Consider the following 121,112-nt stretch of genomic DNA (forward strand, 5'->3'; position numbering starts at 1 on the left):
AAATTGGCTTTTTCTGGGTTAATTATTGTGGTCTCCTTATTGCAACAGAGAAATACCGGGAAATCTGTAGACTGAAGGCATTTCATGCTGGTTAGCTTTATAATCTTAAAATGTGAGTGTTATCACTCTAGACATTACGCTAGAGAATCCTGCAAACACTAGCTTTAAAGAGAAATTGGTGAAGTAGCAGTGGTTTCTGCTGTTCTGTTGTCAGCTGCAGATGTGAACAAATGGTGGAAGAAAGTAGTTCCTCTTACAAAAGGATTTTTTGAGACTCTTCGTGTTTGAGTTTCTGTTTTAGACACATAATTTAGCCGTCAAACTGTTGTATAAATGCAATATCACACTCATAGCAGTCACCTGTGCCCTCGAGCCAAAGCACGCCTCCCACCAGTGTTGATATACAGCCATATCACACTGCTACTTGTGTGATATTGCTCATTTATATATATATATATATATATATATATATATATATATATATATATATATATATATATATATATATATATATATATATATATATATATATATATATATATACATACATACACATGCTAAGCATTTTTAAAATATTATTCCTGTTAAAGTAATCTTTTATTTGCAGCTTAGGTCAAGGCCATGATGATCGGGATAAAAGCTTCAGCAATTATTCACAACAAGAAAATCGGATCTCGACAGAAGTCTAAACATGCATAATAACACATCTATTATATAAACACAAAACAGCAGCTAAAAAACCTTGACAACATGAGGAATAAGAGCGCTATTGTGGCGCAAGACAAAACAGTAGGTCAAATAAAACCCAACACATAATTACGACCACGAGAAAGCAATAAGCCGTCTGCTGGGAGTTCTGTTTTCCTGCAAAGGCGAAATGCAGCCACCCTCCTTAAAGTCAATTACAAGTCAGTTATGTGGTTTCCAGTATTTCGGTATCTGGTTACAACATTGCAATCCCAACTATACCCAGGTTTATGATGAACAGCCTGGGCTTGTTAACCCGCAAGCAGCCGAGAGGGATAACAAAAGCCATTTCATAGGGCAAAAGGCAATGCTATAGTCATTTATATACAATAATAATGAAATACAACACAGACCTGTAGGTATTTGAATATTTCCACTTAAATGTGAGTACATTGGCCTTAAAGGGACAGTTGACCGTAAAATGAAAATTCTGTAATAAATTACGCAAGTTCACTTCTTCAAAACCTTTTGAAGTTTCTTTTGTCTGTCAAATACAAAAGATGTTCTGAAAATGAATGAATGTGACGTGAATAATGAAACGGACTTAAAAGATGTTGTAGCATATTTTTCCTACTATGGAAGTCAGTAATTACAGGTTTATTAATTAACTTCAGCATATAATAATAATAATAATAATAATAATAATAATAATAATAATAATAGCACCTTTATTTTGTATAGCATTTTCAAAAGTTGCTATCAAAGCACATTACAAACAAACAACACAACAGAGAAAAAAAGGACATGAATAAAACAATGAAACTTATGTCAAATAATACAATAGAATTATTTATATTTATTTATTTATTTAATTATTACTCAAAACACAATACTTATTATTATTATTTATTTATTAATGATTATATTTATTTCTTATTTATTTATTTATTTTATTTAATTAGCATTTTAAATATTTTCTATTTTATTATTATTTTACATTTTTACTATTATAATTTAATTAATTTAAAATATTGAATTTCTTTATATATTTATTTATTTCAATTATCGTTTTTGTTATTTTCTATTTAGTTATTATTATTATTATTATTATTATTATTATTATACAGTTTTATGTATAGTATTATTAATTTTCTTTTTAAAATATTATTTATATACATTTATTTATTTTAATGACCATTTTTATTGTATTTTTACGATTTAACATTTTATTTTTACAATTTATTTTTTATTAGAATTTTTTATTTTTAAATTTGTTATTATTTAACATTTTATTATTATTATTTATTTTGTTAATTGTTTAATTATTAAAATTTTTGATTTGATTATTATTATTATTATTTTACATTTTTTATTATTATATTACGATTATATATTTTTTGATTATTACCATTTGTATTATTTTTAATTTTGTTTTTATTATTTTATATTTAATTATTATTACTTTTAACTACTGCCATTTTTATTATTTTTAATTTGTAATTATTATTATTTTACATTTTATTATTAATTTTTATTATTATTATTATTATATATTTTTTAATTATTACAATTTTTATGAATTTATTTATTTGATTTACTTTTACTTATTTATTTTTAATTATTAAATTTTTTTTTAATTTTGATAATTATTATTATTATTTTACATTTCATTAATATTATTTATTTTTTTATTATTAAAAGTTTTATTATTTTTAATTCCGTTTTTATTATTTTTCATTTTATTATTGTTTTTATTTTAATTATTCTTATTATTATTATCATCACAATTGATAAAAGCTATGTAGAACCATTTAAAATGAATCATCAAAAAAAGCAATCCTAAAATAAAATTAAGAAGCTTAAAATAAGATTAAAATATCCACTTTTGTGTACAACCGAATTAATAAATGTTCATGTTTGGGTGAACTTTACCTATATAACCACATGAGGGAGAATAAATGATATATTTTGTATTTTCGTGTGAACTATCCCTTTAAAGACAGCAGAAGATAAAGTAAAATAAAGAAACCTTCCCTTCCTTAAATGCTGAGTGCATAATGAAGACAAAGAGCTTATTGTGTTCACTTTGTAGACTACCTCCCCCCATCTCTCACACACTCACCCGCACATGTGTGCACACACACACACACACACACACCAACTCAAACTTCACCCCTTTCCCCAATACACCCCTCCTGCTAATGCACAACAAGTCTAACTGGCGTCTTAAAAAAAAAAAAAAATCAGCAGATTGCAACAGAACTGGAAACCTTTACACACCAACCGCTGCAGTTTTGTTAGCTTAAAGTGGATTTGTTGACAAGCCTTCCTCCATATGGAGACCTAACTCCAGGCACAACAAATAAACGGGGTTATTTTATTTTATAACCTCTTGGCTGTGAGGGATAAACCTTGAATCTACCACAGAGAGGCCTAAAGGGGGCTAATTTCTCATGACTATTGTATTTATTGCAACTTGCATTAATCAAACTGACTTAAAATATTACGTTAAGCTTTGCATGACTCAGTTAGTTAAAATCTGATTTACTTATTAAAATAAGTTAAATAAAAACATGACTTTTTGCACTGACTTTTGATAAATGCAAAAGTCATACACTGCAAAAAGTCAAGACAACAAATGTTTTAAGTTACTTCAACTTAGTTTAGGAAGTAAATCGGGTTTCGTCAAAACAATCAGGGTTATACAAAGCTTAACTTAATATTTTTAGTCAGTTTAATTGATGCGAGTTGAGATAAAAAAAAACATTGCAAAAAGTAAAGTAAATCAAGTTTCAACCAAATTTGACATCTGAAATTAAAATTAACGTAATATTTTAAATCATTTTTACTGATGCAAGTTGACATAAATACAAAAGTCATGCACTGCAAAAAGTCATGACAGAAAAGTGAAGTTACTGTAACATATTTTAATAAGCAAATCCAGTTTCAACTCAATTTCTTTGAGTCAGTTTGACTGATGCAAGTTGAGATAAATGCAGGTCATACAGTGCAAAAAGTAATGACAACAAAGGTTTTTAAGTTATATCAACTTATTTTAAGAAGTAAATCAAGCTTCAACTCAATTTTCTGAGTTATTCAAAGTTTAACTTGATATTCTTAAGTAAGTTTGACTAATGCAAGTTGATAAATACAAGTCATACACCACAAAAAGTCATGACAACAAATGTTTTTGAGTTACTTTAACTCATTTTAAGCAATATATCAAGTTTCAACTACATTTTTGAGTTATATAAACCTAAACGTAATATTTCAAGTCATTCTGATTATTAATAGTTTAGATAAATGCAAAAGTCATGCACTGCAAAGTCATGACAACAAAGGTTTTTAAGTTCCTCTAACTTGATTTAATAAGTAAATCAGGTTTCAACTACATCTTCTGAGTTACACAAAGCTTAGTGTAATATTTTAGTTAGTTTTATTGGTGTGAGTTGAGATAAATACAGGTCATACACCACAAAAAGTCATGACAACAAATGTTTTTAAGTTACTGCAACTTATTTAAATAAGCAAATCAAGTTTCAACTTAATTTTCCTGAGTTAAACATAGCTTAATTTAATGTTTTTAGTCAGTTTGACTGATGCAAGTTGAGAAAAATGCAAAAGCCATACACTGATTTCAGCAACAATGAACACGTTTAACAACACACTGGGGAAATGTGAAATGCAATGCTTAAAATGTGTATTGAGCATTGTTATTCTTTAATCATCTATTTTTTAATTTTGTATTGTTAATATTTGAATTTATGTAACATATATATATTTATTTTCATCTTTTTAACCATTAGTTTGATTCCTGATGTTTCAAAATTTCATATTACATTTTTATTTATTTTTTTTTTTTTATGTATTTTGTATGAATAAATATATTTTTGGGAAAAAAAGTCATACACTCTAGAAAGTCATAACAACAAGTGTTTTTAAGTTACTTTTACTTATTTTAAGAAGTAAATCAAGTTAACTAAAGTTAAACAAAGCTTAACTTAATGTTTTAAGTAAGTTTGACTGATGCAAGTTGATAAATACAAGTCATACACTGCAAAAAGTCATGACAAATAATTTTTTTTTTGAGTTACATCAGCTTATTTTAAGAAATAAATAATTTTCAAGTCAATTTTCCAGAGTTATACACAGCTTAACTTAACATTTTTAGTCTGTTTGATTAAAGAAAGTTGATAAATAAAGGTCATAAACCACAAAAAGTCATGAAAACAAATGTTTTAAGTTATTTTTACTTATTTTAAGAAGTAAATCAAGTATCAACTAAATTTTATGAGTTTGCCAACTTAACTGAATATTTTTAGCCAGTTTGACTGATGCAAGTTAAGATAAATACAAGTCAAACACTGCAAAAAGTCATGATAACAAATGTTTTAATTTACTTTAACTTATTTAAATAAGCAAATCAAGATCTAACAATTTTTTTTGAGTTATACAAAGCTTAGCTCAATATTTTAAGTAGGTTTGACTGATTAAAGTTGATGAATACAAGTCAAACACTGCAAAAATTCATGTCAACAAATGTTTAAAATTACTTTAACTTATTTTAAGAAATAAATCAAGTTTCAACTAAATTATCCGAGTTATACAACACTTAACTTAATAATTTTAGTCTGTTTAAGTAAAGCAAGTTGCGATAACTACAAAAGTTTATTTGATTCAAGTCAAAAAACGACGACAGCAAGAATGCATTACAGTGTACTGAGAAAAAAAAAAATCCCAAAGCAATTAAATGCATTAGGAGTCATGCAGATTTTTGAAAATTGCACTAAATGACTGATGCGTTATCTTTAGAGCGTTTACAAGCGCTATTGTGCAATAATAATAGTCCAGGGGGGGCGATATGGAGGCATGACACACCATACCTGACTCACAATGCCCTGCCTAATTTCACAAACTTTCTGCCTTGTCAAACCAGTTCCCTCCTGCAAACAATTAGTGCCGGACCACGTACCAGTGGAGCGCGTCTGAAAGCACAGGAGTGAAAGACGGAGAGGGAAAAGAAAGGGGGGGAGAGAGAGAAAGAGTGAGGAGAGTGGAAGGGGGATTGGAGTGCAATTATAGTGGGAATTTATGGCCTGAGAAACAATTTATAAATCACAGTGCATGGGCTAACACAATCCAGATTTCACTGCTCGCAGCTGTAACCGGCTCTAAAGTACACACTGTGTGTTTGTGTGGGGTTTTTCACAATCCACATCGGCCATGACAAACGGTGGGAGGGTTTCAGAGAGAGCGAGATGCGATGCTTGGAATTGTTTACAATCGCAGGAGAACAGTATAAAAGCTAAACAACGTGCTAACTGGCGCCTGGGTCGCAAATTAAAACCTTGAATATTGATTATGAGCGTCAAACTGCAGCTGAGTGTCAACAAACACAGCAACGATTGACAATGTCAACAGAGTTACGTTCCCTTACTTCCTTCTGCACTAGTTTCTTACACGCTTTAAAAAATGCTGGGTTCCACACAATCGATGTGTTGAGACAACACGAAGGAATTAAGTCAACCTATTAGTTTTTACAAATTTAAGTAGTTTGAACACAAAACTATTAAGTTGTCCCAAACAAAACCTCAAGAATTGTGTTGTTTCAGCTCATTTTGGCCACAGCCATGTAGCCAAGAGCGGTTACTCACTGAAGCTAAGCAGGGCGCAACTTTTTAGCTCTGCTGCTAGTTTGTGATTAATCCTACAAAACCAACCAGAATTGTATTTAAAGTCAAGCAATGTGAAAATGAAAGTAAAGGGAAGTAAAATGTCACACAAAGGTGCCAAGAAAGACAAGAAATAAAGATGAATACTCCCAAGGATGAAGAAACTAGCATGGCAGCTGGAGATGGCCCTGACGAAGATAGTAGTAACTCGGGGAGCAAATCTTGAAGATATTATGAAAGCTATAAGTAGACTTTATTAAACGTTTTTAAAACCATTAAACAAAACTATTGACAAAAATACACTGAAATGTATAGCACATTTAAAAATAGTAATGAGATAAAAACAAACTTAAAAATGCAGAACCGTAATATCTTTGGTGTAATCTCAACATGGATAGAAGACATACTTACTGGATTTCAATAAGAAAGAAACCCAAAATGTTTTGGTCTCAGATTAGACTCGTATAACTCTCAAACAGAATCCTGTAAACTTGTCAAGAGATGACTTTTCTCCTAATAAATTCTGGATGTCAACCAAGCTTGATGATGAAGCGGTTGTAAAATTTAATTGCCTTTTAATGAACTTTTCCAACATTTAACCAAACTAAATTGGAAGCACCTGGTAAATTTTGTGCATCACCAAGTTTATAAGAAACACAAAGTGAGTTTTGTTTGACTACAAAATCAAAACATAAGGACATATGCCTTTACTAGAGGACATAACCACTGGAAAGGTAATCTACAAATCTGTACAGTGGCTTGTTGCAATTCAAAGCTGGGTCAACTAAGCACAGACACAACCATTGGGTTGACAAAAGTGTAAAAAAATAACCAAATGTTTTGACCCAATGTTGGGGAAAAAAACAAAACACATTTTTTATAGGGTGAGAAACTCGGATTGGCAACAGGATTTTGGCTGACTACAGCAATACAAATGCAATACAGTGCAATAATCCAGCAATAATAGCTTATAAAGTTTTATATTTGCATATTTTCCTTGCAATAACCAAGTGTCACTTGTTTAGGATGTATTCATTAACCCAGAGTTAGAATAAATATGATGAAACATGTTTTTTAAAGCTTTCACAGGCATCACATATATTGCATATAATTCTTGTTGCCTCCATGTGAAAGCAGAAATGCATATATATCTAGAATGGCTTGAGGGTGAACAAATAACCGCTTGATTTCCCCCCTACAGTTTCATCCTATAAATGTCTGAAAAGTCTTTGGGATGCTTATAAAGCTGTCAAAAGTGGCTACCTTTCCCAAAGTTACATGTAAAGATGTTCTGGTTGAGCATAGTCAACAGACTTCATTCTAACAGTAAGATTTCCTACATTATAGCCATCATAAAAAAGGGACCGTCAAAAACTAGTTTAGAAACCCAAAGTGTTTTGAGTATTAGCTTGAGGTCATAATCATTGAACATGTTCTTACTTCCAACAAGCGTATGGCAAAGCTTGAATGGTGTACAAGGTTTGGTTGACTGCTGTACGAGTTGTGTTATGTTTCTCTTCAGCCTCCAGTTCCTAGACTGCAGCTCTGCACAAGACGTTTGGCCAGAGGAGATATGGTCGTGTGTAACTGAGCTTGGTTTCTCTTAAGGTTTTTTTTCCTTTACCTTTGTCAATTGGTGAAGTTTTGTTCCTCGCCATTGTCGCCACTGGCTTGCTTGGTTTGGGACTTTTTTCCCTGCAGTTTCATCCTACAAATGTCTGAAAAGTCTTTGGGATGCTTATAAACCTTTAGAAAGTGGCTACCTTTCCCAAAGTTACATGTAAAGATGTTTTGGTTGAGCATAGTTAACAATTTTAGTGTTAACAGTAAGATTCCCTACATTATAGCCATCTTAAAAAAGGGAACCGTCAGATACCCAAAGTGTTACAAGTTTCATTTGAGGACAGAACCATGACAAATAGTCTGACTTCCTACAAGTGTGTGCCAAAGCTGAAATGGTGTAGAACAGGTGTGACCAACCCTGTTCCTGGAGATCGACCTCCCTGCAGATTTCAGTTGCAACCCATATCAAATACACCAGCCTGTAATTATCAAGTGCTGTTCAAGTCCTAATTAATTGGTTCAGGTGTGTTTGATCAGGGTTGGAGCTGAACTTTGCAGGAAGATAGATCTCCAGGAACAAGGTTGAGCACCACTGGTGTACAAGGTTTGGTTGACTGCAGTATGAGTTGTGTCGAGTTATGTTGTTCTCCAGCCTCCAGCACCTAGACTGCAGCTCTGCACAAGGCGTTTGGCCAGAGGAGATATGGCCGTGCCTAACTGAGCTTGGTTTCTCTTAAGGTTTTTTTTTTCCTTCACTTTTGTCAATTGGTGAAGTTTTGTTCTTCGCCACTGTCGCCACTGGCTTGCTTGGTTTGGGACGTTTCCCCCTGCAGTTTCATCCTACAAATGTCTGAAAGGTCTTTGGGACGCTTATAAACCTGTCAAAAGTGGCTACCTTTCCCAAAGTTACATGTAAAGATGTTTTGGTTGAGCATAGTCAACAATTTTAGTATTAACAGTAAGATTCCCTACATTATAGCCATCATAAAAAAGGGATCGTCAACATCTGGTTTAGAAGAAACCCAAAGTATTACAAGTTTCATTTGAGGTCATAACCATTGGAAATGTTCTGACTTCCTACAAGTGTATGCCAAAGCTGAAATGGAATACAAGGTTTGGCTGACTGCTGTACGAGTTGTGTTGAGTTATGTTGTTCTCCAGCACCTAGACTGCAGCTCTGCACAAGATGTTTGGCCAGAGGATGTAGCCGTGTCTAACTGAGCTTGGTTTCTCTTAAGGTTTTTTGTCCCTTCACTTTTGTCAATTGGTGAAGTTTTTGAAGTTTCCCCCTAAAGTTTCATCCTATAAATGTCTGAAAGGTCTTTGGGACGCATATAAACCTACCAAAAGTGGCTACCTTTCCCAAAGTTACATGTAAAGATGTTTTGGTTGAGCACAGTCAACAGACTTCATTCTAACAGCAAGATTTCCTACATTATAGCCATCATAATAAGGGATCGTCAATATCTAGTTTATAAGAAACCCAAAGTGTTACAAGTTTCACTTGAGGTCATAACCATTGGAAATGTTCCTACAAGTGTATGACAAAGCTGAAATGGTGTACAAGTTTTGGTTGACTGCAGAATGAATTATGTTGTTTTCCAGCCTCCAGTGCCTAAAATGCAGCTCTACACAAGAAGTTATGGTTGTGCCCAACTTAGCCTGGTTTCTCTCCATGTTTTTTTCTTTCTCTTTAGTCAATTGGTGAAGTTTGCTCCTCGCCACTGGCTTACTTGGTTTGGGTCTTGTGGAGTTGCTCATCGATGTATTTGCTCTTCAGTGTTTGGACTTTCAGTGAAAATGAAACCACACTGATCTGAACCGAACTGAACTTCCACTCTGAAAACTGAATTGACAGTGTTTCAGTTTACTAGAACGTCTATGTTAAGCTGCTTTGACACAATCTACATTGTAAAAGCACTAATAAAGGTACAATAAATAAAGAAATAAAGCAATTACATTTTGTCAAAGTTTGTTGATGATACCGTCAATCAAATCTCAGTGGACATGTACTTACAGAAATTCTAAAAACAGAACCAGTTTTGGGTCAACAAATCTTGTCAACATAGTAAATGAGTGTGTCAACCCCCAAATCATAAACAAATCATAAGTGTCGATTTTCTGAAATTGAGATTACATGTGCATTAAATAATTAAGTTTGAATAAATAAACGTTCAATTGATGTGTATTTGTTAGGAAAACAATAGCAGAGATACAGGTACTGTGAAAATCTGGAATCTGAGAGAGAAAAGCACAACTAATTCATGAGGAAAATCACCTTTAAAGTTCTCCATATGAGGTGCTTAGTATACTTCACTAATCAAAAATTGAGTTGAGTCATTTACAGTTGCAAATATATTAAATATAAAGAATTTAGATGTAAAAATCACTGAAATGTATATGTAAAAATGAGCATTTTTCTCAGCCTTCTATGTTTATGTTGAGTTATTTCTCTTTAAAGACTATAAAAAGACCTTATTTTTGCCATAAAAGTCAAAATGTCTGCAACTACACACAGAAGCCTGGTAAAAATGCTTATTTTAGAGGGATTTTCAGACGGCATTTAGAGGATTTTGCATCTGAACTCTTTATATATTCATACAACATGCTATTCACATAATATATTTACTTTTAGCATTAATTAAAAACAAATTCCTTTTGGACTATAGCCAGAAATATACTTCTGCAACAAGACTGTTCTTGTGGTCCAGGATCACATATAGTGTGTGAGTTTTGCCTGACTACAATGTAAAGTATACGAGTGTCAGACAAGTAACCCAAGAGCAAAAAAAGTCCAGAAAAAAGTGCACTCCTGTTTAGTCGATTACAACGAGGCACTCATCTGGAGAAATGAGGAAAGCTCAGGGGGTTTTCACAAGCCCTCGACTGCGCCTCTGGGTCCAAGCTGCAGCTGTGCGCAGGGAGGGGCGGCCCATGCCCAAATCGACAAGGCCCAGCTGGATAAGACATACACTAGGTATGTTTCCATCCAAATATGCTAATTAATTTAATGCGTAGAAACTAGAATATTAAACAAAACATTTGCAAATAAAACCTAAGAGTGAAAGAGAACAAAATCGTCACTTCCTGATAAGCTGGCTCAAATATCAGACAGAGAAATGGAGTTTAGTGCATTCAGAGAAGCCACTGTGGTGTATAGTCTTTATTCTTTATTCTAATAAACCAGTTGCGCCTCAGTAGACGAAGACGAAATGCAATGAATGCAATGCGGTGGCTTTTAGAGGTGCAAGAGCTCTTTGGGAGCGCATACAGATGCTCAAGACAGTTCTAGAGGTAATAATAATAACTAGATTCTTAAAGTTTGAGAACAAACTTTGAGGCTGGCTAGTGAAAGCCTGATGGTTATTTAGTTTAAACAGATGATAGTTTATTTAGTTTAAACAGTTTTAAAAAGTATGAAAAGATAGATAGATAGATAGATAGATAGATAGATAGATAGATAGATAGATAGATAGATAGATAGATAAATGATGGAGGGATGGATGGATGGATGGATGGATAGATGGATGGATGGATGGATGGATGGTGTGCTAGCATGAGTCAAACAAGCCAACCCCCGCTTCTCTACGATGTTCTGATACTGAGATATAGCTGCTGTTATATCGTTGCTAGGTTAGTCTGTTTTGTTGCTATGGAGTGGATTGACAGCTTAGACTGATGATGTATCAAAGCTTCTTGCCAGTATGAACAGTTAAAAGCAACACCCATGTCTCTTTCACACTGCAGCATGACGAAATCAATCTAAACCTCGATAATGGCAGTCTATAGGACCGTTGCTAGGGTGCCGTATCTGGTTGTTAGGGGTGTGGCTAGAAAGTTAAAAGCTCATCAGTTATTGGTAGTTTGGTAGTCTGAGTTAAATGAGCCCAGTTAGAAGTCTGTGCAACAGTCTGATGTAGAGTTATGAGCTCACAAAGTTTGACCCCATGTAAAGTCAATTAGAGTCTTTTGCAGTGCAAGTCTATGGGACAGTTTCTAGGGTCCCAAAAGTGGTTGCTAGTGTGTGGCTAGAAAGTTAAAATCAGTTATTGGCAGTTAGATAGTCTGAGTTAAATGAGCCCAGTTGGAAGCCTGTAGGACAGTCTGATGCAGAGTTATGAGGTCACAAAGTTTGGTCCAATGTTAAGTCAATGGGATTTTTCAGACGGTCCCGGGAGTTTTTCGGAAAACCAAAAGTCGGATCAGTCGGAAAAGATATAGCAACCCGAGTCAGACCAGTTTGGAGGTCTGATGTGAGTTTGGTGGTCATAGCTTGAAAGCTCTAGGAGGAGATAAAGTTTAATTTTTAGTCTCAGAAGAAAAATAGGATAACAATAGTCTGGCTTGCTACACAAGCCAGCCTAATAATAATAATAATTAGGGATGTCCTGATCAGGTTTTTCTGCCCTCGAATCCAAGTCAATTGACATTGAGTATCTACTAATACCAAAACTTGATCCAATACTTCTATAATACATAAAAAAATAAAGAAACAGATCCAGGATGTTCCTTATTGTTGATTATATCACCATAATTTAACATTCAACAACTATTAACAATCAGAGCATTTCCGTAACTTGAACAATCAAGTAATAAATAACATTAATTCTACACTTTTGGGATTTAATGCAACAGTAAATATAAAAAAATTAATATATATAAAAAAAAGAATGTAAAAACAAACAGCACCTCAGCTTAAAATACCCAGCAGGCAATCCCAAGTTTACATATCTCACAGTTTGCTATGGCAATGTTGTCTTCGTCAACTTTATAACTCCACACAGCAGGCATACTCGATTCAAGCTGCTTCCCTGTTCTACTTTGCTGCCGTTTAACCCATAGCGTCTCTGCAACAAAGTGATGTCATGCCACACGCATTGCTGTTTCTGTGTGAAGTCAAGAAAGAGGTCTTAGGCCCCATGTATACTAATGTGCTTTAGTTTAAAATGCATAAGTTTTGCTACGGTTACGCCATCCGTCAACACCACGCCGGAGTTTTCCAGTGCCGAAAACTGAGCGTTTTGGAAACGCTGGAAGGCCGTTTTCATTGTTAAACACTGCTGCTCCGTCTCACGTGTGGATGATGGAAAACGGAGACATCTGAAAACGGAGACGGGGCTGCAGACATTCGCCTCTCTGGTTGGGGCTTTTCCTCAATATTAAGTAGCCTACACACAGTTTAGTCCTGCATCCTCTCTTTGCAAGTTCAGACTTCACAAGTTTGATATGGAAAACAAACTCCCGAGGACATGTCGGGTAAATCTTCAAAGGGAAAAGTGTACTTTATAACCTTGATCACATCTTAACAATAAAATAAAAACATGAAGGAACTGCTATTTTCATTTTGATATTAACAACTGAACAGACAGCAGAAATGTTGAGGCGTTGTGTATATCTTCACGGTGTGCGTATCCATAAAAAAATGGAGACTATAACATCACTGCCTCCTTTCATTTTCAGTAAAAATATGAAAAATACCCTCTCTTTTGCTGAATATCAGTTTTAATAATCAATAATGGCCATTATAAAAGTAAAACGTACAATAAGTTTATACATTATACGAATAAAGGCAAGAAATCAGTCAATATACAGAATCAGCGTACATGGTTACATTAGTTATTAACTTCTCTTTGCGCTCAGCCAAAACACGCTACCTGAGAACAAGTCATAGATTCAAAAGACCAAAGTCAGGGAATATAACGTTAGATAGACAACAAGATGAATTAAACATCACGTTTAACAAATATAGTGAGATTGAATCCAGCGGTAGATCCTTGATGAACACTCCAACGAGCACAGCTCTTATCTGGGTAGATAGGCTGCAGCGCATGCCAGAGTGAGTGTGTGTGTGTGGTCACGTGATGTGCATTTTCAGTAGTGTGGTGTAGACGAAGAGCTGTATTAGTTTGAGAACCACTGTATTAGACAATCGAAAAAATATTGCTTAAAAGGCTAATAAAATTTAGCTTAAAATGCATACAAAAATTTAAAACTGCTTTTTTTCTAGGCAAAATAACACAAATAAGACTTTCTTTAGAAGAAATATTATCAGAAATACAGTGAAAATTTCTTTGCTCTATCAAATAATTCTGACTTCAGCTGTATATCGCGGAAATAAACTAATATCTCAATATCAGGTTTTTTCCCAATATCATGGAGCACTAAAACACATCCACTCTCATGTAAAGACACAAAAAAATGCATGCACACACACACACACACACACATACACACACACACACACACACACACACACACACACACACACACACACACACACACACACACACACACACACACACACACACAACAGCCAGTGTGAACCATGTGACAATAGAGTGGCTCTCAACCTTGTGGTCCCGGCGAGAGCTGTAGAAGCTCCGCGTCTGTGCCGGACCCCCCAACGTCACACAATGCACATTCTCCACCAATCACATGGCTGCGCTTTTGTGCCAGCGCTTATGTCATTTCCACTCCGCCAATCTAAATGAGCCAGACTGCGGCGGGCCAATGAATGTCTGAAGCCCAAAAGAGAACTAGAGCAAGGTTTTTTGTTTTGTTCTTCTTTTCTAATTAATCATCACGCCACGGAGCATGGTTTTTGTTGAGCGGCAGGGTGTGTGCTTGTCTGACAGCTCAGAGTGAAGCCTAATGGAGAGTTTAGTAGCGGGGAAAGCTTGCAAAAAAAAAAAAAAAACGACCCCCCTGTTGGAATTTGGTGCCCACTCAACTGTGAGTCACGTCAACAGGCTGTGAACCTTGACCTTTCACCCCAAACTGAAACAATGTGAAGATGCATCTCACTGTCAAATGCATGGAACATCCACCCAGATTAATGTAGCAGACGGGGGAAAGTTATGGAGCCAGATCGGTCTCAAAAATAATACATTTAAAAAAATAAAATTCGAACATCTACAACACAATTCACATTTACTAAATCCAATTTGTAAGTTCAGAACACGATTCATAAATACGCAAATCCAATTAGTAAAATCAGAACATGATTCAAAAATACAAATCCAATTAGTAAAATCAGAACATGATTCAAAAATACAAATCCAATTAGTAAAATCAGAACATGATTCAAAAATACAAATCCAATTCGTAACTTAAATATGCGATTAAAAAAATACACAAATTCAATACGTAAATTAGAAACAATACAAAAATACGCAAATCCAATTTGTAAATTCAAAACACGATACAAAAATAGGCAAACACTTCGTGAATTAAAAAAATAAAACAATAAAAAAAATAAACAAATCCTATTCATAAAATCAAAACATGATTCAAAACTACAAAAACAATTTGTAAATTCAATACGCGATTCAAAAATACCCAATCCCAATTCGTACAATTAAATCACAATCCGAAAATAGGCAAATCCATTTCGTGAATACAAAAAATAAATAAATAAATACACACAAAAAAATTTGTAAATTCAAAACACAATACAAAAGTATGCAAATCCAATTCGGAATATTAAAACACGATTCAAAAATACAAATTTAGTTTGTACATTTTTATACGATTCATTAATTTACAAATATGCAAATCCAATTCGTAAATTTAAAACAATACAAAAATACACAAGTCTATTTCGTAAATTCAAAAAAATTATTCACAAATACGCAAATCCAATTTGTAAATTCAAAACACGATTCACAAATACGCAAATCTAATTCGTAAATTCAAAAACAATTCAAAAATATTCTAATCCATTTCATAAATTCAAAAAATGATTCACAAATACATAAATCCAATTCGTAAATTCAAAACACAATACTAAATACGCATATCCAATTAGTTAATCCAAAACGCAATTTAAAAATACACAAAATACAATTCGAAGTTTAAAATACAATAAAAAAAAACACACAAATCTATTTCGTAAATTCAAAACACGATTCACAAATATGAAAACTTAATTCATTTGGTGAAAATATTTATAATATTTAAAGTATCTATTTTGTTTATGAATGGTGTCTACAGATGTACAAATTGTATTTTGTAAATGTATTTTTTATGGAGACTGATCTAGCTCAATAAAAGTAATTCCAAACTAAACATCAGCAGTAGACCTGTCGCAATAATCAATATATTGACCTATCGCACAGCACATGGACATGACCTCAATTATTTTTGCTGATGCAATATATATATATCGCCCAAAACCAAGCAATACTAGCAGCTTTTTTTTTTTACACTGAAAGAATAAATCATGAGGCTAATAATTCTGACTTCAACTGTACGATCTCCCAGTAGTGAAATGCATGGAAAATCCAGCCAGATGCATGCAGCATGCACACACAGGGAAACGCAATTCCCACAAAACATTGCAGCAGTGTTTGAATAAGCCTCCCAGAACGACTACAAATCCAGCATTTTGACAACCATAAGCCTGGTCAATTGAACGGCAATTATGGCGTTAAAACTTCTCGAAGATTTGTCAAGCCGTCCACTTTGTTTTGTGTGACGTTCCTTCAATGCGTGCATTCGGGACGGCTGATGTCTCAGGGATTACGACTGCGCCGCTGCGAAAGTGAAGTGTTTTGTGGATCTAGCGTGTAGCTCTCAGTCGCCACCCTCTAGGCTTTTGTTCGGCCTTTCAGAGCCATACTGAAGCACTGAAAGGACGCTATTCATAAAAGCTCCCATACACTCCCTGCCGCCTCGGCCAAGAGTCACTATAGAACATCCCTCATTTCACACGAGAATCAGGACCGGCTGAAAAAAAAAAAAAAAAAAAGGCCCAAACCCCCGGCCCACAAAGAGTGATGACTCCTTAAGATGGGGAAAGGTCTTCAATATGGGCGAGGTTTTCACGGCTGACACCATCACAATACTTGCATGCACTCGCTGCTAACGCTAGAAACGCCCTTCAGTGTTCTGACAATTATTTGCAGGCTTAATTGTTGTTTTTGAAGACGCTGGACTTAAAGGGATAGCTGAAAATTCCGTCATCATTTATTTAGCCTTCTACTTGGAGTTTCTTCTGTTGAACACAGTAAAAAGAAGATATTTTGAAGAATGCTGGTGTTTTTTTCCTACTATGGAAGTTAATGGTTCTTCAGAATATCCTCTTTTGTGTTCAGATGAAGAAAGAAACTTATAAAGGTTTGGATGTATTAATATTATAATACATCAAACTACCAACTGCTCATTATAAATGGATTTATTAGTGATATTAAAAGACTGATGAGATGATAGTTACTTCAATAATAAAGCCTTAAACAATACATGACTCTAAATAGGCTGATTTTTGTTGTTAAATTGAAGTGGTAGTTTACAATTTCTTTCTTCTGTTGAACAAAGAAGATATTTTGAAGAATGCTGGAAACCTGTAACTATGTTTTTCCAATGACTATGGAAGTTGATTGTTTTCAGCATTCTTCAAAATATCTTCTCTTGTGTTCAGCAGGAGAAAGAAACTCAAAATATGGAGTCACGTGAGGCTGAATAAATAACGAGAATTTTAGACTTTGCGTGAACTAGCCCCTAAACAATTTTTATATAATAATTATATTAATAATAATACATGGAACTACCAACTCCTCATTATGAATGGATTTATTAGTGATATTAAAAGACTGATGAGATGATAGTTACTTCAATATTAAAGCCTTAAACAATACACAACTCTAAATAGGCTGATTTTGTTTTTCAATTTAAAGTGGTAGTTTACAGTTTCCTTCTTCTGTTGAACAAAAAAGAAGATATTTTGAAGAATGCTGGAAACCTGTAACCATGTTTTTTCTATGACTATGGAAGTCGATGGTTTTCAGCATTTTTCAAAATATCTTCTCTTGTGTTCAGCAGGAGAAAGAAACTCAACGTTTGGAGTCACTTGAGGCTGAATAAATAATGAGAATGTTTGATTTTGCATGAACTACCCCCTAAACTATTTTTATATAATAATAATAATAAGTATAATACATGGAACTACCAACTGCTCATTATAATTGGATTTATTAGTGATATTAAAAGACTGATAAGTTGATAGTCACTTCAATATTAAAGCCTTACACAATACACAACTCTAAATAGTCAAACTAAAGCGGTAGTTTACAATTTCTTTCTTGTTGAACAAAAAAGAAGATATTTTGAAGAATGCTGGAAACCTGTAACCATGTTTTTCCTTTGACTATGGAAGTCGATTGTTTTCAGCATTCTTCAAAATATCTTCTCTTGTGTGCAGCAGCAGAAAGAAACTTTGGAGTTTGGAAAGTTTAGAGTCATTTGAGGCTGAATAAATAATAAGAATTTTTGATTTTGCATGAACTACCCCCTAAACAATTTTTTGAAGGGAGGCAAAAATATGAATTATACACTGAACTACCAACAATGCATTGTGAATGAATTTAATAGTGATGGACCGATATTAAAATACTGATAAGATGATAATTACTTCCACATTATGGCCTGAAAACAGTACACGATTCTAAACAGGCTGATTGTCGTTGGGGTTTCTTTGGTGTTAAATGGCAACAAGGTCAATAAAACGATCTATAACAAACAAAACTGCATGGCGTTTTAATTTAAAAGTGGTAGTTCAAAGTTTCTTTTGTCTGTTGAACAAAAAAGAAGATATTTTGAAGAATGCTGAAAACCTGTAAGCATATTTTTCCTACCATGGAGGAATTTTTGATTTTGCATGAACTACCCCCTACACATTTCGCAATAATATTAATAGATCGAATTACCAACAGTGTATAGTGAATTAATATAATTGTGATGGACTGATATTAAAAGACTGTAAACAATAGGTTTAAGTTGGGTCTAAATAGGTTGCTTTTTGCAGTTTAATAGCTACAAGGTAAATAATGTGATCTATAATAAATAAAACTACATGACATTTCAACTTCAAGTGATAGTTTAAAGTTACTTTCGTCTGTTCAAAACAAAAGTTATTTTGAAAAATGTTTTTTCAACTATGGAAGTCAATGGTTACCGGTTTCTAACATTCTTCAAAATATCCTTTTTTAATTTTCCGAAGAAAATACCATTCATAAAGATTTAAAGCACTTAAGGATGACTACATCATTTTTGTTGAACTATCCCTTTCAATACTGAAATAATTATGAGTTCTTTAATACAAACTAGCTAAATAAAAAACAACTGTTTTGTGATTTTTGGCATCACAACATTTTAAATTTGTGTTTAAAATACAGAAATGTTGAGATCTGTTAAATAAATACATTGCTTTTCATTAATTACGGAAGCTGTAACATTAGCAAGCGTTCCTAAATTTACAAGATCAGTCCCCAAACTATAAAAGATGTCAATAATAGCTCAAATTGAAGCACTTTTTAAGCTCTAAGTGAATTTTTTCAATAGTTTCCAGCACTTTACTGCACTTAAACTGTAGTAAACTATGTATTTACATACAGATATGTACATCATCAATGCATTATATGAAATGCTGCTTGTTTATAGTATTCTAGGGGGAATTTTTAAGATTTGCCTCGAGCAATTTACAATCAGTATCATTAAAAACCTATAATTTACTCTTAAAGTCCGCATGAACCAGAAGCTGCAACCTTTTTTTCCCCGTATTGTGATGCAGTTCTTAGACAAACAGAATATTAAATGAGAAAACAGTGGGCGTGGCTTGTTTTTTCTACTGCAGGCTGATTGGATGTAGTAAAGTCATTCATAAAGATTTGGAAAGGGGTTTGGGAAGAGTTAGTACAACCATAACAGACTCCTCCTCCTCACCATTTCTGTTTGTTGTGCAGCTGGAGGGGCGTGGTTAAGTGTGTTAGCCCTACCCAATACATCAGACACATGCAATCTGACAATTGAACTGAAAACAAACAGGGGAACAGTGGATTTCCAGATTTCAAGAACAAATTATTTTGTTTTTCTTAATGACATGCACAGATCAATTATTCACCACTAAACTAGTAAAGCAGGGTTCTTGCACCATTTTAAAAGTAAAATCTAATGCTTTTTAAGACCTTTTTAAGACCTCAACAAATATAATTTAAGACCCAAAAATTGTATAATTTCTTTGGAAAAGGCAACTCATTTTAATGTCCTCGTTAGATTTAAATAAAGTGTGCTTTGTTACAGTATGGATAACCCACAGTACCTGACTTTTGGGTGTCTGGTGGTGAAATGAAACTGTTATAGCTGACTGTGAGGGGGCGTCTGAACTAGAGCTGTAATCAGGCTATAAAAGTTAGGCACGATAGCGCCCAAACCCGACAACTATCAACTATTAGATGATTTACGGTGACCACTGTACTTCCCTATCGTCATTAAAGGGTCACGAAACACCAAAACACATTTTTTGAGCTGTTGACAGTCGTATATGTGTCCCACACTGCTAAAAACACTATTAGGACACCTATATTTCACTAAAAAGTGTAAATTGGTTGTTTTCGCGTTATTTCAAGCAAATTCGTACTTCCTGTTTGAAACGAATTTTTGAAGCCGCGTCACGGTCATGACATAATAGCGTGTATTCCAGCGTGCAGACTGGACGTCTGTGCCAGAGTGTGTCTTGTTACGTCTTACAGTGTGCTGCATTAATGCATGAGTAAGGCTTGGTTTAAACCAATCAGCGCGCTCTATTGTGCAACTTCATTAATATTCATTACTGTCACCGTGTTTTCAGGACAGAGACGCCACGTTGTGTTGGCAAAACAAGCGTGAAGTGTTGCTTTTATAGTTTGCTGCAGTTAAGTTTTGTTTTCATTTTCTCTCTGTGAGAGCTCAGCTGGAGTCACGTGTGGATTAACAGTGTACGCGACGCTCGACAACAATAACTTACGTGTCTAAGGAGGATTATTGTTTACCTGAGAGCTGTTCTCATCTGCAAACGCTGAGATCCGGATTCGCTTGTAGTCTTCTCTTCATAAAGACCGGCTCTAGTTGCTGGTGATTGTCCTGTCTCTACAGATTTGGTAAGTGAGCGATCAGTGCTCTTTGTTTATTCAGTTTGTTCGTATTGAACTAAGTTAACTATTGCACCGAGTGTAAACATGTTAGCACCACAACCAAACTTTAACCTCGTGTAGGGTTTTCACCGCATTTAGTGACCGGAATAACACACGCGGCTTTCTGATGCTACCTGCCGTGTGCATCTAAGTTTCCGGGAAATGCGGAGTTTTTTTTTCTCTCATTCGCCGTGCGGTATCAAAAATTGCATGAAAAATACACGCTTAGAGCTGATCCTCGAATCAAACATCTTGTTTGTCGCGAGGGGCATGAATGAATTGCCTGAATGAAAGAGCCAAACTGCAGTTAAAGTCCACCATTTAATAATTTGTCAAAAATTCGACTACAGATGTCCATGTAGGTTAAACACCATCACTTTCTCCTGTGTGTGTGTATTTTGACTCTGAAACTCGCGCGTGCACAAATAGACAATCCCACACCATCCCACTTTAGTTCCTCCGACACTCCCCCCTAAACAGAGCTGGACACGCCCACTTTTCTGACTTTTTCCAAAGTAGAGGTGTGAAAACACCCTGCTGAAACGAGGGGGTATCATGGCCCTTTAAGCACACCGGCTGAAAATTCAATACCTACAGCCATTTTACGGTAAAATTTAGGACAATTTAAGACCTTAATTTCCAGGATTTTAATTTAAGACTTTTTAAGGACCCGTGGGACCCTGTAATGCGAGCTAACAATCAATATGTTTAGCTTTGATTTCCTGGAGACTTTCAATGACCTCCCATATTAAAATGGACGTTTGTTTATATTAATGAGCTCCAAATGTTGAATATAAAATAATATTCATTTTAAGATGTTATGTATTAGTCGGCAGAATTTCATGCAAAAGCAAATATTATGTTTACACAGGAAACTATTCGGTAGGATAAACTAACATTAAAGCAACACAACTAAACCTTCAAGCCATTTCAAGCACAAAAATTGAAGCACATTTCAAAAAAAGTCTAAAACTCGAGAATTTTCAAGGGTTTCCAGGACCCTAACGAATAACTTATCAGGTCTCCACTCGAGCTGTATGTGACAAAGCATAACAAAGTCATGCTCTATATCAGCTTCGCACACATTTATCAGGTTTCAGAAGTCAGCAGACATGCATTCCTTGTGCTAAAGGTAACATTACGAGGGGGAAGACAGCAGTAATTAAAAGCGCAGCATGATAACCGTATCACAAGCAACTGATCGTACAAGGAATGGGCTGAAAGTACAGCTCACCCAACAAGAAAATCCTGATGCCGCTGATATCAGATCTCCCATGGCCTTTTCAGCCTGGCATGAAGCAGCAGGCACAACAAGGCCATGTGAGACAGTAGAGGGCTGCGATGAGATAACACGTTATCACACCGTTCACGTGCTCCAACAGGACACACACACACATGCATGCTTGCTTTGGCCTGAAGCTGTGCAATTCGATGATATATACAGCTGAAGTCAAAATTATTCGCCCTCTTTTGCCAATATTTCCCAAATGATGTTTAACAGAGCAAGGAAATTTTCACAGTATTTCCTAAAATATTTTTTCTTCTGGAGAAAGTCTTATTTGCTTTATTTCAGCTAGAATGAAATATATATGTTTTTTTTATTTAAAACCATTTTAGGGTCAATATTATTAGCCCCTTTAAAGGGCACCTATGATGAGAATTATCTTTTGTAAGCTGTTTGGACAGAGCTGTGTGTAGGTATAGTGTGTCCACAGTTATATTGGGGTGATTTAAACACAATAAGTCTCTTTTTTAAAAATTGCTCACATTAAAATAGGATCCAAACCCCTCCCATTTTGAGGCCGACAAGTGATGTAAGACTCCTATGTGAGGTAGGAGTGCGGCTTTCCTGCCCACTGAATATATTTACAGCTGCGTATTAACATAACTCCATAGTAACACGTATAATGATATCAACAAGACAGGGTATGCGCAAAGCAACTGGGAGTAAAAGATCTGTTCAGCTCTCTGTGATCATCAATCATCATCAAATACGATCAAGAATGAGTTTTACAAGTTTAACACGTTTAAAACGTTAAAGACGGTAAAATTGCTGTAATTCGTCACCAGAGGCGAGTGTTGCGAGTGCAATTATAAAAGTAGACGCTTCAATCCTGGTTTGTGGACGTTAAATCAGGTTTATTTTTACATTAACATAACGAATATCCATAAAGCAGTGGATTTTAATATCCTGTCACATTTGGCGTGCAAAAAAAGTGCAAAGTTAAATGCGCGCTGTATGTGTGTCCACTGTGTGTGACTCATTGTTGCAGAAAGGCTTGAATTAACTCCACAACACATACATCAAATAATAATTGGGAAAGTTCTTACTGTAGTATTTCTCACAAATGTTACGTGCAGGAATTAATTTGTGCCAGAAAAAGCCGGATCTGGATCCGGTACCTCGTTTACCGAGATGTCATTTCATCCCAGCCCCGCCCCAATATTACTTTTTTTCCACGACTGCCCGACCCTCTTAACTTTCGTCCACGACACCTACCCCCCGTCCCACGCTTCACTTTCGTCCACAACATCTTCCCCCCCAGCCCCACTACTCACTTTCTTCCACGACACCTTCCCCCCCTGCTCCACTCTTCACTTAAATCCACGACCCCTTCCCCCCTGCTCCACTCTTCACTTTTGTCCACGACACCTTCCCCCCGTCCAATCTTCACTTTAGTCCACGACACCCCTCCTGTATAATCTTCACTTTCATCCACGACACCCCTCCTATCCAATCTTCACTTTCGTCCACGACAAACTGCCCTGCTTTTTACTTTGGTCCACAAAACCTTGCCCCGCACCCCACTCTTCACTTTCGTCCTCGACACCTTCCCCCCTGCCCCGCTCTTAACTTTCATCCATAACACTTTCCCCCTGCCCCACTCTTCACTTTCTTCCACGACACCTTCTTCCCTGCTCCGCTCTTCACTTTCGTCCATGACACCTTCCCCCCCGTCCAATCTTCACTTTTGTCCACGACACCCCTCTTGTCCAATCTTCACTTTCATCCACGACACCTTCCCCCCGTCCAATCTTCACTTTCATCCACGACACCTTCCCCCCGTCCAATCTTCACTTTCATCCACAACACCTTCCACCCCGTCCAATCTTCTCTTTCATCCACGAGACTTTCCCCCTGTCCAATCTTCACTTTCGTTCATGACACACCGCCCCCACTGCCCCGCTCTCCCTCCTCTGGTAACATTCTGGATCAGTTACCCCAAACTGTTCCAATACCTCGCAATTTACGAATTAAACACTGGTCACTGAAATCTGCTTCCTTCATGTCTGTCACTATGCTGCTTATCTGACGCAACCGAGGCAAAGAACCGAGGCACAATCTTACAGGCACGTGGAAACGGTGGGCGGGGAGAACTAGCTCATTTGCATTAAAGGCACAGGCAACAAAAACAGCTACAATGTGTTCAGAACAGAAAATCCCAATACTCTGAGAGGTCTAAATAAAAATAATAAATAAATAAATAATCTGATGGGTGCTTTGAGCTGAAACTTTACATTCTGGAGACACAAAAGATTCATCTTAAATCTTGAAAAAGGGGTAAAATAGGTGCCCTTTAAGCAATATTTTTTCAGATTGTCTACAGAACAAACTATTGTTATACAATGACTTGCCTAATTAACCTAGTTAAGCCTTAACATGTCACTTTAAGCTGAATACTAGCATCTTGAAAAATATTTAGTCAAATATTCAAATATTATGTGCTGTCATCATAGCAAAGATAAAATAAATCAGTTATTAGAAATGAGTTACTAAAACTATTATGTTTAGAAGTGTTTCCCAGTGATGGGTTGCAGCTGAAAGGGCATCCGCTGTGTAAAACATATGCTGGATAAGTTGGGGGTTCATTCCGCTGTGGCGACCCCAGATTAATAAAGGGACTAAGCCGAAAAGAAAATTAATGTTTAGAAATCTGTTGGGGAAAAATTCTTCTCTCCATTAAACAGAAATATTCAGTTGGCCTAATAATTCTGTATATCGTTATCAGGATATGAGATGACTTTGGCCGAATGCCCGCTTTCTCACCCACCTGGCACCCTCATCCCCACAGCTTGCTTGTGTTTTTTTGTTTTTTTCACCCTATAATGCATCACCCCTAACATCCCCCAGCACCCCTCTCTCTCTCTCTCTCCCCATCCCGAGGCCCCAGGAAGCTCTGACTGCGAGGTAATAACTGAAAACAGCTGTTAAAAATACCAGACTGATGAAGCCTGAAGCCCCCCCACCCCCTTAAACTTTATCCCCAGCACAATCAAGTTTTATTAGCATGGAGTGATGCATGAAGTCAGTACGCAGCTCTGAGCGAGCGAGCAAGCGAGAGAGAGAGAGAGAGAGAGAGAGAGAGAGAGAGAGAGAGAGAGAGAGAGAGACGTTTAGTTTTTTTTGTAAAGGAAAGGGAGTCGGCGGGGGTGAAACTCACTGCAGGACATGCGAGCGAACATGAAGTGGTTTTTGATGAGCGCTGAACACTGCCAGTGCGGAAACTTATCAATGGAGAATGACATCAGCGACTTTCACTAAGAGATGTGATGGTATGCAAATTACATATCGCGATTATGGTGAGCAAAGTTATACTCAAAAGTAAACTTCACACACACTTAAAGGGTCAGTTCAGCCAAAACTTGCTCTGAAGCAGCTTGAGCTTATTTTATTCATCTGTTGAACACACAAGAAGAGATTTTGAAGAATTTTGTAAACCTGTCACCATTGACTTGCATAGAAAGATAAAATAAATACTATGGAAGTCAATGGTGACCGTTTGCAACATTCTTCAAAATATCTTCTATAGTGTTCAACAGAAAAAAAGTGTGAGGAAATGATGACAGATATATGAATCCCTTTTAAGTTATTCCATCGAGTTTTGCATCTGAAAATGAACAAACAATAAATAAAATTTGCACCAATCTGCAATGTTGTAATAAACGCATTAACATGTATTCCAGCTTTTTTGATTTGTTTACTTCTTTTATTCTGCAAGTACATAGTTTTTTTGTGTGTTTTTAAGGTATTTGTTTATTAAAGCCGCACTTGGAAAACTGCCTCACAAACTAGGTCTCCATTGTTTTTCAAGCAGCTTCATGAAAGCCAAACAGAGCCGTGCGATTTGACGAAAATATCGTATTATTTTGACTTATCTAATTGCTAAATAAATATTTACTGATGACACAATGTAATTTTGTGGAGTCAAGCTTCAGCTCTGTATTCTCAATATTGTGCAGGACACATTTTAAATGAAGCAAATACAATATACTTTAATATATATTTATATATATATATATATATATATATATATATATATATATATATATATATATATATATATATATATGTATGAGCAATTCCAACCTTGCCATGAAAAAAAATTAAGTTTTCGCCAAAATAGCAAAACCGTTTCTGCCTTTTATGTGTAGGCTTGTATTTTACAGTGCTTTGAAAATACTGAAAAATGTCTCTGTCAGAGTTTTCAAACAATTATATTTGATTTGCCAAAGTCACATACGCCACATCCATAACAGAGAGATATCACATCCATAACAGAGAGATATCACATCAATAACAACACTTTTTCCTCATAAATGCAAAGATGTAAAATCAAATAAAAGCAATTATGTTTGTTTTATAAAGAGCTACTCTTATCCTCTTTATCAGCATCGTTTCTTTTGGGTTGTGCAGTTTAATTCACAGAATTTCTACAAAGTATGCTGCATACTGTAAACTTGCAGACTTTTTTGTCACATCCATGGCGCATGTTTATTTTCCTCATTTAAAATATAAATAATGTTTATAGATTGATATTATTCTGCTCCCACAATACTGTGGCATGTTGTTTTGAAAAATATAAAGAGATGTGTCAATATAATGTTAACATACACTTCCTCTGTCAATTTATGTTTTGAGATTTTACTGCAAATGTCACATCCATAACGCTGAAATTGCTATATATATATATATATATATATATATATATATATATATATATATATATATATATATATATATATATATATATATATATATATATATATATATATTCAGTTGAAGTCAGAATTATTACCCACTTTTTTCCCCTGATTTCTGTTTAGACGCACATTTCTAAACATAATAGTTTTAATAACTCATCTGTAATAACTGATTTATTTATCTTTGGCATGATGACTGTAACTAATATAACTAGATATTCTTCAAGACACTTCTATACAGCTTAAAGTGACATTTAAAGGCTTAACTAGGTTAATTAGGTTAACTAAGCAGGTTTGGGTAATTAGGCAAGTCATTGTATAACGATGGTTTGTTCTGTAGACTTCTGAAAAAATATGTAGTAATATATATAATATAATATATATATAATAATATTTATCTTAAAATTATGTTAAAAAAATTAAAAACTGCTTTTCTTTGCCAGCTACAACCCAGTACTGAGAAACACCCATATACACTCATTCACACTCATACACTATGGCCAGTTTAGTTTATTTAATTAACCTATTCCACATGTGTTTGGACTGTTGGGTAAACTGGAGCACCCAGAGGAAACCCACACCAACACGGGGAGAACATGCAAACTCCACACAGAAATGCCAACTGACCCATCCGGGACTCGTGACCTTATTGCTGTGAGGAGACAATGCTAACCACTGAGCCACTGTGTCACCCTTGTAAGTGTTTAATTTATACATATAATATTATTTTACACACACACACACACATACACTGTGCAAGCAATCAATTAATAAGTATAAATAAGAATAAAATTAATGGGCCGATGCACTAAGGAGATTTCTGCATCATTACAGTAAGAACACAAACAGATTGAGAGTGCAGGGTAATGACGACGGCGCTCCTGCTATCTACACATTACCGTAAACACAACAAAACCATACGAAGATAATTGGCCAAAGAGATAAAGCCATGGCAAAAAAAAAAACCAGAGCAAACTCTGAATGCTTCCATGCAGCAGTGCAGGACGCGATATGATCAACAGGAAAGAGATCTGCGTTACGGCTCTGGCCTTGGGAACGGCTCCTGCATTCCTTTATCTACTTCCTGTAGCATTTCTTCAGCCCCTGTGGTTCGCCCTCACGTACAGATTCATAAACCATGCTGCGTTCGGGAGGAGCGTCTGTAAAGTAGGCTTTATTTTGTGCCTGGTCTGTAAAAAAAAAAAAAAAACGAATCCGACGTACAGAGCGACGCCAAGCTTGTGTGGAAAACCAGAGGGAAATAATGTTTAGCTTGACATTTTCTTGCTTTAAAGACTTTCTGGTTTTAATCTCGGTCAATAATCAAGTTACCAGAGAGGGTCTCTTCAGTGGAACCAATCCAACAGGAACTTTATAAACGGAGGCAGCAGGAAAACTGAGCTTCGTTCACTCATTCACTAATAGTGATTGCACTACAGCAGGAAAGAATGAATGAAAATGACTGAGCGAATTTATCCATTAGCGACAGTGATGTTAATAATGTGAACCGGAGGATAATTTAGTTATGAACATGACATCTAGCATCATTTAAGCCTTCACTGAGTGAATAAAAAACCCTATATGATCGACATATATAACGCTATATTGTTATATATAACAATTATTTTGCTCGATTTTGGGAAAAATCATAATCACGATTATTTTGGTCATAAGTGTAATCACGATTATTCAAAACGATTATCAGTTGAAGTCAAAATTATTAGCGCTCCTGAGAATTTTTTTTTTTATAAATATTTCCCAAATGATGTTTAACAGAGCAAGGAATTTTAACAGTATTTCCTATAATATTTTTCTTCTAGGCTTATTTGTTTTATTTTAGCTAGAATAAAAGCATGTTTAAATATTTTGAAACCAATTTTAAGGTCAACATTATTAGCCCCCTTAAGCAATCTATTTTTGATTGTCTGTAGAAGAAACTACTGTTAAAAATGACTTGCCTAATTACTCTAGTGAAGCCTTTTAATGTCACTTTAATCTAAATGCTTGTATTTTGAAAAATATCTAGAAAATTTTGTGCTGTCATCATAGCAAAGATAAAAGAAATCAGTAATTAGAAATGAGATATCAAAACTATTATGTTCAGAAATAAAAAAAGGAAAAGGGTTGCTAATATTCAGGAGGGCTAATAATTCTGACTTCAACTTCATATATACAGTTATTTTCCACCCTGCAAAGGAAAGAGAAATAAATACAATAGAATAAAAACATGAAACAAACTGTGCTTTAAGCATCTTCACTTTAAGAAAAACACTTTAGCTACAAAAATCCTTCAGTCAAGAGCAGAGAGGGATTTTCTCTTTTTATTTAATAATGATAAAAAGGCGGCAGCAAGAATAGTGCGCTGTCTCTTTAATGGTTACTCTTTCACGTGTCTTTTGATCTTCAACTTGTTTATTACACAAATGAGGGTTAATATGAATATTCTCTAAACACCGTGTTTTGACATCTATTTGACCATTAAAGAGCTCGCGTTAAGATGACTTTAGATGTCTGCGCTCCTCTGCTCGTCTCAGTGTGCGAATGAGACCGAATGCTGACTGGCCGCATGCTTCTGGCTGCACACACACACATAAGCACACGCTCTTTCGCGCTTTTAAGAGCAACACGTGTTCAGCTGGAAATAGGGCGGTATATGATGCAATAATCGTTTATCTCGATTAATGCCTCTTCATAATCGTTTGAAGCCAAAATCGAAATCGGATTTTCGATTAATTGCACAGCCCTACTATATTGATTGACATTGATTACATTTATATATTGAGATATTGTTCACTCATTCACTAATCCCTAAATAGTGAGTGCACTACATTGGAAAATAGTGAATGAAAACTACTTATGGCCTGTTTCCACTGAGTGGTACGGTACGGTTTGGTACGCTTTTATGGCAGTTTCCACTGTCAAAGGGCGTACCGAATCGAACCACTTTTTCGGCAACCTTTTTGAAACACGAGAAAGGGTACACAAAGGCGGAGCTGAACGCTATTGGTTTAGAGAGATATGTCATTCGCTTACGCAAGAAGCCAAAATGAAAACAAAAAACCCGCCATGTTTAAAATACACAGCCGAGAGATTACAGCGTAATTATATATATATACATATATTAACGAGCCACGGTCAATCCGGCCTTAAACAAACCTTGTCGTCGTCTTGATGAACAGCCACAAAGCCATGGAGTAGAGAAGAATCTACCTTGTGCCTCGTAGTTTTTTACGAGCCAGTCTGAAGCGCAAGTGTTTTCGCTTTCTTGCTTGCGCTCGCCGCACATCTATATCTGAAATAACAAACTTCTTGAGCTGATGACAATAACGTGCGCTGGATTATTGACGTGCTTTTGAAACCCGATCCTGTCAGACACTGAGAAATGCGAGAGTGAAGTGCGAAAAAACAAAGGAGAAGCCGGAAAAAAGGAGCACGTTATTTCTTCAGCAAACGTGAAAAAACTGCCATGTTTAAATTTTTATCATCTCCTTTTGGACTGATATGAACTGGGAATGATGGAATTACTCTCTAAATAAGCTTACATGTGCTGCAGACACAGATGAGAGGTTTGCGCTGACTGTAGGCTATATTTTGTGTTGTTTTGAACCTAAATAAAGACGAAATGTCTGCTTTGTGTAGGTCTTCTGTAGTTGGTAACATATCGGAGACTGTAAGGGGCCGTATGTGTTCATATATGTTCATTTATTTATTTATTTTATATAATTACAGACGTTACAGTAGGCTATTTTGCGCTGTCATTGATCTGCAGTTATAATCAAATCCTGTTCATAGATGGTAATAAACATTTATACAGAATTATTTATGTGTGTAAAGCATCTGTTTTGTGAGAAGTGCTTCTCATATGATATGCGAGCGACCTGTACAGCTTTATTGTACACATTTCCTTGAGCGAAAATGACACCAACTGAAACTTATATACATCATACACCACGCAGACCAAAAGGGTACCCTTGGTAGTGGAAACGCAAGCCTGGTAAAGGTGACCCGTACCGACCAGAACCATACCATACCAGTCAGTGAAAACGAGCCCTTAGTGCAGGGGTCACCAATCTCGGTCCTGGAGGGTCGGTGTCCCTGCAGGGTTTAGCTCCAACTTGCCTAAACACACCTGCCTGGATGATTCAAGCATACCTAGTAAGACCTTGATTAGCTTGTTCAGGTGTTTTTGATTAGGGTTGGAGGTAAAATCTGCAGGACACCGGCCCTCCAGGAACAAGTTTGGTGATCCCTGCATTAGTGAATTGATCTATTAGCGACAGTGATGTAAATAATGTAAGCAAAGGATAAGTTCATCGTGAACATTACATCCACCATCGTTTAACCCTTTATTGGGTAAAAAAAAAAACATATATAATCTTTTTATTGACACTGATTACAAATATATACTGAGAACTTGTTCAGTCATTCGCTAAACCCTATATAGTAAGTGCACTGCATCAGGAAAAAGTGAATGAAAATAACTATAATATATAAAAATTTATTTACATATATATACATATATATATATATATATATATATATATATATATATATATATATATATATATATATATATATATATATATATATATACATATATACACACACACACACACATATATATATATATATATATATATATATATATATATATATATTCTGGTTCAAATGTAAAGTTAGAACAAAAACAAAGACAAATAATTATTTTTGGATCAATTCGAGATGACTCCCAGAATCAAAATCAAATTGAATCGCTAATATCCTAAAGATTCACACCATTTAATGCATAGGGAGCAGTTCTGAACACATCTTCTGGTTCACTTCTGGCCTTCTAACAAGACTCGGCATTCACAGAGCACACGCAGCTAAAGAGAGACTGAAATATTTCTAAATTAATTTGGATTTGTTTAGTTTATCCTTACAGAACGAAAAAACATCCCAGCCCATAGCACATTAAGTCGGGATAAAATTGTTAAACAAGAATTTTGAACTACAAACAAATACAATATAATCCCCAAAAAATAATATTTATATAAACATTTCTGCTTTAAAGACATTTCTTTGTTAAAAAGTTTTAAACAAACAACATAAACAATGCTCTCTCTCTCTTGTGAAATAAGAACTTTATTCTTTGTAATCTTCCCTTTCAATCTTACCTTAAGAGCTTGTTAATAAACTTTTTAATTAAATATACAACTTTTAAGACGGCAGTACTGTCATACATACATTTCAACTATAATCAAAAGCACAGAAACTTAAAATCTGGTTCAAGTGAAACGTTATGCTGCGTTTACACCAGACGCTGAACATGCATCAAGCTCGAGTGATTTACATGTTAAGTCAATGCAAACGCATGAATTGGCATCCTGCGGCGTGATACGCAAGACTGGCGCGTATTGCGTGGCGCGAATTGAGTGTTTTGCGCGTTTCACGCGAATTGCTTAAGTTCAAAATTCGTAACTTGAGCGGACATTCGCGCGGCGTTAACCAATCAGTAGCTTGCTCTTGTGGAGGCGTGATTGTGACGTACACCCGTTGTTGGAGTCCAGGGGGAAACCCTTCAGCCGAGACCGACAAAAAGTTCATCAAACTGGGCTGGGCTTAGTCAGAAGCCCAGCTGAAAGCCTCCATCATCCAGGTTCAGTTTCTGGAGGAGTTGATGAGCACACAGAGCTAGATGCACCTCTGAAAGAATCTAGTGGACTCAGACACGGCCCTAAACGCATCAACGCTGTCTTTCAGTCTTCATAAAGCACAAAAACGCTGTTATTTTCTCAATAAAATCTATGTTAGCCATTTATTAACAAAGCTACGGTCACCGGGCTGACAGAAGCCCTGCCCATCACGCGAGTCCACGTCTGTTCTGAAGTGAATTTGACATGCGAATGAAGCGGATTTGACACTAGAGTGAAGCGAGTAAACTCAAATGTTCACGCAGCTATTTACGAGTGAATAGCGCGATTTATCCGCACGTTCCGCGTCTAGTGTAAACGCAGCTTTAGAACAAAAATAAAAATAAAAAAACGTAGATAAAAAAAAATCATTTTGGGATAGAATCGAGATGACTCTCAGAATCTGAATCAAATAAATTGTTAAGTTCCTAATAATTCACACTATTTAGTGCATAGGGAGCAGTTCTGAACACATCTTCTGGTTCACTTCTGGCCTTCTAACAAGACTCGGCATTCACAGAACACACGCAGCTAAAGAGAGACTGAAATATTTCTAATTTAATTTTGATTTGTTTAGTTTTTCCTTACAGAATGAAAAAACATCCCAGCCCATAGCACATTAAGGCGAGATAAAAATTGTAAAACAAGAACTTTAAATATATGGCACGACGCTGCGCTCACTAAAGCGAGTTCTCTGCGCCCTTAAACTACATGAAATTCCAATATAATGCCTGAATATCACCTTCATATAGACCTTCATGCCTTATTTCTTTGTTAAAAAGTTGTAAACAAAGAAAAAATTTGGCCTTTCAATGTTACATTAAGAGCTTGTTAATTATCTTTTTTAATTAAATATACCATTTTAAGGAAGGCAGTACTGTCATACATATATTCCAATCATAAACAAAAGCACAGAAACTCCAATTCTGGTTCAAATGTAAAGTTAGAACGAAAATAAATATGAAAAATGTAGATAAAGAATCGTTTTAAGATCGAATTAAGATGACTCAGAGTCAAATTGAATCGCTAGGTTCCTAAAGGTTCACACCATTTAATGCATAGGGAGCAGTTCTGAACATATCTTCTGGTTCACTTCTGGCCTTCTAACAAGACTCGGCATTCACAGAGCACACGCAGCTAAAGAGAGACTGAAATATTTCTAAATTAATTTGGATTTGTTTAGTTTATCCTTACAGAATGAAAAAAACATCCCAGCCCATAGCACATTAAGTCGGGATAAAATTGTAAAGCTGTGTTTGTTCGGTCATTTATGCAAACATTCGTACACCGGTTTTCAGGTTTCCTGAAGCGTCCTGCACTACAGGAATGCTGTCTTAACTTAAAGGCCTGGACAATGTCCCCTCTGTAGGCGAAGACGGCGGTGGGACGGGCCCGAGACGGGAGGGGGGTGCCTGGTTTCTCTCTCTCCATCTTCCCCCACCCGTCTCTGAGTGCTGAGTGTGTGGAAAAGGCTTGGGCTGTTGACAGGGCTGTTCTCCTGAGCACTGTTTGTTTATGTAAAATGAGGCCCTTCTCGTACGCAGGACAATTCCTCTGTTTACTTTATATTGTCTCGTAGGTCTTAAAATACCGTCGTAAGAGGAGAGAGCTTGAAAGATGGAGTAGAGGAGAATGTCAGTCAAAAACCTGCAGATATATGCCTTCGTGAGGTACTAAGTGCACTTAAGTTTAATTAATATCACTGGTTAGCATGTGTCGAGACTTATACAAGTGGATACGCAAGTGTGAAGTGCTTCCAAAACAATTAAAGTTGCTCAAGTTCTCGCTTTATTCTGAATTGTTGTCGTTTGCTGCATCTAAATCGCAAAGTTTGAACTATACAAAACATCAAGAGCCAATCAGAATCGAGCAGTTAACAGATCTTGTGCATTTAAAGGGGCAGTTCACGCAAAAAACGAAAGTCTGTCATTTACAAATGAGGCCTTCAGGTAAGCAGTACAATTCCTCTGTTTACTTTATATTGTCCTGTTAGCATGGCAATTTCACTGGTTAGCATGTGCTGTGCCTTAAACAAGTGGATACGCAAGTGTAAAGTGCTTCGAAAACAATTAAAGTTGCTCACATTCTTGCTTTATTACGAATTGTTGTTGTTTTTTTTTTTACACCTAAATTGCGGCCATTATTGCAAATACAATGATCACGGTTTTTATAATCGCATAAGATACTTATTATTAGAATCGCTCATTTTAAACTATACAAACATCGAGAGCCAATCAGAATCGAGCAGAGTTAACAGAACTTTTGTGTTTAAAAGGGCAGTTCACGCAAAAAAAATTTATTTTGTCATTTACAAATGAGGCCTTCTTGTACGCAGGACAATTACGCTGTTTACTTTATATTGTCTCCTAGGTCTTAACATACTGTCAAAACAGTTTGAGTTCAGTCAAAAGCGTGCTTGGACAACACAGATATATGCCATCGTGAGCTACTAAGTGCACTTACGTTTAATTAAAACCATGAGTTAGCATGTCTCGAGATTTAAACAAGTGGATACGCAAGAGTGAAGTGCTTCCAAAACAATTAAAGTTGCTCACATTCTTGCTTTATTACGAATTGTTGTTGTTGTTTTTCATACCTAAATTGCGGCCATTATTGCAAATACAATGATCACGGTTTTTATAATCGCATAAGATACTTATTATTAGAATCGCTCATTTTAAACTATACAAACATTGAGAACCAATCAGAACTGAGAAGGGTTAACAGAACTTGTGCGTTTAAAGGGGCAGTTCACGGTAAAAAAAAAATAATTATGTCATTTACAAATCATACGCTGGACAACTCCTCTGTTTACTTTATATGGTCTCGTAGATCTTAAAATACCATCGTAAGAGAGAGTTTGAGTTTAGTCAAAAACGTGCTCGGACAATACAGGTATATGCCATCGTGAGCTACCAAGTGCACTTAAGTTTAATTAATATCACTGGTTAGTATGTGTCGAGCCTTAAACAAGTGGATGCGCAAGTGTGAAGTGCTTCCAAAACAATTAAAGTTGCTCAAGTTCGCGTTTTATTCTAAACTGTTGTTATTTTGCCTAAATTATTATTACAAATATAATGATCACGTTTAAAAAATATGTTTAATAACCGTATAAGAAGTGAGAAGAAGAGACTTATTATTAGAATCACTCATTTTGAGCTATACAAATATCAAGAGCCAATCAAAATCGAGCAGAATTAAGTGAGCTTGAAGGGATAGTTTAAAGCAAATTTAAACTATTTAAAGGGATAGTTCACTCAAACATGAAATTGTGGATTACTTGCAACAAACATGTTTAAGTTTAAGTTATATTGTTGATTTCAGAGAATATTTTGAAGTTGGCTTGCTTTAAAATATTGCCTTTTGTGTTAAACAGAACTCAACCCTGCTGAAAAAAACAGCTTAGACCAGCCTAGGCTTGTTGGCTATTTTTAGCTGGTTGACCAGCCTGGTTTTAGAGGGGTTTTGGCCATTTCCAGCCTGGTCTTAGCTGGTCAGGCTGGAAAATGACCAGCTAAATCCAGCTAAAATCAGCTTGACCAGCCTGGTTTAAGCTGGACATAGCTGGTTTTGGCTGGGTTCTCAGCCTGGCTAGGCTGGTCAAGCTGGTTTTAGCTGGTCATCTCCCAGCTAGACCAGCAAAGAGCAGGCTGGAAATAGCTGGAAACCAGCCTGGAAATGCCCAAAACCCCTCTAAAACCAGCCTGGTCGACCAGCTAAAATCAGCCAACCAGCCCAGGCTGATTTAAGCTGTTTTCTTCAGCAGGGAAACTTAAAGGTTTTGACACAGATGATGAAGAGTAAATGCTGAGTACATTTTAATTCTAGGGTGCGCTGTCACTTAAAATGGGCACAAAACATAGCTGAAGTGAGCACATTATCATTGGTGTGAAGGTTAATAAAGTTATATTGTCATTCTTAGTCTGAGTGGATCTTTTTTGGAGAGTTTTTGTTAGCATCTAACAAACTTCACCAGACTTAATTAATAAACAAATCATTACGGTCACACCAAGAGAGCCGAGATAAACAAGTCAAACAAGATTAGCCTAACAACATGATATTGGCTAATCGGCACACAAAAGCACTGGACTTTTGCCCTGCTTGTTTACTCGGACTCGAATATAATTAAATCAATTAGGAAACATTATTTAATAAGGAAGTGATAATTAGCAAACAATGAGCGAGTCTGTTAAACTGATGTGGATGTTGAAAAACTACAAAAGTGCTGAATTAGCATTAGCAAAATGAGGACATTGTGGAAGATAAAACCTTAAGTAACTTCAACCTGGGGTCAAAGCAAATCTCGTTAAAGCCTACTAACATAGTTAAGAAAGCTAAACCTTCTAACAAGAAGCCCTTGAGTGTTTTCCATCATCCAAACCAAACAAAAAAACAGAAAATAAAGCTCCTTCCCATAGCAGGTTGTGTTTACGTTGGAAATACAGTGCCAACAGTTACTGTAAACAATTTTCAGCTCCGCTTCAGTAACATTACATGCTGTTTTTCCCTCTCTCGCATAGACTGAGAGGCGCTTCACAAACTTTTGTACTCCAAAACTATACACAACCTTGCTATTGTACACCGAGGAAGACACGGCTTGCCTTCGGGCTCACACACACACACACATGAGCAGGCCAGAAGTCAGATGTTATTATCCATCTTATCTGCTAGAATCACAGTCGCTCTTTGTTACAGCTGTTAAAGGTAACCTGTTTCCCCTAGTCAAACCACTCATGCGACAGCAGCCATTCTCTGGCTATAATGCTATTTGACGAGTTGAAAAAAGCATTGTGCTGCAAACAAGCAGGCCTAATGCCACATCTAATATCCAAGTGTATGCCCAACAGATTTATGCATTCTCACGAGTTCGCAGCAACACAATGAGCACAATGAATGAATGTTTATCACCACGGGCTTGCTGAAATTTTTCCACAATGACATGTTAGCCTACGTTGGCATGCCTCATCACTTATACACTGACATGGCAGCTTTAGAAAGCAACAGGCAAATACTGCACACACAAAAAAAAAAAGAAAGAAAAGCAATGGGCGCCTTCTCCAGACATCCTTCAGTGGAGTTAAATGGAGGAAGGCAAACATATGCGGCAATTTGCCTGCGATTCAAACACCTCGGTGGGGGCTTTGCTGCTCAGGTAGCCAAACCGCCCCCCCTAGGTGAAGATGTCATTAAGATAATGGGCATCCAGCGGAGACCTCCGATAGGGCCGTCAAGCGGTAACTAATGATAACAATAGTCGCTTAACAGCCCTCTAATTGAAAGACAGTTTCACTGATGGGGAAGAACTTATCTGGAGGATCTCAATGTGGCTCAAATGAACTCAAAGGTCTGCATGACATAAGCCATAAAAACAAATCGCACGCAATCAGAACCACCTTCCTGCTTTCGATATCTAGTCGTAAATTCAGCTCTTTAACATCCTATCATACAACAACAAAGGGAGTAAAGACACATTCCTGACACGGAAAGCTGGATGAATCCTATCTGCCTGGGCTTGCCTCCAGTTTGTCGCCTGTTATGATAATAGAAAATTAATTGTGCAGACATCTCGCTAAGAAAAGTCCATTTTCGTGCCATTGGGGGCGGCGAATAAAGACCTCTTTTGTGCTGGGGTGAGCCCAAGTAAATGACTTATTGTGCAATGCATCAGAATGGCCTCTTAATGCATGCATGCATGCTCAAGACTCAACAAGTGGTTGAAACTACGGTAAACTTTTAAAACGCAAAGCTTTCTAGGGTGTTTACTACAGACTTAAAATGGACACTAAAGAAACGCTGGGGGGTTCTGGTAGCGAATATGGCGCACATTTTAACGCGCGTTTTCCAGCCGAACAAAAATTCGCGGAGTTCAGGATGACGTCACGAAGGTGATAGTCGCGTTTAAAGTGAAATTGCACGTACCGTTCGTGTGCTGGGAGATAGCGATCCGTTGGAGAGGTATGGATTGGTGATATCTGGGATCATAAGAAACGGATAACCAGCATAAGGGGGTCCCTTAAAAAATCCTCCATCTTGTTGTCGTCTCAAAGCTTTGAGGGGGAATACAGAAAACGTATAATTTGAGCATTAATCATTCATAGATAATGAAATACATCTCAAAGTGTGTTGTTATTATATTTGTTTACCTTCCGCAAAGTATTCCCTCTGTTTCTCGTAACTTTCTAGATCTGGTCTCGGTCGAGGACGTCTATCTGTTTGCTTGTATTTGGGAAATATAAGACAACAGTTTAGTTTAAACGCCACTAATGATCACTTATATGAAGATAAGAGTGATACACAAGTGTTTTTTGCTTACTTCGGAGTCTGATGAGCTGCTGTTGTTCTCGGACTCGTTGACTAGTGAGGATTTGACCTCGTCCAGATCTCTCTCCGACGACACATTTTCGGATATTTTCTCCTCTTGTTCGCCCTCGTCTTTGAAGGAAATAAGTTCATCATTTGCTCCCAGGTCATCACCTCCTCCTCCGTTTAACTGAGGCATGTTGGCACTTTAAATGAAAAGCCAAACGTCTGCTTAAAGCGAAACTTTCCTGTCTCACGAAGAGAGCTGCAGTAATCCGAACTAACCCCAAATCTTACAAGCGCGACTGTGGAGGTTAGAAAAAACCCAACATTCCCAATTTTCCCATGATCAGATCAGAAGGGTTGTGGGTTGAAGAATCGGGGTTTTATTTCCAAACAAAAAACACTCTGAAATAAACCCCCAAAACAGTCCACGGGCATCATTTAATATCCATCCGCGCTGCTGGAATCTTCGGATACTCCTGCAAAAAGTAAGTTACGAGAGAAAGGAAAAGTTTCGCGAAACAAAAGGTGTGGATACAAAACTTTCAGCCGCTTCAGAGTTTCTCTTCCAAACACTCAAAGCTCAGTGTGTCAATCCCATGGTTTTGATTGAACGCGCACGAACGTCTCCGACTGTATGTTTAATATTTACAATCGGGCTCCGGTGACAGACTCGAATGTGGATAAAGAAACATTTGTATCCCTGGATGTTAGAAGCGGAGTGGGGCAGAAGGAAGAAACACCCTCATCAGAATGGAGGAGGAGGAGCCTGAGATGTAAACCGACACTCTGTTCACACGACGGAGCCCTTAAAGAGACAGTACACACTTCTGAAAGACACAGTTGAAATCAGAAATATTAGCCCTCCTGAAATATTAGCCACCCAGTTTATTTCCGCCCCAATTTCTGTTAAACGTAGATATTTTTTTCCAACACATTTATAAACATAATAGTTTTAATAACTAATTTCTAATAACTGATTTATTCATCAAGATTTTCAAGATACTAGTTTTCAGCTTAAAGTGACATTTAAAGGCTAAACTAGGCAGGTTAGGTTAATTAGGCAAGTCACTGTATTACAGTGGTAGACAATTAAAAAACAACATTGCTAAAAGGGGCTAATAAAATAAAACTGCTTTTATTGTAGCCAAAAAACAACTTTCTCCAGAAGAAAATTATTATAGGAAATACTGTGAAAACATTCTTTGCTCTGTTAAACATAATTTGGGAAATATTTGGAAATAAACTTTACAGGAGGGTGAATAATACTGACCAACTGAAAATACATCACGACAACACAACAGCAGCCACGCACTACAATTAAAATAATTAATTTTAGTATCAACAAACAATGTTTATGCATATATAGTATGCCTAGATAGCTTTCATGATAATTACTGTGATGCAGCTTAGAAACAATCTGAGTTTAAAGTGCTATATACATTTAAATATTTTTGAACTAGAAAAATGGGTTAGAAATGTATTTAAAAAGTCATAATAATTACTTCTACACCTCTTTTCTGCATATGAAAAAACAGATTTTACTTTGAAACAATTTCAACTCCGAATATGCAAAATTTTGTAAACAATTAAACATGAAAGTGACATTATGAAGTATACTGACATAACAATTTTATTATATATATATATATATATATATATATATATATATATATATATATATATATATATATATATATATATATATACACTACCTGACAAAAGTCTTGTCGCCTATCCAAGTTTTATGAACAACAAATAATACCTTGACTTTTAGTTGATCATTTGGTATCAGAAGTGGCTTATAAGAAAGGCAAAGGCCTCTAGATGATGCTTATTTGACCACAATAAAATATGATCATGCCTTGATTATTAATGATTTCATTAGGACAGTAAGGTCTGACTCTGCTTAGACAGAAGTCTCATCACTGAACAGAAATAATGTCCAGTATAGAATATAAAGTCCTGCTGCAGTGGAGACAGAATGAATATTGTGTCTGACTCCATCATGAGCTTGGAGGACTGCATCCATACATCTCTGACATGACTCAAATCACTGATTAATAAAGTCATCTGGAATGGCAAAGAAAGCGTTCCTGCAGGACTCCCAGAGTTCATCAAGACTCTTTGGGTTCATCTTCAACGGCTTCTTCTTCATCTTACTCCAAACATGCTCATTAATGTTCATGTCTGGTGATTGGGCTGGCCAATCCTGGAGCAGCTTGACCTTCTGTGCTTTCAGGAGCTTTGATGTGGAGTCTGAAGTATGAGGAGCGCTATCCTGCTGGAGAATTGTCCCTCTCCTGTGGTTTGTAATGTAATGAGCAGCACAAATGTCTTGATACCTCAGGCTGTTGCAGATCTCTCGCACGCCCCCATACTAAATGTAACCCCAAACCATGATTTCTCCATCACCAAACTTGACTGATTTCTATGAGAATCTTGGCTCCATGCGGGTTCCAGTAGGTCTTCTGCAGTATTGGTGATGATCAGGATGCAGCTCAACAGATGATTCATCAGAAAAATCCACCTTCTGCCATTTCTCCAAATGATCAACTAGAAGTCAGGTTATTATGTGTTGCTCTGACTTTTGTCAGGTAGTGTATAGTCAGCTTCAGCCCACATTTCGTTTAATGCAGGTAATACAACATACTTTCCATGTTGTCAGATAAATAATGGAGAAGGTGTTTGCTGGAAATACAAAACAAATATTCAACATGCAGCTCTTCAAAGCTTGATCTGATTTGCAACTGGTGGAGCTACTTCATTCCCCGTAAAGTAGTGCCTGTAGTTCTCTTTCAACAGGATCGTGTTTTGATTTCTCTTCTCCGACAGGTGACTAAACCTCTTTTTAATCCGAAAATAAAAGCATGCACTTTACAATCTTTGCATAGACTGAACTCTATTAAGCCTCTATGAACTCTTCCCTCTCTTGTGTGGTTTTCTATATCCACTTGAGTGTTCACTGGCCGCTCAAATACTCCCGACTGTGTCCATGTTTGTTTTTTCCATCAACACGGATGGCCTTTTACATGTAGTGCATGGCCAAGTCAGCCGTCCATAAATCATTCAGCGGCGGTCCGATTGAAATGAATATGAAAGTACTGGGAGAGTCAGATGTAGACTGTCAGGTGGAGAGAAAGAGAGAGAGAGAGATGAATAATTCAAACGCTGATATATTAAATCATATGAGCGATGAATTATTGACATGTTGACTTTGTGGTTATCGGAGACATGGGAATTTCACTCTCAGATTTCCTCTCTGTTGGCCAAGGATAAATAACACATCTTCTGCGGCATCTCTGCATCCAGCTGAAAAAATCTGAATAGATTTGAGAGCAAATAAATAAAATGACACGGGTTCATCCAAACAAAGTGTGTGTTAAGACAGTTTTGCGGTCATCCAGTGACTGGCAGGACTCTAAAATATAACACATCAGCTCTTAAACTACCCTCAGGCAATCTTAAATAGGACACATATTATTACGTTCACACTGTGCAACAAGATTTGATTTGTTAATGCAAGATTTGAGATGAGAATATTGTCAAAAATGCTGTTTTGTGCATTTTAAGGGAGTCATTTCAGGCGGTTTGACTTCGTCAAGAAACAATATGGTTCTGCTTTTGATGTTTTGAATGTTAGTTCCTTTTTCTTTGTTGCTATGGTTACATGTTGCTTTTTGATTACACTCACCTGTGTCTTGTTTAGGTATTCTTCATCCTTTATTAGTTAATTTTTTCATGGTTTTGTCTTTGGCATGGTATTTCCTTTGTTGCTATGGGTACTTGTTGCTTATTGATTACGTTCACCTGTGTCTTGTTTAGTTATTCATTCATTCATTCATTTTCTTTTTGGCTTAGTCCCTTTATTAATCCGGGTTCGACACAGCTCATAATGAAGCTCATAGTTTTCAGGATAGATAAATAGATTAAAAGCAAAAATGGCACGTGACATCAAATAAAACTAAATTCTGTTTTGCATTTACCCAGTGTTGGGTCAAATATGGACACACCCAATGTTGGGTTATTTTTTGCACATTAAGAAACAATTTTTTTTATTAAAGAGAAAGCCACAGCGGAATGAACCACCAACTATTCCAGCATATGTTTTACGCAGGGAATACCCTTCCAGCAGCAACACAGGACTGGGAAACGCTCATACACACTCATTCACTCACACACACACACACACACAATACGGGCCAATTTAGTTTATTCAATTCCCCTATAGCACAGGTGTTTGGACTGTCGGGGAAAACCAGAGCACCCAGAAGAAACCCACACTAACACAGGGAGAACATGCAAACTCCACACAGAAATGCCAACTATACAGCTGGGACTCAAACCATCAACCTGCTTGCTGTGAGGCCACAATGCTTGCCCATATTTAGCCCAAATGCCAACTTCTAGATTGTAAAAATTATTTTTTTTTAGAAAAATAGAATGACTGAATTGTATTTTCTTGTGATCCATAACAATTGTTTCTACACCATTTTTTGAGCGCTTGAAAAAACGGATGTAGCATTTACTCTAAAGCAATTTCAACCCAGAATAAGCTATATCTTGCAAATAGCCACATTCTAAAAATACTGGCATGTATTAATCCAACATTAGGTCAAATATGGACAAACCTAGCTGTTGGGTTAATTTGTCTCAATTAAATGTCAGTTATATTTGTACACCCAGCTGTTGGTTTTCTTTATTCATATCTGACCCATCGTTGGGTTAGTACGACCCAGCATTTTTCATTCATTTTTCTTAGGCTTAGTCTCTAATTCAGAGATCACTACAGTGGAATAAACCACCAACTCATTCATTCATTCATATTCTTGTCGGCTTAGTCCTTTTATTAACCCGGGGTTGCCACAGCATAATGAACCGCCAACTTATTTAGCACGTTTTCACGCAGTGGATATTTCCCATCTCTGGGAAATATCCACACATACTCATTCACACACACACTTATACACTACTGACAATTTAGCCTACCCAATTCACCTGTACCACATGTTTGGACTGTGGGGGAAATGCAGGGAGAACATGCAAACTCCACACAGAAACGCCAACTGCGAACCAGCGACCTTCTTGCTGTGAGGCGACAGCACTACCTACTGCGCCACTGCGTCGCTGAACCACCTACTATTCCAGCATATGTTTTACGCAGCAGATACCCTTCCAGCCGCAACTCAGTTCTGGGAAACACCCATACACACTCATTCACACACATACTTATTTACACACTACAGGCAATATATCTAGCAGGCACAGCATATCAACATGACGTCTGATTGACGTTGTACCCTAACGTAGTGGGGCGTTGCATTTTGTTTGGAAATGAAAATCGGGTTGACATCAGAACCCAACATCAGGCCGACATCAATGTCCAACATTAAACAGACATTGCATTTCGATTACTTTCCAGCACAAACTAAAAAACGATAAAATATCAACGTCTAATGATGACTTGACATTGTTTGGACACTGCCACTATGACATCTATAAGACGTATTTTGGTTGCCATACCTGACGAATAAATGTCAGTATTTGACGTCAATATGACGTTGGTTTAAAATGTTAGCTTAACGTTGAATTTCGGTCACTTTTCAACACAACCTAAAATCAACACAATATCAAGTCATTTCACATCGTTATTGGACGTCAAAATAACATTATCCTTAGACGCTACCACTGTCGTCTATCAAACGTTTGATTTTAGTTGCCATACCTGACGAATAAATTTCAGTATTTGACGTCAATACAGTATGACGTTGGTTTAAGATTTTGGTTTGACAATGGATTTTGGCCACTTTCCAACACAATCTAAAATCAACCAATTATTATTTCGTTATTGGACATCAAAATAACGTTATCCTTAGATGCTACCACTATGATGTCTATCAGATGTTGTATTTTGGTTGCCATACCTGACGAATAAATGTCAGTATTTGACATCAATATGACGTTGGATTTTGGTCACTTTCCAACACAACTTAAAAATCAACACAATATCAAGTCATTTCACATCGTTTTTGGACGTCATAATAACATTATCCTTAGACGCTACCACTGTCGTCTATCAAACGTTTGATTTTAGTTGCCATACCTGACGAATAAATTTCAGTATTTGACGTCAATATGACGTTGGTTTAAGATGTTGGCTCAAGGTTGATTTCGGTCACTTTCCAAAGCAACCTAAAATCAACACAATATCAGCGTAATGTCAGGCCGTTATTGGAGGTCATAATAACATTATCCTTAGATGCTACCACTGTCGTCTATCAAACGTTTGATTTTAGTTGCCATACCTGATGGATAAATGTCAGTATTTGACGTCAATATGACGTTGGTTTAAAATGTTGGCTTAACGTTGGATTTCGGTCACTTTCCAACACAACCTAAAATCAACACAATATCAGCGTAATTTCAGGTCGTTATTGGAGGTCATAATAACATTATCCTTAGATGCTACCATTGTCGTCTATCAAACGTTTGATTTTAGTTGCCATACCTGACGAATAAATTTCAGCATTTGATGTCAATATGACGTTGGTTTAAGATGTTGGCTCAAAGTTGGATTTCGGTCACTTTCCAAAGCAACCTAAAATCAACCAAATATCAACGTCATTTAACAACGTTATTGGACGTAAAAATAACGTTTTCCATAGATGCTACCACTATGATGTCTATCAGATGTTGTATTTTGGTTGCCATACCTGATGAAAAAATGACAGTATTTGACATCAATATGACGTTGGTTTAAAATGTTGGCTTAACGTTGGATTTCGATCACTTTCCAACGCAACCTAAAATCAACACAATATCAGCGTAATTTCAGGTCGTTATTGGAGGTCATAATAACATTATCCTTAGATGCTACCACTGTCGTCTATCAAACGTTTGATTTTAGTTGCCATACCTGACGAATAAATGTCAGTATTTGACGTCAATATGACGTTGGTTTAAAATGTTGGCTTAACGTTGGATTTCGGTCACTTTCCAACACAACCTAAAATCAACACAATATCAACGTCATTTTAGGTCGTTATTGGAATGTCACAATAGCATTATCCTTAGACGTTATCACTCTGACGTCTATCAGACACTGGATTTTAGTTGCCATACCTGATAAAAAAATGTCAGTATTTGACATCAATATGACGCTGGTTTAAGATGTTGGCTCGACATTAAATTTCAGTCACTGTCCAAAGCAACCTAATATCAACCAAATTCCGTCATTTTTATTACATCATTATTGGATGTCAAAATAACACTGTTCTTAGATGCTGGAGACCTAAATCTAACCTAATATTAATGTCTTATGATGATGTGTCAGCTGGGTAGTTCATTCAATTCACCTATAGTGCATGTGCTTGGACTGTGTGGGGAAAACCGGAGCACCCGGAAAAAAACCAGCAACCTTCTTGCTGTGAGGCGACAGTGCTAACCACTGAGTCACCATCAAATAATGATTCAATGGATGTACTCAAAATCTTTAAGGTAACTAATTGCAAACAATTTATATGTGCTGAATTTAAACAAACAAGTTAAGTTGAACATTACTCAATTTTTTGTTTATATTCAGCCCATATAAAATAGTTTGCAACCACTTACCCTAAAAACAAATGTAGTAAATCCAATGGATCATTTTTTTTCAGTGTTACAGAAATAACATTTAACACCAACATTCATTTAAGCTACACTTTTTGCTCTGCGTTTGCCATCACAGCTTGTTCTATTTTATAAATTGCTTTCCGAGTACGTCAGGCAAAAATGCCCACCGCTGACAATAAGCTCAGCCTGTCGCTCAATAAGCTTTAAAGGCAATGTGGTCATATCAATTACTTTTGATGATCAAAGATGAGTGCATTAGCGCAAAGCAAGGAAGCACTTCATTTCCAGATCAAATATGTTCCTCATTTCAGGCAGGGTCACATCTCCTTTTCAAGAGAAGCTGGACGCCACTTTCATCATCTCAAGCTTGAAAGAGAGATCCTCCTCGGCGGCTGCTCACTCCGGGTTAAACGTGGACGTCTTTTCACAAGATCAAAGAGCAGGAGAAGGAGAAGTGCATCTCCTTGATTAAGCCACATCTTCTCTCTTCTCTCTCAAAGTACAACAAAAAAAAAACAACAACTTGCCATTAATGCATCCATGAGAACGAAGACGAAGATTCCCCTCCTCTCATCATGAAAAATCTGCCTCGTGCGCATGAATATTGCATTACCTGCCATTTCTCGTCTCTTCTCATCCTACCCCACTTTTCTGTGCCACAAAATTGGGCCACGCTTTCATGTTTTGACACCTTCTGCACATTTCAGCCCTTTTGTTGTGTAATCAAAGCCAAAATGAGAAGTGATGAGCCCAAATCAAGCGCTGTATAATAAATCAACCCAAGAGCATTCTCGGTTCCAGCAAGGGCCCGAAAATTCCTTTCCCACCAGCAAACCATCGAGCGGTGTATTCTGAATAATCCAGGAGCGAAATGAGGAAGCGGGTCCTATTTTAAGACAATCTGAAACAAAGCGTTCCCTGATTGTGCGCGTGTGAGAGGTCAGTCTTGGGTTCAGCGGCGCTGCTTCTGCTTTCATCCTCTGTGACCCGTCCTGAGAAAGTCACGCTCACACACAACTCATCCACAGCTTTTGCAGATTCATCGCAACCGTCACATGATGGAATTATTAGAGCTGTTTGATAGGACAAGTAAGTGTTACATATAATAAATGTGACGTTATATACAGCACTTCTGAAAGCTACAAACTTAAAAAAACATTATCCAACCCCATTGGATAGCAGGAAAGAGCCAAGATATATTTTAAAACTATGCAAACTGTGTTCGTCTGACAGAAGTCATATTTTCACAGAGGATACATCACTATTTGTACTATTACTATTTGCGCAGACTCAATACGTGCCTCAGGCAAAAATTCTGCGAAACGTAAAACACATTGCTCCGGGTATGTTTGGTCACAAGCTTCAGAAAACAAATACACTAGAGGGCGCTGTCTACATTTTTGTGAAACTGAAATACGTAGTGTAAGTTTTGGGCGAGGCAGTGGCGCAGTAGGTAGTGCTGTCGCCTTAGAGCAAGAAGGTCGCTGGTTCGAACCTCGGCTCAGTTGATGTTTCTGTGTGGAGTTTGCATGTTCTCCCTGCCTCTGCGTGGGTTTCCTCCGGGTGCTCCGGTTTCCCCCACAGTCCAAAGACATGTGGTACAGGTGAATTGGGTAGGATAAATTGTCCGTAGTGTATGAGTATATGTGTGTGTGGATGTTTCCCAGAGATGGGTTGAGGCTGGAAGGGCATCTGCTGCGTAAAAAACTTGCTGGATAAGTCGGCGGTTCATTCCACTGTGGCGACCCCGGATAAATAAAGGGACTAAGCTGACAAGAAAATGAATGAATAGTGTACGTTTCTTATACGTTTCAGATGAGGAATCCACTAAATTGTGCAGTCTACATTTTTGCGAAACTGAAATGCGTTTAGTGTTTGTTTCTTATATGTTCCACTTGATGAATCCACTAGATGGCACAGTCCACATTTTTCCGAAACTGAAGCAAGTTACTTATTGTACTTTCGTTATGTGTTTTAGATGACAAATCCACCAGAGGGCGCTGTCTATTTTTTTGCAAAACTGAAATTCGTTACTTAGTGTGTGTTTCTTATACGTTTTAGATGACGAATCCACTAGATGGCGATGTCTACATTTTTGTTAAACTGAAATACGTTACTTAGTGTATGTTTCTTATGTATTTTAGATGCCAAATCCAATGGAGGGTACAGTTTACATTTTTGCAAACTGAAATTCGTTACTTAGTGTGTGTTTCTTATACGTTTCAGATGACGAATCCACTAGACAGCGATGTCCACATTTTTGCTAAACTGAATTTCGTTATTTAGTGTAAGTTTCTTATGTTTCAAATGATGAATTCACTAGATGCACACTGTCTACTTTTTTGCGAAACTGAAATATGTTACTTAGTGTACGTTTCTTATACGTTTCAGATGACGATTCCACTAAATTGTGCAGTCTACATTTTTGCGAAACTGAAATGCAATTATTGTTTGTTTGTTATATGTTCCACATCATGAATGCACTAGATGGCACAGTCCACATTTTTCCAAAAACTGAGACAAGTTACTTATTGTACCTTCGTTATGTGTTTTAGATGACAAATCCACCAGAGGGCGCTGTCTATTTTTTTGCAAAACTAAAATACGTTACTTAGTGTGTGTTTCTTATGTATTTTAGATGCCAAATCCAATGGAGGGTGCAGTTTATATTTTTGCAAACTGAAATACATTATTTAGTGTACGTTTCTTATACATTTCAGATGGCGAATCCACTAGACGGCGATGTCTACATTTTTGCTGAACTGAATTTTGTTATTTAGTGTACGTTTCTTATATGTTTCAAATGATGAATTCACTAGATGCCACTGTCTACTTTTTTGCGAAACTGTAATATGTTACTTAGTGTACGTTTCTTATACGTTTCAAATGACGATTCCACTAAATTGTGCAGTCTACATTTTTGCGAAACTGAAATGCGTTTAGTGTTTGTTTCTCATGTTCCACGTGATGAATCCACTAGATGGCACAGTATACATTTTTCCAAAAACTGAAGCAAGTTACTTATTGTACCTTCGTTATGTGTTTTAGATGACAAATTCACAAGAGGGCGCTGTCTACTTTGTTGCGAAACTGAAATACATTATGTATGTTTCTTATACGCTTCAGATGACGAATCTACTAGACGGCAATGTCTACATTTTTCCTAAACTGAAATACGTAACTTAGTGTACGTTTCTTATTCGTTTCAGATGATGAATCCACTAGATGGCACTGTCTACATTTTTGCAAAACTAAAATACATAACTTAGTGTACGCTTCTTATGTTTCAGATGACAAATCCACTAAATTGTGCACTGCAACTACATAGTTTTACCTTTATTTTACATTACTTTCACCTCTTTTGTGAAACCATGAAAGCGTTATGTTGTTTTCCCGTTGATAATGTGTATCATTATTGTGAAAAGGAACAAAAGTGGTTGCCGTCATACTGCCCCCTAGTGTTCATTCCACCCAGAAACTGCAGTCCACCTGTGCTTAAGTATGTTTTTAGCTTCACAAAATTGTAAGCTGAAGCAGGTACTTCCAATGAGTCAAGTGATGGATTTCTGATGTGGAAATGAGAGATTCAGCAGTTCAGCCCGTAACGCCGTGTACCCATTAAACAGCCATCAGTGGCTGCAGTGTGATGAGTTTGTCCCGCCTCAGACGTGTCTCGTCCCGCGCTGCTGTAAGAGAAGAAATACGAAAGCGTTTGCACACGTGTTGAACCTCCCTTTTGCCATAATTAGCTGCGCTCTCTCTAAGCAGGCCTCCAGACCCGCGCCAATGTATAATTAACACAATAAAACTTTCAGCAGCACGTGGGAACAGGCACATTTTTATACCAGCCATAAATAATGGAGCGCAGTTTCACCTGGACAGGATGTAAAAGTCGAAGCTGTTAAAACACACAAAAACCATGAGGATGCAAAAGGGAATTATATTCATACCATCTGTTTGCAATATTTTATGCTTTGTAGAGAAGATGTGGGCGATCATCGAGTATTTAGGCATTTAACCCTTTTTTTAGACGGTCTTAGATAGCTACAAAAAGGCTAAATGGAATGAGATATAATATTACGAATAGTGAACGTGTGTATTTTAGCTATCTGCCAAAGACATACTTATTGTTAATAAGTGAAATTGAAATAATAATCCAAATGTTAGAACTATAAAAAATAAATAAAAGTGACAAAAACGCAACAAAAAGACTTGAATTAATTTAAAATGAAATGTTTAAATACTTTTTAAATTAAAAAAATTATAATAAGACTAGCAAATTGATCATTAAGCAGGAATAATGATAAAACAATAAGCAAATGAACTGCAAAAACCCAAAACAACCACTCTGGACACATAACAACACTCTAGAAGAAGAGGAAGACGAGGAGGAAAAGACAAGGGTGAAGAAGAATAGGAGAAACAGATGGAATAGATGAAAAATAGAGGGAGAGCAGAGTAATGAAAAGGAAGAGGAAGAATAGAAATAGGAAGTAAAGGAGGACAGTGAAGAGAAAATGAAGAGGAACATGAATAGGAAAAAGACGGAGAAGTGGAAGACAAAGAAGAAGAGGAAGAACCAAATGAATAAGAAGAGGAAGAAAAAGATGATGATGATGAAGAGAAAGAAGAAAAGGATGAAGTGGGAAAAGCATAGGAAGAGGAAGAAAAAGAAGACAAAAAGAGAAGGAATTTGAGGAAGACGAAAAGGAAGATGAAGAGGAGGAAGAAGAAGAAGACGAGATGAGGAGATGAGAAAGGGAGATGATTAACAAGTGGAAGAAAAAAGGAAGAAGAGGAAGAACAAGAGGGAGAAGATTAGGAAGAAGAAGAAAATGAAGACCAAGAAAAAGGAAAGAAGAGGAAAAGGAAGAAGAGGAGGAAGAACTAGAGGAAGAAGAAACAGTAGAAGAGCAAAAGAAAGATGAAGAGGAGGAGGAAGAGGATTATGGATGAAGAGAAATGAAGAAATGGAAGAAGAATAGGACGAACCAGAGGAAGAAAAAGAAGAGGAAGAAGAAGAGGCGGAAGTAGAGGAAGAACCAGAAGAAGAAGAAAAGGAAGAAGAGGAGAAAGAGCTAGACGTAGAAGAAACAGTAGAAGAGAAAAAAGAAGATGAAGAGGAGGAGGAAGAAGAAGATGGATGAAGAGAAAGAAGAAAAGGAAGAAATGGAATAAGAATAGGATGAACCAGAGGAAAAAGAAAAGGAAGAAGAGGAAAATGAACACAGAAAAAAGAAGAGGCGGAAGCAGAGGAAGAAGAAAAAGAAGAAAGGGAAAAGATCAAGAGGAGGAAGAAGAAGAACAAGGGGAAGAGGATTAGGAAGACGAGGAAGAAGAAGAAAATGAAGAAGAGGAAGAAGAGGAGGAAGAACTATAGGAAGAAGAAACAAGAGGAAAAGTCAAGGATGTTTGACTGTAGAGTTTCTCAGACTCCACTGGAGAAAGCTGAGAGTGAAGCTGTGTTTGACTGATGGATTAAAGCTGATTCTGCTCTGCTTCAGTTCTCATGTGTTCTGCTCACGACTCGACTGGATTAAACTGTTGAAGGAATGCTGAGCCCGATTAAAACAATTAGCCATCATATTAGACTGCTCAACACTTCAGTGCTGTAGATAATCTCCTGTACCACGCAGTGCCTCTTTCACTGTCTGTGGGTGATTTTGAACCACCAATTACTCCAGCATATGTTTTACACAGCGGATGCCTGTCCAGCCGCAACCCAGTACAGGGAAACACCCACACACACTCATTCACACACACACTCTCATACACTACAGCCAATTTAGTTCATCAATTCCCCTATAGCGCATGTGTTTGGACTGTGGGGGAAACTGGAGCACTCGGAAGAAACCCACGTCAACACGGGGAGAACATGCAAACTCCACACAGAAATGCCAACTGACTCAGCCGGGACTCGAACCAGTAAGCTGTGAGGCCACAGGGGGAACCACTGAGCCACCGTGCCCCCCTTTAATTTTGAAGTCAAGTTAAATTGATTTTACTTTTAAAAAACGAGGTGATCTTCACGGTGAAGGGACTGCTTGAGTTTACTCACATTACTTGAGGCATCATGTGAACTTCAGTTTCAGCAGATGAGGTGTTTTACAGTGCGCTCGGCCAAAGTCTTGCAGGTTAAATTCCTCAAACTGTTCGTCATCTGGTAAACTGCACTGTAATGGCTTTGGTTCACCTTAATCTGCTTGTCTGAAGTGGGTAAAGTCCAAAGCGATTGCTCCAAGTAGATTATAACCTGTCCTTTTAGAGGAACTAGCTTAGGATAGGCTGGTTCCTTTATTTTTCCACATGATTTAATGTAAACTAAAAGTTCTACAATAAACTGTAATGATACTTGCTTGTAAAATAATCACATGTAGTCATAAATATAGCATGTCTAACCTAATATGTGTGCATTTACAGTCATTTTTACAATTACAATTTATATATTCATTCATTAATTTTACTTCAGCTTTCCTTCAGCTTCCTTTTCTCTTAGTCTCTTATTCATCAGGATTCGCCACAGTGGAATGAACCACCAACTTATCCAGCATATGTTTTACACAACGGATGCCCTTCCAGCCACAACCTAGTATTGGGAAACACCCATAAACATTTACACACACACACACACACACACACACACACACACACACACACACACACACACACACACACACACACACACACACACACACACACACTCACACTACAGCCAATTTAGTTAATCAAGTCCAATATAGCGCATGTGTTTGGACTGTGGGGCAAACTGGAACACCCGGCGGAAACTCACACCAACACGGGGAGAACATGCAAACTCCATACAGAAATGCCAACTGACCCAGCCGGGACTCGAACCGGCAACCTTCTTGCTGTGAGGTGACAGTGCTAACCACTGAGTCACGGTGTCGCCTAATTTATTTATTAATTGTATTCAAAATTTGTTAACATACAAATCCAATAAATAATGATTTCAGCCAATTATATTACATCATATAAACTACTTGCGTAAATAGAAAATAAACATCATTTATATGATTTTCAGTTAATTACAATTAAATGTTCACATTTTAAAAATATTTTAAATTAATATAAAATATATTCGTTTTTTAACAAATGATTCAACTTAAAAAAATAATTATAATACCAAATATTAATAAAATATATAATAATTAATACTTATTACTATTATTATTATGAATAATTGTGCTATTTGTTAATATTTAACATTTAAAATATATAGATATAGCAGTATTTAACATTTTATATATATTATAATATAATAAAGGCAGCTTACAGACGCCTCTCATATGTTGGATTAAGTCACATGCATTGCTCAGGTGTGATTTTCTCACAGACTTCAACAGAGTGTCATAATCTTGATGTTTCTGTGTGTCTCGTCTATCAAATCTGAGCTTTATTATGTATTCTCTATTGGATTCGAGTCAGGTGATTGGCTGGGCCATTCTACAGCTTGATTTTTTTCTCTGAGAGCCTCTAAGAGTCTCCTTGGTTGTGTTTTGGATCATTGTCTTGCTGAAATGTCCATCCTGGTTTCATCTTCATCCTCCTGCTAATGTAGATGTTGGACTGAAGCAGCTGATGTTCATTTACACTGAGGAAGGGCTGAGAGTTGCTGAAGAACTACTGAAAGATTTCAGCTGCTGTCTGGGCTTTCACTGCCGAACTACACCTTCCTTTCTGCATGTGTTTAATGCTTTCTTCCTGTGTCATTTCATTTTATTACACAGAACTTCATTTGTGAAATATTTTTTAGTTTTCTTTGCATATATGGATTTCTTTGGTTGCTATCAACATCCGAGGAAAAAATTTGAGTCAACGTCACCTTTAGAAACATGTTTAGTGTGAAAAAGGGTGACGTGTACTTATTTTTCCCAGTGTTTGTGTGTGTGTATATATATATATATAAACAGAGCAAGGACATTTTCACAGTATGTCTGATAATGTTTTTTCTTCTGGAGAAAGTCTTATTTGTTTTATTTTGTTATAAATAAATAAATAAATAAATAAATAAATAAATAAATAAATAAATAAATAAATAAATAAATATATGAATGGTGAGGCAGTGGCGCAGTAGGTAGTGCTGTTGCCTCACAGCAAGAAGGTCGTTGGGTCGCTGGTTCGAACCTCGGCTCAGTTGGTGTTTCTGTGTGGAGTTTGCATGTTCTCCCTGCCTTCATGTGGGTTTCCTCCGGGTGCTCCGGTTTCCCCCACAGTCCAAAGACATACAGTACAGGTGAATTGGGTAGGCTAAATTGTCCGTAGTGTATGAGTGGGTGTGTGTGGATGTTTCCCAGAGATGGGTTGCGGCTGGAAGGGCATCCGCTGCGTAAAAACTTGCTAGATAAGTTGGCGGTTCATTCCGCTGTGGCGACCCTGGATTAATAAAGGCACTAAGCCGACAAGAAAATTAATGAACATATATGAATTATTTTGTTATATACATCACTTGATAATTTGTTGAATTTGAGCATTTTTACAATTTTTCTAAAAATGAAATTAATATTTTAAACTGCATACAGTTGTATGTGTGTTTAATTAAATTTGAATGTTAATTGTATATGTATGTATTTTAAAAAAAACATTGTATTAAAAACAATTTAACATATAATAAAACATTACATTGAGTTTACACATACAGTACATCCCCTCTTCCTTCAGTCTGCTTGTTGTTTTGTGATTGGCTGCTGTTTTTCCTCCCACACATTGTGCAGTAATGATACGGCAGTGATTCAGGAACACCTCAGCTTTAGTTCACACACTGGGCTCTCACTGACACACGGTTGTGTTTTGCAGCAGAAGAGCAGCTGCTGGAAACTCGAAGCCACACTCACTTTATCAGCTCTGGCATCTGCAGGGCTTCCTCTCGTATGCAGGCGAAGAATTCAGCCTTTGTCCTCGGTGATGTATGTGGGCCTCAATCAGGTCCTGTGCATCCTCATCACAGGCCTGAGACGGGCTGGAGTTTGCTCATCTGAGGTGTCCGATACGCAGATGTGTTTGCCTGAATAATCCAGAGTAAATCACAGCTTCACACATTATTGTTCACTACTGCATGACTTACAGTGGGTCGAAATGAAACGCCCTCCTGTCAATTGTTTTTTTCTTTTTTAATTATTTCCCAAATGATGTTTAACAGATTCAGGGATTTTTCACAGTATTTCCTTTAATATTTCTTCTTCTTGAGAAAGTTTTGTTTGTTTTATATTGGCTTGAAATGTATTAAAACCATGTGAAGGTCAATACATCTACATTTACATTTAGTCATTTAGCAGACGCTTTTATCCAAAGCGACTAACAAATGAGGACAAGGAAGCAATTTACACAACTATAAGAGCAACAATGAATAAGTGCTGTAGGCAAGTTTCAGGTCTGTAAAGTCTAAGAAGGAAAGTATTAGTAATTTTTTTTTTTTGGGTACAGTTAGTGTGATATCCAGAGAGGGAATTGCAGATTAGGAAGTGAAGTGGAGACTAAATAGTTGAGTTTTTAGTCGTTTCTTGAAGACAGCGAGTGACTCTGCCGTTCTGATGCAGTTAGGGAGTTCATTCCACCAACTGGGCAGATTGAACGCGAGAGTTCAGGAAAGTGATTTCTTCCCTCTTTGGGATGGAACCACGAGGCGACGTTCATTCACAGAACGCAAGTTTCTGAAGGACACATAGATCTGCAGAAGTGAGAGCAGATAAGAAGGAGCAAAGCCAGAAGTCGCTTTGTAGGCAAACATCAGAGCTTTGAATTTGATGCGAGCAGCAACTGGCAGCCAGTGCAAACGGATGAGCAGCGGAGTGACATGTGCTCTTTTAGGTTCATTGAAGACCACTCGTGCTGCTGCGTTCTGAAGCAGCTGAAGAGGCTTGACAGAGTTAGCTGGAAGCCCGGCTAGTAGAGAGTTGCAGTAATCCAGTTTGGAGAGAACAAGAGCTTGAACAAGTAGTTGAGCTGCATGTTCAGATAAGAAGGGTCTAATATTATTAGCACTATTGAGCAATAATTTTTCCGCTTGTCTACAGAACAAACAACGACATGTTATTTTATGTATTTCATATTTACATTTATATTTGTGTGTTAACTCACACTTTCTCGTTTGGTAAATTGAACTAGTGTGTGGTTTTATGGTGTTTGTGTATGGGCATACACTCACCGGCCATTTTATTAGGTACACCTGTCCAACTGCTCGTTAACACAAATTATACCACTGCCAACATTCGGATCATAAAATCTGGGAGATCTTCACCGTGGATGAAAGGGGAACTGAAGAGCGGGGAGCGGGTATAAAGATGGTTGCGCATAGAGACTGAACCAAAAAGCTAGCCGGGCTGTATCAAAAGTCTGAGGGCCGGGGGGGGGGGGGGATTCCAGGAAACAGAACAATACGGGAGATGGGTGGGAGATGGGTCTGAAATACGGGAGTATTGGCAGGTATAAAATCTGCCAATCAAATGGCAGCAGCTTAATGCATTTAGGCATGTAGACATGGTCAAGATGATCTGCTGCAGTTCAATCCGAGCATCAAAATGGGGAAGAAAGGGGATTTAAGTGACTTTGAAAGTGGCATGGTTGATGGCGCCAGTCAGGCTAGTCTGACTATTTCAGAAACTGCTGATCTACTGGGATTTTCACGCACAACCATCTCTAGGGTTTACAGAGAATGGTCTGAAAAATAGAAAATATCCAATCAGCGGCAGTTCTTTGGGCGCAAATGCCTTGTCGATGCCAGAGGTCAGAGGAGAATGGCCAGACTGGTTCCAGCTGATAGAAAGGCAACAGTAACTCATATAAGCACTCGTTACAACCGAGCTCTGCAGAAGAGCATCTCTGAACACACAACATGTCCAACCTTGAGGCGGATGGGCTACAGCAGCAGAAGAGCACACTGGATGCCGCTCCTGTCAGCTAAGAACAGGTAATTGAGGCTACAATTCACACAGGCTCACCAAAACTGGACAATAGAAGATTGGAGAAACGTTGCCTGCTCAGATGAGTCTCCATTTCTGCTGCTCGATTTCGATTTCTGGTCAGAATTGGGCTTCAACAACATGAAAGCATGAATACATCCTGCTTGTATCAATGGTTCAGGGATTCAAGGAATAAGGCAGTTCTGAAGGCAAAAGGGGGACCAACCTGGTACTAGTAAGGTGTACCTAATAAAGTGGCCAGAGAGTGTATCTATATTATTTATATTTTATTTACAGAGTTATTATTTTCTGTCAACAAACAAAACAAACAATTAAATAAAAACTGACTGCTATACATGAAAAAATTGCCTGTATTTTTCTCTTTTCTTCAAACATTTGTAATTTCAGCTTGGATTGATTAAAGGTTAAAGGCTTTATAAATGTGTATTTTGTTTTTAAAAGTTATTAAAGAGCTAAGAATAAAATACCATAACAATCCACTTTAACCATCAGGTCTGTGGGTGTGGAGGAGACATGGACATTATTTCAGTGTTCTGCACTGACTCTAGTAAAACTCTAATGAGGCGAGGAGAAACACTCAACATGACTTCAGACTTGGGTTTTATTTTTAGCTGTTAAACATCAGGGGCATTGAGCAGATTAAAACACTACATACATCTGACAAATGAATAATAAAGTTTGTCAAGATTGGGTTGAGAAAGCATTACCTTCCTAGTGCAACAGAGATATATGCAGATATGGAGATATGAATGGATGGATGGAGATATGAATGGATGGAAATATGGATAGATGGATGGAGATATGAATGGATGGATAGAAATATGGATAGATGGATGGAGATATGAATGGGTTTATAGATAAAGATATGGATGGATGGGTATATGGATGGATGGATGGATGGAGAGATGGATGGATAAGATATGGATGGATGGAGATATGGAAGTATGGATGGATGGATTTATAGGTGAATATATGGATGGATGGATGGAGATATGAATGGATTTATAGATGAAGATATGGATGAAAGGAGATATGGATGGATGGATAGGTATATGGATGGATGGATGGATGGATGGATGAAGATATGGATGAATGGATGAAAATATGGGTGGGTGGATGGATGGAGATATGAATGGATGGATGGATGGGATTTAAATGAATGGATGGAGATATGGATGGATGGATGGAGATATTAATGGATTTATAGATGAAGATATGGATGAAAGGAGATATGGATGGATGGATAGGTATATGGATGGATGGATGGATGAAGATATGGATGAATGGATGAAAATATGGGTGGGTGGATGGATGGATGGAAATATGGATAGATGGATGAATGAGATATGAATGAATGGATGGAGATATGGATGGGTGGATGGAGATATGGATGGATTTATAGATGGATATATGGATGGGTAGATATATGGATGGAGATGTGGAAGGATCGATAAATTGTTGTAAAAATGGATGGATGGCGATATGGATGGATTTATAGAAGAAGATTGAATGGATGGAGATATGTTATGATGGATAAATGGATGAATATATGGATGGATGGATGGATGGATAGAGATATGGATGGATTTATAGATGGAGATATGGATGGATGGAGATATAAATGGATGGATAGATGGATGGATGGGTATGTAGATGGATGGATGGAGATATGGAAGGATTTATAGATGGAGATATAGATGGATGTAGATATGGATGGAGATGTGGAAGGATGGATAAATGGTTGGAGATATTCATGGATGGATGGAGATTCGAATGGATTTATAGATTGAGATATGGATGGATGGAAATGTGGAAGGATGGATAAATGGGTGGATAAATGGATGGATGGATATATGGATGTATTTATAGATGTAGATATGGACGGATGGAGATTTGGATGGAGATGTGGAAGGATGGATGAATGGTTGGAGATATGGATGGATGGATGGATGGATGGATGGAGATTTGGATGGATTTATGGATGGAGATATGGATGAATGGAGATGGATGGAAGATGGATGGAAGAAGTTATAGATGGATAGATGAATCGTTATTTGGATGGGTGGATGGAGATAGGGATGAATGAAGATATGGATGGATGAATGGAGATATAGATGGATGGATGGAGATATAGATGGATGGATGGATCGTTATTTGGATGAGTGGATGGAGATATGGATGGATGGATGGATGGATGGAGATATAGATGGATGGATGGAGAAATAGATGGATGGATGGATTGTTATTTACATGGGTGGATGGAGATATGGATGAATGGAGATATGGATGGATGGATAGAGATATAGATGGATGGATGGATCGTTATTTGGATAGGTGGATGGAGATATGGATGGATGGATGGAGATATAGATGGATGGATGGATCGTTATTTGGATGGGTGGATGGAGATATGGATGAATGGAGATATGGATGGATGGATGGATGGATGGATGGATGTAGAGAGATAATAGGAGGTTGCATAGGTAATGTGGGTGGTTAGGCAGTTGCTACATGGTTGCTGATTGTTGCTATGTGTTAAGTCTGATTTCTATGAGGTTGGAATCAAACTGGTGGAGTAATTCCACTGTAAACATTTTATATTGTGAAAAGAACTGATTCATAGGAGTCATTTGTTCAGGAATCAGACTACACTAATTGTGCTCTATGTAGTTTTGATTCTGAATCTTCAACGTTTTGATTCAGTAAAAAGAACTGATTCATAAGAGTCATTTGTTCAGGAATCAGACTACACTAATTGTGCTTTGTGCAGTTTTGATTCTGAATCTTCAGAGTTTTGATTCAGTAAAAAAAACTGATTCATAGGAGTCGTTTGTTCAGGAATCAGACTACACTAATTGTGCTTTGTGCAGTTTTGATTCTGAATCTTCAGAATTTTGATTCAGTAAAAAGAACTGATTCATAGGAGTCGTTTGTTCAGGAATCAGACTACACTAATTGTGCTTTGTGCAGTTTTGATTCTGAATCTTCAGAGTTTTGATTCAGTAAAAAGAACTGAGTCATAGGAGTCATTATTCATGAATCTATCTACACTGGTTGTGCTGTATGTGTTTAGATCAGGAAAAAGAAACAGTTTGTTCAGGAATCAAACTAATTGTGCTGCATATATTTCAGAAGAAGACTCATGAGTTTCATAAGAGCAACCTCTGAGCAATAAAACACCACAGTGGAATGTTTATGCCTATACAGCCATGCATAATGTATGAAGACAACAATGTGTGATTTATTATCTTAAGTACTCAAGAATTTGCAACATATTCCTTGATATAAATTGTCCTGCAGCTCCTAACTGTTCATCAGATTACAACATATGACATTTTGCAATGCCTAGAGCTCATTAATGCATGCGCTACAGTCCTCCAGATCTGATTGGTTAACAAAGCATGTGCCCTACTGGGAAAAAGATGTTCTCCAGAAAGAGACGCTTCTCTAGACAGATTGGCACCACGCAACCGACACTTGACATTCAAGTAATGCTCTTCAGGCATATTCACGCTGCCACAACATTACATAAATATTGCAAAAGCGCCGCATGTGGAGTCCTTATGTGTGACAATTACACAGCATTGATCTTAATAAAGCTGCTAACAGATCATTCAGCGAAGTGCATCAATCAGGCCCTTGAGTAAAAGTACAGATGCTCTAATAAAATATATTACTCCAGTAGAGGAATAAAGTCATCTGCTTCTATATTATTTTTCGTTTACTTGAGTAATTAAAGTACTTACAATTGGGTGTTTATTTAAAAAAAAGTGAATAACCAAAACATTTTATAGTCTGATAACCACATTGATAATTCAAGTAAAAATCTACAGATTTATTGAAGATTCACTCTGAACGGACCATTTAAATCAATGAGTTGATTACAAAAGACTCACTCTGAATGAATAATTTGAATCAGAGAGTTGTTAAATGGAGACTCACTATGAACTAATAATTTAATGAGTTGCTTACTGGAGACTCACTTTGAACGAATCATTTGAATCAGTAAGTTGTTTACTGGACACACACACAAAATTGATTATTTGAATAAGTGAATAATTTACTGAAGACTCACTCTGAATGGATCATTGTAATTAGTGAGTTGTTAAATGTAGACTCACTCTGAACGACGGATCATTTGAATCAGTAATTTGTTTACTGGAAACACAAAATGATTTATTTGAATCAGTGAATCATTTACTGGAGACTCACTCTGAATGGATAATTTGAATCAGTAAGTTGTTTACTGGACACACAAAATGAATTATTTGAATTAGTGAATCATTTACTGAAGACTCACTCTAAACAAATCATTTGAATCAGTAAGTTGTTTACTGGACACACAAAATGAATTATTTGAAACAGTGAATCATTTACCGAAGACTCACTCTGAACAAATCATTTGAATCAGTAAGTTGTTTACTGGACACACAAAATGAATTATTTGAATTAGTGAATCATTTACTGGAGACTCACTCTGAATGGATCATTTGAATCAGTGAATCATTTACAAGAGACTCACTCTGAACGGATCATTTGAATCAGTAAGTTGTTTACTGGATACACAAAATTAGTTATTTGAATCAGTGAATCGTTTACTGGAGACTCACTCTGAATAGATCATTTGAATCAGTGAGTTGTTAAATGGAGACTCACTTTGAACGAATCATTTTAATCAGTGAGTCATTTACTGGAGACTCACTCTGAACGGATCATTTGAATCAGTAAGTTATTTACTGGACACACATTCCAGTAGAGGAATAAAGTCATCTGCTTCAATACTGTTATTCATTTACTTAAGTAATTAAAGTACTTACTGTTGGGTGGTTATTTTATAAAAAGGTAAATAACCAAAACATTTCATACTCTGATTACCACATTGATAATTCAAGTAAAAACTACATTCACACACCGAGCCCCATTCAGATCAGTTTGTGAAACAAGTGAATCATTTAGTGGACACTTACTCTGCATGGATTGTTTGAGTCAGTGCAAGGTTTATTGGAGAATTACTCTGAACAGACCATTTAAATCAATGAGTTGTTTACAAGAGACTCTGTCCGAATGAATCTTTTGAATCAGTGAGTTGTTTACAGGATACTCACTCTGAATTGATCTTTTGAATCAGTGAGGTGGTAAACGGAGACTCACTCTAAATGAATAATTTGAATCAGTGAGTTGTTAATGGTGACTCACTATGAATTAATCATTTGAATCAGTGAGTTATTTACTGGACACTTACTCTGAACGCACCATTTGAATCAGTAAGTTGTTAAATGGAGAGTCACTATGAACTAATAATTTGAATCAGTATCGGTGAGTTGTTAAATAGAGACTCACTCTAAATGGATCATTTGAATCAGTGAGTTGTAAAATGGAGACTCCCTCTGAATGGATCATTTGAATTAGTTGTTTACTGGACACTCACTCTAAATGGATCATTTGAATCAGTGAGTCATTTGCTGGACACTTACTCTGAATGAATCATTTGAATCTGTGAAGCATTTACTGGAGACTCACTCTAAATGGATCATTTGAATCAGTAAGTTGTTTACTGGACACAAAATTGATTATTTCAATCAGTGAATCATTTACTAGAGACTCACTCTGAACAGATTATTTGAATTAGTGATTTGTTAAATTGAGACTCACTCTGAATGGATAATTTGAATCATTGAATCATTTGCTGGAGTCTCACTCTGGACGGATCATTTGAATCGGTAAGTTGTTTACTAGACACACAAAATTGATTATTTGAATCAGTGAATCATTTACTGGAGACTCACTCTGAATGGATCATTTGAATCAGTGAGTTGTTAAATGGAGACTCACTCTGAATGGATTATTTGAATCACTGAATCATTTGCTGGAGCCTCACTCTGAACGGATCATTTGAATCAGTAAGTTGTTTACTGGGCACACAAAATTGATTATTTGAATCAGCGAATCATTTACTGGAGACTCACTCTGAATGGATCATTTAAATCAGTGAGTTGTTAAATGGAGACTCACTCTGAATGGATCACTTGAATCACTGAATCATTTGCTGGAGACTCACTATGAATGGATCATCTGAATCAGTGAGTTGTTAAATGGAGACTCACTCTAAACAAATCATTTGAATCAGTGAATCATTTACTAGAGATTCAATCTGAACAGATCATTTGAATCAGTGAGTTGTTAAAAAGAGACTCAGTCTGAATGGATCATTTGAATCAGTGAATCATTTACTAGAGATTAACTCTGAACAGATCATTTTAATAAGTGAGTTGTAAAAAAAGACTCAGTCTGAATGGATTATTTGAATCAGTGAGTTATTTACTGGAGAGTAACTTTAAACAGGGTTTTGAATCAATTGGTTGTTTACCTAAGACTCACTCTGAATGAATTATTTGAATGAGTGATTTGTTTGCTGGACACTCATTCTGAACAGATCATTTGAATCAGTAAGTTGTTAAATGGAGACTCACTCTGAGTGGATCATTTGAATCTGTGAATCATTTATTGGAGACTCATTCTGAATGGATCATTTGAATCAGTGAGTTGTTTGCTGGACACTCACTATGAATGACTCGTTTGAATCAGTGAATTATTTACTGGACACTCACTCTGAACTAATAATTTGAATCAGTGAGTTGTTAAATGGAGACTCACACTGAACAGATTTAAATTGATGAGGAGTCTCACTCTAAACAGATCATTTGAACTGGTGAATCATTAACTGAGACTTGCTCTGAATGGATCATTTGAATCAGTGAATCATTTACTGGAGACTCACTCTGAATGGATCATTTGAATCAGTGAATCATTTACTGGATACTCGCTCTCAATGGATAATTTGAATCATTGAATCATTTACTGGAGACTCGCTCTGAATGGATCAGTGCAGTTTGTGAACTGATTTAACAGGTTAACTAAAAAAATTCAGCTTGTTCTCAAATTTAAGCCACTATCTCGTCAATTTCTCCAGTTAACATATGCAATAAATAAAAGTGCAATGTTTTGTTTTGGAATGTAGTGAAGTATAAGTGAAAGGTTGTGCTAATAAACAAATAAAGTACAAATACTTAAAATATTTACTTAAGTACATTAGTGAAGCAAAAAATACTTAGTTACTGTCCACCAGTGGATCAGAGAATCATTTACTACACCAGATCAAGTGTGTTTGCGGACACAGACACGCTTTTCCTGTTCAGCAGACAACAGTGCTGATAGCAGTTCATATCTGATAGCTTATCACACACTGAGACGAGTAACACTGAATCAAAAGTATGGATCTGGGTTTTGAGGAGCCATTAAAGAATGTGAACGGTCTGCTTCGTGTTATTGTGGATATTTTAGTTGGTGCACGGCGAATGCAGCTGCAGCTCGGCTCTTTAACACAAACCCACAGCTGCTCAGAAACACTGTGAGAAGGGAATGTTAATCCTGCTGGGGATTTCTTTTTTTCTGCACACGATCTATCTGCACCCAACCAGAAGATGGAACATGTGGCCGTTAATTCGTACAGCATCATATAATGTTGGTTTTCTAGCTTAGGTCAGGAGATTTTCATATTTCAGCTTGTTTTGCATCGTCTCTGAGACAGGAATAACATGTGTGATAGTAGTGATACGCTTTGTGTAAATAGCCTGGTTTTCAGCCTAACTTGAAGTGAATCATTTCCAAAGTTGGGGAGTAACTAGTTACATGTAACGGCGTTACGTTATTTATTTACAAAATTCATTACAGGTTCTGAGAAAAATGTGTAATTAAATTACAGTTACTTATAAAATGTTAAAGACTACAAGTGGGGTTACATTTAAATATGTTGAATGATATTAATCTGTTTTTGATATGCACGATGCCTTCTGCTAAGGTTTTCCGGTTTGAATTTGGGGTGCATTTCCTCTTCGCCGATGAAAGCATTAGGCTATTAAGACCAGTCTGAGAGCTGCCACGATGGCGAGTGATAAAAATGCATTTCATTGCTGGAAATAAAAATCACTTTACCCTGAAATCTGAGAAGAGCACAAACACAAATATGTCACATGTTTACTCCTTCATTGTGTTTCCAGATCAGGAAGATCAAGACTAAAGGCCATATATACTTACAGCAAACCTTTTTTTGAGAAAATCTTGAGAGAAATTTTCTTTTTGAGAATTTTTTATTAATATCTAGACCAAAGGTGTCAAACTCAGTTCCAAAAGGGCCGCAGCTCTGCACAGTTTAGTTCCAACCCTAATTAAACACACCTGATCAAACTAATTGAGTCCTTCAGGCTTGTTTGAAACCTACAGGTAAGTGTGTTGGAGCAGGGTTGGAACTAAACTGTGCAGGGCTTCGGCCCTCCAGGAATTGAGTTTGACACCCCTGATGTCAAACACACATTTTCTGATCTGGAGAAGTTTACACACATTTCCTTGGTATTTTTTAGCTTTGCTTTTAAACTGTATAACTTTGGTCAAATGTTTTGGGTCTCCTTCCACAAGCTTCTCACAATAGTTTGAAGGTCTGAAGGTTTGAAGTTTTGTCCCATTCCTCCTGACAGAATTGGTGTAACTGAGTCAGATTTGTAGGCTGTCTTGCTCACACAAGTTTTTTCAATTCTGTCCACATATTTTCTATAGGATTGAGATCAGGGCTTTGTGATGGCCACTCCAAAACATTCACTCTGTTGTCCTTAAAGCACATTTGAACTCATTTGGCAGTATGCTCAGGGTCATGGTGTGTTTGGAAGACCCTGTTGTGGCCAAGTTTTAATTTCCTGGCTGATGTCTTGAGATGTTGCTTCAGTATTTCTCCATAATGTTCTTTCCTCATGATGGCATCTATGCTGTGAAGTGGACCAGTCCCTCCTGCAGCAAAACTGCCCCACAACATGATGCTGCCGCCCACATACTTCACAGTTGGGATGGTGTTCCCAGGCTTGTAAGCTTTCCCCTTTGTCCTCCACTGGTCATTATGGCCAAACAGTTCAATCTTAGCTCCATCAGAGCACAGGACATGTCTCCTAAAATGAGTCTTTTTCCCAGTGTAATTCAGCAAATTGTAATCAGGCTTTTGTGTTGATTCTGGCTTGTTGATTCTCCATGTTGTCACACAAGGAAGCAGTGTGTTTGAGGTTTTTCTAAATACTATTCTACAGTTGTGCCTCCAATTAACTCAGATGTTGTCAATTAGCCAATCAGAAACTTCTAAAACCTCGACATCATCATCTGAGCTTTTAAATCTGAGGCAGAATAATCGTATTGTATGTAAACTTGGCTTTCAAGAAAAGTTATAACAATTTCTCAAAAAATATCATATTAAGCAGAACAGAAACTAATATGATAATCCTAACTTACCTAAAAGAGAAAAAAATTTAGTCACATTAACATCTGACTTTTTTTTTAATGGTTATGTGCGTTTTAATAAAGTGTATGTAAACTTCTGGTTACAACTGTATATGCATAGTAGACTTGTGAAGGGTCGCAATAGGCACATTTGATTTCTGTCTGCATGATAGAAACCCTTACCACTGCTTTTCTTTACAGCAGTTTTAATGACCGGTCTGCGTAGGCTGATCTTAAAATAAGAGCATTCCGGTTTTATTAGTCAATGAACACACTCATTAGTCAAGATCAGCTGCGTACAGCCTGCATAAAATGGCTAATTTTAGTTTAATAGTCATGTATATTAAATCTATTGAAAACTGGACTAACTGTTCAAGTTAATTGTAGCCATGTCATGTCAACAAACAATCCTGTCTTTGCTCTACACCCTTGCTTAATCAGATTTAGAGATTGCCCCTTCCATAATACCCCCTTTTCGATGATCACATAAACACAAGAAGTCTTACTTTAGTTTTAAGGAAGCTCACTCTTTTGTTTTTTTGTCCAAGTAGGCTCTTCCTTCTGCTTTTAGTCATCTACGAGTGAAACCACAACGATTTTAATAGCTTCAAAATGCTCCATCAATCTCTGTCTTGAGCAGTTGGCTTGGAGTCTAGGTTAATGTCACTGCGTGTTTCGGTATGTGGTTATCCTCCCTGTTTGGATGCGCTTTTCTTGACAGCGAGCGAATTACTCAATGTAACATTCCAGATGTGAGCTTTGTCAAAATTTCCATACGCCTGTACGCTCTCAGTGTCTAAAACTCACTCGAATTTGACATTTCGTCTCTCAAGATGTACGACCGCCGAGAAATTAGCACAACAGACGCCGCTGAAAACAATTAATCACCACTGCCAAACTCCACGATGCCTGTAAGACAAGTGAACGGCGTAAATGTGCAAAGATTTAGCATTGATTTTAGGTTTTTGAGTCGTCACTGTGGAGAGGGGTTTGGTGTTGTACATTTTATCTGACGTGTAAATGTTTACTGCTGCTCTTTAAGTGCAGAACGTTATGGTGAAATATGCAAATGAGTTAAAAGGGAAATAAAGCACTCAGTCAGGTTTCCCTTATTTTGTGCATTGGATTCCACTTTAATGAAAATTTATGAAACTAATTCGATTAATGTAAGCATTTAGCAGAAAACGGCATGTTTTACTATAGATTTTAGACCTAGGGCGCAGCCATCTTGGAATGTCGCTGTGTCTGACGTCACAGGGTTGGTTGAGGTCCCTTCGCTGAACAGAAACAATGGAAGTAAAGGAGACTGTAAAGCCTATTTAAACCCAATGCGTGAAGTTGTGGACGTGGAGCCGCTGCAAATACAAGCATCAGATGTGTGTCTAATATAAAGGTATAGATATTTATTCTATTTTTATTTTTTCCCCTTTTAAAGGGCCATGACACCCCCCACTTTCGGTTAAAGTCTACTTCAGAATTTTTTCAAAAGATGCATGATTAATGGGCGTGGAGCCCCGCGAGCATAGGGCAGGAGTGGGCGTGGCCAGCAGGGGAGAAGGGGAGCGAATATCTGTTGTTGTCAGTTAGCTCACAAATTGAGACAAACCGTGAGGAGACGCATGAGTTTATAGTTTACAAAGTCAGAATGCAAAGAAATAAACAGTAATTTAATGCCCTGCTACATTTATTATTCGTAATTTCATATACAGACAACCACAATTTATATCATTATAAAGATAATCGTGTTCATATAAACACTATAAATGAGGATTCTCCCTCAATACCCGGGTCTGAATGATAGATCTAATGCAGACTCAGTGCAGCAGGTCTCCTGACCTGTCTATTTTAACCATTAGTCCTGCTGGTAATCTGGAGGATTTAGGCAAACACAGCAGCACGGCGATGTGTCTGAATGCGAATGAACTCCTGATACAAGACAACATCCGCCATTCTCCAATTCTCGTGCTGCTCTCCCGACAAAAATGCTTACATGGCACACACAGCTTTGCTGTATGATCGGCCCTGACAGGATCGCGGGGAAAAACATGCAACAAACCCCGTGGATCATGGAAACATACACATACGAGCCTTCATGAACGGCTACTGCGTGCCCGTGGGTCCGTGTCTCACAGCTTGAGCTTGGCACTGGTCTGGCAGGTCCACGTGCAAAAAGCACGTGCTGTCATGCTCTCATGAATAATTAAGCAGCCGGCTCTTCTCATAGGATAAGGAAACTCCGCTTTGAATAATAATGAGAAACCGACGCGTCATCATTGCACTTGCAGTACTGCGCTACGTCGCCGATTTTAATCCCGCCCCAAAAATCATTTTAAACCCGGAAGCTGAAATTAGGCAAGGCAAGGCAAGGCAAGTTTATTTATATAGCACATTTCATACACAGTGGCAATTCAAAGTGCTTTACATAAACAGGAATAAAAAAGACAAGTTTAGGAAAATAAAATGCAGACAATAAAAATTAATAAAAACAGATAAAAACAAATTAAAATGAGTTAAAATAGGTTAAATTAGCTGACAAAAGCTCAAAATTATCCAGTTTTCCCCACAATTAAAGCTGAGAGGTGCTAACATTGTCTTAACTGATGCTAAACACACACAAATTTGTTAATATATAAAAAAAAAAAGTTCTCCAGGGTGTCCTGAACCTTATATTACAGATCATTTGATGCGCTTTGATTCAGTCTCTGTATTACGCTGCCTGACTGCCTGTCTGGGTTTCACCCATGATTGTAACGGACTGAACACAGAGACTGGACAGCCTAATTTATGATGATCCTCATAAATAAACCTTCAACAGATTACTTTTATCTTTGCCATGATGACAGCACATAATATTTGACTATATATTTTCAAAGATACTAGTATTCAGCTTAAAGTGACATTTAAAAGCTTAACTAGGTTAATTAGGTTAAAGTTAGGGTAATTAGGCAAGTCATTGTATAACAGTGGTTTGTTCTGTAGACAATCCAAAACAAATATTGCTTAAGGAGGCTGATAATAATCACCTTAAAATGGGTATTTAAAAAATTTTTTTATTCAAGCCGGAATAAACAAATAAGACTTTCTCAAGAAGAAAAATATTATAGGTCATACACTACCTGACAAAAGTCTTGTCGTTGATCCCAGTTGTAAGAGCAACACATAATAACCTGACTTCTAGTTGATCATTTGGAGAAATGGCAGAAGGTGGATTTTTCTGATGAATCATCTGTTGATCTGCATCCCGATCATTACAAATACTGCAGAAGAACTACAGGTACCCGCATGGAGCCAAGATTCTCACTGTAATCAGTCAAGTTTGGTAAGGGAGAAATCGTGGTTTGGGGTTATATTCAGTATGGGGGCGTGCAAGAGATCTGCAACAGCCTGAGGTATCAAGACATTTGTGCTGCCCATTACATTACAAACCACAGGAGAGGGCAGATTCTCCAGCAGGATAGCGCTCCTTCTCATACTGCAGCCTCCACATCAAAGCTCCTGAAAGCAAAGAAGGTCAAGCTGCTCCAGGATTGGCCAGCCCAGACACCAGACATGAATATTATTGAGCATGTTTGGAGTAAGATGAAGGAAGAGGCCTTGAAGATGAACTCAAAGAGTCTTGATGAACTCTGGGAGTCCTGCAGGAACACTTTCTTTGCCGTTCCAGATGACTTTATTAATCAGTGATTTGAGTCATGTCAGAGATGTATGGATGCAGTCCTCCAAGCTCATGATGGAGTCAGACACAATATTCATTCTGTCTCCACTGCAGCAGGACTTTATATTCTAGACTGGACATTATTTCTGTTCAGTGATGAGACTTCTGTCTAAGCAGAGTCAGACCGCACTGTCCTAATGAAATCATTCAAAGTCAAGGCATGATCATATATTATTGTGGTCAAATAAGTGTAATCTAGAGGCATTTGCCTTTCATATTAGCCACTTCTGATACCAAATGATCAACTAGAAGTCACGTTATTATTTGTTGTTCATAAAACTTGGATAGGCGACAAGACTTTTGTTAGGTAGTGCACTGTGAAAAATGTCTTGCTCTGTTAAACATCATTTGGGAAATATTACCAATATATACTGTCATAAAGCACAGCCCTACTGTGTGATGATGATGATGATGATGATGATACAAACAAGAACACACACACACAGATAAACACATCTTCAAGCAGGAATTAGACCCATTTCTAACTTTCTAATCTGATATTAGTGAAACTTTGGCCCTGCTTGTCTTCATTTCCCCCAATGTGACCTCTCACCCCTGCTCTATGCGTGTAACTCCAAGAGGCTATTAACCTTTAACCCCACACCGTGGTGAAAGCTCTCCGTCCCAGCGTGCAACGGCTGTTGAGTGCCCATTGTATATAAATACAAACCCTCTGTTTCCCCGTTCATCCCAGCGGAGGTCATATTCATATCCCTTCCTCTCCATTTGCTGACCTTTACGTTCCAGCGGGCTAAACTCATGCCACTCGCGGAGCGATGACTCAAACTAACCACACTGCTGTGTTTCGCTTACAATCATATATTTTGATTAAAAAGTGTAAACAAGTGAAACATGCAAATGCAAGTTTAGTATCTGCCACAAACACATGCAAACTGATCATCTGCTGCAGCTGATGTGAAGGAAGTTCATCGCCAGGCATTTCTGAACACTGTTAGAAATATCTGTTCATGAAGTTTTGTTATTTTGTGATTCATTTGATGTTTATTTACGGTTGTGAATTGCATTATGGGATGTTAAAAAACAAATTTTCAATTTAACAAAGTGGCTTCTTTGTTTTCTTTTTGCAGTTATTTTTTCAGGGTTTTCATTTTTATAGGAAAGTAGAGAGATTTGACAGAAAAGCATGGGGAGCAGAAGGATCGGCATAGGACCGCAAGGCGGAATCGAACTCGGGTCGTCGTGAGTATTGAGTTACATGTGTTGACGCACTTACCACTACACCACTGGTGCCAACACAAAGTGACTTTTATTGACATTTTAGTCGTTTGAAATAATAAAGCAATGTATACAGGGCTCAACAATAAGGACTGCCCGATGGTCCAGGCTCAGAGTGCGAGATGCTCGGTACAGTATTCCCAAATCTGTTGTTCCAACGAACATGCATCGCAAACTTGTGCTTGCAACTATACCTCTGGAGCTGTAGTTAGAAACATAGTTCCCGGCTGTGTTCTATTCCCAGTTATCCCCCACCTGTTACAAACCCCTGATGTTAATCTAGGGGATAGTGGGGTTTGACATTTATTTAATTAAAATATATTTACATAAACAGTGAATGAGTGGAAAGACAACCAAAGTAATGCCAAAAAAATGTGTGCTTTTATTTACAATCCCAAAGTGAACAACAGCAAATTAATCAAAAATAAAGAAAAAGTAAGTAAGGGAAAAATATACTATTTACAATATGTACAACACTGAGACAAATAAAGACGGGAAAAAACAAGAGAGCTGGCAGAAGGGACGCGGGCGGCGCTAAAGAAATGAAAAGAACAAAACCCAACCTAAATCTAACGCCCCAGAAGCATCTAGCTAACTAACTATGTGAAAAACAGTATAATTAACACGCGAAGATCTTCCGAGTCCTAACTATCTACTCTATCTATCCAAAAAGTACAAGGAGTGGCGCTCGGCCCTAACCTAGTGTACTAGACAGCAGAGTAGTCCTATGTGTTGCAATATGTATGTCACGTGACCTTCTTACCTGTCCGCTTCGTAAACAACGATAAACCAAGAACGATGTACGAATAACAGATGGATAACGTGAACACAGAAACGGGCAACAACAAAACACAGTTAGACGGGTTATTTCTAAACGCACGCGATAAATACAAACAAACGACAAAGCAGCGAAAAGAAAAAAATGCAAGGAAGGGAAGGCGAGTGGTCTGGCGGGCGCTTTTAACACGGGGGGTCTTTGCTTATTGGATGTGATACAAGAGTGACGTAACCGGGGAGGATTGACTGACAGCTGAATGGACCAATGAACGGAACCTGAGAATACATGAAAGCAGATACGGGAGAACAGAGCGAGATCGAGAGCGAGAGAGAGAGAGAGAGAGAGAGAGAGAGAAAAAAACACAGAGAAACAGAACAGAAAACACACAAATACATAACACCCCCCTTGCCCTATTAATTTAGAACATTCTAACATTTAATCTTGGAAAAGGGTATATGCGGAAGAATGCGGAAGGACTATTATTTTGCCAGTAACCTGGGTTAAGCGTTTCCGGTGAACTGTACACCATTACAAAATCAGCACGTTTAAGGTCTGTTTTCTTTTAAAATAAGCGATCTCCACTGGCTGAGTGATATCTGATATATAGTGGGTCTAAGATTTTACAAGAAGCACTGCATTAAATTACATTTTACCTGACATTTAAAACATGACCATTTATTTTACCCCAGTATATTCAGTGAAGATTCTGCTCTAGCCTGACGATTCTGACGAGCGCATGCAAGTAAACGGATTATTGTCTCGGTTTACGCTTGGGCAACTAAATGAATGGCAAAGTCTATTTAACTGATTGTATTTTAATTACATTACAACATCAATGCTGTAAAATGAACCATATAAAATGGAAAAAAGTCACATTAACCGTTCACCAGAAGTTTATCAGTATGGGAAGAAACACTAAGGGCTCTATTTTAATGATCCAAGTGCAAAGTCCAAAGCACAGGGCGCAAAAGCATTAAGGACGTGTCAGAATCCTCTTTTGCTATTTTAAGGACAGAAAAATCCGCTCTGCGCTGTGGCGCATGGTCTAACAGGGTTGAGCTTATTCTTTTCATGAGTTATGGGTGTGTTTTGAGAATAAACCAATCAGAGTGTCATCTCCTCTTCCTTTTAAGAGTCAGTTGTGTAGCGCCAAGGTGCATTTGCTATTTACATGGTGGACTTTGTAATTGGAAAAACTGAACACTTCACAAGCGAGAAAACAGTTAAACAGAGCATCTGCAGCGCTACAATGAGAGAATGAGCCTCCACATTCTTTACTTTCACTCTCTTCCTTGGATGAGGAAACGTGTTGTACGCACAGACATCAATTAGCCTCTACATAATTAATTTTGTTTGTTTACCGCAAATATTTGTTCTAAATTCAGTTCAAATCTCCAGCAAACGAACAGATGAACAATAATAATGAAGTGTGGTCAAACAACAGAGTTATATCCAAATACACATGCTGTGCCCTAAAATCTGGTCTAAAACCTGAAAGGTGGACAAATCTAAGCTTGTTTTTAATAAATCCTTAGCGTTGAGGTCTGGTATAAGAAATAGTATATAGAGGAATAAGTCTCTAAAATAACAGAAAATGTACAAGTAGTTTATTACGTTTCTGTAGCATAATATACAACACCAACCCAGACAATATAACACTGCAGACTATTATAATTACAAATTATAATATAATTAATATGAATTTGAATTTATAAAACTGACTTTTTTTAACTTTTCAAGGTTAAAAGTCAATGAAAAAAAGATCAAGATCCCATAACGCAACTCAAAAGCAAAAATAAATGAGGGAAAATAAAAATGTGAATCACAAAATATTCGTTCATTAGTCCCTTTATTAATCAAGGGTCACCACAGCGGAATGAATTGCTATCTTATCCAGCAAATGTTTTATACATAAGATTCCCTTCCAGCTGTAAACCAGAATTGTGAAACACCCATACACACTCATTAACACTCACAAACATACTATACTACTACTATTACATACTACTTTAGCGCATGTGTTTACTACCAACACGGTTAGAAGAGGTGTTCCTGAGCGCGGTTCAATTGGGCTTTGGCCCAAAGCCAGAAACTGAAAGCAAGACGTGACTTTTAAGAGACTGTTTCATATGGATTAATTAATCATTCTTACTAATCAGTGAACACAAAATTCATTCATTCATTTTCTTGTTGGCTTAGTCCCTTTATTAATTAGGGGTCTCCACAGCGGAATGAACCACCAACTTATCCAGCAAGCTTTTACGCAGCGGATGCCCTTCCAGCATGCACACATTCACACACACTCATACACTATGGACAATTTAGCCAACCCAATTCACCTGTACTGCATGTGTTTGGACTGTGGGGGAAACCGGAGCACCCGGAGGAAACCCACGCGAAGGCAGGGAGAACATGCAAACTTCACACAGAAACGCCAACTGAGCCGAGGTTCGAACCAGCAACCCAGCAACCTGCTTGCTGTGAGGCGACAGCACTACCTACTGCGCCACTGCCTCGCCATGAACACAAAATATCGTAGATTATTAAAGACACAAACTCCACACTGCACGACAGCTGCGCACATTCAGCAAATCTCCTGCGTGTAACCACATCTCAAAGAACTTAACCAATAAAACTAAAGAAATCTCCTCTGTGCTGAGCGAGAGCGCTCACTGAACAGCCAACACAATCTCACGGCAATTCGTAACTTTTTCATTCAGTGGCTAATTCGTACGATCTAATTCATACAATTTAGTACGATTTGCTTATCCCCCAATGACGGTTGGGGTTAGGGGTGGGGTTAGGTGCCACGCCTCCTTTTTAAAATCGTACCATTTCGTATGACTGAATTCGTACGAATTAGCCACTAAACTGGCAAAACGTAAAATACTAACGTTTTCTCGTGAGATCAGGCTGGAACAGCGCAGCGTCGATGATGTAAGCGTGCCCAGGCCCGAATGTAATGTGAGTGCAGGCCGTCGGGGGAGACAGGAGGGGGGACAAGTGTGCTTTGGCCCGGTTAAGGGCAACTGTACATAGTATGAGTACGGCCTTAGTAAATGCATAGGAAAGCACTGAGACCACTCAACCTTAGCAACACAAGAGAAATACTTGCAATTAATCACTAGAGCAGCCTTCCTAGACACACAAGCAGACAAACTTTGTCAGTTTAAATGGGTTTTAATAAGTGATAGTAAATATATACGGTATCCGTCTAGAAAAATATTAACAGCCTGTTCCCTGGTCAATATTTATGAGCATGTTAGCGTAAAAGTCAGTGTCTCTGCAATGATCAGCCACCCCTAGCAGACAGGAAGTAGACTGGATTTATATGGGCTGGAGCAGTTGTTTTGTTTATGTCGCTGTGTGCACATTTGAACTCTTTCATTGTGTTTCCGGATCAGGAAGAGCAACACTAAAGGCCAAATATACTTACAGCTTTTTTTTGTTCTTCATATTGTAAAATAATATCAGTGAATGAACAGTTTTCCATATTTTTTTTTAAAATTTTCAATATTTTGATTTGAATTTTTTTTAGATAATATACAAACTTATTAATGTACAGTTGAAACCAGAAGTTTAAATACATGTCTGATGGTAAATCATGCTAAACGTTTGCTTTTTTAGGTCTGTTAGGATTACCTAAATGATTTACATTTGCTAAATGCCAATATAATGAGAACTTTTTTTTTTTGAGAGAATTTTTTATTCATTTCTAAACAGTCAAAAGTTTACACACATTTCCTTGGTATTTTTTAGCTTTGCTTTTAAACTGTAACTTTGGTCAAATGTTTTGGGTCTCCCTCCACAAGCTTCTCACATTAGTTTGCAGAAATTTTGTCCCATTCCTCTTGACAGAATTGGTGTAACTGCATCAGATTTGTTGGCTGTCTTGCTCGCACAAGCTTTTTCAACTCTGCCCACAAATTTTCTATAGGATTGAGATCAGGGCTTTGTGATTGCCACTCCAAGCATTCACTGTGTTGTCCTTAAAACACATTTGAACTAACTTGGTAGTATGCTGCCGTCCACATACTTCACAGTTGGGATGGTGTTCCTAGGCTTGTAAGCTTTCCCCCTTGTCCTCCATTGGTCATTATGGCTAAACAGTTCAATCTTAGCTCCATCAGACCACAGGACATGTCTCCAAAAATGAGTCTTTTCCCCAGTGTAATTTAGCAGATTGTAATCAGGCTATTGTGTTGATTCTGGCTTGTTGATTCTCCATGTTGTCACACAAGGAAGCAGTGTGTTTGAGGTTTTCCTTAAATACTATTCTACAGTTGTGCCTCCAGTAAACTCAGATGTTGTCAATTAGCCAATCAGAAACTTCCAAAACCTCAACATCATCATCTGAGCTTTTTCAGAGGCAAAATAATCTGATTGTGTGTAAACTGGGCTTTCAAGAAAAGTTATAACAATTTCTTTTTAAAAAAATCTCATTATTCTGCTATTAGGCAGAACAGAAACATGTGATAATCCTAACTTACCTAAAAGAGAAAAAGTTTAGTCACATTAACATCTGACTTCTGGTTTCAACTGTATATGAAAAATAGAAGTCCTATCAGCAAAGAGATGACATGAAATATATAAGAACAAAAACAAGGAAACTGCAGAACTCTTCAATCAAACTTACACTTTTCTGCCGCCTTCTAAGCACCATCCCTCCCATCTCCTACCCCTCCCTATTTCCTGAGGCCTTTAATAAGTACACAAAGATGAATCAAGACATAGATAAACAAATAATTAACCAAAATAAATAAATAAATAAAAAGATATTTAACATATGGGTAAATATCAAAGAAGAAAATGTAAAGTAAACACTAGAAGTCTCTCTTTCTCCCTTTTACAATTCTAGTGAGCAGGTCCTGAAATGTTAAGGTTCTCAAGACAGACAGTATGGAACTCCGAGTTTTGTTAAAAGAGTTCAGTGATCCTTTAAAACAGGGATCACCAAAGTCCTGCAGATTTTAGCTCCAACCCTAATCAAATACACCTGAACAAGCTAATCAAGGTCTTACTAGGTATACTTAAAACACCCAGGCAGGTGTGTTGAGGTAAGTTGGGGCTAAACCCTGAAGGGACACCGGCCCTCCAGGACCAAGATTGGTGACCCCTGCTTTAAAACAATGTCTCAGTTTCTCAAGACAGATGCAATGTAGAACTTCTTTAATCCAGTGTTCTGTTGATGGAGCGGACACATGTTTCCATTTGAGGAGAACTGCGTGCCTAGCGAGCAAGGTGGTAAAGACAGTGATGCGGCGTGCTGATGTTTGTGAAGTTGGGCTTGGAACATATCCAAAAAGGGCAGTCAGATGGTCAGGAGTGATGATTATATTAAGAGCTTGAGAAAGAATTTAAAAAATAAATGACCAATAGTTTGTTAATTTTGAACATGACCAAAATATGTGAAAGTAATCAGCCGGTGACTGCTTACAGTCATCTATTTTTCATTTATTTATGGTTTTAATTTGCATTATGGAACCTTAATCTTTCTTTTTGATGTTGAAAAGTTTCAATAAGTGGCTTTTATTAACATTTTTAATAGTTTGAAGTGATATATTGTCTGGGTTGGTGTTGTAAATTACAGTACAAAAGCCTGATAGTAAACTGCCAGTACTTTTTCTGTTGTTTTACACACTTATTTCTCTATATATTATTTATTGCACAATATATTGTTTTAAACTACTAAAATGTTAATATGAAGTGCTTAAGATTAGCCATAATTATTGCAAACTCACACTGCAAAAATAGGTTTTCCTAAACTTAGAGCTTTCCCTTTTCTAGTCCAAATATTGACAAATTCAATATAAAAACATCAAGAAGCATTTTCTATAAAATAAATCTAATTCACATCTTTGAATGGAACCACAGCTACTATGAGTATTTCAGTGTCTACAAACTCAAGAAATATGAAATGATTTCTCCTGAAGTGCATCATCCAGTCACAATGCTGCTCATTCATCCTAAATTATGCCAATTAGACTACAAATCCAATCATGACGAAGACGGAGCAAAGAGAAAAGAAAACCCACAGTAAATCCCCATCACCTCATCTCCATTCCATCTGTCAGCGGAATATGATTTCGGTTTTATAACCTTGGATAAAAATATCACAGTTTTGTGATTTCTGCTCTAAAATAAGTTCTTTTCACATGTCTGGGTAAGAAAACAACGACTTTTTCCCATTGAACACAATATGTTGTGTTTTAAAAAATATTTTGGAAGAGTAAACATGTCAGGCTAAGTTGCGATATAGGTTCATTCTGAAAACGTAGCTCTATATACATTTCTGGAGATTGTGATTTATGTAGTCAGAAGTACGTCCGGCTACATTTAGTCTTTAAAACTAATGCTACAGGGCGGTATGTCGATGTCCCTTTTCGCGCTGTAACCAGTTTGCCCAGTGGCTCACCATGTATGTCGGTGGACTTACGACGTGGAGCTTGACCACGATGACAGAGTCCGAGTCCCACGAAGAACCGTTCCAGAAAGCAGGTACGACTAAAACAAAAGTAAAAAAATTAAATAAACACAACCCAAGCTCATTCTGAAAACGTAGCTCCGTCGATGTTTACGGAGACCGCGATTTACATGGCCGGTGGTACGTATGGCTGCATTACATTTTTTTTAGTTGAACGCTACAGGGCAGTGTGACGCCGCTCCTCTTCGCGCTCGCCGGCTGACAGCTCACCTCCGTGTGGAGGGCTTTCCAGCCGCAACCAGTTTGTCCGGTTAGCTCGTCGTGCACGTCAACGGAGCGGAGAGTCTGGAGGGGAGCCGACCGCGACGATGCCAACGAGTCCGGGGAAGAGCAGTTCCAGAAATCAGGTAAGACAAAAACAGAATCCAAAAAATAAAGTGAACGAGTTCATAACGGGGCGAGAATGTGGTGAAATTCGAAAACGCGGTCAAAATTAGATGAGGACTTTTCTTTTTCTGGACGGATTTTGTAAATTGTTGCTTGGGTTTAGGGAGGGAAGCGAGCGGTCGGGTCAATCGGTAAAAACGGTTGGGTTTAGGGAAGGAGGAGGAGGGTGGGTCGGCCAATTGGCCCGTCGCCAAGTCAATCATTCAGTCATTGGGACAGACGGTCACTCAACATCAGCCTCCGGCGGCTTTACGCAAGAACATTGCGGGCACGAACGGCAAGTAAATAACAAGTAAACAAGTAAATAACAGGGTGAGAATGTGGTAAAATCTGAAAATGTAATAAAAATCTGGTTGTTGCGAGGGCTTTCTTTTTCTGGATTACTTATGAAAACACTATTGCTTGGGTCTAGGGCAGAAGGAGTGCGCTGGTCAATCAGTGCTTTTGAAAACACTGTCGGTTGGGTTTAGGGAAGGAGGTAGGTGGTAGAGATCTGCGCGGGACTAAATTTTTTATCTAACTGCCGCACCAATTACTGCTAACGGGAGCAATATTGGTAGACCCCCCCACTCCCATTCAAATTACACCAGGTACTGACCACTCCTGTGCTTTATTTGAAAATTTATTCCTGCGCCGCAAGAAATCTGGTCGGGTCCTGCAGCTCCCACGGTATAGCTGCTTGTAGATGGGTCAGTCGATCAGTCAGTTGACAGCGGCCTCTGGTGGATTTACGCGAGAAAAGCACGCACGAAAGGGACTCTCGAGAGAAATCTGAAAAAGTGTACACAGCGGCCTCTGATAGATTTGCAAAAACAAACACTGCAAAAAAATGTCGCTCCTGGGATGTATTTGGCGCTCTCCAAAAAAGTATATAGGAATATGTTTTCGGAATGGGTTGCTTAAATAATGTCTTCATTAGTTTCAAAAACACCGATTTCTTTACAACTTGAAAAGGCATCGATGGAGAGCTTTCTTTTTTTGGATATAAAGAAAAGCCACTGCCCTGTTCAGCTCTATAGGATGTGGGTTTATAAGCCACTTGTTTTTCAGACATTTGCTAAATCGTGAGATGACTTGTAGCTCTAGATGTGGATGCTCCTTTGCTGCTGGAGATAATGCTGTCCCCAAAAAATATATATATAAATAATAAGTAATATACCTTAGGAACGGTATAACAGAAAATGCTAGCGGTTGTGAAACCTTGACTATTCCAATAATCCAGGGTACATCTTGAAACTGGTTATCGTCCCATGCCTAGTCAGCGAAGGCTGGGTTAATGTGATGAAACAAGCACCTTCTCTCTGCCATTATAACTCCAGCGGCCGACTATTTATCAGTCCGAAAGGAAATCCCTCTTTTGTTCCTCAAGGAAACCGAGAGAAGGGCAGAAGCGGAAGGACGTGTCGCAGTGCTTGGAACAGCTGGAAAACGGCGTGTGTTAAACCTGTCTAACGCCTTATAACACTTTTAGAACACTTGCCGTGTCAGATCTTCTGAGTACAGACTCAGATCAAGAGAAACAAATGCTCTCCAGATAGACTGAACACATGCAGATACACACTGCAAAAAGCGAATAGTTGACGTTATTTTAAAATGAGCAGAATTATTGCAATTAAGTCAACCATTTTTTATTTTAATTTTTTTTCCTTATTTTTGTGGAGTCTACAAAAAAATACCACAATATCAATAATTTACACTTTTTTTAAACAATAACTAAGGGTAAACAAGAACATTTAAAAACCCTCAGTTCCCCATCCCACACCAAGGAGGAGAATTAAATAAACACAAACAACAACATTAGCACCTACAAGACTTGTCAAAGCAACTAAATAAGCACACATAAAATATAAATAGCACATGCACACAATAATAAAAAGAGCAGATCTTTCTTGAAAAAAAAAATTCTCATAAATCAGCGAAGAGATGTGAACAGTACGCCAACTTAACACACTTTAATAAATGCTGGGTTCCACACAATCCATTCGTGTTGGGACAACATGAAGGAATTAAATTAACTTAGTTTTTACAATTTTAAGTAGATTGAACACAAAACTATAAAGTTGTCCGCTAATAAAACTCAATAATTCGGTTGTTTCAGCTCATTTTAAATAAGTAGTTCGAACAATCAGCAAACATACTATTTTGAGTGCATTTCCAAGTTACAATGAGTTTGCTTACTCTATTTTTTAAAGTCAATTTTTAAGACAATGGGCTTACTCACCTTAAGTAACTAATCACCTTTTTCAACCCCGGGCTTGTTCTGGAAACGTACACCTAAATTCATTTCTGAAGAGCGTCAAATACGTCCCAGGAACTACGTTTTTTCCACAAGAGGCGGCTGTGTATGCTTTTTCAGATCTCAAATTTCTCTCGTGACTGCCATTCGCACCTGCTGTTCTCACATAAATCCAGCAGAGGCTGCTGTCCAACCCCGTCGTCACTGTCAACTTCTCTCTGCATCTCAAGTCTGCCGACGTACGTGGTGAGCTACTGGGCAAACTGGTAACAGATCATAAGCCGTCCATGTGGAGGTAAGCAGCCAGCTGGTAAAGCGAAAAGGAACGGTGTCATACAACATAGGCTCATTTTGAAAATGTAGCCCTGTATACATTTTTGGAGATCGTGAATTATGTAGCCAGAAGTACGTGTGGCTGCATTTCGTTTTTAAAATGAACACTACGGGCCGGTATGACGCTGTTTGCGTTTTCCAGCTGACTGCTTACCTCAGTGTGGACGTTTTTTTTTTACTGTTACCAGTTTTTCAAGTGGCTCGCTGCGTATATAGGCAGACTTGAGATGCAGAGAGGAGTTGACCATGATGATGGGGTTCGGATGGAGTAAAGAACGATTCTAGAAAGTGGGTAAGACAAAAACAGAAGCCAAACAATAAAAAAAGTAAATAACAAGGTGAGAATGTAGTAAAATATAGGGCTTTTCTTTTTCTGCATTACTTTTTAAAACAGTCAGTTGGGTTTAAGGACGGTGGTGGGCGGGTCAATCAGTGCTTTTGAAAACACTATTGGTTGGGCTTAAGGAAAGAGGAGGGTGGGTCAGTCGATCGGTCAGTCAGTCCACAGCAACCTCTGGTAGATTTAAGCAAGAACAGCAGACACAAATAGCACTCGCGAGAGAAATCTGACATCTTAAACAGCGTCCACAGCGGCCTCTGGTGGATTTAAGCAAGAACAGCAGGCAAGAATAGCACTCGCGAGAGAAATCTGAGATCTAAAAAAGCGTCCACATCGGCCTCTGGTGGATTTAAGCAAGAACAGCAGACACAAATAGCACTCGCGAGAGAAATCTGACATCCTAAAAAGCGTCCACAGCAGCCTCTGGTGGAATTAAGCAAGAACAGCAGACACAAAAAGCACTCGCGAGAGAAATCTGACATCTTAAAAAGCGTCCACAGCGCTCTCTGGTGGATTTAAGCAAGAACAGCAGGCACGAATAGCCCTCGCGAGAGAAATCTGACATCCTAAAAAGCATCCACAGCGGCCTCTGGTGGATTTAAGCAAGAACAGCAGACACAAATAGCACTCGTGAGAGAAATCTGACATCTGAAAAAGCGTCCACAGCGGCCTCTGGTGGATTTAAGCAAGAACAGCAGGCACGAATAGCACTCACAGAAGAAATCTGACATCTTAAAAAGCGTCCACGGTGCACTCTGGTGGATTTGCGAAAACAAAAACAGCAATTAAACATACCTCCTGGGACGTGTATTTGGCGCTCTCCAGAAATGTTTAAAGGGGTATGTTTTCAGAATAAGCCTGAGTTGGTGTCAAACCACCCCGTAGCGTTCATTTTAAAGACGCGATGCAGCCATTGTGATCTCCAGAAATACATATAGGGCTACGTTAATAAGAATGAGCCTATTTTGTTTACTTCATAGTGCACTCCAAAAAATTTCTTGCTGCTTGTTCAAACTATTTCTTTAAAATGAGTTAAAGCGACACAATTCGGGGTTTTAGTGATTCTAACCAATTCTTTTTTTGGGGGACACCTTAATTATTTTATGTTCAATCCACTTAAATTTATGAAACACGATTAAGCCCACTTAATCGATGTGTGTTGGGACAATATGGAGGAATTGTGTGGAAGCCATTCATTTATTTTCCTTCAGCTTAGTCCCTTATTTATCAGAGGTTGCCACAGCTGAATGAACTGTCAACTTATCCAGCATGTTTTACACAGCAGATGCCTTTCCAGCTGCAACCCAGTGCTGGGAAACATCCATACACTCTCATTCAAACACACACTAAGACCAATTTTGTTTACGCAATTCCCCTATAGCGCATGTGTTTGGACTGTGGGGGAAACCGGAGCACCCGGAGGAAACCCATGACTGCACACAGAAACACCAACTGCTATGAGTAAATTAATCTTTCTAGTATTGTCTTGAACAATTATAGTATTTTTGTACAAAACAAACATTTTGTTAAGCACTTATGACCTATATGTGTCATCGTGAGGTTAAACGTAAGATATTAGTTTGGTTTACTTGTTGACTGAATGGCCTTACGGTTGTGTATTGCTGGACATGTGGACAGCAGAGGTGTTAAAGACCTTCAGCACTCTGTCAGTTTGTTTCAGTTTTGCTCAGTCTGGTGTGGAGAGGAAATGAGGTGTTATTAGGACACAAACACTGACCATAAAACAGCAGACTCTCCTCAACACAGTAAACACAGCATCAACCACAGTGAAGACTGAAGTAAACCACAGGCAGAGCAAACAATGACGTTCAGGACACCACACAGCCTGTGAAATGAGCCCATTCAGGTGAAATTTACACACACACACACACACACACACACGCGCTCAAAAATATAAATATAGTTCAACAGTACAGATGTATATATTCATATAGTGTTACATACATATATTACAAATTGGGTAGGCTTAATTATCTGTAGTGTATGAGTGTGAATGAGCGTGTGGATGTTTTCCAGAGATGGGTTGCAGCTGGAAGGGCATCCGCTGCGTAAAACATATGCTGGATAAGTTGGCGGTTCATTCCGCTGTGGCGACCCCAGATTAATTAAGGGACTAAGCCGAAAAGAAAATGAATGAACATATATTACATATACACATTAATAACATCAAAGGAAAAAGTTTGTGTTTTACATAATATACATGTGTACTGTGTGTATTTGTGTTATATACACATACTAAACACATACAAAAGAAATGTGATCAATCTTGCTTAATCCTTTGACAGCATTAATATTATTAATGACATTTTTATGTATTGTTTTATGGTTGTTAATAATATACTTATAATAATTCTAGTTATATATTGTATAATGATTAATACTATTATTTAAAATGAGATGTATTTGTTTGTATTTGATGAGCTACATATTTATTCTCATCATGAATCACAAGTTAAGAAAGTTCAGAATTGTTCCTTTATTTATTGTTTGTCATTTGAACTAACTGAGATTAACATATGGCCGCTTTACAAGTGAAATAATGTGACCTTTTTACATTACAATAATGAGAAGTGGCAGTAAATGCACTTAATTATCATCACAATAATCTCACATTGTGTTAAAATAATGTCGACATCTTAACAGCCCTACAGGTTTTCTTTATTATTATTTTTTATTTTATAGACTACATTTTAGAAATTATATAATATGTTTAATATAGGTATGTAATTAATTTGATCATTAAAATATTTGAACATTTTTTTTGAGATGCTGTAAATACTTTAAACTCACATATTGGAATCAACATACTTTAAAGATGAAATAATGTTACCTTTTATACATTACAATGATAAGAAGTGGCAGTAAATGTACATTAATCATGAAAATAATGACGTATTATTTTAAAATTCATCAAATCAAAATATATATACTATTGAAGTCAGAATTATTCGCCCCTTTGTTTATTTTTACCCCAATTTCTGTTTAACTGAGAGAAGATTTCTTCAACACATTTCTGATCATAATAGTTTTAATAACTCATCTCTAATAACTGATTTATTTTATCTTTGCCATGATGACAGCACATATTATTTGACTAGATCTTTTTCAAGAGACTTCTATACAGCTTAAAGTGACATTTCAAAGCTTAACTATGTTAATTAGTTTAATTAGGCAGGTTAGGGTAATTAGGCAAGTTATTGTATAATGATGGTTTGTTCTATAGACTATCAAGAAAAAAATAAGGGGCTAATAATATTGACCGAAAAATGGTGTTTAAAAATTTTAAAACTGCTTTTATTCTAGCCGAAATAAAACAAGTAAGACTTTCTCCAGAAGAACAAATATTATCAGACATACTGTGAACATTTCCTTGCTCTATTAAACGTAACATGGGAAATATAAAAAAATAAAAATAAATTCAAAGGGGGGCTAATAAATCTGACTTCAACTATATATATATATATATATATATATATATATATATATATATATATATATATATATATATATATATATATATATATATATATATATATATATATATATATATTAAATTAGATTATATTAGCCAGTAATGAAGCCGAATATGGAGCTTATCTAACAACATAACTTACCATATCGGTTCAAAAACTAGTATACCCAAATTTGTGTTATAGAAAAATATTAACTGCAAAAGAGAAAAAATCAAGAGAAATAAAAAAAAATTTGAAATGTAATTGAAATTTTGTAGTTTGTCATTTTTATTGCAATAATTTGCTTGAATTGAATCGTATTACTTTTTAATTTCAAAATATGTTTGGTGACTAAACTATTATTTCAATAAATATATCTGTTTAATAAATCTGTTTTGTTCAAATGCACCAAAATACATTGCCAATATTCACTGAGAAATTGATAAAAATATTCATTTTAAAATGGTGTGAACTCAATTATCCAAATACTAGGATAAATAACTATTTATAGTTATTACTTAATATTAATTAATACATTTAAACTGATGCAACACTGTTCAATTATTTTGATCACAAACATGGAATCAATGTGCTTAATTGTATTGAAAATAGACAAAAAAAAAACAGGATTCGGTATCTTTATGCTATATTACGTAGGATTTAACAAGCACATTGCATTGCATTTTGCATTTTACAGTGCTGTTAAAAACAGCCCAATTTAAAAACAAAACAAATAAAATATAAAGATAATGTGGTTATAATCTGCTAGTCCTTAAAACAGTGAAAATTGAATAGTCCTAAAAATAGATTCCAATCTATGTAATGTAATTTAATATAGAATATGACGTAACATTCATTTTACATCTATGCCTTCTTAAATATATGGTACATTAGTAACCAAACTAAAATTAAAATCAACACACTGTAAAACCCAACAGTCAACTTTATCAAATTAAATGAGTGTAGTTAACTCAAACTTTACTAAAAGTTAAATGTACTCATTTAAAAAAAGAGCACTGAACTCATTGTTGAAGGTAATGAGTTAAGATAATACCTCATTACTTTAACTTAAATGGAGCAAGTTTACAGTACTCATATAGATTAGTGTTTAAACTTAAATGGTTTGTAGCAATCAGTATCCTCAAACGATTTGAGTTGCCTTAACTTATTGGGTTTTACAGTACTCAGTTGGTTTGAGTTCTCTTCATTTTTTGGGGGGTTTTTACTGTGCTCAGATTGCTTCATTTACTCAAGTAGATCAAGTTCACAGTACTCAATAGGATTAGTTTTTGGACTTAAATTGTTTGTTGCAATCGGTTTCCTCAAATGGTTTGAGTTACCTTAACTTTTCAGGTTTTACAGTGCATAAATTGAAGACAGTACCACAAATATATAAATACTACACATTGTAAATAATGTAGCATAACTTTTCCACATGACTTCGCATGCAGACAATTTTCTAACCCCTGTGGGAGACAAAGTTTATTGAATTGAATACGTATATCCCATAATCACATACAATAAATATATAACTATATGGTCCAGCCGAATGCATATGCAGATGTATTTGTAGAGGAAGCGGAGCCACAGATGATGTATGATACGCCGCATTATCAATAACTCAGAAAGCTGAAACGTCTCAGTGTTTTCTTCCGAATGCCGGACATTTTTCTCAGATGAGCAGAGCAGCTGTGCTTCATTCATTTTCAGAAACACACCAACGATACAGCGCCACAACCTACACAACACGATTCCTATTCAAGTCAATATTAGCATCATACTTTTCACAGTACCAGTTCCAAACCGCATCGGTCTTAATAGCTATTAATTGTTTATATGTTCATTAAAAGGATAATTCACCCCAAAATGAAAATACACCAACAAATACATTAAAGCACTTAGGGTTTTCAGGGTAACCAGTTGATTTGAGCTCTCTTCATTTATTGTACTCACTGTTTACTCTCCTTCAAGTGCTTCCAAACTTTTACGATTTTCTTTCTTCTGCAATATGTGACATGGGTTTAGCACAAAAGTAATCTTAATGTAATCCAAAAAATAGTCCGATTACATTAACATAAAGGTTAATCTAAGAGATTATATTATTGACACCAAATCTTGTAATGTAGTTCACAATCAGTAATTAACTACAATTCAAAAGCAATCTACTGGTCAGTAACCTTAAAATACTCAAGATTATGTTAAAATAAATGTGTAATTTAGGAGACTTTATTACAAATTGTATCATGCAATTGTGTGATTAGTTTTGGGTTACAACTCATATGTAATCTAAAAGTAGTCAGATTAAATTAAAACAAATGTGTAATGTAAGAGATTTTATTACAGACTACAAATTGTTTCATGCAATTTGGAATCAGTGTTGGATTACAGTTCATAAGTAATCTACCCATGTAATCTAAAAGTAGTCAGAGTACATTTAAATAAATGTGTGAATTAAGATTATAACCCACTACAAACTGTACCATGTAATTTGTAATCGGTATCGGATTACAGTTCATAAGTAATCTACACAAAAAAGTAATCTAAAAGTAGTCAGATTACAATAAAGTAAATGTGCAATTTAAGAGACTTTATTGTGGACTACAAATTGTACCATGCAATTTGTAATCTGTATCGGATTACAGTTCATAAGTAATCTAACTATAAGTAATCTAAAAGTTGTCAGATTACATTAAAAGAAGTGTGTAAATTTAGATAACCCACTACAATTTGTATCATGCAATTTGTAATCAGTATCGGATTGCAGTTCATAATTAATCTACAAAAAAAGTAATCTAAAAGTAGTCAGATTACATTAAAATAAATGTGTAATGTAATAGACTTTATTACCGACTACAAATAGTTTCATACAATTTGTAATCAGTATTGTATTACAGTTCAAAGTAATCTAGACAAAAAAGTAATCTAAATGTTGTCAGATTACCTTTAAATAAATGTGTAAATTAAGATTATTACCCCCTGCAAATTGTACCATGCAATTTATAATCAGTAACTAAATAAAATTCAAGAGTAATCTACCCATAAGTAATATAAAAGTAGTCAGATTACATTAAAATAAATGTATCTATTATCAACCATAAAATATATCATGCAATTTATAATCAGTATCGGATTACAGTTCATCAGTAATCTACCTATAAGTAATCAAAAAGTAGTCAGATTACATTCAAAGTAATGTGTAAATTAAGACTATTACCCACTACAAATTGTATTATGAAACTTGTAATCGGTATCAGATTACAGTTATAAGTAATCTTTCTATAAGTAATCTAAAAGTAGTCAGATTACATAAAGATAAATGTGTAAATTAAAAGACTATTATCGACTACAAATTGTGTCATGCTATTTGTAATCAGTATCGAATTACAGACCATAAGTAATCTATCGATAAGTAACCTATAACTAGTCAGATTACAATAAAATTTATGTGTAATTTAAGAGACTTTATTACAGACTACAAATTGTATCATGCCATTTTTAATCAGTATCGGATTACAGTTCATAAGTAATCTACCCTTAGGTAATCTAAAAGTAGTCAGATTGCATTAAAATAAATGTGTATCTTAAGAGACTTTTACCGATTACAAAATGTATCATGCAATGTGTAATCAGTTCACAGTAATAATTAATCTACCCATAAGTAATCTAAAAGTAGTCAGATTACATTCAAATAACTGTGTAAATTAAGACTATTAACCTCTACAAATTGTATCATGTAATTTGTAATTAGTATCGGATCACAGTTTTTAAGTAATCTACCCATATGTAATCTAAAAATAGTCAGATTACATAAAAATAAATGTGTAATTTAAGACTATTAACCACTACAATTGTACCATGTAATTTGTAATCAGTATCGGATCACAGTTTTAATTAATTTACCCATAAGTAGCCCAAAAATAGTCCGATTACATTCAAATAAATGTGTAAATTAAGACTATAACCCACTACAAATTGTATCACGTAATTTGTAATTAGTATTGGATCACAGTTTTTAAGTAATCTACCCATTTGTAATCTAAAAATAGTTAGATTACATTCAAATAAATGTGTAAATTAAGACTATAACCCACTACAAATTGTATCACGTAATTTGTAATCAGTATCGAATTACAGTTCATAAGTAATCTACCCAAGAATCTACATAAATGAATGAATGAATGTGCGCATTGCTCATTGAGGGCTGTCAGCGAGGGGTCTGGATCCCGGCTGGGCGTCCGGCTGAAGGCAAGGTGTGAGAGAGAATGTTAATGGGCTTTAATGAAGACCAGCTCTGATAAGGAGGTGTGTGGAGGCCCCGGGGCCCCGGAGAGATCATCGATTGCCCTGCCGGGGGGGACGACTCACCAATCTGCCATTCATTTACTAACATGATGATGTGTATCAAATCACATGCTAATGGGCCTGTGGAGGGGACGGTTATTTATTCTAAACGTTTGAGTGGGAAACAGGCCCAAACAATCACACATGGGGCTTAAAACAGCCCCTGGGGACAATCTGCATTTACTGCGAGATTACGTCAGACTTGACTCAGAAGTAGAACTAAGAAAATAAAATCAACATAGTCAAAGGAAAAAGTTTTAAACAGTTAAATTATGCTGGCTTCTTGGTTGTGTGAAAATTAGGGGGACTAAATGTCCCCAAAGAGATACACTGACAAAAACTGTTCATTTGATTCACTTTTTGTAAGGTCAGTGGTTGCAAATAATTTATATATGCTGAATGTAAACAAAATAAAATTATTTAGTAATGTTCAACTTCATTTGTTTGTTTAAAGTCAGCTCATATAAATTGTTTACAATCACTTACCTTACTTATTAAGATAATGCAGTAAATCTATTAAATCTTTATTTTCAGTGTATGGTTAAGTCATATAAATTAGGCTGGTTCATTGGTTGTATGCAATAAAGTCCCATGGATTAATGGAAATGAAGATGAAGTTGAAATGTAGTTGAAGATAAAATATGAAATATTTCCAGTGTTTTTTTTCAACAAAGAGAAGATTTTTTTTGAATAATAACTTCTAATTTGAAGTATTCTGCTTAAAGTGACATTTAAAAAGCGTAACTCTGTTAATTAGGTGAATTAGGCAAGTTTCCTAAACACAAAGGTTTGTTTAGTAGCCAATCAAAAGAATAAATGGCTAAAAATATTAACCTATAGAGATTTGTTTTATTTTTTTATTCCAGCAAAACCTAAAAGAAAAATGCCTACATTAAGCAGAGTTTTTGTTGTTGTTGTATTATAAAAAAACAACAATGGTTGTATTAAAATAAAACTAAACATCTTAAAAAGATTGAGTGAGTCTAACATATACAAAATTTAAAAAAAATTTAAAACAAAGCTTTTTTTCTTGCTTGTTTCCCATGAAATCCAGCAGAATATAAAAATATTTAGCTTGAAATAATGTTCATATAATGCTAAAAATTCTAACTAAAAGTCCCTGTAAAATTCTTCTGACTCAATTCAACAAGCAAAAATATCATATTATCAACAAGCATCTCGACAAGTGAAAGTGTTTCTCTGTGTTTCATCGAAGTTGTTCACAATATCCATGCCTCCAGTTTGTAATGTAGTTGAATGTTTACAAATACAAGCGCAGCCATTTAGAGCTCATTTCTGGTTAATGATGTCATAATTTACCGGCATTTTGAAATGGATGTGTGAATGCTCTTTTCCGGAAAAATTCTGTAACGTCCTCGCCTGTGTGATCAGCGCTCTTTTTAATCCACCAGTAAAGTCGTTCCGTAAATTTTCCGGATATTTACCGGTATCCCTGTGTGAAAGGGGCTAGTGTCCAACAAACAATCCAGCTTTAAATATTATTGATATAAGGTTAACTAAAATAAAGTAACTGTAAAAACATTTTATACATTTTTTTTTCTATGTAAAAAGGAAACTTTTTTTTTATTTTTCTGACTCAATTCAACAAGTAAAAAATGTCAAAGTTAATAGAAAAACCTTAAAAAAAAACATCATTCTCTTGTTTCTTGGTTGTCTGCTAAATGATCTAATAGAAAATGCAAACTATACGTCTCAGTCAGATCCAGGCTGACATCATGTAACACTAGAAGTGGAAAAAAAAGTAACAAAGCCATAAAAGTTTCAATTAAGCTTCTTTCTCAGTTGTGTGCGATACGATCCACCAGTTGACTGCTAATGTTGACGCACAGTCTTAAAGCCGTCTGGAGGAAATGGAGCGCAAAGCTGTGTTTGCACAGCAGATCATACAACTACTAATTTAGAAAAATCAAGAAATAAAGGGTTATAAGGGCAAAACAGGTCTCGACAGGGGTGCAGGAATGGAGAAATCCATCACAACTCAAACACAAAATGATAGTACTCTCCTCATGCTAATGCACGCCTCCCACCAGTGACGATATACAGCTGCTACGAGTTCGATATTGCATTTATACATCAGTTCATAATCAGCATAATCATGCATAAAAAAGATCAAACACAGAGGGCCCTATCATACACCCGGCGCAGTGTGGCGCAAGACGCGGCGCAATAGTCTTTTGGTAGTTTCAGCTTGGCGCAAGAGTGGTTTTGGCGCTGTTTAAATAGCAAATGCATTTGCGGTCAGATGTGCGCCCATAGGTGTTCTGGTCTAAAAAGGAAGGCGTTCTGAGGCGGACCGCTGGCGCGTTGCTATTTTGAGAAACTATAATAGATTTTTCAATAGACCAAAACAAACCCGGTCTAAACTCCGGCGCAGAGTTGCACCTCGCTTACACACTGCTTATTGCTTAATACGCACAAGATGTAGAGCAATACACAAATATCTTTACATATGAAAAAAATTTAATATTAAGGATATATATAGGATATAATAAGGATATATATAGGATATAAATATAAAGGATTCAAATATTACAAAACATATTATTTTCTAGCCCACATAAATATGAAAAATCACTGCTTTCATGTCTTCTTCATCTCTGGAGGCATTTTCAGTTCATTCATAACAATTTGCTTTTGTATAATGTCATTATTATTAGCAGTGTTATTTATTATATCCATATTTATATTTGTTTTATTAAAAACAAGCTTAGATTTGCCCACCTGTCAGGTTTTAGACCATATGGGGCACAGCATGTGTTTTAGGATATAACTCAGTATTTTGAGCACATTTTGTTATTATTATTCATTTATTCGTTTGCTGGAAATTAGAACTGAATTTAGAAATAGTTTTGAAACAAATCTTTGCACTTAACAAACAAAATTAATTATTTATAGGCTAATTGATGTCTTTGCATAAAGGTTTCCCTATCCACAAGAGCGAAAGTGAAAGTAGATCATTTATCTGTCATTCTCGTGCTGTAGATGCTCTGTTTAACAGTTTTCTTGCTTGTGAAATGCTCAGTTTTTCCACTCACACTTACTTTACGTCAGGTAAATAGCAAATGTGCTTATGGCATGACGCAGCTGGCTCTTAAAGGGAATGGGAGATGAGACTCTGATTGGTTTATTCTCAAAACACACCTATAACTCATTAAGAAAATAAACTCAACCCTTTTAGATCAAAGTGGATTTTTCCATCCTTAGTGTAAAATGCATTCTGTGTTAGTAAAAAATGCATTAGTAAAAATGCATTCTGACACGCCCTGAAAGTGTTTGCGCCCTGCGTTTTGCGCATGGACTGTCAAAATAGAGCCCTTAGAGTTTTACATTTTCCACCGTCTCCACCGTGCTGCCATGATCATAGTTTTCTTTCTTTATTACTTAAAATATATTTGCACAAATACATAAAAAATGTAATAAATAATAAAAAATTCTTAAATAATTGTTAATTAAATCATTTTTGAATTTCATATTTTTATCAAGGCGACATAGTGGCGCAGTAGGTAGTGCTGTCGCCTCACAGCAAGAAGGTCGCTGGTTCAATCCTCGGCTCAGTTGGCGTTTGGAGTTTACATGTTCTCCCTGTATTCCCGTGGGTTTCCTCCGGGTGCTCCGGTTTCCCCCACAGTCCAAAGACATGCAGTACAGGTGAATTGGGTAGGCTAAATTGTCCTTAGTGAAAGAGTGTGTGTATGGATGTTTCCCAGAGATGGGTTGCGGCTGGAAGGGCATCCGATGCATAAATGTGCTGGATAAGGTGGCGGTTCATTCTGCTGTGGTGACCCCAGATTAATAAAGGGACTAAGCCGACAAGAAAATGAATGAATTTTTCAAATTTATTTCACACACACACACACACACACACACACACACACACACACACACACACACACACACACATTTATTTTTGACGTGAAATAAATGCAAAGTATATTACTACATTTTTGTAACAGTGTTTTTTTAAATCATATTTTATAAAAGAAGAGCTTTATAAATGATACACATGATATGAATTAAATTGTAAATTAAACTAATACACCATTATGTTCTTATCTGAAACGAATGAAAAATAAAAGATAAAAATATGAAATTCAAAAATTGAAAAAAGATATAAAATTATTTGTGGAATTTTACACTTAAACACTTTTCTAAAGTATTTTTGGAGCAAATTGTTTTTCAAGTCATTAAGAAAGAAAACTCTGATCATGATGTTGTGCACTGTGATGTACGTTTACATTTAACACAAACATTTATTTCTTTTAGTTTTGAAGAGAAGTAAGATCTACATCGGGTTTTCTAAAGATTCCCGAGACTCATACATTTTGTAAATATAAACATTTACGCTTATGTTGGTGCATTATCAAACATGATCGTGCTTCATATCCATTTCCAGGTTTGTGAAATCCACATTTTGCGTTGCTGCATTCAAATCTGACAAACATGATGCAGATGAAATATGTGAGCCTGTTGAGCTCAAAACTGAAAGAGAGAGAGAGAAAGAGAGAGAGAGAGAGAGAGAGAGAGAGAGAGAGAGAGAGAGAGAGAGTGAAACCCGATTACAGTTCTCAAGGACAGGCAATTAATTTTGATTAGGAGCGATCAGCCTCCAGGGGGAAATCTCAGAGACCTGGGAGGCTCAGGGCTTAGTAATGCTGAGTGTGTGTGTGTGTGTGTGTGTGTGTGTGTGTGTGTATGTGTGTGTATGTGTGGGTATCTGCGTGTGTGTATCTGCATTTGCGTGAACTGTATGTGTGTGTGTGTGTGTGTGTGTGTGTGTGTGTGTGTTTGTTTGTTTGTGCGTGTCTGCATGTGCATCTTTGTATATGTGTGTGTGTATCTGTTTGTGTGTTTGTGTGTGTGTATATCTGCATGTCCGTGTATGTGTGTGTTTGTGTGTGCATGTGTTTGTATATGTTTGTGTGTGTGTGTGTGTGTGTGTGTGTGTCTCTGTGTGTGTATCTGTTTGTGTGTTTATATCCACATGTGTATCTGTGAATGTGTGTATCTGTGTGTGTGTGTGTGTGTGTGTGTGTGTACCTATATATGTATCCATGTGTGTGTATCTGTGTGCGTTTGCGTGTCTGCGTGTGTATCTTCATGTAACTGTGTGTGAGTGTGTGTGTGCATCTGTTTGTTTGTCTATGTGTGTGTATATCTGTTTGTGTGTGTATCTGCATGTGTTTATGTGTGTGTGTGTGTGTGTGTGTGTGTGTGTGTGTGTGTGTGTGTGTGTGTGTGTGTGTGTGAGCATCTGTTTGTTTGTCTATGTGTGTGTATATCTGTTTGTGTGTGTATCTGCATGTGTATCTGCATGTGTATCTGTGTGTGTGTGTGTGTGTATCTCTGTGTGTGTATCTGCTTGTGTGTTTATATATACATGTGTATCTGTGAATGTGTGTATCTGTGTGTGTGTGTGTACCTATATATGTATCCATGTGTGTGTATCTGTGTGGGTGTGCATGTCTATCTTCATGTAACTGTGTGTGAGTGTGTGTGTGCATCTGTTTGTTTGTCTATGTATGTTTATATCTGTTTGTGTGTGTATCTGCATGTGTATCTGCATGTGTATCTGTGTCTGTGTGTGTGTATCTCTGTGTGTGTATCTGCTTGTGTGTTTATATATACATGTGTATCTGTGAATGTGTGTATCTGTGTGTGTGTGTGTACCTATATATGTATCCATGTGTGTGTATCTGTGTGCGTGTCTATCTTCATGTAACTGTGTGTGAGTGTGTGTGTGCATCTGTTTGTTTGTCTATGTATGTGTATATCTGTTTGTGTGTGTATCTGCATGTGTGTGTGTGTGTGTGTGTATCTGCATGTGTATCTGTGTGTGTGTGTGTGTAGAAAGAGAGACGGGGGTTTGCTCGTAAACTCAAACCTTGACATCAGCCTAGCCGTGACACAGGAGCCGCGGCCCTCCCAGCCCCACGGCCGGACCCTCGGGGCCCTGCTCCCATTACCATCTCACACTCGATTGTCTGCTGTGTGTGTGTGTGTGTGTGTGAGTGTGTGTGTGTGAGTGAGGCCTCTGGGGGCACATGCACTCTCTATCATACCTGTCAACAGACGCGCTTAGCAGAGACCTGGTGCACATACAGACACACACACACACACACACAGATACACAGATACAAATACACATGCACATACACACATAAACACACACACACTGTGCAGTTTTCGTTATGGGGACCAAAAAATGTCCCTACAAGGTCAAAAAGTTCTGGTATTGCTATACTTGAGGGGACATTTAGTCTTTGGAATGTGATAAATAGCAGGATCACACACACACACACACAAACTTACTTGTTTTTATGAATTATGGGGACATTCCATAGATTTCTATTGTTTTTATACTGTATAAACTGTATTTTCCACCAAAACTATCCCTAAACACAGCCCTCACAAGAAACTGTGTGCACTTGCACTCTCTGTAAAAATTATCTGTGTGATTTATAAGCCTTTTGAAAAACGTGGACATGGCCAATGTCCTCATAAGTCACCTTTTAATACCGGTGTCATATCTGTGACATTATATAAGTTTGTGCTCTGATATGTCACAAAACACAAACACACACACACACATGCTCACACTTATATATACACACACACACACACACAAACCCACACACACATATAGGCACACACACACACACACATATGCACTCACAGGGCCGGAGCTGCAACTCGACACCGACGGTGAAACTGGGTCATCTTATCCACAGACAAAGACTCAGGAGCTGACGGCAGGAGTCGAAATCTGCCCAAAAGTGCCATATCATGACACTAACGATACTCATGACCACTCTGGAGAAAACACACACACACACACACACACACACACAAAAACATGTTATTTAAATCACTTTAAAGCACCATTCACTTCAAGAAGGACAGTGTTCACCCACCAAATAATTCACTCAATTACATTTCTGTTGAACGCAAAAGAAGATATTTTGAGGAATGTTGGAAACTGGCAACCACTGACTTTTACAATACTATGCAGGTTTCTAACATTCTTTAAACTATCTTCTTTTGCGTTCAACAAAAATAAGGATAGTTATATAAGTTTGAAACAAGTGGAGGAATAAAAAATGATGACAAAACTTTCATTTTTTAAGTGATCTGTCCCTTTAAGAGTCAAACAACACATGAACTGACGATAAAATGAGATGTTATAAAGCAAAATACTGTCAGTTTATTATATTTAATCCACATCCTTTGTGAACGTTCATGTGAACTTTCTGGAAGAAAATATAATAATGATCACTCAGGTGAAAAACAACAATAAAATCACGTTTTATTTAAAGCACTTTTCGCTCCAAAAATGTTTTCAGCCGAAAAAAAAAGCTAATTCACTCATTAACATGCAATTCAGTTTCTGTTTTCTGTTGAACACAAAAGAAGATATTTTGAGGAATGCTACAAACTGGTAGCCATTTACTTCTACAGAGATTACTATGGAGGTTTCCAACATTCTTCAAAGTATCTTCTTTTGTGTTCAACAGAAAAAAGAAAGTCAAACAGGTTTGGAATAAGTGGAGGAATAAAAAACGAAGACAGAATTTTCATTTGTGGGTGAACTGAATCAAAAAACACACACGAACTGAAGATAAACTGGCTTATAATACAGCACAAGACTGACTATTTATTATAATATTTAATCCACAGTCTTTGTGAACGTTTGTGTGAACTTTCCGGAAGACAAATATAATAATGATACCCATGACCACTGCTGAAAAACAAAGAAACAGGTTATTTAAATCCCTTTAAAGCAGTATCCACTCCAAGAATGAGTGTTCACCCCCCAAAATGAAAATTCACTCAATTACATTTCTGTTGAATACAAAGGAAGATATTTTGAGGAATGTTGGAGACTGTTAGCTATTGACTTTTACAGAAAATACTATGGAGGTTGCCAACATTCTTCAAAATATCTTCTTCTGTGTTCAACAGAATAAAGAAAGTCAAACAGGTTTGGAACAAGTGGAGGAATAAAAATAATGACAGAATTTACATTAAGAGTCAAAAAACACACATAAACTGATGATAAACTGAGCAAAAGCAAAATACTGTCTATTTATTATAATATTTAATCCCCAGCTTTTGTTAATCACTTTAAAGCACGATTCACTCCAAGAATGTGAAAATGTTCACCCAAAAATATGAAAATTCACTCATTTACATTTCCGTTGAACACACAAGATATTTTGAGGAATGCTGGAAACTGGTAGCCATTGACTTCTACAGAGAATACTATGCAGGTTTACAACATTCTTCAAAATATCTTCTTTTGAGTTCAAACAGAAATAAAGTCAAACAGGTTTGGAACAAGTGGAGGAATAAAAACTGATGTGATCTGCCCCTTTAAAAGTCAAAAACACACACAAACTGATGATAAACTGAGTGATAATGAAGCAAAATACTGTCTACTTATTGTAATATATTATCCACAGCCTTTGTGAACGTTCATGTAAACTTTCCAGAAGTTACACACTCTCTTCATAGGATGTCAATGTATCTTCAGGAGCCACAGGTATTATTTAGTTTTGCCTGTTTGTTATTTGAACTCTCAAAGTAAAAGTAGACACTGGCTTGCTTTTTATGAATTTCGTGGGCCACAGTTTCAGCTAAAAGTCTCGCATACATCTTTTAAGGCCTGAGGGGGAGTAAATTAACAGCACATTTTAATTTTTGGGGCTGAGAAATGTGAATCTGCTATTGAAACTCATAACGATCAGCCTGGTTCCCCTTTCATATCTCAGCACCGCCAATCATCTGTTTTGAGCTGAAAATCTGCGATTAATCAATTCAAAGATGATCTTGGCTCAATCCGCACGATGTGGTCGCACAAGATTGTGCATTTAATTGCACGCACATGATTTTCTCTGGCAGATTTTTAATGTGGTTGAAATTTGGAGTTATACACTGATTTGAAAACCTTTGAGGAGACTGAAGCGCTGAGTTAATTTGTTTCAAATGTAGTGTGAAATAATAGATTTGGGGGGCCACATGGGCAAAACACATGCAGACTTCCCTCAGAATTCCTTTCACTGTGTGATGGCAGAAGATTTTTCATTTTTCATAAAAGCCTTTTCTCTACAAGTTGACATGTTGCTCCAGTTTTCGGGCATAATACAAATTAAGTCAATAGAAATACAAAGGAGTCAAAATCGTGAAAAGTGCGCCATCGTGCGGTCAAACAAATAACTGCGTGTTTTATTTTAGAGCCAATTGGAAAAGATGCATGCAAACAAAAAGTCTAAATAAGTATCATAATTTGCATTTGTAAATGCATGTCACAAACAAAAATGGCACAATAAGTATGGTAACAGTGCAATCTGCAAAAGTATTTTCAGCGGCAATCTGTGTGTGAATTGTTTGGAAAAGCTGTAATTGTTTTTGAATTTCACATACACATATAAAACTTTTAGGATAGAGTGTGGAGCATTATTTAAAAGCAATAATACACCACAACATAGCATAACATACTTCACTGACACCTTTACCGGTGGTATTTCAGATCGCAATTTCTCTTGCTCTTCAATCTATGAACTCTGAAGAAAAGGATTTGCATTATAGCTTTGTTCAGTCTATTCTTTAAGTAATTACAGTAATGTGATTGTACAAGTCCAACTAGTTCCACGTGTGACCTCGTGAACCGCCCTTAGATTGATCAATAGATATATGCTAAGTAAGGTGCGACTCATGAACAAATAGTTCGTTTGAACTGATTCAATCCAACCGATTGTTAACATGATGGACAATGCTAACATTAATATAATTAACACTAATTCTTAAATTGAATTATTTGACGCTACATATCATATCCAATGAAAAAGTAAACATAAATAACGCGTAAACAAAACAAAAATATCCGTGAATCATTTGATCGGTTCTCTTCAAAAGAGTCGATTCTGTAAAATGATTCCCAATGCTAACACGTTGACCATTTTAACAATTTTAACAGTGTTCTCGCTGTAATGCATTTCTACCACACACAAAATTCAATATTTGTCCCTGTTTAAATCATTTAAATAGTTATGGCTTGCTGGGAAGCTCTTTCTCTTCCTCCTTTCAATTCCCAAAAACTCGCCGAACCAGATTTCAAGAGACAGGTGCGTTTTTAACACGACAAAGGACGCTCAAACGAAAGAGGAAGACTGGTTATGATTATATCTCCATTAAAAATATCCACAACTTCATTCATTTCATGATCCACAATGGCGGTAAACCTGAGTAAAAACGGACCCGCGCTTACAGAAGCATATGATGAGGTGGTGAGCGGGAAAAAAGACTGGTAAGAAAACTCCATCACACATCAACACCTCGAAAATAAATCGACGAATGACATGTTTTTTTTTAAAGAATAAGTAATCATTATATTTACTTTACGTAATTAACTTTGCCATTTCAAGAGAATCTGGCATCCAACATTAAAAATACTATAGTAATTAGAGTAAATAGTGTTTTTGAAGCATATAGCAAAGCGTATTATTGTATACACTGTACACTCGATTTGCGTTGGGACAACATGAAAGAGTTAACTTATTAGTTTTTACAAATTTAAGTAGATTTAATGAAAAAATTAAGTTGTCCCAATTAAAAAAAAACTCAAAAATTGTGTTGTTTCAGCTCATTTTAAATAAGTCGTTTAAACAAATAGCAAACGTAATTTTTTTGAGTGTATAGTGTTTACAACACTTTTGTTAGTGAATGATAAAGCATAATGTAGTATTATTAACTATAGTGAACTATAATAAATACAGCAGTGCACTTTAGTTTTTACTACAGTAAACTGTGGTGTAGTATAATAACAATGTAGTATAATAACAATGTAGTTGCAGTAAAGTTGGGTTGTTTATATTAGTACTAATATAGTTGATGTACTACTGCAACAATAGAATTCAAAATACTCTAGTGTTTACTTTAGTATTTTTTCATTTATTTTCAAAACAATATTCAAATTTGTTTTATGAGCTATTACATATAACCTGTGCAAAAAAAAAACAGAATGGCTGGTTACTTCTTGGCGAGTATTTTACATTTATAATAGCCTATTCTGTTAATAATCTTGCATGAAATGTAATTTTTTTTTTAAACAGGGTGTTGTTCACCTATGAAGGAAACAGTAATGACATTCGGGTTGCAGGGAAGGGAGGTGAGTGTTTTCTTCAGATGAGATGAGAGTGCCAATAGACTGACGTCATGCTTTTTTTTTTTTTTTTGTCTTATTGATGAGTCAGCAGTCCACAGTTTCATATGCTGGTTTGTGTTTCTCTCATTTTTTTTAGATGGTGGGCTTGAAGAAATGGTGGACGAACTGAACAGTGGTAAAGTCATGTATGCCTTCTGTAGAGTGCTGGACCCCAGCTCTGGAGTGCCCAAATTTGTGCTCATCAACTGGGTATGAACAGAAAAATATTCAGAGCTGGATGTACAAATAAAAAATGCTTCATGAATGAATAGTTCACTCAAATATTACATTTACATTTAGTCATTTAGCAGACGCTTTTATCCAAAGCGACTTACAAATGAGGACAAGGAAGCAATTTACACAACTAAGAGCAACAATGAATAAGTGCTGTAGGCAAGTTTCAGGTCTGTAAAGTCTAAATGTCAGACATTAATGTCTAAATGTCAGACATTAAGTCATAATGTCAGACATTAACAAGAATTATTCATAATATTTATTAAATTACCCAGTCAATTGTATTTTATTAATGTCTACCTCAACCCCAACCCTTACAGTAATGTAAAAACAGTAATTATCCAGAGAATTATTCATATTATTTATTAAAATGCGGATGGGCCCACGCGGATTGCAATATGCACTGGTCATTCATTCATTCAGTTTCTTGTCGGCTTAGTCCCTTTATTAATCCGGGGTCGCCACAGCGGAATGAACCGCCAACTTATCCAGCAAGTTTTTACGCAGCGGATGCCCTTCCAGCCGCAACCCATCTCTGGGAAAACATCCACACACAAACACTCATACACTACGGACAATTTAGCCTACCCAATTCGCCTGTACCACATGTCTTTGGTCTGTGGGGGAAACCGGAGCACCCGGAGGAAACCCACGCGAAGGCAGGGAGAACATGCAAACTCCACACAGAAACGCCAACTGAGCTGAGGTTCGAACCAACGAACTTCTTGCTGTGAGGCGACAGCACTACCTACTGCGCCACTGCCTCGCCAGCACTGGTCACTACTAACTAAACGGAGTAGGACCACACAGTTATGTTTTGTTAACATGTTGAGGTTATATGTTGCATGTAAAATGTACGTTTCAAAACTGCACAAATTTTGTCAATCCGCCTATGCACACAATCAAATTCAAAATCACCCGATCTGGCAACACTGACAACAAAGAAGACTTTCTCCAGAAGATAAAATATTATAGGAAATACTGTGAAAAATGTCTTGCTCTGTTAAACATCATTTGGGAAATACTTGAAAACAAAATTCACAGGAGGGCGAATACTTTTTACTTTAAAAAAATGCAGCAACACCGAAAGCTTTAAAATGTATTCACAGCTTCATTGATATGAATCCTCTTTTGGTTTTAGACCGGCGAGGGAGTCAAGGACCTCAGAAAGGGTGTTTGCGCTAGACATGTTCACTCAATGGCCAATTTTCTGAGAGTGAGTTTAAAATACAAGTCATTCTCTTATTTGTCGCATTATGTCATGCAAATAAACACCATCATAACTTTAATCTGTTATGTGTTGAATTAAAGGGTGCACACGTGACCATTAACGCTCGATCAGATGATGACGTGGAACCTGCGGCCATCATGGAGAAAGTGGCCAAAGGCTCCGGCGTAAACTACAACATCCACAGAGAATCAAGCCAGAACAATCATTCTGAGCCTCCTGGACGTGTGGTGAGGGATTTCAATCATAATCATAACTCATATTAAAGATTATGGAAGTCTAGTCCTACTATGGAAATTGTGAAAAAAATTAAAAGGTAATAGGTGGTTCATTCCGCTGTGGTGACCCCTGATAAATTAGGGACTAAGCTGAAGAAAAATGAATGAATGAGTTCTGAACTTCTATCTCACAATTTTGTCTTTATATCTCACAATTATGATTTGTTTTTCTCACCGTAATTCAAAATTGCAAGATATAATCTTGGAATTCAAAGCAAAAAATAAGTATAAACTTACTATTTTCACTTTTCTCTTGGAATCTTATGTTTTATGTTGTAATCCAGCAGTTTTAGAGTTTAGACTTTTCTTAAAATTATGACTTTTGAGAAAAATTCTGAGGAAAAAAAATGAATTATGAGATATTAACTGGCAATTTGAAGACATGAACTCAATTTTAAGTTGAATTGTTAGAATTATGAGATACACATGTGCTATATTGAGTTTGAACTTTATTTATTTTACTATTTTACTTCTGAGAATTTTAAGGTTATTTCTCACAATTATAATTTTTGATCATAATTCAAAATTGTAAGATATAATCTAGGACTTCAAAGCAAAAATCAGAGCTGCAAGGCACAAAATATATTTATAATTATTGTTAAAATATTTACAAATTACATCTTGAAATTTTGTCTTTTCACAAAATTCTTGGAATCCGATTTTTGCTTTGCAAAATTTAAGGTTATATCTGCAAAATGTAAATAAATATGCAATTTTTTCAAAATTATGACCTTATTTCTTTCATTTCTGACTTTTTTTCTAAACAAAATTCTGAGAATGTAAGTTTAAACTTCAAAATGATGATTTTCTCCTCATTTTAAGATGTCGGAAATGTTAGATACTCACTGGCCACTTTATTAGGTACACCTATCCAACAGCTTGTTTGACGCAAATTTCTAATCACATGGCAGCAACTCAATGCATTTAGGCTTGTAGACATGGTCAAAACAAGCGTCAGAAAAAAAGGTGATTTAAGTGACTTTGAATGTGGCATGGTCTGAGTATTTCAGAAATTGCTGATCTACTGGGATTTTCACGCACAACCAACTCTAGAGTTTACAGAGAATGATGTGAAAAAGAGGAAATATCCAGTGAGCGGCAGTTCTGTGGCCGTGAATGCCTTGTTGATGCCAGATGTCAGAGGAGAATGGCCAGACTGGTTCCAGCTGATAGAAAGGCAACAGTAACTCAAGTAAGCACTCGTTACAATCAAGGTCTGCAGAAGAGCATCTCTGAACACACAACACGTCCAACCTTTAGGCAGATGGGCTACAGCAGCAGAAGACCACACCGGGTGCCGCTCCTGTCAGCTAAGAACAGGAAACTGAGGCTACAATTCACACAGGCTCACCAAAATTCTCAGTTCAACAGAGCACCTTTGGGATGTGGTGGAACAGGAGATCATGAAAGTGCAACTGACTGCAGCAACTGTGTGATGCTATCATGTCAATATGGAGCAAAATCTCTGAGGAATATTTCCAGTACCTAGTTGAATCTTTGCCACAAGGGATTAAGGCAGTTCTGAAAGCAAAAGGGGGTCCAACCTGGTACTGGTAAGGTGTACCTAATAAAGGGGCCGGTGAGTGTATAAACGTGAAATTACAAGAAAAAATTTTGTGGAATAAAAAACAAATCAACATTTTTTTATTCCATGGCAAAAAAAACAAGCTTCACTATATGGAGGGTCTTTAAATATCTGCATGTTGTCCTTTTCAATTCCTTTATTATCGTTGCTCCCACAGGGCTCTGTTTATAAAAAGGTCAGTGCTTTAGATGAGATCCAAGGTACGAGCAGAGATAACTTCTGGGCTCAGGCTGAGGTAAGGAGATGGCAGCGTTAAAAAAAAGAGAGCTTTAATCTTCTCATCTGCTCTTTGTTGCTCTGACACGTTCTCTTGCTTCTGCTTTATCAGCGAGATGAAAAGAACCGCCGGCAGGAGGAGCGCAGGAAGGCAGATGAGGAGAGGCAGCGTTTGGAGAAAGAACGGAGAGATCAAGAGAGCAGAGAAGCAGAAGAACGAGAGCGAAGGAGGAAGGAGAGAGAGAAGGAGATTGACCAACAGAGGCCAGAGATTTTGAGTTTTACACTATTAATATTATTATCATTAACTCTTTTTCTGCCACCGTTTGTTTTTTGACCATTTTCACCTAAGTTTAGGAATACTTTCTGTTAAAATAAATAAGCAAACTTAAAAAAACTACAACATTTCTGTCATGAACACTCTCGGGATTCACTATGCTACTGAATATGTATATGGCAATGTTGATGCATTTGGTCTTGGTGGTATAGATCTGCTACTCTGCTGCACCTGCTTTGATTATTATGGCAGAGCAAGTACCGAGACCTGCTACTGCCAGTATATACACAGACATGCCATCTGAGAGCTGCACGGTGGCGCAGTGGGTAGCACGGTCACCTCACAGCAAGAAGGTCGCTGGTTCGAGCCCCGGCTGGGTCAGTTGGCATTTATATGTGGAGTTTGCATGTTCTCCCCGTGTTGGCGTGGATTTCCTCCGGGTGCTCTGGTTTCCCCCACGAGTCCAAAAACATGTGGTATAGGTGAATTAGGTAGGCTAAAATGTCCATAGTGTGTATGAATGAGTGTGTGTGGATGTTTCCCAGTGATGGGTTGCAGCTAAAAGGCTATCTGCTGCTTAAAATACATGCTGGATAAGTTGGCGGTTCATTCCGCTGTGGCGACCCCAGATTAATAAAGGAACTAAGCCAAAAAGAAAATGAATGATTGACATCTGAGAATATATTACGCTGCTGCTGCAAACATGATACATATATGTAACCCCCGTAGTAGATCTAAACACAGGTGGAGCTGGGGTGGGAGAGGGTCTCTGAAAATGTGCAGCAGCTTAACAGCGTAAAATGACACAGCATTTAAACCATAGGTCTTAAATTCCTGGAGGGCAGCAGCTCTGCAGTTTTGCTCCAACTCTGTTTAAACACAGCTGATCCAGCTAATGAAGTTGTTTATGACTCTTTTGAACACCTCGGTTATTTGGATCAGCTGTGTTTGATATGGTTGGAGCAAAACTGTGCAGAGCTGCGGCCCTCTAGGAATTGAATTTGAGACCTATGGTTTAAACTGATGAGGAGCAAGCTCATTGGCTGCCAAGGTGAGAGCAACCAATCACCCCCCCCCCCCCTCCCCCCCCCAACCCAATGCATTTTTAATAGTACAAGTAGTTGCATTTAGAAAGTTGCAAGATATTATATTGGAATTCAATTTAAAAGGAAGTACAAACTCACAATTTTGACTTTTCTCTTTTTGCCAATTTCTTTCGATTCAGATTTTTCTTAAAATAATGAATTTATTTTAAATTCAGAGTAAGAAGTTGGAATTGTAAGATATGAATGTGCAATTTTGAGTTTATATTTTGAAACTTTGACAAAGACAACTTATTTTTTATAACTCAAAATTGCAAAAAAATTAAATAAATAAATAAAATTAGAAGTTCATCAATAGTAGTTCATCAGTAGTTGTGTGCACTAATTCGGGCACTGATGAGCTCGGTTCACTACTGCGTACCCATTTCATGGTGCATTGTGGGATCTTCAGCACGCAAACGTTCTTTGCACTGGAAGAATTTTGCATTTGAGACAGCACTTAAAATGGCTCGTGACTTGTTAAGTGCACTGACTAGTAAACAAAGCCGCTGATTGAAACACACCCAAAGACATTATTCCTAAAATTCAGAGTTTACTTCTGTGAGTTTTAAGGTTATATTTTGCAATTCTGACTTGTCTTAAAATTGTGACTTTACATCTCACATTTAAGTTTTTTTTTCTCGTCGTAATTTAAAATTGCAAGATATAATCTTGAAATTTAAAACAAAAATCAGAGCTGCAGGCCAAAAACGTTCAATTTGATCACTTTTCTCTTAAATTCAAAAATCTTTTTTCTTGAATGATGATTTGGTGCAGCCACCTGGTGATTTCAGTCATTAGTTATCCACGATGTGACTTGACCAGCACAAAACCATTCATTTCCCTTGCCTTAGTCCCTAAGAGCCTACTCACACTATGCAATCCGAACCACTTCACGGTTCACTTGGGCTTTGGCGCGGTACGCTTGTGTGTGAGTGCAAAACGCACCTTAGTCCGAAACAGAAAGCAAGACGTGACTTTTAAGAGACCATTTGATATGGATATGGAAACCCAGTACTGGGAAACACCCATACATTCTCACACACACTACATAACGTGTTTAGAGTGTGGGGGAAACCTGAGCACCCGGAAGAAACCAACACCAACACGGGGAGAACATGCAAACTCCACACAGAAATGACAACTGACCCAGCCGGGACTTGAACCAGCAACCTTCTTGCTGTGAGGCAACAGTGCTAACCAATGAGCCACCTTGCCACCTATCAAAAACAATTTCCCAAAATTGTGACATACATTTGTCTCACACCCCTAATATATAGTTTTATATATATATATATATATATATATATATATATATATATATATATATATATATATATATATATATATATATATATATATATCTAACATTATCTTTTTGGTGTATCACAGGATTTTTGAAAAGAAACTAGAGGCGGAGAATAAAGAAGAGGAACAAAGAAAATTGGTAAGAATTAAAAACAAAATATTCGTAATCTTTCCCGCCTCAATATATTTAACTATTATAAAGTTACACTTTGTATGTTACTCACTCATTGCTTCTCTTGTTAAGGAGAAAGAGCAACAGCAGACTCCTGTTAAAGCAGGAATATTGAGATCTGCGTCTGTGCAGAAGGCCAATGTGAGTTTTTTTAGTAAAATATTACTAAAAATACTGCCTGCCTTAAAGGGATAGTTCACGTCACAATTCATTCACCCTTTAGCTCTTTCAACCCTGTTTGAGTTTCTTTCTTCTGTTGATCGCAAAAGAAGACATTTTGAAAAATATTGGAAACCGGTAACCATCGACATCCATTGTATTTGTTTTTTGCTACTACGGAAGTCAATGGTTACCGGTTTTCAACTTACTCCAAAATATTTTATTTTGCATTTAACAGAAGAAACTCATAAAGGTTTGGCACCACTTGAGGAAGAACAAATAGTGGGTAAATTTAGATGTTTGGGTGAACTACCCCTTTAAATTAAAGTGTTATCATTATTCCTTACATATTCTACCTTTTCTGTCCCCCAGGAGGCGGCATCGATTATCTCCCAGCGATCCACCAATCCCAGAGAGCTGTTTATGAAGAAAGAGAGAAGCTTGGTCAATGATGCAACATCTTCTCCATCAAGCAGCCGACAGGGTACAACTAAAACTTCTCCAGCATTTCATAACCCAGAACCTCATTTTTAAAACATGTGCACAATCCTTTCATCCCGGAGTTCAGATGACTCTCATCTTTTCCCCTTAGGTCAGCTAAGAAGCCCATTTTTATCCCAGCAAGCAGTAAGCACTCCCAGTGAGAGCAGATCTCAGCCTTTATCTCCTCTTCAGCCTGTGGCTTCAGTTTCACATGTTCCAGCTAAAGTCTCTCCTGTGCGCGAAACTCAGACTTTCCCAGTTAAAACCGCAGGTGAGGATGAGATTGCAGGCACATTTCAGAGATTGCCTGTTCATTGTTCTTAAAGGGGACCTATAATGCTGAAATAATTTTTATAAGGGGGTTAAACACAGTTGTGTGGCAGCAGTGTGTGAATATAAGCAGCTTCTAATAGTAAAATGTATTCATTTTATGTTTTATAATCAGACTGGATAGAAACAGTCTGCAGAAACACTTTGATTGACATTCTCCCTTTGTAGGTGTCATCAGAGGTGGAAAAGCCCCGCCCACTAGTGCCCATCTCTTCCTCATTAGCATAGGACATTAGTCTTGTTTTTGAATCTGCCACTATGCTGACACATAGGCATCTGTAGCTCCGCCCTCTGCTCAAAAGAGCACAATCTCATTTCAATTTAAAGCAACAGTCACCAAAACGCAACAATTAGAATCAAAGCCTAAAAGGGCCAGTTTCACAGAGATAGAAAACATTATCTGTGTGCTATTTTAAGCTTAAACTTCACATATTCTAGAACAGGGGTTCCCAACCTTTTTTTTTTTTTTTTTTGCCTGCGACCCCCTTTTATCTCGGAAAATATTCTAAGGCCTCCCCTCAACATTTAATGATTTTATTGCTCATATAAGTTTACAGTAAGGATGACAAAAAATGTTGTTTTCACGCAAACGGTATGTTTATTACTATATGTTCATGTTTAACAGCCTAATGTAAAATATAAAATCAAAACATCAGTAACCATTTGTAACTGAAAAACTTAAAGCCTTTGGCCTTTAAATTGGTCCTATATTAGTTGCCAATTTTATAAAAGTTTCTTGTCAGTAGCTGTGACGTCCCTCATCTCATTTTGGGTGCGTGTCAATTCTTTCGCCTTGCCCTTAAAAAATGCTCTGGGATTGTCGCGGTATTGGGGATGAGTCATTTCCAAATGTCTTATTAATTTAGTCTCATGCATTTGTTAGCAAGAACTTTGGCACAGACAATGCACCGTGGCTGGGTGAAGCCGTGGCTATGCTTCAAGAAAACAGAATAAAACCATAGATTTAGTAACTATCTCAATATTTCCTGCATTTCGTGTTTTCAGTATTGCTAGCGCTGCGCCCTGAAATGTTTGGAGCTTCCTCACCTGGGTCCAGTTTGCTTGGGTTATAAGTATTAGCTGTTGAAAGCTAGACTTTTTTTGTGGAGGACGAATTACCAATTTGTCTTTTTTTTTTTTTGGTCAGGGAGGGGATTAAAAAAAACTAAAGCAACATGATCGTTATAAATATGACACATCTTCCAACAGAGCTCGCTGAGGCCCCCTTGTGGGTCGGCACCCCCTTTGTTGAGAACCGCTGCTCTAGAGCAGGGGTTCCCAAACTTTTCAGCCCGCGACCCCCAAAATAACATTGCCAGTGACTCGCGACCCCCAATATCCTCTGAGGGGGTTATAAATACAGAAACCTTGCATGCAATGACGCAGACACACCAATTAAATTTGTGTCAGTGCTTTAAATGTGCCAGAAAGTATAACCTGATATTATAAAATCAAAATGCATCTGACGCTATTGCTGCCTTTAATATAATGTAATTACCCCAGGGGTCGCAATCCAATAGAACTAGTAACTATAAGCTACTATAGTAACTATATAGTATATAGTAACTATAAATGACTATTTTTATTTTCAGTATAGTTATGGATAAAATATGTTAATTCTAATGGTTTAATAAAAATAAATAGATTTTTGGAAATCACCAGGCGACCCCCCTTCATTGCCCCGCGACCCCTCGGGGGGTCCTGACCCCCACTTTGAGAACCACTGCTCTAGAGGCATAAGAGACTTATTTTACATCTTGTAAAAAGGGGCATAATAGGAGCCCTTTCAACTGGAATGATGTTGACTTTATTCTTCATGTAAGAGCGGGCACAGCCATTGTAATCTTTTTGGTGCGATTCTTCCACTGTCATTCACTTCCATTCATTTTCAGCCCGTTATGCTGCTTGATACTGCAAACTGATGTTTTTTAATATATTACTCTACTTTATATGTATAGGCATGAACACACTTGTTTGTATTATTATTCCTGTTTATTATTCCTAGTCATCCGCTAAATCGCACGTCTGCACAACAGAAGTAGTTTAGGATTATATCTTACAGGTTGTTTATTTTTATCTTTCAGATCCCTTCTCTGATGATCCGTTTGTGTCTGAACAAGCTGAGGACTATGATGATGAATGGGATGGTGTGTGCTCTCTCTGTTTCCCATACATTGATTTATATGTGGCCGCCCTCCATAATATCAACAAGAGGCTTTCATTTTGTTGATTAAACATAAGCACTGCACGTTTCAGAATCAAAATGTGGTATTGGGTGTTTTAATATAAATGTATCTTTAATAGTGTAGTCGAAAGATTAATCAAGGTTTATCACATCCAAAAAAACAAAAAAAAAATTATATATATATATATATATATATATATATATATATATATATATATATATATATATATATATATATATATATATATTTCTATGTGATGGTGTGTGTGTGCACTTTTAAAATAATATTAAGCAAATAAATATATATTTTTAGTCTAAAAAGATCTGGCTTTAACATTTCATTACAAGCTTTTTACACATTGGCAATAAAAACGTGATTTATACATTAAAATTCATGATTTTTATACGCATTTTGATGCATATTTACATATTTTTTGGTGCATTTGGTCCAGATATGTGCATATAAACAGATAAATGAAAGCATGATGTGTGTGCCTAAAATCTGACTTACTTTTTTTCATCCTGATGCAGATTCAGATGCAGAGGTGTCGAGTCCTGCTGCAACACACAAGCAAAATGCAGATGGAAACAGCACCTACATGAACATCCCATCAAATCAAAGTCTGTATGAGAACGTTCACCAGGTTAGCAACTTCTCATAGCATCCAAACCTACATTCCCTGTAGCCGAATAACCCTTTAATTGCAGTTTTAGACAACCCGAGTCCTACAATCCATTTAATAGCCAGAAGGTGGAGACATAATGTGGATGGACACTTGTGTGTGCGGTTGCCTTTTACTTTCAAATTTGCATCAGATAAATGATTGCTTCTGACATAATATATCTCAATAATCTTATTACGATTAATAAATAATTAAAAAGCACAACAAAGCCCTCATATAGAAATCTGATACATGCTAATATATGCAAATCACATATTTAACATACCAGATATTGTTTTTATTTGACAGGCATACAGTCAACATATATTTCAAAATATTGCAAAAATGTTGTTTATATATTCATTTTCAATCATTAGAATTACAAACATGCACAAATGAGTTTAAATACAGTATATGAACTATCCTTTTTATAGGCAGTATATGTTCATATTTAGCCACATACAGTGTTAGAATTTTATATAGGCCATAAAACACACAATTAATTGCTTAATTTTTAGACAATTAATACAGTTTTATAATCAGCCCTACTTGCTTGACATGGTAGCCATTATTTGTTGTAATCTTTCAACTGCATGTCAAATATTGTGCACCGAAAAGATTCTTGTCATGTAAGTGTCATTGTATATTTGAAGGATTTCCAATCTCCGGCGGATGAAGAGGAGAATGGCGACAACCAGAACATCTGCGCAAGAGCACTATATGACTATCAGGCTTGTGAGTGCCTTTTACTGCATCATATAAAGTCATTAATTTCCCTTCGGCTTAGTCTGTTTTTCAGTGGTCACCACAGCAGAATGAACCGCCAACTAATCCGGCATATGTTTTACGCTTAAGATGGTGCTAAGTGTCAGTGGCGCCTGCAGCTGTACGCACTGTGCGTAGCTATCATGAGAGGGCTGGAATTAATGCCGGTTTTTTATTTATTTATTTGTGACATCATTTAAATTGATGATTAAACAGTATACACTACAGCTGCCTGCTTTCCCTCTATTGTGCCAAATCGCTGCAGCACTGCATTTGGTAGCACAAAAACTCGTTTTTGAGAACTTGATCAACAGCTACATGCGCTGCTGAAAGACTTTTTTTCTGCTGCGCATCGAATAAAGACACACTTAACATCATCGATGTCCACAATACATCCTATATCCATGAATCAGGAACATGCAGACTCTGAACAACGAGCAAATAACTGCACTTCAGTCAAGCCAGATGGCTTGTTTTGTAATTTAATCCCTGAAGGACGGTTACAGCGTGTTGTGATGTCGGCCGTCACCGGAGAAAGTCAAATCTTTCTTTCCTTTTGTTGACTTTAGTTTGAACGCTTTAGTGGCACTGTAGATGTCCAAGGTACTGTTGTACGAGTTCAATTATAGCCTATATATGCACCAATAAACAAGTTAAATTAATGAATAAATAAAACAAACATGGTTTCTTAAATGTCTGTATTGTTTTTACTCAAAAATAAATAATAATAATAACAAAATGTTTTATAAAAATAAAATGAGCAATTTTCACATTTTTAAAATGATTTATTAAATATAAGTTGGACATTTATGGGGCCATGTAACATGTTTCTGTGTTTGTTTGTTTTTCTCGGTGATCTTTAATATATACTGGGTAGCTACGCAAAATGTTTTCTTAAATGTCAAGCAGGAATTTGTCTATAGCTTTAATTATGAAGACAAAAAAATATTAAAAATAACAAAAATAAAATGATAAAAATACAAAGATAAAAAGAGCAGAATTTTGCTAAATTCTAAAACACTATTCGATTTTATTTCACTTGATGCATTCGTTATTTAATGTATGAATACTAAAATAACAGCCATCGGAAGGGGGCGGGGCGGTGCTGGATTTGTGCGTACCTTGGAATAAAATCCTGCAAGCGCCCCTGCTAAGTGTAACGCAGCGGCGCAGTGGTTAGTGCTGTCGCTTCACAGCAAGAAGGTCACTGGTTCGAGCCTCGACTGTGTCAGTTGGCGTTTCTGTGTGGAGTTTGCATGTTCTAGGCTAAATTGTCCGTAGTGTATGAGTGTGAATGAGTGTGTATGGATGTTTTTTAGAGATGGGTTGCAGCTGAAAGGGCATATGCTGCCTAAAAAACATGCTGGATAAGTTGGCGGTTCATTCCGCTGTGGCGCCCCTGGATTAATAAAGGGACTAAGCTGAAAAGAAAATGAATGAATGAATGAATGAAATAAAAATGCGTTGTTATCATGGTAATGCAAGCATAATGTAAACAGAAGTAATCAATTCTCTCAAAGTGCTCAGTTATTAAGATGTGTTGACATTATTATTATCTACATAATTAGTTGAGACTAAGCCGAGATGTAAAATAGAAAAAGGGGAAATTTAAGCTTATTATCTTAAACTATTTATTTGAAGATACATTTTTCAAAATGCCCTAATTTTATTTAATTAATATGAGAACATGCAAATCTACAGTCGTATGTGTGAAGCCTGCTGCATTGTCAGGTGTTTGTTACCCAATAAATATGTTTAGTGTTCTTTGAACTGTTCTATAGGCATTTTTTTTTCTAAGCATAGCACAAACCGTACCAAAACTGTGACCCTAAAACCGTGATACATACTGAACCGTGAGTAAATTAAACCGTTGCACCCCTATTAAAAACACATGCAAATGATTAACCTTCACTCCATTATGATTAAACTCTTTAACCATGTGGCTCCTGGTCAACTATAATCCCAACATATAAACTCAACATTGCACTTCCTGCCATGTGACTCTAGTGGATGTGCACATTGCGATATCGATGCTGAAATGATATATCCTGTAATCCTAGTTTGTGATACTAAATAGTTTAGATTTATGCATATTTTCTTCTCTCTTTCTCATTTAGCGGATGACACAGAGATCAGCTTTGACCCGGATGATGTTATCTCAGGGATCGACATGATAGATGAGGGCTGGTGGAGGGGTTACGGTCCGGACGGCCACTATGGGATGTTTCCTGCTAATTATGTCGAGCTTATGTAGATTTTGAGTAACCAATCAGGTGCGGTTTTAATATGTGTTTGCCTTGTGTGCTTTAATTGTGTTTGTGGGCATTTGGAGAAACTGGTTTCTTGTATTATACATATAATGTACAATAAAAGTTTGGAATAAAAGTCTCATTTGTTGTTTCAAATAAGCCAATCAAATCTCTGATATTAAAAAAGGGCATTTTTAATACAAAGTATTCCCCAGTGGTCCCTTAACTAAAACTGCTACAACACAACATGCTTACCTACAACATATGAATTACATAAAAATATTTACAATTTCCAAAAAGTTAATAAAGCATTATGGTACACATACAAAGCAGACAATATTAAAGGTGCGGTGTGTAAGTTTGACACCCAGTGGTTTGGCACTAGGTATTGCATGCCTGGTTCAAAATACACACAAGTGCAGTTTGCCAGATTGACGACATCAACAGGAGCGAGCCTTAAGGATGAATTAAGGCTGATTTAAAAAAAGCAACGGCACCCTACAGAAGGAATATTTTCCATATACTGTAAAAATAATTTTTTGTCCAAACCAGCTCCTGAAATTTATATTTTTGGCTTCTATTTTTAAATTGAAATTTTTAAACTGTATTTTGAATATACAAATTGGATTTGTGTATTTTTTTTATCGTGTTTTGAATTTACAAATTGAATTTGCATATATTTTAATTGGTTTTTTTTGAATTTACGAACTGGATTTGTATACTTTTTAATTGCTTTTTAAATTTACCTATTGGATTAGTGTATTTTTTAATCTTGTTTTGAATTTACAAATTGTATTGGCATTTTTCTTAATTGTTTTTTTTTTTAATTTACGAATTAGATTTGTGTATTTTTTTATTGTTTTTTAATTTGTGAATTGGATTTGTGTATTTTTGAATCGAGTTTTGAATTTACAAATTTAATTTGCATATTTTTTATATTTTTTTGAATTTACAAACTGGATTTGCATATTTTTAAATAGTTTTTAAAATTTACGAATTGGATTTGGGGTTTTTTTTTAATTGTGTTTTGAATTTACGAATTGGATTTGCTAATTTTTAAACCGTATTTTGAATTTACTAATTGAATTTGTGTATTTTTTTTATCGTGTTTTAAATTTACAAATTGAATTAGCATATATTATAATTGTTTTTTGAATTTACAAATTGGATTTGCAAATTTTTAAACCGTATTTTAAATTTACGAATTGGATTTGTGTATTTTTTTGATCGTGTTTTGAATTTACTAATTGTATTTTTGTATTTTTAAATTGTCTTTAGAATTTACGAATTGGATTGATATAATTTTAAATTGTTTTTTGTATTTTTAGAATTGGATTTGCAAATTTTTAAACCCTATTTTGAATTTACGAATTGGATTTGTGTATTTTTTTAATCGTGTTTTGAATTTACAAATTCAATTTGCATATATTTTAATTGTTTTTTGAATTTACGAATTGGATTTTCTTATTTTTAAATAGTTTTATTTTTTATTTACGAATTGGATTTGTGTGTTTTTTTTAATCGTGTCTTGAATTTATGACTTGTATTGGCATATTTCTTAATTGTTTTTTTTATTTACGAATTAGATATGCATGTTTTTATTGTTTTTTAAATTTGTAAATTGGATTCGCATATTTTTGAATCGTGTTTAAAACTTACGATGTGGATTTGCATATTTTTGAATCGGGTTTTAAACTTAGAAATTGGATTTTGTAAATGAATTGTGTTGTGGATGTATGAATTTTATTTTGTAAATGTATTATTTTTTAGACTAAACCGGCTCCATACAAAACGGCCAAAAAACAATGTATACACTGTAAATATATAAATACATACAAGAAATATACATAAAATAAAGCCAAAATTTAAAAATAAGATGCAAAGTGTGCAATCAATTGAACTTCAAGGACTGATGTTTCAGTGGAATTTTAAATAAGGCACGACAAGATAATGTTTTACTAACCTTAATGTTTCCTGAGCCAGAGTGTTTCAAAATATCTCCCAGCATAGGGAAGGCTATGGAATGCATACGGTCGTGACGTCGATCTCACGCGACGCGATGCTTATATAAGCGCCTCTTCGACGTCATCAGCCCGATTCTGCCAGTTTTGGGGAAGAGAAAGACATGGCTGCAAGGTTACTGCTGAGAGGCGCCGTACGGGCCGCGACGACCTGCAAATCCCGCCCGGTGCTCGCCGTGAGCCGGGGAATGGCTGCCGGAGGTCAGTGTTTCATCGGCGTCTGTTTTTAGTGACCGGACACCCCGCAGCATCACTCCAGAGTCGGTTTGAACGCTTGCCAAGGACGCGCTGGAGGTCGATGCGCTAACCGAAACCGCTGTTTATGCACGAAAACACGCGTTAAATTATGATTTCTTGAGGGATGTTGTTAGAAATGTTGATTTAGGCTTTTAATATTTGGTATTGTTTAGTTTTATTGTTGTACTTGATTTATAAGATAGCATAAATGTCTAGTGTTGACTATTAGCATGACGTGTGTTGCTAGAAGGGATACAGCTGCGGCCAGAGGTTAACGAGAGCTTTTTATATTATTTATTAGTTACTCAATTGTGTTTTATTAACATCTAAACTATATCATCCTTATAATGTTAAAATATGAATTATTGTTTGTACGCTGTCACAAAAAATGCTATATTGATGTATCCGCAGCTGTATGCCATCTAGACTTTGCCTCAAGCACACAGAACTAAACGGAAATGGAGTATTTTTAAAGCATTAAGTTATCAAAGTCTTAATTGTAAACTTAATATTTTTACACAGGAATTCCCACTGATGAGGAGCAGGCTACTGGACTCGAGAAGAAGATTATGACTGCTCTGAAGACAGGCTCTGTATGCATTATCTTATTAACTGTCAAAACTGACAGGCCAAGGGTTTTTTTTTTTTTTGCATGCATAACATATCAAGGATTAATTCTCACCAAATTGGCGTTCAGCCATTATTTGTTCATCTTCATATTGATTGCATACACAAGTATTAGTTACAAATATTCGTTTTCCCCCTAGTACTTTATACATTAATATTAAACCGCAAAGAATCCTTTGTGGTTTTAAAATATAAAGTGCATCTCATAGCCACATTTTGGGTTTAATGTCATTATGACTTTATATACAGTTTTTTTTAAGGAATCTACATTTTTTTATATTCTCCAAAAAGCTCAAAGTTGGTAAACTGGCTTACGAATATGGCCTCATTGTGTACGATTGAAAAAAAAAAAGTATTTTAGATATTTTTCTCAGTTTAAATGATCTTTACTCCCCCTGATGTTGCTCCAAAAAGTAACCAGTAAGCTGTGAAAAGGGATTTTTGAGTAGCTGGATTAATTATATCAGATTTATTATCTCAACCATTATAAAAATCATTAAATTCATTTATTAATGCTTACTTTGAGCAGTTAGTTCCAAAGTAACTTTTTTCACTCGTCGTCCCTTTTTTCCATTATAGCAATTTTTTTTGTCCCTGTTTTTTTTTTTTGTAGCTTTATTTTAGTACATAAAGATAAACTAAATGGTAATGTACAGATTTTCTTACCAGTTTGCTGGAATGGATGTTTTGTATTGCATTTCAAATAACAAAATGTTTTTGTAATTTTAATTTGTTAAAGGTCACTAATGGAGCTGCGCGATTCTGGCTAAAATGAGAATCGAAATTTTTTTTGCCTAAAAATAAAGATCACGATTTTCTCACGATTCTGTAGATGTAAAATAAAGGTTAATATTAGTGTTTTTCTCAAACATATGGTAAAACAGCAATATTAATATTAAGTGTAGGTCTACTGGTTTCTATAAATAATTATATTCTACTTATAACAATTCTGATGTTGAATTATGTTTGCGATATAGGCCTATGCTTGCAATCTGTCATTGAGAACATTATTAGACCATTTAATTCACTGGTAAAACCAACAATATATAGGCTAGAGTAGTTATACTGACACTGTAAACATTTATTTTCATGCACAACTGTGTGTTCACTATGAAAACAAAAACGTATCAAATGCTTGTCACAATCATAACTGTAAAATGCAGTGTGATCTTTTAAATGACGTGCTCGCTTTCGGTCTCATTTTCACTGCTAAGTGCTGTTCATACTTCGCGCGCGGCTCTCAAACGATCACTCTGTGCCACAAACTGAATATTATTTACAACTTTATTAACCGTTACTCACAACATATGCAGGTTCTGTTCACTAAAGTAGACACTCACATGTCTATCATTAAGTAGAGCGTGCGCCTTCCCACTGTGATAACAGCTCACGGTCAGCAGCTCAAGTCACGTGTGATTTCCCGGCTGCAAATACAGCATTATATGAAGACAAAAATGACATTTTCAGGTGAATTACACCTTATAAATACAGAATGTGACTCTTAACATCATTTGGAGGTGTCAATGTCGCTGAGCAACGTGTGTGAAACAATGAAAAGACTCATACAGCCGCCTTTGCTTCTCTCCTGAACTTGAAAATATGATTGGCAGAATCGTAGAAACACTGGATTACGATCGTCTAGGGGGTCAAATCGAGATCGCGACCTTTTTTTCGATTAATCGTGCTCTAGTCACTAAAGTTTTTCTAATTTTGTGCCGAACCATTCTAAGGCCCTGTCCACACGGACAGCAGGGGCGCAACTACACATTTACTGAGGGGTATGCGGGTTCAAATTTTGTGTGATCCCTCTTATTTTATATTAATTAATTAATAATAAATGAAGACAAATTTTCTGATTAATCTTATAACTTTTGACATTATGTATGATTTGACAGTTTATTTAGAAAAAAATAAAAACAAATCTAAACAGTTACATCTACATGAACACTTTCGGCTGTGGGACTGCATGTTATTGTGTTTAAGGATTTTGAATTAAACAATAACAATATTATATTCGTTTAAAATTCAAAATCATGCTTTTTAACAAAACATATTTATTTATATTTATTATTTGAAACTTTTAATAAGGATAATTTTAAAAATAGTTTTGGCACAACGGCGCCCCCCCCATGTGTGGTGCCCCTATGTGCTGCATATACTGCATACCCCCTTGTTGACGGACACTGGCATTTTCAAAACCGCGTGCTGTTTGTCCTTACAAAAATGAAGTATCAGGTGACAAACAGAAACTTCAAGAAAACTCCAGCCAGGGTGAAGATCTTCTAAAGTTGTGTACGATGTGGTCAAAACAAGCACCCCCACAACCAAACAAGATTCAGCCCTTTTATGATCTCTTTAGTTACAATACACACTGAAGTGATTGGGCATTTGATTTGGTAATGGTAACTGGACCTTGTGTTAGTTGAGCTTCACAATCTCATCTGACTGATATATTTTTCAATCTTCCAGGACCCTTACAGCATGCTGAAGCCCAAGAGTTACGCAGGCTCAAAGTCGGACCCTCATATTGTCCCTTCCATCACCAACAAAAGAATTGTCGGCTGCGTCTGTAAGTCCAAACTCTTCATCCTTGATTGTTCATTTGTAATTTTCTCCAGTGGATGGCTGTATTATTAACCTCATGTGTGTCTGTAGGTGAGGAGGACAACACTGCTGTGGTTTGGTTTTGGCTTCATGAGGGTGAAGCTCAGCGATGCCCTTCCTGCGGCTCTCATTACAAGCTGGTGCCTCATGAGCTTCCTCACTGAGCCTTAAATCCCATAATTCCACAGGCCCCGCCACCTCTGTCATGTTCGTCTTTTTTTGCAGGGAAGTTCAGGAGATGTAACCTTTCCTGATGTGGGACGCAATCTTTTAACAATTCCAAAAAAAAGCAGTTTACGTAAATTATTGGAGTGTCGTTTGTTGCGTTTGGTCTGGTTACACTTAATAAACATGATTACTCTGACTGGGCCTCTTGTGTTTTAATTCTGCTCTGTTCAGTTTGGAGTGCGCCAACACACAGAATCTGAATGTTTTTCATTGCATTAACCTAGGAAAGGAACCTATTATGCCCCTTTGTACAAGATGTAAAGTAAGTCTCTAGTGTTTATGTGAAGTTTCAGCTCAAAATATCAATAAATAATGTTTTAAAGGTTTCTGAAACTGACCCTTTTAGACTTTGATCCTAATTTTGGTGACTGTCGCTTTAAATTTAAATGTTTGTCCTCTTTTAAAAAGAGGGCTGAGCTACAAATGCCTGTTGATGCGTCCCAATTCACATACTATCCGTCCTAAATAGTATTTGAAAATAGAATTAGTGCGTCTCAAATCATAGTATGTTGAAAAGAGTATCCCAAAGGTTCCTGGATGGTTTACCATGTCTGGTAAAAATTTTAAGTGTAGAACCATCCATACTCTAACCCAGGGGTGTCAAACTCAATTCCTGGAGGGCCGAAGCCCTGCACAGTTTAGTTCCAACCCTGCTCCAACACACTTACCTGTAGGTTTCAAACAAGCCTGAAGGACTCAATTAGTTTGATCAGGTGTGTTTGATTAGGGTTGGAACTAAACTGTGCAGAGCTGCGGCCCTTTTGGAACTGAGTTTGACACCTGTGCTGTAACTGCTGATATTGCCCACATTGCTCATTGTATGTGAAGTTGATTAAAACTGCAAACATGGTGAACTGAACTTGTATAAAGACGTGTTTCGACTTTTAACATCTGAATGCAAATTACTCAAAGACCTGAGGATAATTCTCTGCATGAAAGACTCGTGAATGGC

At 36.7% G+C, this 121,112-nt stretch overlaps 3 protein-coding genes and 1 long non-coding RNA gene across 5 annotated transcripts in view; 2 read left to right on the forward strand and 2 right to left on the reverse strand.

Annotated features, from left to right (window-relative positions):
- The window catches only part of tcf7l1a (transcription factor 7 like 1a), a 106,216-nt gene extending 66,689 nt beyond the window's left edge, over window positions 1–39,527 (reverse strand). Inside the window, 3 exon segments of the mRNA NM_131269.2 lie at window positions 38,440–38,567; window positions 38,664–38,736; window positions 38,834–39,527. Of these exon segments, the coding sequence (NP_571344.1) occupies window positions 38,440–38,567; window positions 38,664–38,736; window positions 38,834–39,019 (387 nt within the window). The 5' untranslated portion in view covers window positions 39,020–39,527.
- Window positions 39,528–47,611: 8,084 nt separating this feature from the next.
- LOC141376473 (uncharacterized) lies at window positions 47,612–111,362 on the reverse strand. Its single transcript, XR_012386575.1, has 5 exons — window positions 111,279–111,362; window positions 108,126–108,186; window positions 96,704–96,840; window positions 55,287–55,456; window positions 47,612–50,120 (listed from the first exon to the last, which is right to left on the reverse strand). It is a non-coding gene; the product is annotated as an uncharacterized lncRNA (long non-coding RNA).
- dbnla (drebrin-like a) lies at window positions 100,145–114,579 on the forward strand. Of its 2 annotated transcripts, NM_001002201.1 has the most exons (15): window positions 100,197–100,333; window positions 101,139–101,194; window positions 101,328–101,440; window positions 102,606–102,680; window positions 102,776–102,922; window positions 104,713–104,790; window positions 104,884–105,035; window positions 107,523–107,577; window positions 107,683–107,751; window positions 108,142–108,253; window positions 108,362–108,523; window positions 110,667–110,729; window positions 111,299–111,411; window positions 112,083–112,164; window positions 114,312–114,579. In NM_001002201.1, the coding sequence occupies exons 1-15, from the start codon at window positions 100,257–100,259 to the stop codon at window positions 114,446–114,448; spliced, it is 1,491 nt and encodes a 496-aa protein (NP_001002201.1). In that variant the 5' UTR covers window positions 100,197–100,256; the 3' UTR covers window positions 114,449–114,579. The 2 variants fall into 2 exon arrangements, 1 of the variants encoding a protein (NP_001002201.1); XR_012385870.1 differs by lacking the exons at window positions 107,523–107,577; window positions 107,683–107,751; window positions 108,142–108,253; ... (3 more) ...; window positions 112,083–112,164; window positions 114,312–114,579 and adding an exon at window positions 105,261–105,697 and having other exon boundaries at window positions 100,145–100,333; window positions 104,884–105,220.
- A 1,959-nt stretch (window positions 114,580–116,538) lies between these two features.
- cox5ba (cytochrome c oxidase subunit 5Ba) lies at window positions 116,539–120,293 on the forward strand. Its single transcript, NM_001002163.1, is given in 4 exon segments — window positions 116,539–116,665; window positions 117,224–117,294; window positions 119,798–119,897; window positions 119,984–120,293. Coding segments are annotated over 4 exon segments (381 nt in total). The 5' UTR covers window positions 116,539–116,568; the 3' UTR covers window positions 120,097–120,293.
- The last annotated feature ends 819 nt before the right edge of the window (window positions 120,294–121,112 follow it).

The sequence above is a fragment of the Danio rerio genome, chromosome 10, assembly GCF_049306965.1.
Source record: "Danio rerio strain Tuebingen ecotype United States chromosome 10, GRCz12tu, whole genome shotgun sequence".
Taxonomy (NCBI): Eukaryota; Metazoa; Chordata; class Actinopteri; order Cypriniformes; family Danionidae; genus Danio; species Danio rerio.

Bases quoted from the DNA above. Each gene is read 5' to 3' on its own strand.
- dbnla (NM_001002201.1), top strand. From the start codon at position 100,257: ATGGCGGTAAACCTGAGTAAAAACGGACCCGCGCTTACAGAAGCATAT. The intron at 101,441-102,605 runs GTATGAACAGAA...TTTTGGTTTTAG, and splicing joins AATTTGTGCTCATCAACTGG to ACCGGCGAGGGAGTCAAGGA. The intron at 110,730-111,298 runs GTGTGTGCTCTC...ATCCTGATGCAG, and splicing joins CTATGATGATGAATGGGATG to ATTCAGATGCAGAGGTGTCG.